Genomic DNA, 137310 nt, shown 5'->3' on the forward strand with positions numbered 1-137310 from the left:
CTGCGGTCATTGCACTTTCTTAAATAGACTCTGATTATTATCCATTATCTAGAGCTACTGGAAATGTTAATGATTAAACTACTTCTAAGATAATAGAATTCCTCTCTTACTAGATAATAGGTACTATTTCTCTGACAAATGAAAAGGAACTATTGTAAATCAGAAATTAGTTAGTGATTCTTTTTTTTTTTTTTTGAAACAGAGTCTCACTCTGTTGCCCAGGCTAGAGTGCCGTGATGTCAGCCTAGCTCACAGCAACCTCCAACTCCTGACCTCAAGTGATCCTCCTGCCTCAGCCTCCTGGGTAGCTAGGACTACAGGCATTAATTTTCTTTCTATTTTTAGTAGAGATGGGGTCTCACTCTTGCTCAGGCTGGTTTCGAACTCCTGAACTTGAGCAGTCTGCCCGCCTCGGCCTCCCAGAGTGCTAGGATCACAGGCGTGAGCCACCGCGCCCAGCCTATTTAGTGATTCTTTAAGGAACAAAATAATAGCCCCCAAACTTTTAAACTGTTTAACAGAGGTAATGAACAACTAGCACTGCGGTAGCATTTCCTGGGTATGAGGCAGTTTTCTAACCACTTTTAATGATTAATTCATTTAATCCTGACAAGAGCCCTGTGAGGTAGGTACTCTTTTTGATCATCATTTAACAGATTTCAGGGGGCCACCTAAGGTGCTCAAGGTAAGTGGCATAGCCAGGATTCAAGCCCAGGCACTGTGGCTCTAGCATCTGTGCACAGAACCACTTCCCTGGCCTGGCTTTTGATGCAGATAAAGCAGCATACCAGTTCCTCCCATTTCTGTTCAGAACAAGGACCGTATCTTCCATCTGGAAACAAGACATCGGGGGCCAGGGAGACCACCTGGCCATATGTCTCCCTCTCCCATGGCCCATTGGAGGGCTAGGACCAGAGCCCAGGCCATTGACTTCTTCCATGACATCACTCTGCCTACTTTGCTGGTCCCTTTCCCTCTAGAGCAGGGGTCCTCAAACTTTGTAAACAGGGGGCCAGTTCACTGTCCCTCAGACAGTTGGAGGGCCGGACTATAGTTTAAAAAAACTATGAACAAATGCCTATGCACACTGCACATATCTTATTTTGAAGTAGGAAAACAAACGGGCAAAAACACCGGCATGTGGCCCTCGGGCCGTAGTTTGAGGACTCCTGCTCTAGAACATTGCCGTGCTGGGCGGGCTCCGAGTGGACGCTCAGACAGCATTTATATAGTGCACAACTTATACTAAAAATAAAACAACTTATATAAAACATTTATATATTATTAAACTTGTAGGGTCTGGGCACAGTGGCTCACACATGCAATCTCAGTACTTTGGGAGGCCAAGGAAGGAAGATCGCTTGCGCCTAGGTGTTGGAGACCAGCTTAGGCAACATAGCGAGACCCCCATCTCTACAAAACATAGGAAAAAAATTAGCCGGGCGTGGTGGCGCATGCCTGTAGTCCCAGCTACTCGGGAGGCTGAGGCAGGAGGATCGCTTGAGCCCAGGACTGTAAGGTTGCTGTGAGCTATGATGATGCCACTGCGCTCTATCCCAGGTAACACAGTGAAACCCTGTCTCCCACCACCCCCCCCAAAAAAAAACAAAAACAAAAACAACCAAACAAATCTGGAAGGACAGTTCCCAGTCTCTAGGAACAAGGAGCAGAGGATTCATTCTGCTCCGTAATTGCTGTGACTGACTACGCATGCTCGTCTTGGGAGCCATGCATCGTTCCCTCTGTCTGCAGGGGACTCGGGTCAGAGCCTGGCCCTGCAACGCCCCTGCCTGGGGCTGCGGCAGACCAAGCTGTGACGTTGGGTTTCCGCCCTCAAAAGACTGAGCGTTTCACGGGGAACCCCAACAGTGAGCCGAGGCATATGGGGTTGCTCTCCAACCTGCTTCTGCTTGTTTCTGGAGGCGGGTGGCAGTGGAAGGCAGGGAGCCCACGCCGCGGGTGGTGCTGGCCACGCATCTCTCGCTGTCTTCCTGGCCAGGGGGAGAGCAGTCCGGCTGTGCCCGCGCCGCCCAGGCCCTCACCACCTGGGGGAGGAGGAGGACGGGGCAGCAGGAGGGGGCTGGCTTCCCGAGAGCTGTGACCGCTCTCCCCGTGCCTCTTACAGCGGAGGGGGGGGGGTCCTTGGCAACCCCTCCTCCTTCCGTACCCACCTCCCCCAGGCGGCCTGGCTGCCCACCTGTGCGGCCCTGTCCTCATCAGCGCCGCCGTCTGTCCTGCTGCCTCCTGACCCACGTTGGCTCCTGCTCACACCATACTGGCCCTGACGACTTCCTTCGTACTGTGACTTTGCTGAAATGGCTTATTGATTTATGTTTTTCCTGTTTTTTCTTTTTTTTTTTTTTTGTGGGTTTTTTTTTTTTTGGAAACAAGAGTCTCGCTTTGTTGCCCGGGCTAGAGGGAGTGCCATGGCGTCAGCCTAGCTCACAGCAACCTCAAACTCCTGGGCTCAAGCGATCCTCCTGCCTCAGCCTCCCGAGTAGCTGGGACTATAGGTGGATGCCACCACGCCCAGTTCATGTTTTCTATTTATAGTAGAGACGGGGTCTCGCTCTTGCTGAGGCTGGTTTCAAACCCCTGACCTCAAGCGATCCTCCCGCCTTGGCCTCCCAGAGTGCTAGGATGACAGGCATGAGCCACCGTGCCCGGCCTGTTTTTTTTTCACTCATTGCCTCGTTTCTGCCCCTAATGCCAGTCAGGTGCTCTCACCTCACACATGAGCCAATACCCTACCTGGCCTCAGACTCTTGCCCATGACCACGCACAACCATCTGCTGGTCTTCCTCGAAGCCTGGCTTTCATCGCAAGTGCAGATCTGGAGTACAAGGGTCTGGATTCAAATTCTAGTTGAACATGTTATCACTGAACAGACTCAGCGATTGTGGCCAAACACAAGAACGGGCGGGAGTTAACACCTCAGCCTGCTGGCACCAAACGGGGCAAAAGTGTCACCCTGCGGCCCCGGGCCCACGCCGGCAACCTTGCCAAGTCAAAACCAGCACTGAGGGACGTAGTTGGTTATAAAACTCTGCAGGTTTTTTTGTTTGTTTTTTTAAATATATATATTTTATTTCATTGTATTATGGGGGTACAGATATTGTTAGGGTTACATATATTGCCCCTGTCACCCAATTCTGTCTTCGTTCCGAGCACGGTCAGGGCTGGGGAGGACGAGAGGTGGTGGAGGGGGGCACAGGGAGGAGAAGGGGAACCCCCACACCCAACGCCTACTTCATGTCTCAATGGCAATCTCTCCCTCGCTAGAAATGGCAGCAGAAATGAAACTTTCGCCAGAGTCAGGGCAGGAAGACTGGAAACAGGGGACGATCCTGTCTATGGATACGAAACCAGCTCCCTCTTCTCGCAGGCGCCGGGCGCAGAGCGGGGAGAGCGAGGGTCAGAGCGGCAGGGCCAGCCGCCCTGCACAGAGGACGTCTGTCTGCCACCCGGGAGGGCGGGCCCGCCCGCAGTGCGCCCTTGTCATCACCCCACGCCAGCCCTGCACCCACAGGGAGAATGGAGTGCATGGTGTCGGCAGGGGAGAAGCCAAGCGTGCCGGCGAGCCTGTGCTGAGAGAGCTCGGCTGTGCGGTCCAGGAATGGACCGGACTGCCCGCAGCTCAGGGAGCTGGGCAGAAACGAGGCTAATGAGATTCGGCCCCACAAAGCTGGCAGGGCATGCATCGGGAATCCGTGACACCTTTAAACACAGTCTTAGTAGGCAGAATTGCAGAAAACAACGAGGAAAGAGCCCCAGGGCTGGATAATAATGTCGTGAAGACTGCGGTTGCAAACGGGGAGTTTCCTTTTAGAGCAGAGGAAGTAATGACTCCTCCCGGTAAATGGTTCCTCACATCTCAGTTTAGAGTCCTGGGTGCAGTCCTGGCCTGGGACCGACCCAGACACGGAGAATTGTGTTAAAAAGGGGGCAAGAGAGAAAAAAGGCAAGATCGGTCTGAGGGTCAGGTCCATGCTATAATGTTTTTAAGGGCATTTTTCACCCTTTACCTGAGCTGAGTACAGAAAGAATCACTCTTTAAACGTTGGCTCAGGATCGTGAGTATAGGATGAGGGTCCCCACAATTCTTTCTATGCTTTTGTTCTTCCACTTTTGCTGACTTGGCACTTTCCCCTGGTGTATATTTCCAAGACAAGGCTTCTAAATTAAACACAGGGAGAGAGCAGGGGATTTAAACTAAGAAAAAGGAATTTCTTTTTTATTTTTTGAGACAGAGTCTCGCTTTGTTGCCCAGGCTAGAGTGAGTGCCATGGCGTCAGCCTAGCTCACAGCAACCTCAAACTCCTGGGCTCAAGCGATCCTCCTGCCTCAGCCTCCCGAGTAGCTGCTCGGCTAATTTTTTCTATATATATTAGTTGACCAATTAATTTCTTTCCATTTATAGTAGAGACCGGGGGGGAGGCTGTCTCACTCTTGCTCAGGCTGGTTTCGAACTCCTGACCTTGAGCAATCCTCCCTCCTCGGCCTCCCAGACTGCTAGGATTACAGGCGTGAGCCACCGCGCAGCCAGGAAAAGGAATAATTTTGAAGTTAGTATTAATTTGAACATAGTCAGGTATGTGTGTGATCACGTTATGGTAGAACCAGCAGTGTAGGGGCGGCTCCAACTTCACGAAATAGGAAGCAGACTTAAACCGCAGACCTTCGAGATGTTTTGAGACCTGCGAAGGCACAGAGAGATTATCGTCAGAGAGGCTATGGAGTTCGTGGCCTGAGAGACAGATCAGAAGCTGTAGAATTCCGTCCCTTTGCATCCAGTTAGAATACAGTTCTCTTATGATTGACTTAATAAATTTTGAACCCACACCCTACGACCTTGCTTTCTCATTTCCACATGCAATGAGCGAGAGAGAGATTCCTTAGACCTGTGCTGTCCAATGTTGTGGCTATTAGGCATTTAAAATGCGGCTAGTGGCCGGGCGCTGTGGCTCACGCCTGTAATCCTAGCTCTTGGGAGGCCGAGGCGGGCGGATTGCTCAAGGTCAGGAGTTCAAAACCAGCCTGAGCAAGAGCGAGACCCCGTCTCTACTATAAACAGAAAGAAATTAATTGGCCAACTGATATATATATAAAAAAAAATTAGCCGGGCATAGTGGCGCATGCCTGTAGTCCCAGCTACTCGGGAGGCTGAGGCAGAAGGATCACTCGAGCCCAGGAGTTTGAGGTTGCTGTGAGCTAGGCTGACGCCACGGCACTCACTCTAGCCTGGGCAACAAAGTGAGACTCTGTCTCAAAAAAAAAAAAATGCGGCTAGTTCTGTAAGTGCTATATGTGTAAAAATACACACCAGACGCCTTAAAAAAGTACAAATATCTCGATAATTTTACTTTGATTATGTGTTGAAATGATTATGTTTCCAATATGGGTTAAATAAAATATATTGTTAAAAGAAACTGTCCTTTTTTTTTTTTTTTTTGAGACAGAGTCTCACTGTGTTGCCCAGGCTAGAGTGAGTGCCGTGGTGTCAGCCTAGCTCACAGCAACCTCAGACTCCTGGGCTCAAGTGATCCTCCTGCCTCAGCCTCCTGAGTAGCTGGGACTACAGGCATGCGCCAACATGCCCGGCTGATTTTTTCTATATATTTTTAGTTGTCCAATTAATTTCTTTCTATTTTTAGTAAAGACGGGGATCTCACTCTTGCTCAGGCTGGTCTTGAACTCCTGACCTCAAACGATCTGCCCACCTCAGCCTCCCAAAGTGCTAGGATCACAGGCGTGAGCCACCGAGCCCAGCCGAAACTGTTCCTTTTTGTTTTACTTTTCTTAATGTGGCTACTAGGAGATTTAAAAATTCACATGTAGCTCACATTATCTTAGACAGCCCTGCTTTAGACTTCCAGATAGTGGGGCAGGTTTCCAGGGTGGCAGTTTGCGTTCCTCTCGTGGAGTTTCAGGGGAAGAGGAGCAAACTGATAAACTCAGAGTTTCTTTTCATTTTCTTTTCCCAGGAATATAATGTCCAACTGCTCAGGCCCCACTGTCGTCAGTTGAAGTGGATGGTCGGGTTCAATGAAGGTTTGTGGCACAGAAACTTAATAATAGTTTAAGAAACACAGCTGGGAGAAATAAAGAACACAGTGAACGGACTAATTGGGCCCAATTTCATGTGAATTAAATTAAACTCATAACGTCCAAAAAACCTACACCATGGCGTGTGAAAGCACTGTGTATCACAGAAGACAGAAAAATGGCATCATTTATTCATCTTTGTGCGCTAGAGGAAACTGAGAAAATGCTGGCCCAAACAGAACACTCCTCTCTCTGTTGCTCCCAGGCTGCGGGATCTGCAGAGAGCTCTTTCTGATGGTGGATTTTTTTTTTTTTTTTTTTTTTTTGAGTGAGTCAGAGAATAGACTATGGTTTTAAAAAAAAAGCCTTATGTAAACGGGTACAGGCATGCGGATGGGTGTGGAATTATTCATGAAGCTACATGACTGAAGAAATACTCCCTTTTTTCCCCTCTGGAAGGACTGATATGATGCATAATTCTTGCAAGCCAGGTGGCTTCTCACTCGGCAGCTGCCCTTTCGGAACCACCAATATAAGAAGTAATTACTCGGCACCGTCTTCTTTATGCTGCTTTTTTAAATTACAAGACAGATTTATGTGAACATACAAATTTTAAAAATGATTATAAAACAACTCACTATGTATGGTTCTAGGCATTCTAGGCACCCTACACGTAAGGCTTCCCTTGGCCAATTTTAAAAAATGAGATTATAAATGATTCTGGGGTTAGTACAGACAGCTGAGTGATTTGTACACGCTCAACATCCTTAGTAAGATCATCGAATGCCTCTTTTTAAATCTGTTGAAAGGTAAGAGACCTGAAGATTTTTCATTCTCCACTTCAGAAGAAAACAACTACAATTCTACCTGGAGGAGTCAGCAACATTTTCAACAGAGTGTAAAAAATGACCCTGAGCCGTGTTGGCAAAGGACAGTGGGAAGAAGATACCTCACTGAAGGTCAGACTTGGCCTTTAAAAAAATGTTTTTCTTCCTTAGTGAAGCTTTATGTAAGGCTCAGAGCTTCCTTTATTTAAAAATATGTTACCCTGGCCTGTCGCGGTGGCTCACACCTGTAATCCCAGCACTCTGGGAGGCCGAGGCGGGCGGATCACTCAAGGTCAGGAGTTCGAAACCAGCCTGAGCAAGAGCGAGACCCCCGTCTCTACTAAAAATAGAAAGAAATTAATTGGACAACTAAAAATATATAGAAAAAGTAGCCCAGCATGTTGGCACATATGGGTAGTCCCAGCTACTGGGGAGGCTGAGGCAGGAGGATCACTTGAGCCCAGGAGTTTGAGGTTGCTGTGAGCTAGGCTGACGCCATGGCACTCACTCTAGCCCAGGCGACAGAGCGAGACGCTCTCTCAAAAAAAAAAAAAAAAAAAAAAAGTTACCCAGTAGGCTCTGGGGCTGACAATGGTTTTTAAATCTTACTAATCTTCCCTGGAATGAAACCAGCATGATTCAAAGAGGAAAAGAGTGTCTGTAATATTGACTAATCCCTGACTTCTCTTCTTTATACATTAAAAAGGATTACTAGCTTTACATAGTTGCTTCTTTTACAATCACTGGTGGTACTGCTAAATGTGTTTGGATTATTGTACTGAGTGCCCACCGCTGAATTGGTAAAGATTTTATCAATCAGACCAGATCAAAACGTACATTATAGTGCACACTTGCAAGACTCTTGGTCTAACATATATTAGGAACCAAGAAGAAAAATGTAAAATGTGACAGATCTTTAGACTATTTTCAGGTTCATGCAGTTTGTTTCACTCTTGTCTGCATTATGAAGTCTCCCAAATTTGAGAACCAGAAAGAATCACTGTAGGGAAGGTCGTGCAGGGTGACGGCACAGAGCTCAGGCCACGCTGCTCGGTTTCCAAGGTTGCAGACCTCACTCTGCAACTCAGTAGGCATCGACTGGGCAAGTTATTGAACTCCCTGGGAGCTCAGTTTCCCTCGTGGGAAAACAGCAGTAATCATCCTGATATACTTGTCTTACAGGATTAGTGAAGTTAAATGAGATAATGTATGTAGCTGGCACTGAGGAGGGACTTAATACTTGGTGGTTACGATTATTTAATCCAGTAATTTCGATTCCCAAGTGAGAAAAGTGCAGTAAGGAGACTGGCCTGTGGTCCCACTGTTACATCGTGGCAGCTGGAATCCAAGTGTGGCACTCTTATCACTTCTCCACAACTCCTGTTTTGTCTTTTGGACTTTAAAACTATTAATTTTGGCCAGGCGTGGTGGCTCACACCTGTAGTCCTAGCACTCTGGGAGGCCGAGGAGGGAGAATTGCTCAAGGTCAGGAGTTCAAAACCAGCCTGAGCAAGAGCGAGACCCCGTCTCTACTAAACAATAGAAAGAAATTAATTGGCCAACTAAAAATATATGGAAAAAAATTAGCCGGGCACGGCGGCGCCTGCCTGTAGTCCCAGCTACTCGGGAGGCTGAGGCAGGAGGATCGCTTGAGCCCAGGAGTTTGAGGTTGCTGTGAGCTAGGCTGACGCCACGGCACTCCAGCCCAGGCAACAGAGCGAGACTCTCAAAAAAAGAAAAAAAAAAAAACCTATTAATTTCTATCGCACCTTTATGTGACAGCCCCAAATGCAACTAAATACAAACACAGAGCAGGCAAATACATCCCGCATTTTAATAATCAAAAAATTGTAAAACAGACTAAGCTATAGCAGGTTTGTATCTTAAGAAACCATTAATTAGCATGAGTCAAAATCTAGGCTTCAAATGTACTTTGGAACTCCTTCCACGTTTTCTTTCAGTTTGTCTCCCTCTGGTGGATTTTTAAAAGAATACTTGCTTTTGTTTTCAGAATTACTGTATGGATTATTTGGGATAATGTCCCGGCCCGTGGGACCTTCTGTTACTCGAGGGGGTCAAGGGGGACCATGCCTGAAAGAGATGGGCGAGAGAAAGGAACGAGACCAAGCAAAGGGTTGCCAAGGTCTACTTTACTTAGATTTTCTGCTGGTTTTATAATCATACAGAAACAAGGAAGTATGAACAGAAAAATAGAGCGGGGGGGATGATGAGGCTCGGGTTTGGGCTAATCAGCCCCAATCAGTATCTTATCGAGGCTGTTTGTGTCTGGTTACCCAACCCCAACCTGGCAGGTGGTCGGGAACAATTGCAGTCAGCACACCCTGGAGAATTCCGTGGTCAGCACGTCATGGGATGCATTCTTCTCGGAGCTATAGCTGGAGGGTGGGGTGCTGTTTCTGTCCTAGGAATTTTTCTAGGGCGAGGCCCTGTGCGTAGGACAAGTCATTGGGGTGTTGAGGGTTTTAGTCTCTAACAGGATAAGGTTTTGCTCGAGGGAAGAGTTCATCTATTGTCAGCCTGGCTCATACTGCGGGACTTTTAGAAGACTGTCCTGCCTGCATGGGAGTCCTGGCACAGGCTGCAGTGCAGGGAGGGTGCCAGTGGCCGAGGGCATCTGCTCCCCAACACCCATGTGAGCACCAAGAACACGTAAAGACGTGTGTGGTACATCTGGAGAACTACAAGTCATTTGAAATGGTTCAGAATTAATTACAAGAGATTAGCAGGGGAAGGCTTTGGCACGAGATAAAGTGGGAAGGTAAGCAGGGGCCAGATCGTGGGGCCTTTCAAGTTCTATTTGAATTTTATTTTGTAAGTAGGTAATGGGGGTTATATCAGTTAGGGTTAGGCTATAAAAACAGAAAACTTAAATAAGTTTTAAAATAGATGCTTATTTCTGTCTTACGTAAAAGAAATCAGGAAGTAGAAAGTCCAGGTTTTTATATAGAGCTCACTGTCACCAGGGATCCAGGTTCTTTCCAATTCCTACTCTTCCATCTCTAGGGTGTGGCCCTTGTCCTCCTGGTCCAAAATGACTGCCAGAGCTCCAGCCATCACATACATTTATCCAATTGGACATCTAACTTTGGCATTTCAAATTCAATTTTTCCTGAAAATAAACTTACTGATTTCTACCCCCAAATCAGTTCTTCCCCTTTGTTCTCTAGCTCCTCCTTTCACTGGGAAGAAAGAGCAATGGAATGAAACTGAGAAGGAGGTATGGGAGACTCTGGAGCTGAGGAGAGTAAATACCTCGGAAAACACCTGCTTGAAATGCTGCAGAGAGGACAAGTCACATAAGGTCTGAAGTTCAGTTTTTATTAGCGCTAGCAAGTTTATTGGTGAAACAGCAGGGGAAGAAGATAGCTGGCAGTGAGCTGAGAAGGGAAGGGAAGGAAAAGGGAGCAGAGGGAATGTTGGCCTTCAGCAAGTCGGAACGAAGACAGCAGTGTCCTGTTCCCGTCCCTGTCATGTCCTTCACCCAACCGATGTACCCTGAGGTTAGCATCCAACTTTACAAAAGAGCTGTGGACATCTCAGCTGTGTTCATGGAAAAAGGCCTGGGTTCCTTTATCTGTTTGTGCCTTAGTTCTTCTCTTCTAGCTTCACTCCTGTGTTTACTGGAATTCTGCTTATTGGGGGCCTTAATGGCCCCTTGGTTTGGTTTTATTTATTTATTTTATTTATTTTTATTTTTTTGAGACAGAGTCTCACTGTGTTGCCCAGGCTAGAGTGAGTGCCGTGGCGTCAGCCTAGCTCACAGCAACCTCACACTCCTGGGCTCAAGCGATCCTCCTGCCTCTGTCCCCCCACTCCAAAAAAAAAAAAAAAAAAAGACCATATAGGGCATTTAAAACAGTTGCTGTGTTGGCAGTAACAAAGCACTCCCTCTGTCTAAGCAGAGCTCTGACACTGCCAGCTGCTTTCCGAGGTTAGAGAAGATGCCATGCCCCAAAGCCGGGTGGGGTGCTAGCCACTGACTCAGACGGACTGAGATGAGTTCCTTGAAATGAATTGAGAAGCATCGGGTTGTTCCTCCTAGGAATCTTGTGCTGACTAAATCTTCATTTTCTACATTCCTTTTACTTGTCTCCCTTCAAAAATCATACATGATCTGAATTTCTAAAAAAATTTAATTAAATTGGAGCAAAACAGAGATTAGTACGGCTCCCCCTCAGAGACAGTGTTTCGTTGTTCTCTCTTGGTTTTTAATAGAGTACAGAGAGTCCATTACAAAAGGACTCACTATGGCATCTTGTTGGTTATTTCCAGGGATTAAATCATAATCCTTATCCTTCGTAAAATAAGATGTGCCATTATCATTATAACAGAGGGCCTGTAAAACGCACCATCCCAGTTCCTCAGCACTAGCTTGAATAGGGCTTTTCAGTGCTTTGGAGAGTTACATTAGGGCAGGCTATGACATTTACTAGCTAACATTTATCGAGCATTAATCCTGTGCCAAGTTCTATGCTGAGCACTTTGCATACATTATCTAATTTAATCCTCATTACAACTCTTCAGGGTAGGTAGTATTATCATCTTCAATTTCCATATGAGGAACTGGAGTCAGCCAGAGGTTAAGTGACTTTCTCTGCTAGTCAGCTGCAGAAAGGATTTGGAGAGAGAAGCACTATCTCAGTGTAATAAAGAAAAGATCAAAATCCCTCTTGTGTAACCAGGAGGAGGCTCACAGGTGGTCTTTGATTCTGTGGAGTATTAATCCTGTGGTTAGAATTACATTGGGAGCATCTAACCGACAAAAATTAAGAAGAAAAGTGGCTAATATTATACAGTGGTCCTGTGAATTTCCATGCCAGGCACCTCAGGCTGACAAGGGTGAGACGGACAAGGTCCTGCTCCATCCCGGGCTCACAGTCTGGTGGGGCAGATTACGGTTTGGTCTATAGGCCAGGCATCGTCCCGTCCTATTTAATTCATAATCATAATGTGAATGGACACTTCATAGTTTTAACATAATTTATTATTTTTTTTCTCATTTTTAAACATTTAAAGCATTCTGTCACAGTTGGGCAGTTAGATTTTTTTTTCCAGTTTGAGGCTAATATGGATAGACAATATTCCTGCATACTTTTTGGTTTCTACTAAAATATTTTCTTAGAATAAATTTCTATAGTGCAGTTATTAGGTCAGAGGGTATGAATACCTTTATGATTCTTCCAATGTATTTTCACTTTGCTTGTTAGAAGGGTTTGCTATTTACTCAACAAATATTTAAGCTGGGGCCCATGGTGAATGCCTGTGGTCTCAACCACTCAGGAGTCTAGGATAGAGGAGTAGGGATGTAGACTTGGGTAGAGGTGGGGTAGAGGGGAATCTCTTCAGCTCAGGAGTTCAAGCCCAGCCTGGGCAATATGGTAAGACCTTGTCTCTAAAAACAATTAATAAAAAAGCCCACAAATATTTATTGAGCATCTACTGTATAATCAGGGCTTATACTAAGCACTAGGGATACACTGTGAACAGATATGGTCGAAGTCCCCAAGAAGCATACCAATTTATGTCACTAGAAATGTATACTTTTAATTTTGGTGCAAAATCACCAGCACTAAAATTAAAAAGAAATTTTTTTTACTTGTATCTAATTTTTTTAAAAAACTTGCATTTAATGGTTGAGTGTTTGCATTCTATTTTCATATAAATTATTTTTGTATGTATATGAATTATTTTTGTGTGAAATACCTTTGTGTGTTTTCATAGATCATTTTCTCATCTATTTATTTTCCTTATAAAATTGAGAAATGTTTTCATATCTCTGTCATATTTAATGTATTTTTCTAGTTATCTTACATTTTATTTTACTATTAATATTTTTAATTACACATAAGTTTAAAATTTTTATGTATTTGAGTTTGTTAGTCTTTTCCTTGGCCATAACTTGTTTTGCTTCTAAACTGAATGATCATTTTCCCATAGATCCAATAAACATTAAATTTTATTTTCTGATAGTTTCCCTATAATTTCAATTAAATTTTAGAATGATTTTTACAGTATGTTTTATTTATTTATATATTTTTTATTTTTTAACTTTTTTTCTTTTTTAAATTTTCTTCTTTTGTTTTTTGGTTTTTTTTTAATAACCCAAGGCTTCTGTTTTGACTAGATTTACAGTATGTTTTAGAATGACTACTTTATTGTACATTTAACTTGTCTATATAGTTGGACCCAATTCTAGTCTCTCTCACTGAATACATTTCCATTATCTGTACTTTTTGTCTGTTTAAAAAATATTGTTGCTTTATAATATCTACTTGGCTAGAGTCCTTATCGATCTGGTTATTTTTCAGAATGCATGTTTGTTAGTTTTTTTTTCAGGTTTCAAAATATTGGAACATTTATTGAAACCGAGTCAGATGTTAGGGCAACCCCTTTGGAGTTGCAGTAATGCCACTGCTAGTTGTCTGACCTTTCCCAAGTTTATTATTTAATAACTCTAAACCTCAGTTCCTCATCTGTAAACTGGGGATACTATAATATTAATACTTACAAGATTTTCAGGATTAAGTTTTTAAAAGTCCTTGTAAGGCATTTAGCACATTTGGTACCTCCATGCCTTGCACGGGAAATACTGTAATATAATAAAAGTGTTGATGATTATGATTCACTTGGGGGCAAATAGCCGTTTTACAAGGTGAAGTCTTCACTGTAAGGCGGATAGACTCTGCTTCTTTTGTATCACAGAGCGACACGGGAGTGTCACCGTCACGCTTCTCGTGAGACGCTCCCAAGCCGCCACGCCTTCCTCAGGTGGCTTTACAGGTGCCCAAGCTCCGCGCATCCGCTGAGCCCGAGGGGAGCGTTGCCTGGGAGATGACGGAGGGGCGGGACTAGCATTTAGACTCCCCAATCAGAACCCACCGCCGGCGCTTCCGGGGGGGGCTGGAGGAAGCGAAGGCGCGGCGCCTGACGCAACGCCCAGCAGCCAATCAGAGAGCGGGGCGGCCATTCAAATTGCGGCCGTCGCGGGAAGTGGTGACTGGCGTCCGGGCGGCTTTTTAGGGGGCCCCTGAGGTGGCGCGCCCCGCGGAGTGGCGAAGTCTCGGTGCTGGGGAGAGCGTGCAGGCGCTTCCTCCGCGGGCGGCCGCTGCGGTGCGGGCGGGTGGTGGTAGTTCCGGTCGCCCCTTCAATTCCCGGGAACTCTGGGTGGGCGGCGAAGGGGGTCCCCGAAGGAAGGGCGTGAGGGGGCGGCTCTGTGGGGACCGGGACGCCGGACTTGAGGACCGCTCGGCCCGCAGCCTTCGCCCGCCGTGCCTCGCCGGGTCGGCTGGCGTTAAGAGGTACTTTCTCCGTCCCAGCCCCGCGCAGCGACTCCTTGAGGAAGAACTGAATCGCCGGACGTTTCGGTTCAGGCTGTAACTCACTTTCCTTGATGCCCGCCAGCCCGCTTTAAAACCTGACGGCGAAATGGCCGAAAAACAGACACAAACCTGTGTTGATTTGTGTAAGTAGCAAACAGTTTTCAGCTGCAGCGGAATTTCCAGAATCTTTTCTGGCCTTTAAATTCATTTCCTAACAGAAATATTCTATACTTTTTGGTCGAAAGGTTGACGGGAGATACTTACAGCCTGACAGGGTTTTATTTTTTGGTAATGATTTCTTATTTATGTAAAAATATAAGACTCACTTAAAGATGAACTTTTATCGATTTGTTCCTCGACAGCAGTAACCTCCGCAACAGTTTGAGCCAGGGTCATTTTACAAGTTAGAACCAAGCAAGCACATTAGAAGGAAGACTTGTTTGCATCCACGTAAGGAGATTGATGCGGACTTGACTAGAAGCCAGGTGTCTTACCTGCCACTCCTGTTCCCGTTCTTTTAAACGTTGATGCCTGTTAGATATTGTTGACATACATTTATTTACATACTGCACCCCTGTATAATTTTTTGTCTAACTGCTAAAGCGTAGGCTGTCTGCTTCTGTAATCTTGCACGGTTTTTCTCAACACAAGCAACTAAGTTACAAGGTTTATCATACTTATTGACCGTGGTACTTATTTGGGTACTTAATCTGCCTTTAGACACCAATCAATTTAATATCCTGTATAGGCATTTCCTGTATTCAGCATATATTTAACAGCTGTTTATATAAATACTTGCTCCATACTCTGATTTAGGTACTAGGGTTTCCTTTAATCCACTCCACTTCCCAAGCTGAGGGTACATAAAAAAAAAAAAATCTATGCTGACATGAACTTTTCACATCTCTTAAGTCACTTGGCACATGTGGCTTGATGTATGGGTTATCTGTGTTTCTTCTAGACTATCCTAAGGCAATGAGAAAAGAATTCTTGTCTTTGAAGTCAATAGTATCTATCAGAGGGCCTGGCACATATGGAGACTTAAATATTTGTTTTGTTTTGTTTTTTTTTTTTTTGAGACAGAGTCTCACTTTTGTTGCCCTGGCTAGAGTGAGTGCCGTGGCGTCAGCCTAGCTCACAGCAACCTCAAACTCCTGGGCTCAAGCGATCCTACTGCCTCAGCCTCCCAAGTAGCTGGGACTACAGGCATGCACCTCCATGCCCAGCTAAATATTTGTTGAATAAAGATTTTAAGCTCTTTGAGGGAAGAGATTTGTCTGGAGTTGCTTGGAAGCGATGTCTGAGCTAGAGATTGTGATTTATTCTAATGTATGCTTCTGAGAATTATACAATGGGATGTTCTCTATATTATTAAAGCTTGTTTGTAGACTGTGCAATCTAAATCCTTCATTATTTTTTTGCAGTTTAGCGGATATTTTTAGAAACTAATACATAAGAAATGGCTGGAAATTAAACGAATGTCCAAAGAGGAGATTAGAATCGTCAGCGACATTCTTTTAAAAATAACTGTCTGCCAAAATGTCAGTACACACTGCTCATAATAGAAATAACAGCATTACTTCTACCCCAAAGAGTTCTTCACTAAGCGCCCTCACCCACAGTAGCAGACTAAAGCTGCATTTGAAGTCGGATATGTCAGAATGTGAAAATGATGATCCGTTATTGAGATCTGCAAGTAAAACCAGAGACATAAATAGCACTTACGTTATTTCTGCCAGTACGAAAACAGAAGGTATATCCCTTACCCCTAACCCTGTAGGTAAATTGGCACTTCAGAGAAGAACTACAAGGAACAAAGAATCATCTTTGCTTGGTAGTGAGTCAGGAGAAACAACTGAAAAAACAGCAGAAAAATGCCTTACATTACAACGTCGTGCTAAAACAGATTCTTCGGAAAAGTGGAAAACAGCTAAAACAGATTACATCGAGAAGTGGAAAACAATGCAGGATGTGGGAGGCGAAAGAGAAAATAATTGTGCTTCAAAGGAAACTACTACAAATGTAAATGTTGTAAATAATGTTAAAAACTCTTTTGTTGCATCTTCTATACCTTTAGCTAAAGATCCAAAAGACATTGAAATGGTGGCTGATGAGAAATACAAAGAAACATTTTCTGCCAGCAGTGGGGCAAATGAAAATGTTGCACTTAAATACTCAAGTAACCGAGCACCCATTGGTTCCCAGGATCAAACTGAAGTTGTTAAATCAGGACACTTGGCAGCGAAACCTATTCAAAGCAAGTTGGATGTGAAAGTGTTAGGAATAGGAAACTTACATCATAGAAGTATCGGGAAGGACCTTGCAAAAAATTCAAATAAATTTGGAAGCTTAGAAAAAACACCTATGAAATGTATAACAGACCACAAATTGACACCAAAGAGTGGCATGCCTCAGCTTAAGAGCCCAGCAGCCTCTGTACTCAAGAATAGGATGCCTAACCTTCAAGTTAAACAAAGGCCAAAAAGTTCTCTTCTTGCAAATAAAAGGGAACGTTCACAAGAAAATACACTCCCTGCTATGGAAGAAACTGCAGTTCAGAACACCTCTAAAGAAACAGACCCCTTAAAAGTAGAGAACAGTCAAGTGACAGTGGCAGTACGCATAAGGCCTTTCACCAAGAGGTATGACACACCTTTTAAAATCTAAAGCCAAGCCAGTAACATGTAATGTGTCTTTAATTCCTCTACCTTTGGAAAGTAAGCATATTTAAGTATCTTCAAACTTGTTGATAATTTTACGTAGAAAAAACTTTTGGGTTTAGTTGTAGTATGTTGATAATTTTTGATGATTGTACAATAGAAAACCCCAAATCACCACATTTTACATATGTAAGTTTTTAGGTATACTGCTTTTATTTTATTTTATTTTATTTTATTTTTTGAGACAGAGGCTTGCTCTGTTGCCCGGGCTAGAGTGCCGTGGCATCAGCCTAGCTCACAGCAACCTCAGACTCCTGGGGTCAAGCAATCCTTCTGCTTCAGCCTCCCCAGTAGCTGGGACTACAGGCATGTGCCACCATGCCCGGCTAATTTTTTCTGTATATTTTTAGTTGGCCAATTAATTTCTTTCTGTTTTTTTAGTAGAGACGGGGTCTCCGCTCTTGCTCAGGCTGGTTTCGAACTCCTGACCTTGAGCGATCCACCCGCCTCGGTCTCCCAATATACTGCTTTTAAAAAGCCTGAATATTTCCTTGTTTTTGGAATTATTTAAAAAAAAAAAAAAGCCTGATTAAGTCATTTAAGTCTCTGATGCAGTCTGCTTTCAGAGCTGCAGTATATGCTGGGATCGTCTACCTTTGCTTTACAAAGAGCCATAACAGGTTACTTGTTTCCCAAAGAGGTCCTTTCAAAACCCTTTCCAGAGTGGTGATCATCGTCCTCATCTGATTAAAATATAGTGGTTATAGATGCAGTCATTTATTTGATTTTGATGGCAAAAAATTTCTCTCCAAAAGTGATTGTGGGTGGGACAGAGACACAGATTAGGGTAGAGTTGAAAAAGTGAAATGTGAAATCTAATTGTTTTAAAATATTTTAAGGGAGAACAGGGGAAAATTTCACAGGGTCAGTAGTGTTTAACTTGATGGTATGTGTCCAAACAAGTTGGAAGAGGATATGATGATCACTGCATTGGAGAAGGAACCTCCAGTTTGCAAGTTATAAGACCTTTCTAGTGAAAATGAGTTAGTAATAAGGGGAGAGACCTGAGGGTTTGTTAATTTGAGGAGTTGGAAAGTCTAATAGAAAAGCCTCAGACACCATGACAGGAAGAAAGGCAATATAAGGAGCCGAACTGGTGGGACAAAACCCAAGATAGATGACTACATTGAAATGAACATAGGAAGGGACCAAGTGCCTGATTCCAGACTCATCAGACAAGCCTTGAAAGCAGCACTGGTGTGAATTGGCACTTATCAAATTGATGAGGCAGATGGTTTCCAGGATAAATTCTGATTCACAGCAGAATCTCAGAGGAGGGGGTGGAAATCGGGGGCCAGAAGAGGGGTGACATTGTTTTACTACAGATCTTGAGTAAGTGAAAGATTACCTAAGTCTGAGATGGAAGAAGGATAGACATGAAGATTCATGATTTTAGAAGAGAGAATGTAGAGGAAGGAGGAACCGTTGGAATAACAGTGACAACAGCTAGTAGCCAAGTGACTTATGATTCAAACTTACATTCATATGAGTTTGTTGAAATTATATTTTATGCCAGCTTTATATAGATCAGTGCCCCCCAAATTTGTATAATAAAGATGTTTCTAGATTTCAGCTGAAGAGTTTAGATAGATTAGAGTAGGTGGGATGGGGAAAAGGTATAGTTTAAAGAACAAGGTAAAGAGGAAAAATCTTGTAGAAGTAGGGTAGGTTTTCTGGAGGAGAAATCTGGAATTCCATTTTCCTTTTGATTGGTGGCACTAGAATTGCAGAAATATATTTTACAAACCCACTAGAATTATGTTTGCTGGTCTGCATTTTCCACATAAAACTAAAGAATTATCTTGCCTTGAAAGAATGTTATATTTTACTGGTTCTCAGGTCCTTATTATATTCTGTAGGAATAATACCTACAATAATACCTACAATTGTAATAACTTGATTTTTTTCTTTGTGCTTCTTTCTTTCTTTATTATTAATTTAAACTTAAAGCTGTTACCTTTGTGCTTCTTTAAAGAGAGAAGATTGAAAAAGCTTCCCAGGTAGTCTTCATGAATGGGGAAGAAATAACTGTGGAACATCCTGACATGAAACAAGTTTATAATTTTATTTATGATGTTTCATTCTGGTCTTTTGATGAATGTCATCCTCACTATGCTAGCCAGACAACTGTCTATGAGAGGCTAGCAGCACCACTCCTAGAGAGAGCCTTTGAAGGCTATAATACCTGTCTTTTTGCCTATGGTCAGACTGGCTCTGGAAAATCATATACGTAAGTTGTATTGCAAATGCAATTATCCAGAAATGTTTACATCTTCTTTTGTGAGAAACAACATGATGTGATGGAAAGAATGTAGTTTTGAAACCACAGAGATCTGGGCTCAAATCTTACCATTTTATGTACTAGTTCTGCAAACTTGGGCAAGTACTTAGCCTCAGGGCTTCAGTTTACACATGAGATACAATTTACCTTGTAAGTATCAGTGGCCCTGTTTTACTGTAATTTATATTTCTTGTGTAAACTGAAGCACAGAGAAGTTACCTTTTAAGTATTTAGAGAATTACAAGTAAGGCATTTGATAAATAGTAGCCATGGTAATAATTCCTGTCCTAGAAGGAAATACTGAGAATTTTAATAGTAGATAACATTTATTGAGTTCCTACTATATTCCAGGCCCTGTGCTAAAGGCTTAGCTTATACTCTCTCACAGCTCTCTAAGTTAGATACTTTTATTATTCCCATTTTACAGAAGAGGAAATTGAGGTTTAGTAAGGTCAAGTATTTTGTCCAAGGTCACAGAGCTAATAAACAGTGGGATCAAGATTGGGGCTAAGACAGATTTGGCTCCTGAGTGTGGGTTCTTTTGAGATTTAGTTAACTTGCTGCTCATTCTTTCCCCAGCCCATTTACCCCAAAATATTTTTTTAAAAAAACCTATTTGGTTTTACTTACTTCTTATTCATAATGTATTTTCCAGGATGATGGGATTTAGTGAAGAACCAGGAATAATTCCAAGATTTTGTGAAGATCTTTTTGCTCAAGTAGCCAAAAAACAATCCCAAGAGGTATGTTTTCATAATATCTGCAAGCTTCATATCAGACTAGAAAATAGTCAAATCAAGTTCAAATCAGAGTCATGCCTCTAAGGAAATATTTAATAGAAGATGTAGTTCTAATTTCTAGATGACTGTCCTCTGGAACTGGTGTGGAGAGAGGGAGGATGGGGATTCCAAATTCAGAATCCGTTCCACCTGGTGGACAGCGATGGGGCATCATCTCTTCTGTCTTTTCTACCTTTCTCTGCTTTATTTCTTCTGTGTATGTCTAGTGGCTCATGGTGTGGTGGTTATGTGCCATTATACATGTCTCTGTAGTCAGGTGCGCAGACATAACTAAGGACAGCAGGCATAAACTTTTTGGCAATGTGAAGCAGAAAGCGTAGTAAAGCTGGAGTTTGAACCCATATTTGACTTCAAAAGCCGTGCTTTTTCCGCTATACTCCACCTGAACAGGCTGTGCCGGGTTCCCTTTTCACTTCTTTATATATTCAGCAAATATTTACTGAGTGTCAGCTGTTGCCAGACACTCTATTAGACCAATTTTTTTCTCCTCAAATTTGCTTTATCTTAAGATTCACCAGAGATGTGGCAGGGGTCTGTGTGTGCGTGTATGTGCACATGTTCTTGCTAAAAATCTCTTCTGGAGATTCTGAGTCAGTTGGTCTGGAGTAGAGCAGGGGGTTTTATAAGTTTTATGCTTTTTCTCTAGTAATTCTTAGGAAAAGGGAAATTGGGAAAATACCATGCTAGATTGGTGGCACAGAGTTAAAAGACTTAGTCCCTGCAGTCAGGAAAGTATCATTGGAGAAATGGGCCAGTAAGCAGCCAAGTACAATCAATTAAATGCTGAATAAATTAAACGATGTGATAGAACATGTGAGTGAGAACATGTAAGATTAGAGGGAGACAGAGTTTCTTGTAGAGAAATGAGCAACTGAGCTTATTTTTGAAGGATTTATAGCAGTTACTAGCTTGGTGACAACCAAGGGGCGGGGGGGAAGGACATTCCAGGCAGAGGGAGCAGCATGTGCAAAGATTTGAAAGCAAGAAAGTAGGGCACCTTTAGGAATCTATAAATTGTTTACTTTGTTTTGAATGTGAAATTCAAGGGTGGAGGGTGAGAAGAGATGAAACTAGAGAGGCAGACAGAACTCAGCTCATGAAGGACTTTGTGAACCATGCTTCCAGGAATCTAAAAGGCTATGGAAGGATTTTGAACAGGGGAGTGATATGATCGTATTTATTCTTTTAAAAAAAAAAAAAATAGCCCTGGCTGTGATGTGGAGCATGGATTGAAGGGAAATAGGACTGGATGCAAAGAGGCCAGCTGTGAGACTCGTAAGCTGGATAAGACATGTCAAGGAGTTAAATGAAGGTAGTTTGACAGTAGGGGTGGCCACGGGGGCAAACTGAGAGATAGAAAGTAAGTAGAACTGGTAAGATTTGCTGACTGTTGGAAATGGAGGATGAGGGAGAGGGAAATCAATATTTCTGATTGGAGAACCAGAGTAGATATTGATGGCATTCTTTGAGATCACGAGAGAAAAAGCAGAATTGAGTAGATGTTGAGTTCTGTCTTCCCTGTGGATATGCTGTCCTTCCTCTGTGGTCTTTTCTCCCCTCAACTTCTCACTCCCAGGAATTAAATTAAAAATAGGAGGAGTAGGGGGATCAGTAGAAACATGGTTGTATGGAGACTATAATGTGATTCAAGTCTAAGGTTAGTGGGAATAAGGAAGTGAGAAAGCTTTGGGCTTGTGGGACAGAGTTCTCTGTTTAAGATTTTAGAGGGAGAGTAATTTGTAGGTAATATAAGTCAGGGAGAGATAGATAAGGTGAAGTAGAGGTGCAGAGGTCTTTGGAATGATTGGGAAAGAACTGGTTTTGCATAGATTTTGCATAGCATGACTATATCACTAAGGAACATAATGTAATGATTAAGAGCATGGACTTTGGAGATAGATTAATTGAATTTGAATCTAAGCTTTTGCACTTTACTAGAAGTATGACCTTGAACAATTTACTTAACCTCTGTGTTTCATCGCAGAAAATTGAGATGATGATGGTATCTTTCTCATAGGTTTGCTGTAAGGATTAAATGAGTTGCTTTATGTAAGAGGTTTTGTATAGTGCCTGGCACATAGTGAGTGCAACTAAATGATTGTAGTTATATCACTTACTCAGAATGGATGCTGAGCAGGGGGGATAGAAGGTGGTACGGCCCCTTTCCGATTAGTCATTATATTTATAGTCATTATCTCTCATTTTTGTTCTTAATTTTCTATTGCTCTGTTGTATCTATTGGAGGGTATGATGGCAGGAGCCTTAGAGAAGAAAAAAGTAGTTTCTCACCAGTGTGGCCTCACATACCTTTCCTAACTCCTTTCCCACTATACTGCCGTTTCTAAGTCCTCTTGGAGCCTCCATAATATAATATATAATACTATTTTATATAAAAAGGTATTAATACATGTTTTTTGAATTCTGAGCCCCCATACCTATAACATAGTATTTGTAAATGATCTTATAATTACAGTGTTCCATATATCTGTTCTCTTTGAAACTGCGTTGTTCCTCGCCAATGACGCCAATTATACTCTGCCTTTTACTGCTCATGTACTATATTGCGTTTCCTATTAGATTGTGAGTTCTTTCAGGGTAAAGACTATGTCCAGTTCATCTCATGTTTTCCAACAGCTCTTAGAAGCCTGCTTTGTACCTACTGGGGCACAGTAAATACTTGGTGAATTAAACCTAAATCTTTTGAAACTCCCTTGAAGCATCCAATCCTGTTAGTTGCTTGCTGACTCACTTCTGGGCCAATGGATGAAATTTATTTCTCTAACTAGGAAACCACTCCCTAACTGTCAAAAAAGCTGCATGGCAGCAAAATTTCTCCTTTTTGGACTCAACACAGTATCTTTCTTAGTCAAAAGGAGGAGAGGCTGAGCCTTACTTGGTGTGTTGATTGCTTTCTGCTCCTATGAGAAATAATGATTTAAAGTCTCATCTTGTCAGATTGAATGTCAACGTATAGAGTGTCTTGTCTTGTCTTTTTTTTTGAGACAGAGTCTCACTTTGTTGCCCAGGCTAGAGTGACTGCCGTGGCATCAGCCTAGCTCACAGCAACCTCGAACTCCTGGGCTCAAGCAATCCTGCTGCCTCAGCCTTCCAAGTAGCTGGGACTACAGGCATGTGCCACCATGCCGGACTAATTTTTTATTTATATATTTTTAGTTGGTCGATTAATTTCTTTCTATTTTTGGTAGAGATGGGGTCTCGCTCAGGCTGGTTTCGAACTCCTGACCTCAAGCGATCCGCCAGCCTCGGCCTCCCAGAGTGCTAGGATTACAGGCATGAGCCACCACGCCTGGCCTTTTTTTTTCTCTTGAGACAGAGTCTCACTTTGTTGCCCAGGCTAGAGTGAGTGCCTTGGCGTCAGCCTAGCTCACAGCAGCCTCAAACTTCTGGGCTCAAGCAATCCTGCTGCCTTAGCCTCCCGAGTAGCTGGGACTATAGTCATGCGCCACCATGTTTGGCTAATTTTTTCTATATTTATTATAGAAAATGAATTGGCCAATCAATTTCTTTCTATTTATAGTAGAGATGGGGTCTCACTCTTGCTCAGGCTGGTTTCAAACTCCTCACCTTGAGCAATCTGCCCGCCTCGGCCTCCCAGAGTGCTAGGATTACAGGCGTGAGCCACCGCGCCCGGCCTGAGAGTGTCTTTTCTGTCCTGAGCACACCCCATACATAGGTGCTGCTGTCTTACCTTCTTTTTCTGGTCTGGTCCCCTCCATCTTTCATGACTCACATTCTATTTACTCCTTACCCAGCCTCTGGCCATCCTAGTTTCCCCCCTTTAGGATTAGTCATTTTATTTATAGTCATTATCTCTCATTTTGGTTCTTAATTTTCTTTCTTTTTCTTTTTTTTTTTTTTGTGACAGAGTCTTGCTCTGTCGCTGGGGATAGAGTGCCATGGCATCAGCCTAACTCAGAGCAACCTCAAATATCTGGGCTCAAGTGATCCTCCTGCCTCAGCCTCCTGAGTAGCTGGGACTACAAGAACATGCCACCATGTCCAGCTAATTTTTTCTATTTTAAGTAGAGACAGGGTCTTGCTCTTGATCAGGCTGGTCTCGAACTCCTAAGCTCAATCTATCCTCCCACTCGAACTCCCAGAGTGCTAGGATTAGAGGTGTGAGCCCAGCCCAAGCTTCTTAATTTTCTATTGCTCTGTCTTGTCTGTTGGACAGTATGTTGTATTTCTCTGAGATCATAACCTCATGGGCAAGGACCTTGTCTGAAACTTCTTTATATCCTTCTGAAAATATTAAAGCCATACACATAGGATATAGATACTTAAGATTTGCTTATTAGGTTGAATTGGACATTACCTAGAAGTTAAGAAGAAGAAATGCAAGGACTTCTGTTGTTGTTCATATTAAAATATTTTTTAACAAGATAAAATTCATATAACAAAATTAACCACTTTAGAGTATACAGTTCAGTGGCATTTAGTACATTCATAATGTTGTGCAGCTGTCATCTCTCTCTAGTCCCCCATAATTTTCATCACCCCCAAAGGATACCCTGTACTCATTAAGTAGTCACAACCCATTTTCCCTTCTCCCTAACTCCCGAAACCTACTAATCTGCTTTATGTTTTTATGGATTTACCTATTCTGGAATTCATGTAGATGGAATCATGCAATATGTGCCCTTTTATGTCAGGCTTCTTTCACTTGGTATAACATGTTGGAGGTTGTCCATATTGTAGCATATATCAGTACTTCATTCCTTTAGTGGCTGAATAATATTCCATTGTGTGGATATAGCAGTTTCATTTATCGATTCGTCGGTTGATGAACATTTGGGTTGTTTCCACCTTTTGGCTATTGTGAATAGTGCTGCTGTGAACATTGGTACACATTTTTGTTTGAATAGTTGTTCTTGATTATTTTGGATGTATAGGAGTGGTTACTGGGTCATATGGTAATTTTATATTTAACCTTTTGAGGAACTGCCAACTATGTTCTACAGAGGCTGCACCATTTTAGTAAATACATTTCCACCAGCAATGGAGTAGGGTCCCAATTGCTCCATATCCTCATCAACACTTGCTTTTCATTTGAAAAAAATTATAGCCATCCTATAATGTGGTTTCTCATTGTGGCTTTGATTGCATTTCCCTACAGAGAAATGATGTTGAACATCTTTTCATGTGCTTTTTGGCCATTTGTGTATCATCTTTGGAGAAACGTCTATTCAAGTCATTTGCCCGTTTTTTAATTGGGCTATTTGTCTTTGTTGTTGAGTTGTAAGAGTTGTTTATGTATTTTGGATTCTAGACCCATATCAGATATATGATTTGCAAAACGTGTGAAGAATTTTAAAATAAATTACATGCTGTTTCTATTCTTACCAGGTCAGCTATCACCTTGAAATGAGCTTCTTTGAAGTATATAACGAAAAAATTCATGACCTTCTGGTTTGTAAAGGTGAAAATGGGCAGAGAAAGCAACCCGTAAGATTAAAACAATCTATTATTTGTTTTTATTTTCTATTCTTGTAATTACATATAATTATGAGTTCTCTGGGTGATAATAGCTTAAATTTTTATAAAATGCTGTTGTATGATGGCAAATGCTTAGGATCTGCAGCCTAACTACATTGTTATTTAGAAAAATTGAACATTATCATTAGTGGAAATTAGTTATTAAAATTCAACATCCTTATCTTAATCAAGAATTGTGTAAAAGTTAAAGACAAAATATTTGTTCTAAGATTATTATAGTTTGACCGTGTAAGTCAAACATCAAATCCCTAATAGGGTGTAAAACAAAAACCAGTAAAAAATTTTAAAATTATATTTTTATTATAGAATATGTATTTCAGGGGTTGGTGCAAAAAAAATAGAATATGTATTTCAGTGAATTATTTAGCAAATTGTTATCTTATAAATAATCTGTGAAATAAAATGTTTCACAGTTACATAGCTTTACAAAATTTCTATTTGAACTTAAAATTTATAATTTCCAAAGGACCTTGGAACACAAGAAACAAAAAAATCTAATGAAGTCAGTTGCCTTCTTTACTTTCCCAAGATTATGCAATTTACTATTGGCGACATCAAGAAACAAACAAAACTTGACATTTTCTTCTGTGGCTTCTGTCTTAAAATTTCTGGTCACAGAGTCGGAAATGTATAATAATGTAACAATGAAGAAAAATGTAAATTTATGGAATTTTAATGAATGTGTTTTAGAGAGATATTTAAAAGTATATAGATAGTATTGGCCGGGCGCGGTGGCTCATGCCTGTAATCCTAGCACTCTGGGAGGCTGAGGCGGGCGGATTGCTTGAGGTCAGGTGTTCGAAACCAGCTTGAGCAAGAATGAGACCCCGTCTCTACTATAAATAGAAAGAAATTAATTGGCCAACTAATATATAGAGAAAAAATTAGCCGGACACAGTAGCACATGCCTGTAGTACCAGCTACTCGGGAGGCTGAGGCAGGAGGATCGCTCGAGCCCAGGAGTTTGAGGTTGCTGTGAGCAAGGCTGACGCCACGGCACTCACTCTAGCCTAGGCAACAAAGCGAGACTCAGGAGTTTGAGGTTGCTGTGAGCTAGGCTGGTGCCATGGCAGTCACTCTAGCCTGGACAACAAAGTGAGACTCTTTCTCAAAAAAAAAAAAAAAAGTATATAGATAGCATCTACTGAAAATTTAATTTAAGAATATAAAAAACTAGGCCAGGCATAGTGGTTCATTCCTGTAATCCCAGCATTGTGGAAGGCTGGGATGGGAGGATTGTTTAAGACCACACCCTGTCTCTATGGAAAAGAAGAAGAAAACGAAGAAGAAAAAACTAGTAAGAACTTTGATGCTACAATGTATTGTTGCATATTGTGCAACTATAAATAGTTTTTGGTTTTGAAACAGTTTCTTAATGCCTTACAGATTTATTTTTGTGAAAGTCTTTGTATTTTTTTCTGGATAAAGTAAATATAAATGTTTTTACCTTAAACTCAAAATATAGGAAAAAATGATAATTTAAAATTGTGTGTTATATGAAATATTTGTTATACTCCTAACGATGCAAATATTTGCTTCTGTCTAGCTGAGAGTAAGGGAGCATCCTGTTTCTGGACCATATGTTGAATCACTGTCCATGTAAGTGTTTGGTTCTGCAAGAGCAAGGAAGAGAAAACAAATGAAGAGAGTGAATGTTGTTCTCTTGTAATCCTTATTGTATTCTCATTGGCCTCCCTGACTTTGAAACCCTGGATAACTATTTAGCTTTCTATCCTTAATAATATTCTATTAAGTTTTCCCTCTTTCCATATAATATTAGTTCCTTTTTATCTTTCACAGTACCTGTAAGGTGTCTGACATAGAGTATTAATTATACTGAGTATGAAATAAATAAATAAATTTGATTTTTTCCTCCTTTCCCCATTAAGTTAAATCTCCCCTCTCAACCTGCTTTTTATACCTATTACTTTAAGCTGAAGAGGGAAGAAGGTGCTAAAATGAATTAAGAGTTTGATAAATGCCAAGAGTCATTTACTTTCTCTTTCACTCTAAATGCTTTTCTTAAAGGAAAGGGAAAATGATAGATATGAATTCAGCTCCATTTCATAAATCTAGGATTGTATTGGGACCTCTACACACCAACACATACATATACCTGTGCATATAGACATGAGTTAAAGTATATCTTTTGGTGTCATGATTTAGACTTGAATATTATAATGCCAAGATGCTTCATTATATTAAGAATAATCATACTTTTTGGTAAAATTAAAGCATTTTATTTACTGAATTTAAGAATGGGAAAAATATAAGATTCTGGGAGAATCAGTATAATATCTGTGAATATTATTATGCCCTTCAGACAGTAATTATGTAATTGAAAGGTTATTGTTTTATGAGAACAAGAGTACAATTATCACTAAAATCAATTTTATTTTTTTATTTCTTAAAAATAGGAATGTTGTCAGTTCTTACTCTGATATCCAGGTAAGATTGATTGTATTTTGTCATCTTTTCACTATTAATAGATAGGATATAAACCTAAATATTCATAAGAATATATCCTTAATTGCAGTTTACATAAATAAAAGGTTAATTATATTAATTTATCACAAACTGATTTTTGTTTGTTAAGCCTTAATCAAAAGAATTGCTCTTCTTTCTTTCTTTCTTCCTTTTCTTTCTTTCTTTTTTTTTTTTTTTTTTTTTACAGAGTCTCACTCTGTTGCCCAGGCTAGAGTGCCTCAAACTCCTGGGCTCAAGTGATCCTGCTGCCTCAGCCTCCCAAGTAGCTGGGACTACAGGCATGCGCCACCATGCCCGGCTAATTTTCTTTATATATTTTTAGTTGGCCAATTAATTTCTTTCTATTTTTAGTAGAGACGGGGGTCTCGCTCTTGCTCAGGCTGGTTTTGAAATCCTGACCTCAAGCAATCCACCTGCCTCGGCCTCCCAGAGTGCTAGGATTACAGGCGTGAGCCACTGTACCTGGCCAGAATTGCTCTTAATTAACAATAAATATTTTTTTTTTTTTTTTTTTTTTTTTTTTGAGACAGAGTCTCACTTTGTTGTCCAGGCTAGAGTGAGTGCCGTGGCGTCAGGCTAGCTCACAGCAACCTCAAACTCCTGGGCTCGAGCGATCCTTCTGCCTCAGCCTCCCGAGTAGCTGGGACTACAGGCATGCGCCACCATGCCCGGCTAATTTTTTTTATATACATATCAGTTGGCCAATTAATTTCTTTCTATTTATAGTAGAGACGGGGTCTCGCTCTTGCTCAGGCTGGTTTTGAACTCCTGACCTTGAGCAATCCGCCTGTCTCGGCCTCCCAGAGAGCTAGGATTACAGGCGTGAGCCACCGCGCCCGGCCAACAATAAATATTGACCATCATATCAGTTTAGAGTTATAGAAATAGCCTTTTAAAGTTATTTCCTTATTCAGATTTCTCTGATGGAAAAAAAATAGGCAATGGGAATATAAATCATTAAAAGAGAAATAGTTATTCATTTTATAAATGAATTATATGTGTATGTTACCAAATGTGCTGTCTTAACTTTGTTGTACCTTAATTTTTATTCTGATGAATTACAGTCTGCTATTTTGACCTTGTTTCTTTTTTTCTTAGAGTTGGCTAGAATTGGGAAATAAACAAAGAGCAACAGCTGCTACTGGTATGAATGATAAAAGCTCCCGATCTCATTCAGTTTTTACCCTCGTGATGACCCAGACCAAGGTATTTTTTTGTTGTGGATTATTTTCGCAGGCAAGATAGTACATGCGTTTAAGTCTCATGTCTTTCTTATTTTCTTCTTTAAACCAAAAAGTAAATGCACAGTTATAAATATATAAACTTAATTGGATTTTAGGGAATATACGCAATGACTTTTGGCATAAATGGCAGTATGCCATTTATTTTTAAAATCAGTAATAGATGATTATTAATATACCATTGATATGATCATATCAGTATATATCATATCAGTATATGATCATATCAATGACGTGTGGTAGCCAGGTGTGGTGGTGTGAACCTATACTCCTAGCTGAGGTAGAAGCACTGCTTGCGCCTGGGAGTTTGAAGCTGCAGTGTGCTATGATTGTACCACTGTACTTTAGCCTGGATGACAGAGCAAGACCCTGTCTCTAAAATAAAGAAAAAAAGTAATTAAAGTAATTATAGAGTATTCAGAAAAACATCAGAAAATAAAAGATTTTTAAAAATTCAGCCATAGGTTCTGCTACTCAAATCCCTCTAAACATTTTGGTATATAATCTTTCAGTTGTTTTACAATTGCACTTAAATTCACAATACCTATAAAAATATTATGTTATTAAAATTCTTTGCAAAATAATAGCTATATAATATTCCATTAACTATTATATTTCCTCAAGTTTTTCTCTACTGTTGGATTTTTATATTGTTTTTATATGTTTTGCTATTATAATGCTGGATTGAGCAACATGTTTGTACATTAAGCTTTTCCTCTATTTGTTGTTGTTTCTTTATTATAACTGAGTTATGGGTTTTAATTTTAAGTTTTTTCTTTTATTTTGGCATAATGTAACCACTACTCTCTGTATTCTTTTCAGTAGACTCTGAATTTTTTTGCTTTATAAATTATCACAAAGTCAAGAAGGAATGGTTTTAAAAATAAATGAGTGATTTGTAATCTTGTAAACTTTCACTTTTAGTGAATTGTATTGATGGTGAGTCATTGAAGGACTTAAAGTATTTCAATATCCTTTTGCTATAGACGGAATTTGTGGAAGGGGAAGAGCACGATCACAGAATAACAAGTCGCATAAACCTGATAGATCTGGCAGGCAGCGAACGCTGCTCTACAGCTCGCACCAGTGGAGATCGGCTGAAGGTGAATGGGAGGCTTTTCTCCTTTTGATGAAATTTATTACCAAGGGCATTATTTTTAGGATAATACAAACTGAATATATTTAGTTAAAAAATGTATCTTTATCTTACATTTATAGACTGCATTGCTGTGGTTTAAAGAGAGAGGTGTACTTTTTGGTTGTGATTAATTTTCAAAGAAAATAAATTTTGAGCCATAAGAAAGTTGGCAGTTTGTAGAAGAAAGTGTTAATAATTATATGAGGGGAGAAATGTATTTTGTGAGATAAATTTGTTGTTGAGAAGTTATTTTAAGTAAAAAAAATTTTTAAATCTTGTGTACAGGAAGGTGTGAGTATTAACAAGTCCTTGCTAACTTTGGGAAAAGTTATATCTGCACTCTCTGAACAAGCAAACCAAAAGAGGGTTTTTATTCCTTATCGTGAATCTGTTCTTACATGGTAAGTATCTTCTAAAGTATAAAGAATTGTGTAAAATATAGTGAATACAGGGGAAAAGAATGATAGACTGACTTCATACAACTTTGGGATAAAGAAGAAGTGGTTAGTGGCTGGGCATGGTGGCCAGTAGTAGTGGCTTGTACAAGAGAGCTCAATAAGTGTTTTCATTAGTGCATATATATCTAATTTCCAGTACAGTTCATTCAGATAACATCTGTATGGATTTAATATTCACTTCTGGTAAGCATTGATATATAGTTATGATAAGGACTGCATCTTTACTTATCAGTAATGTGTCTTTATAATTGGTTTATTATAATTTGGTTGCCATCTTAAACCTATAAGAGAAAAATCTGGTTTTTTTCATGCCCTCTAAAAGTTAAGACTAGTTAAATTTATTCTGTACTAATAAAAGATATGGTTTAAGTTTCATATCTTTTTTCCTCTATAATAAAGATTTTACATATAGAATATTTGTTTACATGCCTATTCATCATTTCCAGCATTTAATGAACACCTGCTTCTAAAGATTGTGGTGCTTCTAAAGATTGTGGAAATACAAAGATGACCAAGACACATAGTCCCTTCCCTAAAGTAGCTCATGGTTACATAAAGAGAGAGGGATCTTACTAAATACTTGATGGTTAACTTATTTTAAAACCTCTACAGAGTATTGCTTCATGACACAATATAAAAAGTATAAGAGAAAGCCAGATGTGGAGGCCTGTAATCCCAGCACTTGAGAGGCCAAGGCAGGAGGATTGTTTGAGGCCAGGACTTTGAGATCAGCCTGGGCAATATAGTGAGACCCCCATCTCAATAAAACATTTAAAAATAGGCCAGTTGCGATCGCACGTGCCTGTAGGCCCAGCTACTCAGGAGAGGTGGGAGGATGGCTTGAGCCCAGGCATTGAGGGTTAGAATGAGCTATGACCCCACTACTGCACTCTAGCCTGGGAGACAGAGTCAGACCCTGTCTCTAAAAAAAAAAAACAACAAAAAAACAACAGTATAAGAGGCTGGGCACAGTGGCTCACACCTGTAATCCTAGCACTCTGGGAGGCTGAGGCGAGTGGATCACTCAAGGTCAGGAGTTCGAAAGCAGCCTGAGCAAGAGTGAGACCCTGTCTCTACTGAAAATAGAAAGAAATTAATTGGCCAACTAAAAATACATAGAAAAAATTAGCTGGGCACGGTGGCGCATGCCTGTCATCCCAGCTACTCGGGAGGCTGAAGCAGGAGGATCGCTTGAGCCCAGGAGTTGGAGGTTGCTGTGAGCTAGGCTGACGCCATGGCACTCTAGCCAGGGCAACAGAGTGAGACTCTGTCTCAAAAAAAAAAAACAGTATAAGAGAAAATAAAGTGTTTATGAGATCTAGAAATAGCTACAAATACCAAAAAGAGTTTTAAATGGTATTTGAGTCAAGAATATAATACTATATTATACACCCTATTGGTTTGTTTTGTTCTTGCTAAGTAATTACTGTTATTCAGTGTTGGAGAAGCAAAGTCTAATTATGACCTTTTTCCTTGAAGGCTGTTAAAAGAAAGTCTGGGTGGAAATTCAAAAACTGCAATGATTGCTACAATTAGTCCTGCTGCCAGCAACATAGAAGAAACATTAAGCACGCTTAGATATGCTAGCCAAGCCCGTTTGATAGTCAATATCGCCAAAGTAAATGAAGATATGAATGCTAAGCTAATTAGAGGTGAATATTTTATACTCAAATATTAACTCCAGTCTTAAAATATGCAGTTTAAGAAAATCAAAGATCTTTTTCCCTCTGCCTATTTTTAATAGATATAGTCATCCTATAGTGATGGAAGGAGACAGGTAGAAAGGCAGCAGGAGAGAGAACAAGTAATAAGGGAGAAACAATCATAGAAAAAGCACAAAATACAGTGTTGGTAAAGGGGAGACAGCAAGCATAAAAAAATTCTATAGACCAAGTCTTAGATGTATGCAGCAAAATACTAATAAAGCTATTTATTATTTTTCTCTTACGACCTTTCTTCCATTATCATTTTATTTATTAGTTCTATTCTTGCTTAGTTCATTGATCCAAAGACTGTTTAAAGAGCTTGAGTTTTTAGTACAGGCCTAACTTCATTTATGCTAAATACTGCTTTCTATTTACCTCTCAGTAATCATCCATTTAGGATAGACTTTGGTATCTGTGAGGAATCTTGATTTGTGCGATTTTATCTTTACTCATATGAAGCTATCATCTTTTCATACCCCTTTATACTCTGGCCCTTTTTAGCAGCAGAAGGTGACAGGCACTTCAGAGGTGTGAGAGCAGAATCTATTTTCTCGGTCTTGGTCCATCCTTTCCCTTTTGTATCTCTTCTGTATTGCAAATGGGGCTGTTTTCATTAAAAATAAGTATTCTGAATTCCAGCTTGAAAATCTTTGATCGTTCACCTATATGTTTTTTTTTTTTTTTATATGTAACTTAAACATTTGTAAACCTATACGTTTTTATGAGTGAGGTGTACCTGGGACAGTCCTGGTTTATGTCTGTTGTCCCCGTGTAATTCATAGTGCCCCCTTTGTCTCTCAACAGTCTCCCACTTTGGACAATACATTATGTGGCCATTTCTATTCATGAAGGGGGGAAATTTCATTAATAGGGGAGCACTTTTTCAGGGTAATGCAGTTAGAGATTTATAAGTCATATAAGTAAAGATGTCTCCAAATACTCTGTTTTATCTAGTAATATTATATTTAAAACTTCAAATGACATAGAGGATTAGAGGATTATGTTTACTGTGGGAATAATTATATGTTAAATGTTATTAACCATGCATTTTTTTAACACATCTTCAGAATTGAAAGCAGAAATTGAAAAGCTAAAAGCTGCTCAGAGAAACAGTCGGAATATTGACCCTGAACGATATAGGCTCTGTCGGCAAGAAATAACATCCTTAAGAATGAAACTGCATCAACAGGAGAGAGACATGGCAGAGATGCAAAGGTGGAATGTCTGGTTAATACTTTAAATATTAAATGTGTTGCTGTGGGATAATAGAACCGATAGGACCTTAAGAGGATACTGAGTCTATCTTTTTCCCTATCCGTATGAATAGAGCAGCCCAATCCCAGATTATCATATTTTAAATATTATTTTGTAGTTTCATAATTTTCATTGATTTTCTCTTGATTCTCAATCTTACATATCCAGATGTTTTTAATTCTATTTGTTTGTCTTTGGAAAGAGTGTGGAAAGAAAAGTTTGAACAAGCTGAAAGAAGAAAACTTCAAGAAACAAAGGAATTGCAGGTATCATTTCAACTTTCTAAATTGATTTGAAAATAACAGAAATATGCCACTAAATAAATATTACCAATATGCCAATATGTAAATTTAATTTCTCAAATACTTATTGTTTATTGACTGTGTAGAAAGCAATGCCATAAGGAGAATTAATATGAAGAGATGTTAAGATCAATATTATGATTGCTTAGAGCCCATAAACTAGTTGAAAAGTTAAAAATATAAACTATCTTGTTATATTCACTTTGGTTCCACAAATATTTATTAAATATCTACACTAGGAACAGGGGAGGCCAAAGTGATTAAATACAGTTCCATCCCTTAGAGAGGTTGTGATCCAGAGGGAGTTTTACAAAATGTAAATAGAGGACTAAAATGCAATGTGATTTGATTGGTTTGAACCATATGAAACTACCATTTCTGTAGTTAAAAAATGGTTGAACACTGGCAGGTTCGTATGGTTCAACATAATGCAGGGAAAAGTATGTAAAAAGTAGAGAAGCAGCAGAGAGGAGGGAATAATTAACTTTGAGGGAGTCATTATCAAGGAGAGCTTCAAAGAGAAGGAGAAAACTAAGCAGAGTTTTGTGCAATGAAGAGGAATTTGCCAGGCTAACAAAGTCAGAATTTTCTAAGCAGAGAAATACCACGTGCAAAGGCATGGAGGTACAATGCAGTCTGGATGTCTAAAGAATTAAGTTTTATATGGTTGGAAATTAAAACTGGTGACAGAGATTAGACTGGAGAGAAATGCAAAATTCAGATCGTGACATATTGAGGAACTTGAACTTAGGTGGAGCCACCGAAGGTTTTAAATGGAAGCGGAGTGACATCAACAGACTTCTGTTTTAAATAGATGGTTCTGGCAGTAATCGTTTGAAAGATGGATTTGCAAGAGGAAGGACTGATGGTGGCAGGGAAAGCTACTCATTAGAAACCTGTTGCTGTGGTTAAGGCAAGAGTTGATGAGAGCTTGGAGTATGGCAGTGACAACAGGAATGAATAGTGGAAGAGTTGGAGTCAGGAAATAGAAAGGAGGTAAAATTGATAGGATTGGGAGTTTTTATTTTAGATGTGGTTGTTGAAAGAAATGGAAAAATCAAGAATGACTCCCAGGTTTCAGAAATCTGTGCATTTCATTGTGTAGTTATAAGGTCATTGAGGTGAAGGAAGAATCCAGATGACAGTGGGTTGAGGAATGACTCAGAGATAAGGAAATAGAGCTGCACCTACGGACTTCTTGAAAGTGAGAATTGTAGAAGTCAGGGAAGGGGGCTGTAAGTTTGGGGGAATGTTTTGCTTTTCTGTTTTGTTTTTGTTTCTTTAAAGGATTGAATATTTTTTATACAAATCAAAATTCCTTAACGGAATGAAATCTAAAGGAAATTGGAGAAGATGAGTCAAGAGCAAAGGAAGTGACCTCAGAAGAAATAATTGAAATGAGTGGTGGGGGGCTCGTACTGTAAGAATTCAGGAGGGAAAGTTCCTTGGGCGTGGCTGGTCCAACCTCACAGAGGAGGTGGGATTTAAGTTGGGTTTTGAAACTTGGATACGATTTTGTTAGGTAGCAGAAAGGAAGAGAGCCTTCTAGGAAGGGAAAATTGTATGAGGGTAAAGATGAGAAACTTTAAGTTGTCCTCAGAAAAGGGTGTGTGGATCAATTTTATTGGAACAAACAGTTTATATGAGGTCATAGGAAATGAAATTGTAAAGATATGTTGTGATTAATTTATGAAGGGCTTGATTTCTGGGCCAAGGAAATTTAGTCCTGTCCTGTAGGAATTGAGAAGCCATTGAAAATGTTTGACCAGGAAATTAACATTTTGGGAGTATCCTTTCAAGAGAATGAATCTGGTATAGGAAATAAGATGGATTGAAAACAGAAGCTGTTGACAGGGCAACCAGGAGGCTGCTGCGGTAGTTCCTATGTGAATTGATTAGGGGCCTGAACTAAGATGATGACAGTGAAGATACAACAAAAGGAACTGATCCATTCTAAAGATAGTCAGTAAGAATAGATGTGATTTGGTGATGATGAGTGGACTGAGGATGTTGAAGGACAGAGAAAGGTCAACATAACTCTAAAAATCTAAAAAGTATGATGGTAACAGTTATAGGGAAGTCATGCAGGAGAGATTCTATAATAAGGACAGATTCTAAGAAACTTAATTTATTGAGGCTTACGTAGAATGATTTTAATGTTTAACAGAGACCATTCGTTTTAGGTGAATTTAACAATTTCATGCTGTAGTTAAGACTAATTTTTTTTCTTGACTTCTACTAGAAAGCAGGAATTACATTTCAAATGGACAACCACTTGCCAAACCTCGTTAATCTCAATGAAGATCCACAACTATCGGAGATGCTGCTATACATGATAAAAGAAGGAACAACTACAGTTGGAAAGTATAAACCAAACTCAAGCCATGACATTCAGTTATCTGGAGTGCTGATTGCTGATGATCATTGGTATGTTAATCTTCTTAAAAAAAGGCACCTGTTTGTTTTTCAGTAAGCTTCCATATCTTGATGATATGTGGTTTCCTTTAAATGAGATATTCATTTATACTGATTCTTTGATGTAATTCTTCAAACTCATCTTTTAGTCAGGAAAAACACAAATTCTGAGTGTAAGAACCATAGGTCAGTTATCTCAATATTAGGTACAATATAATACTTTCAATATTGTTTTGGTGTTCTTGATCTTTTGATTGTGGGATAATTTCTTTTCTTGGAATTATAATGATGGGCATAAAAGTAAATTTCTATCTATCTTATATGGCAGAATTTTTGGTTAGATTGACAAATTTTAAAATTGACAAATGTTCACATAAATGGAATGAAATTTGTGTGTGTTCTTGGGATTATAGTATGCGTAAACGTTTTTGGCTGTGTCTTGTATTTTCAAGACTTTTCCGTGTTGATCTGGTTTCATTTTCATTGCTGTGAAGTATTCCAATATATGAATTTATCTCTTATATTATTATCTATTAAAATCTATCTATTTTGTTGACAAACATTTGGGTTCTTTATAATTTTTTGCTTCCACAATATTGCTAAGAGTATTCTTGTACATGTCTCCTGGTACAAATGTGAAGAATTTCTCTAGAGCAAGTTTCCCCAATGATAAGCTGAGATACTGACCCTGAGAGCCCTCAGGGCAGCTGGTAGCAACTTAGGAGGCCTGAGCTGCCAGATCATAATTTTCTAGTTTTGCTATAATAATAATTTTTAAAGTTTAGGAAGCACTCCTAAATTGTATGTCTAAGAGTAGAGACATTAGGTTGAAGGATATGTGCATATTTAACTTTAGTAGGTAATTTCAAATTGTTTTCCAAAATGTTTATTGGTTTCTACTCCCATTAGCATTGAGAGTACCTATACTGCACATCCTTGTCAGCACTTAGTTCTGTCAGATTTTAATTTATGCCAATCTGGTAAACATAAAATAGTATCTCATTATGGATTCATTTTGTATTTATTTGATTAATAATGAGGTTGAACATCTTTTCATATATTCATTGGTCTTTTTTTTTTCCAGACAGTGTCTCACTCTGTTGCCCGCACTAGAGTGCCGTGGCATCAGCCTAGCTCACAGCAACCTCCAACTCCAGGGCTCAAGCAATCCTTCTGCCTCAGCCTCCCAAAAAGCTGGGACTATAGGCTGCCACCATGCCCGGCTAATTTTCTCTGTATTTTTAGTTGGCCAATTAATTTCTATTTTTTTAGTACAGATGGGGTCTTGCTCAGGCTGGTTTTGAACTCCTGACCTTGAGTGATCCACCCCCCTTGGCCTCCCAGAGTGCTAGCATTACAGGTTTGAGCCACCACGCCTGGCCTTCATTGGTCATTTTTGTTTACTCTTATATGACTTGCCTGTTCATGTCTTTTGTCCATTTTTCAATTGGATTGTTTGTTTTTTCTTAATAATTTGCAGATGTTCTTTTTTTAATTTTTAATTTTATTTTTTAGAACTCAGAATGCAGGTGTTCTTTATATATTCTGGTTGCCAATCCTTTGTGAGTTTTATGTGTTACAAATATCTCTTTTCTAATGTGTGGCTCATCTTTTCATTCTCTATGGTGCCTTTTGATTGATTGAAGTTCTTAATTTTATTGTAGTAACTGGCATCAATCTTTTCCTTTATGGTTGTTAGTTTTTGTGTCTTGTTTAAGAAAGACTGTTCTACATAGAGGTCATAGAGATATTCTCTTAATTTTCTTCTAGATGTTTTGAAATTTCGCTTTTACATATAAGTCCTTAAAGTAGTCTGGAATTTTTTATTTGGTGTGAATCCTCTGATAAATTCATTTATTTCCATATGAATAACCAGTTCTCCTAGTACCACATATTATATAGTTAATCGCTTCTTTTGTGATCTGGAGTGAATCTGTTTCTTCTCATTAGTACCCCCATAGCCTTAATTACTTGAGCTTTGTAATGAATCTTTATATCTGGTAAGGCAAATCCTCTTGTTCTTCAGGTCATTTTGCTCTTCTATTAATTAATTGTTTCCTTTAACAAATAAATAAAGTAGTATTTACATCAGTGGCAAAGATATAGAACATGCTCCCAAATAGTTAAGAGTCTGGTGAGGGACTAGGAAGCTCCCTGTCTTCCTTGAACTCTGTGCTTCTGCTTAAGTATTTTTGTCAGTGTTTGTCTTATTTACTAGACCATGAACTTCATGAGAACGTGTTTCATGTCTGTCTTCACTGCTGGTACATATCTGGCTCTTGGGAGCTCAATGAATAAAAGAACTTTAGTGTTCATTAATGTATTAATATATTAAGTGTTAGGTGAGTACTACGTACTTAGTGCTCAAATGTAAAGAGGAAGAGTTCACTTCTAACTTGAGCCCTGAAGAAAAGCTTCTTCAGGACTCTAGCATTTAAGTTGGACCTTGAAGGATGGTGGAGGTGAGGAGGAGGATGCTCTATGTCAAAGGATGACTTAGAGAAAGGAGGAAAGCCAATATTATGCACATTCAGGGTACTGATATGGTTGGTAGTAAGCTGTGGTTTTTAAGGGGAAATAATGGCAGATAAGGGAGGTTGGTGGTTGAGCCAGATTGTGGAGGGTCCGGAGTGGTAGGCCATGGAATTTTGACAGGAGAATAGATAGAAATAGGAGAGTGAAAGGATCGGAACAAGTAGACACTGTGTAAACCTTCACCTGGTTAAGACACTAGACTGGTGGGAGGATTACTGCCTAAGGGTGAACTATTTTTTTCTAGATACTTTTCTCTAGATGTTTTAATTATTAATTTACTTCAAAATTTCATTGGAGGAAAATAAAATAATTTCAAGTTATTGTTACATATGGATATGAACCTTAACACCAAAGGAATAACCCAAGCAGGATTATCCCATTTTACCTTTTTCTTGCTTTTTATTTAGTATGTCCTGTAATTGTAACAATGTGCTTCTTATTTTAACAGTTCTATCAAAAATTTTGGTGGGACAGTGAGTATCATCCCAGTTGGAGAAGCAAAGACATATATAAATGGAAAATGTATTTTGGAACCCACAGTATTACATCATGTAAGTTGATGGATGCTACAATATAAGAAACTTTGTGACTTTGGGCAAGTTATCTAATTTCTCTGAGTCTCAGTTTTCTCCTCTATAAGATAAGGGAGTTGAGCTAGATTAAGTACTTTTCCATTTCAAAAGGTTTTTTTCCTGTTAATTGCCTTCCTTTGTACAAAGACCAAAGTTATATTATCATGGACCAGTACTTGAAGAACTGACCACTGACAGCATCATTATGTGTCCTATATATAAAGTAGTGGTCCCCAACCTTTTTGGCACCGTGGACTGGGTTCATGGAAGACAATTTTTTCACGGGTGGGGGGTGATAGTTTTGGGATCAATCAAGTGCCTCAGCTCCACCTCAGATCATCAGGCATTAGATTCTCATAAGGAGTGCGCAGCCTAGATCCCTCACATGCGCAGTTTACAACAGGGTTCTGGCTCCTATGAGAATCTAATGCCGATGCTGATCTGGCAGGAGGCGAAGCTCAGGCAGCGATGCACTTGCTGTGCTAACCTGCCGCTCACCTCTTGCTGTGCGGCCCAGCTCCTAGCAGGCCACGGATTGGTACTGGTCCAAGACATGGGGGTTGAGGACCACAGCTATAAAGAGCTGGGCTTTGGAATTAGGTCAGACAGAGTTGTAACCCTGGCTCTGCCATTTGCCATGTGACCTTTGGCAAGTTATTTAACTAGGGGATTGAATAATATCACCCAAATCAAGATACTTTTGAGAGCATTATTAATAATTACAACAGGAAAACAGACATTAGCCAGTATGTTGCAAGCAAACTCAGACATGTCACTCACTATATCTTAGCTTTCAGGGATAATGGAGGATTAAATGAAATAGTAATTTGTGCATAGTTCTTAGAAAAGTATCTGCAAATAGTAAACTGTCAATGAGTGTCTGTTATTATGAAGCTCTGTGCTCTATAGTTTCTTCATTCCTAAAATTGGGATAATAATATGTATCTCATTGAGTTGTAACACATAAATGAGATAATATACAGTCATGTACCATATAATGATGATTTGGTCAATGATGGACCACATATATATCAGTGGTCCCATAAGAGTATAATACCATATTTTTACTGTACCTTTTCTATATTTAGATATGTTTAGATGCATAAATATTTACCTTTGTGTTACAATTGCCTATAGTATTCAGTACAGCAACATCCTGTACAGGTTTGTAGACTAAGAGCAATAGGCTGTAGTATAGCCTAGGTGAAGAGTAGGCTGTACAGTCTCAGTTTGTGTAAGTACACGCTGGTATTCGCACATATCACTGTATATAAAGCACTTAACATGGTGTTTGGCATATAGAAAGTAAGAAATGTTAGTTGTTATGATTTTTATGTTTGTCATTAGTAATATTAGCCTATTTTGAGCATAATTATTTTTCCTATGTAATTTTTTGGTTCCCACTTACCTCAAATAGTAAGTTTTTTGTGTGCTTTAGGGTGATCGGGTGATTCTTGGCGGAGATCATTATTTTAGATTTAATCATCCAGTGGAAGTCCAGAAAGGAAAACGACCGTCTGGTAGAGATACTCTTATAAGCGAGGGTCCAAAAGACTTTGAATTTGCAAAAAATGAGTTGCTCATGGCACAAAGATCACAGTAAGTATTGTTGTTGATATGAAAGTAGTTAAGTGTACGAGAGAGAGGTCTGCAACAGAGAGTCACTTTGTGCTAGTCTCTAGTAATTAACTCTTTGGCTATTGGTTCCTAGTGATGTAATTTTTTCTTGGTACATTCATTCATTCAGTAAACATTTATTGAGCACCTATTAGGTGTCTCTCACTGTACCAGGCGCTGGGGATAAAAGGAATAATAATGGAAATTAGCTCCTATGCTCAAGGAATTCATCATCTTATGGGGCTGATAGACATTTATGACGCCACTGTGACAGACTACTCTGTCACAGTCCTGCACTGTATGGTGTAGGAGCTTACGGAGTGACACTTGGCCCCAGCCAGTGATTAGCAAAGGTTTCTAGAGGGTGAGAAGACGTCCCCTAGAGCAGAGTCGCAAGAGACTATTAGAAGTTAGCCAGAAGACAACTGGGGAAGTATACCTTTGTTTTTCTTTTCTTCTTTTGCCCCAGTTCATGCCATATTGTAGAATTTCTGGCTCAAGCAGTATCCTTGTAAGCCAAATGCTAAAGTATATATAAATAAAATGCTAAAGAATTTGGACTTTATCTTAACTGATAAGGGAACCATTAAAAAAATTTTAAGCAGATATGAGACACTCATAATCAGAATCACATTTTTAGAGAGATCACCATGACCCAAGTCAAGAAAATGGATTAGAGGTAGAGCAAGGTTATAGGCTGCAAATGCAGTTAAGAAACTATTGAATCAAGATAACAATAGTGTGGTCAGGTAGGAGAGAAATATAAAGGAGATAAAATCAACAAGCGTTGATGACCAAAGAGGATGAAGGGAAGAGGAATCAAGAACGACTAGTATGGGGTGGACTAACCTTGCTTTGTCACTTTTTAAAAAGCTCAAAACTAGGCCGGGCGTGGTGGCTCATGCCTGTAATCCTAGCACTCTGGGAGGCCGAGGCGGGCGGATTGCTTGAGGTCAGGAGTTCAAAACCAGCCTGACAAGAGCGAGACCCCGTCTCTACTACAAATAGAAAGAAATTAATTGGCCAACTAATATATACAGAAAAAATTAGCCGGGTATGGTGGCGCATGCCTGTAGTCCCAGCTACTTGGGAGGCTGAGGCAGAAGGATTGCTTGAGCCCAGGAGTTTGAGATTGCTGTGAGCTAGGCTGATGCTACGGTACTCAGTCTAGCCTGGGCAACAAAGCAAGACTCTGTCTCAAAAAAAAAAAAAAAAAAAGCTCAAAACTGCCTTTGTCCTCTTTTTCAAATTTTTTTTTATTGTAGTATAATATACATAGCATAAAATTTACCATTTAAACCATTTTTAAGTGCATGGTTCAGTGGCATTAAGTACTTTCACAGTGTTGTGCAACTATCACCACTATCCATCTCCAGAAATGTTTTATCATCCCAGACTGAAGCTCTGTATCCATTAAACAATAACTCCCCATTCCCTAGCCCTGGGAACCACTGGCCCTCTTTCTTTTGACATTCTTATTCTTTTTTCCATATAAAATATATAGAATGGAAATTTCTATATATCATAGTTGCTAAAGCACTTGTTTTTTTTTAGAAGAAAGAAGCTTTTTAGTTTTCTATAATTGCTGATGCTTTTTGTCCTGTATATTGAGAAGTGACAAAACTAACTTAATGTTTAAATATTAAAACTATTCAACCATTATATTCAACCATTATTAAAATGATTGAATATATGATACAATCTCTCCTCTATCAGTTTTTATATCATATGTTTTTAGTCATTTCAATATTTTTCTAATCTATGATCTAAACTATGACATAAACCAAAAGTTGTTGATATATGAAATATAATTTTTGCTGTAACCACTGTTAGTTTAACATAAAATACCCTTATTTTGTGTTTACTATAATATTTACTGCAGTGTTTAATATATGTTTTTATATAATTTATTTTCCTTAAGCATTTGAAAAATATATTCAAATATTAGGCATCTGCAATAGTAACTAAGTTAGAAATAAGCAAATTTTCATCCTGTTTTTTTTATCAACAATTCTAGAGCCAATGAAAATTTTAATAACACGGTTGATAGAATGTCAGAAATTAAGTTTTAAGATTTAAATTTTTGTTACATGGACAGCATTTTAATATGATTAAGAACTATTGTAGTATATAGCCGGGTGTGGTGGCTCACGCCTATAATCCTAGCACTCTGGGAGACTGAGGTGGGAGGATCACTCAAGGTCAGGAGTTCGAAACCAGCCTGAGCAAGAGCAAGACCCCATTTCTACTAAAAATAGAAAGAAATTGGCCGGGCGCTGTGGCTCACGCCTGTAATCCTAGCTCTTGGGAGGCCGAGGCGGGCGGATTGCTCAAGGTCAGGAGTTCAAAACCAGCCTGAGCAAGAGCGAGACCCCGTCTCTACTATAAATAGAAAGAAATTAATTGGCCAACTGATATATATATAAAAAAAAAAAAAAAATTAGCCGGGCATGGTGGTGCATGCCTGTAGTCCCAGCTACTCGGGAGGCTGAGGCAGAAGGATCACTCGAGCCCAGGAGTTTGAGGTTGCTGTGAACTAGGCTGACGCCACGGCACTCACTCTGGCCTGGACAACAAAGCGAGACTCTGTCTCAAAAAAAAAAAAAAGAAAGAAATTAATTGACCAACTAAAAATATATATACAAAAAATTAGCCGGGCATGGTGGCGCATGCCTGTAGTCCCAGCTACTCAGGAGGCTGAGGCAGTGGGATCACTTGAGCCCAGGAGATTGAGGTTGCTGTGAGCTACACTGATACCACGGCACTCACTCTAGCCTGGGCAACCAAGTGAGACTCTGTCTCAAAAAAAAAAAAAAAGGACTATTGTGGTATATAAAGAATTCTTAACATGTACCCTGCAATATCTTGTACTTTGTAGACTTGAAGCGGAAATAAATCAGGCACAGTTGAAAGCAAAGGAAGAAATGATGCAAGGAATCCAAATTGCAAAAGAAATGGCTCAGCAAGAGCTTTCTTCTCAAAAAGCTGCATATGAAAGCAAAATAAAAGCACTGGAAGCTGAACTGGTAAAAGGCAGCATTGAGTTGGTTTTTTTCTTCCTTACAGTACACCCAAGTGATGAGTTGATTGTAATATTGATTATATCCCTATAAGGGAACTGGGGGACTGTCAGAGACTAGAGAGTCAAAGCCACAGTGACTCTTGGCCCTCTTTAATTTTATAATACTTTAGGAAGCAAGTTAGTAGCAGATAATGGCCACTGGAAGAAGAAGAAAAATAAGACTTCTGTCCTCTAGCCCCTTGCATCGTGGCTTTCTCTATGATTTACTGGCAATCTTATATTACCAGAAACCCATTTTAGAGAGGAATACTCTAAAAGTTTGACTATTTAAAAATCTAACTATTTTTAGTTAGGTTAGTTAACCTGAATGAAGTGGAGAAGCTAAAGGGCAGCTTATCTATGATTGAGTAATTTCTTGTACATTGATTAAAGAAAGCTGGAAGGCCGAGGCGGGCGGATTGCTCAAGGTCAGGAGTTCGAAACCAGCCTGAGCAAGAGCGAGACCCCATCTCTACTATAAATAGAAAGAAATTAATTGGCCAACTAACATATATGTAGAAAAAATTAGCCGGGCATGGTGGTGCATACCTGTAGTCCCAACTACTTGGGAGGCTGAGGCAGGAGGATCGCTTGAGCCCAGGAGTTGGAGGTTGCTGTGAGCTAGGCTGACGCCATGGTACTCACTCTAGCCTGGGCAACAAAGTGAGACTCTGTTTTAAAAAAAAAAAAAAAAAAAAAAAGATTAAAGAAAGGGACCTTTTAACTTCTTTGGTATTATTTTTTTAAAATCCTCTGTTTTTTTTTCTGAGTTATTTTTTATTACTCTTTAAAGAAAGAAGAGTCTCAGAGGAAGAAAATGCAGGAAATAAATAACCAAAAGGCTAATCACAAAATTGAGGAATTAGAAAAGGCAAAGAAGCATCTTGAACAGGAAATATATGTCAACAAAAAGCGTTTAGAAATGGAGACTTTGGCGACAAAGCAGGTAATTTCATTTTATAGCCAATTTGCTCTATTCTGAGGAAAAGCTGTTTTGTTTTGTTTTGTTTTTTAAAGAGGTTGTGGTATCTTGACAAAAGAAACCCAAATGCAGGTCTGTAGGTGAGGATGATTCTTTCTGCCTTAAAGCTTATGTCCTGGTTGTGCTCACAGATCTGTTCATACATCATCACACAGAGATTTTGAGAGAGACAGAGCTCTCTCTGTCTGTGCTAGTGCAGCTAGTTGCACTCCTATGTTCTTTTTTTTTTTATTTTTTTTTTATTTTTTTTTTATTCCCAAAATTCATTCTCAGAGATTATGTTCTTTTTAATGCCTCTACAATTATCTGATCAGCAGTCATGCCAAGTAATGTAAATAAGTGAACTAGTGCTATGGCATGATATGTAGAAGGAAGACAGTTACAGCTATTATAATAGGTCACATCCTGATGTCAGAATGAAATATTATCTGCCCGTGGAAAGAGCAGCAACAGGCTGTCTCCTAAGAGAACACACAGTAGGGCATTCCCTACCCCAGTCTTGCCAGGGTGGTACCTACTTTTGTCTTCTAGGACACAGGCATCTTTCATGGGCTGACTCACATTAACCAATTTCACAATACTGAAAGATAGAACCAGAATGTTAACATATTAATACCTTCAGTCACCTTACTGTCAGCATTTTTGGCCATTCTTTCTCTTCATATTAGTGGTTCTGAAAGTGTGGTCTCCAGACCAGCAGCCTCAGCATCATGTGGGAACCTGTTAGAAATGCAAATTTTTAGGCCTCATTCTAGAACTGTTGAGTCAGAAACTCTGGGAGTGAGGCCTAAAATCTATTTGAACAAGCCTTACTGGAGATTCTGATGAATACCAAAGTTTCAAAACCACTGTTTTGGTTCTTTGGTTTTACTCTCAAATAATAATTTTATTTCTCTTTTATTCCAAGTTTATGGGGTTGGTGAGACCAGAGACGGGGGCTGGAGGTAGAAGCACATACTCCTAGTAATCCCAAAGTACTGGTGCTATAATAGAGTGAAAGGCACAAAGTGGCTAGTGAACTACCACAGAGAGTTTTAGGAGAAAAACATAGAACTGTTTAAATCTTGAAAACAATTATTATTAGTGGGCTATGGGCTTAAATAAAGGCTTATTTAAGGCTTAATAAGGTTTATTTAAGCCCAACTAAGTTTCTTGTGTCTTTTATATTGAACTTCTTTATTTAGTCAACAAATGTTCTTGAGTGTGGCGTTTTTTGAGCAGTTTTTCCCCCTAAATTTTCTTATTTCCTATCAATGGGAAGAAATAAATTATGTCATCAAAAATTCCCAATGATTTTGTTGTGGGAAAAAAATCATTTTATAAGGAAATTTTATAAATTATTTTATAAAAGCCTTTTATGTTTAATAAAATGCAAAAACATGTTAACTATATATGCTTAATAAAACATGTACTATAAAATGAAGTTTAATTATAGTTTATCATTCTGATTTTTTTTAAAAAATAGATTTTGTTATGTATATTTATACAATGTGATGTTATGGGACACATATAAGTAGTAAAATGGTTACTATAGTGAAGCAAATTAATATATCCATCATCTCAATCTAGTTTTATGAATTTTCTCTTTGCATATTCTCACTTGTGGGTCTATATGAATGATTTCAATTAGGCTTTAGAAGACCATAGCATCCGCCATGCAAGAATTCTGGAAGCGTTAGAAACTGAAAAACAAAAAATTGCTAAAGAAGTAGAAATTCTACAGCAGAATCGGAGTAATAGGGATAAAACTTTTACAAGTGAGTATATGCTGATTTTAGCAAACATTTTCTAAAATTATATATGTTATTACAAATAATTACTAAAATGTTAGAGTTACTTGCCTTTTTATATTCAAAATGCTTTTTCTAGGCTGTGTGCGGTAGCTCACGCCTGTAATCCTAGCACTCTGGGAAGCCGAGGCAGAAGGATTGCTTGAGGTCAGGAGTTCAAGACCAGTCTGAGCAACAGCGAGATTCCATCTCTACTAAAAAAATAGAAATTAGCCAGGCAACTTAAAATATATAGAAAAAATTAGCTGGGCATGGTAGCACATGCCTGTTGTCCCAGCTACTTGGGAGGTTAAGGCAGGAGGGTCGCTTGAGCCCAGGAGTTTGAGGTTGCTGTGAGCTAGGCTGACGCCACGGCACTCTAGCCCGGGCAACAGAGTGAGACTCTGTCTCAAAAAAAAAAAAAAAATTAAGTAATTTTTGTCAGGAATCATTCTGCCTAGTGAAATGTTAGTGCTCATAATGTATTTTGAATCTTCTTTATGTACTTTCTATTAGTTCAAACAAATTGGAGCTCCATGAAACTCTCAATGATGATTCAGGAAGCCAATGCTATCAGCAGCAAATTAAAAACATACTATGTTTTTGGCAGGTGAGTAATTATCCTGATTATAAAATATTCTTTGTTTTAAACCAGTTGACCCTCCTGTAATTTAGTTTCTCTAAAGCCTAATCTACAGTTCCTGTCTAGGAGGGAGGTGGCATCAGAGTCCCGTGGGACACTTGCAGACTCCCTTTTTAGAGCTCACTTCGGAGTGAGCGAGGTTTCCGCAAGTAACACACTCATCTATTTATAAGTAAAATAATTTTAGATGTTTTAGAAATTTGCTAATTTTCTTTTGAGTTGAGAATTTATTAGTATTCCACTTTTTAAAAGGGGATGTATGTACCTTATTAGAATTATTGTGATTTTTATAATTTTTATATAAGAAGTTATTTTTATATGGTGTCTATTAGACATGACTATCATAATAATAAAAATACTTAACCGTAGAAAGATTAAATCAGTGGACTGAATTTTTATGGAAATTATTCTGCTCTAGAAAACTCTTAGTGTAAATGGGTGTGTATGCTTTAGGATAAACATTTTTTTGTTTGTTTGTTTTTTCTTTCAGACATGATGTATCAGATAAAGGTAGTTCTGACACTTCTATTCGGATTCGGAACCTGAAACTAGGGATCTCAACTTTCTGGAGTCTGGAAAAGTTTGAATCTAAACTTGCAGCAATGAAAGAACTTTATGAGGTTTGGAATGTTATTAAATCTCTATAAACTTTTTTTTTTTTTTTTTGAGACAGAGTCTCACTTTTTTGCCCTGGCTAGAGTGAGTGCCGTGGCGTCAGCCTAGCTCACAGCAACCTCAAACTCCTGGGCTCAAGCGATCCTCCTGCCTCAGCCTCCCAAGTAGCTAGGACTACATGCATGCACCACCATGCCCGGCTAATTTTTTGTATATATATTTTTAGTTGGTCAATTAATTTCTTTCTATTTTTAGTAGAGAAGGGGTCTCGCTCAGGATGGTTTCGAACTCCCAACCTCGAGCAATCCGCCCGCCTCGGCCTCCCAGAGTGCTAGGATTACAGGCGTGAGCCACCGTGCCCGGCCTTCTATAAACTTTTTAAAATAAAAAAAATATAAAAGTGACATAGTCTCAGTAAAGAAAATTTGGAAAATAAAAGGCAATCTGTCAATTACCCAAGCCAACCAATGTTAAGAATGATGTATATTTAATTTACTTTTGCATTTAAATGGGGTTTTATTGGTTTGTTTTAATGTAGTTATAAGCATAATAGAGAAGTTTAGTGCTGAATCTATTCGGTTATAATTGTATATTTTAAAATTTTTATGTTTAAGCTTAAGGGAAGAAGAAATTTGATAGACATAAAGCAAATTGCATCATTTGAATTTATCTTCCTATGGCTAATAATGTGTATTTTTACATATTTACATTGACATTTTCCCATTGCTGTGCTTTGGATATTTTCAGTTGTTTTCCGCTTTTTATAGTCACAACTAAAAATGTCTCTGTACATATTAGTTTTTAATATCTTATTTGCTTGTCTTCTATTTTTTTAAAGTGGAACTCAAAATATGAGCTTTTTGTTATTACGCTTTGATGCTCACTGACAAATTGCTTGCCAGAAATATTATCATTTATCAATGTTACTAATTTGCTTTAATTTGTATTTTAATAACTGGTGACTCTGAGGGTTTGACTCCTTGTTTCTTTAAGGATAAATAAAGTATATGTTCCTGCCCTTTGAATTTTTTGTTAAGTGAAATGTGGGCAACGAGCTATTAAGTACAAGTTCTTATATACAAGTTCTATACAAGTTCTTTACATATTTTGATAATAAGCCTTTATATTTATCATATACATTTTTTCCTGATTATATAATCTTTTTCTTGGTTTCATTTTGTTATGCGGGCATTTTTAATTTGGTATATTTGAATCTATTAACCCGGGTATTGTTCAACCTCTGCTTTTTTTTTTTTTTTTTTTTTTTTTGAGACAGAGTCTCACTCTGTTGCCCAAGCTAGAGTGCCGTGGCGTCAGCCTAGCTCATAGCAACCTCAAACTCCTCGGCTCAAGCGATCCTCCTGCCTCAGCCTCTCAAGTAGCTGGGACTACAGGCATGCACCACCATGTCTGGATAATTTTTTCTATATATATTTTTAGTTGGCCAATTAATTTCTTTCTATTTTTAGTAGAGACAGGGTCTCACTCTTGCTTAGGCTGGTTCTGAGCTCCTGACCTTGAGTGATCCTCCCACCTCGGCCTCCCAGAGTGCTAGGATTACAGGCGTGAGCCACCACTCCTGGCCTGCATTTTCTTTTAATTTGTTAAAAATGTTTACATCTTTGAATCACATAGGATTTATTGTGATGTTTTGTGAGAGGTATGAATTTAAAGTTAATTTTTTTATTTATCACTAAAATAGTTGCATCATGTATAAAATTGTTGCATTGGTACTGTTTGTCAAATATAGTACCTTTAAGTAATGTGACTCTATATGAAATTATGTTCCACACTATTTAGGTAATTACAGTGATGAAGATATATGTAAAAACTTATAGGATGCTGACAAAGTATAGCCTAATACTTGAATTGCTTTAATAGAAAAATGAAAATAAATATTTAACTCAATCTAGGAAATAGTAAAGTAAAACAAAGGAAAGCAATTGAAAGAATCATTATAAGATAAAAATAATAATGAATTAGAAATAAATCAAAGTTCTGGTTCTTTGACAAAATAAATATGATTTTAGGAATGAGAAATGGTATTTGAAGATAAGGAAAACGTTTAAAAATTTTATTTATAAAATTTTATTCTAATCAATTTAACAATTTTCTAACGAAGAAAAGACTTCCTAGAAAAAAATAAATTATGAAGTCTGACTTAATAGATGAATAACTTTGTAATAATTTGAAAAGTTTGTCAACAAATTGGCCTCAAGGAAAAAAAGTGGAGGAATAAAAGGTGCTGATCCCAGTCAGTTTTCTGGGTAAGCTCTCTTAAACTTCCACAGAACAGATAAATCCTATTCTGTTTAAACTATTCTCTAACATAACAAAAAATAGAAAGTGTCACAGTTCATCTTATGATGCTAGAATAACTCTGATTAAAAACAAAACAAACAAAACCCACAAAAACTGGAAAGATGACTCAGAAGAAAATTACCAACCAATGTTAATATGAACACAGCTATAAAAATCCTGAATGAAATGTTAGTAAGTCAAATCCCAAACTATATTTAAAGACTGCTTATACCATGATCAAGTAGGGTTTATTCCAGGAATGGAAGGTATATTCACAATGGAAAATCCAAAAAGACTGAAAGGAATCTTACCAAAACATTGGTAGTGTTTATGTCTAAAGAATGGGATTTTGAGTTGTTTTAAATTTTTCTTTGTGTTTATATGTATTAATAATCTCCAGATTTTCTACAATGAATTTGAATTGCTTATGTCTTTTTAAATTTTTTTATTTTACGTTTTTTAGAGGCAAGGTCCCACTCTGTTGCCCAGACTGGAAGTGCAGTGGCATCATCATAGCTCACTGCAGTCTCAAATTCCTGGGATCAAGGGGTCCTCCTGCCTCAGCCTCTCAAATAGCTGGGACTGCAGGTGTATGCCACCATGCCTGGCTAATTTTTCCATTTTTTAAGACATGGGGTCTTGCTCTTTGGCCTAGGCTACTCTCAACCTCCTACCCTCAAGCGATCTTCCTGCCTCAGCTTCTGAAGTTGCTAGGATTATAGGCATGAGCCACCACACCAGACTGTCTGTGTATTTAGAATAACAAAAAATAGTATTGAGATCATTTGACCATTCTTGCCATGCCATATACTTTAAAACCTAGTAGTTGAATTACCCTCACTGTTAACTTACTTCCTACTTTCAGCTATTCATTACAATTCTTTACTTGTTTTTCCATAAAATTATAGTGTCTCTGAATCAAACTCTATATAATGTTTTGCTAGAATTTTAATTGATATTATTTTAAATATATAAAATATAGATTATTATCATGATCAATATGTTCAGCCAGCAAGTGCCTGCATCTTTACATCGTTAAGATTATTCTTTCATTTCTTTCCTGAGGATTTTATCGTTTTTGTTTTTACTATGACTTCCAAATCCTAAGTTTATTATTTATAATTATTTAATGATTTCTGTTGCTTTTAGTAAAAGTAGATCTCTTTTAATATAATACCTAATATCATATGATTGATTTGTAATTTTATCAGGAATGTGATTTTTTTTTAGACTTTTGTTAGATGACCTGTAATTTTAAAAATTTTATGTTGTAAATGTAAAGTATTTAAACATTTTTTTCTTAGTTGCTAAACATTTTTTCACCCATAATTAATGAAACTATATATGGCATTTTTCTTAGAGTAATGGTAGCAACAGGAGTGAAGATGTCTTTTGTGATCCTGAAGATGAATGGGAACCTGACATTACAAATGCTCCCATTTCTTCATATTCTAGAAGGAGGTAAAGACATTTTTGTTATTGGTTTTCTTGTTCTGGAGAGATTATATATATTATATATACATATAATTTCCTTATTTTAAAAGATGGATATGTCTATGAAGGGAACCCAGAAATATAAAAGTAATAGTATGGGACTTTTTTGTTTTTGTTTCTGTTTTTATTTTGAGACAGAGTCTGGATCCATTGCACCGAGCAGAGTGTAAGTGGCCTCATCATAGCTCAGTGCAACCTCAAACTCCTGGGCTCAAGTGATCCTCCTGCCTCAGCCTCTCAAGTAGCTGGGATTATAGGTGCATGCCACCATGCCTGGCTAATTTTCGTATGTTCAAGACGGGGTCTTGCTCTTACTCAGGCTAGTCTCAAACTCCTGAACTCAAGTAGACCTCCTGTCTCGGCCTCCCAGAGTGCTAGGATTACAGGCGTGAGCCACTGTGCCTGGCCAGGAATAATATGTTGGTGATCAAGTTACAGTATTTAGTGCATTAAATTGTTCATCAGTCAGTTAGAGGAACCAAAATGTTCAGTATTTATCCTTAAGTCTTAAGTGCAACTTAAAGTAGCATAAATCTAATTTCCTATAAAAATGAACAGTATTTATTACTTTGAAATTACTCTTAAGAACTCGGCATGCTTTATGATATTTTATTGTAACTTATAGAATTTTAAATACAGTCAAGTTAATATGAGCACCACAAAAGAATAAATCATGATGATAGAGAACATCTATACGTGACAAATGTTGCTTATTAATAACTCAAAACATAAGACTTCCACAGCGAATAACAGATGCTTTTCTAGGTAAAACTTCTTTTGCTTAGACCTCTGATGCTTAGAGAGAGGCAAAATGGTATCATGGAAAGGCTTTGGACTTGGAAGGAACTTAGCTCCTTAGTTTGGTGGGTTTTTTTGTGTTTTTTTTTTGAGACAGAGTCTCACTTTGTTGCCTAGGCTAGAGTGAGTGCCGTGGTATCAGCCTAGCTCACAGCAACCTCAAAATCCTGGGCTCAAGCAATCCTCCTACTTCAGCCTCCCAAGTAGCTGGGACTACAGGCATGTGCCACCATGCCTGGCTAATTTTAATATATATATATAGATATATAGATATTAGTTGGCCAATTAATTTCTATTTATAGTAGAGACAGGGTCTCGCTCTTGCTGAGGCTGGTTTTGAACTCCTTACCTCGAGTGATCCACCTGCCTGGGCCTCCCAGAGTGCTAGGATTACAGGCGTGAGCCACTGCGCCTGGCCCTTAGTTTGGTTTTTAAACAAATATTTCTGTGATGACTGCTGTCTACCATGCCCTAAGGAAACAAAGATAAATAAAAAATACTCCCTGTCATCAAGGACCAGGAAATAAGGAAAGTAGAGGCAGGAGCAGGTGATGAAAACTTGAACTAAGGCTAGGCAGAAGGACTGAGAGGAGAGTCAGATTTTATACATATTCAAGATGCAGAATCAAGTGGGTTTGGTTACTTACTAGTCATGGGGTTGAAGGTGTGAAAGGCAGAAAGATGACTCCTGGTTTTAAGTTAGGTGACTGATGAGAGGAAAGTGGTATTCCTTGAGATGGAAGGTAAGAGGAGTTTACTTTTGAACATGAGAGTTTGAGGTTGCTAGGGGACATCCAGGTGTATATTCAGATCTAGAACTTTGAAGGAGGGAGTTGGGAATTTTCAGGATGTTAAGGGTCAATATTATTCATCTATGAACAGAAGCATTGTCATTTTCAATACCCCTCACTGAATGCCTGCTGAACATCATCTCATTTAGCACTCACCACAAACCTGTGAAGTAGGTGTGCTCATTATTCCCATTTTACAGATGAAGAACCTGAGAAGTTAAGTAACTTGTCCAAAGTCACAGAGCTGATAAGATGAAGAGCTGGTGCTCAAATCTAAGTTTGGGTGACTCCAAAGCTCCTGGCTTTCATAACTGCCAAGCCATATTGCCTCTCCGGTGCATGTGAAAGAGCAGTGTCTTTCTGTTTAAACTGACCATTTTTGTTTTTTTAAACATCATTGTCCTTGGCTGCAGGTCAGAATCAATTTGGGTTTCCATACCTTTTTAGGCCTCTCTCATTGTTTTTGATCCGGCTTATTTTAAACTAATTTTCCTCAAAGAGATTGATGGAATAATTTATAGTGACTGTTTCCCTATAATTTCTGCTTTATTTGCTGTGTGCTAACTGCTAAGCTATGGTAAAAAATTACTAAGACACAACAAGCATTACCCTGAAGGAGTTACAAAGCATATCATTTAAACAAAAATGAGCTCCTTGAGTGTGGGTAACATATCTATATCCCCTACAATGTAGTACAGTAAAAAGGTCACAGCCTCTGTTATCTGAGTCCTGGGTTCTAATCTATGCCCAGTGTGGTCATGGGCAAGTGACCTTACACCTCTAGGCTTTAGTTTTCTCATCTGTAAAATGGAGACAGTCATATATATGATACCTACTCTACAGGGATTTATTGTTAAAATTAAGTGAGGTCATATGTATAGTGCAGCTACTGCTCCTGCTGCTGCTTCTATGATCATATGATCTATAACATGGGACTGATGATGATGTTGCAGAGTTGTTATAAGGATTAGAGACAGTGTCTATAAAGCTCCTCAGCAAGGGGTGGGAATTCAGTAAATGGCAGCTCTGATTATTATTGCGTGCTTAAGATAGATTAAAGAAGATTAAATCTTAGAATACAGAGAAGGTATGGTTTCTGGTCCAATACCAATAAACAGATAATGATATCTTCAGGTGATTTGTCTTGAGGACTCAGGATAGAGTTTGGCTCTGGTACTACAGTGAGCTGAAGATGGTCTTTGGTGGAACTGGGTGGATAGAGTTTGGGATACTTAAGCCAACATAGAATAACATAAACCTCCCCCAAATTTAAACCAGACCAACAAATTCGTCAGAGAATGATTTATGAATTCCTTTGGATTTTAGAATTACTGATTTCTTGTTATTTTTATTAAATAGCTGTAAACTTTGTATACTTAGAATTATGGATCACAATATGAACATTGATAATGAGCATTAGAATTTTAGCCTAATGAATGTTGGTAATTTGCATCTTATTTCCTACTGCCTTTTGATTACTAATTAGGGAATCAGCAGAACTTTAAAATGTTATTAAAAATCAAAACGTCTCTTAATATTTTGTAAGATTTTGAAATTGTTTTCATTTGGTAGAGATATTTCTGGGAAATTCTATAATTTAAAAGTATCATATTTTTAAAAAAATGAATTGCTCTTAGTCTGAGACCTTGTGTATGAAGTTTCAGCCTTGTAAGAATGTTTATGACAGAATTGCAAACTCTGAGAATGCCTACAGGTAATGGAAACACTGACAGATCCTTAATTATAGAACTTCTACTGGGCAATGATATGCCACAGTTGTTCTGCAATAAAATAGACTGGTTTGGCTGCCTATAAATTTGGATATGTGCTGTTGACAGTTAAAAGTAAATTTTCCCCTAAGGTTAAGTAAAAACTCTTTGAAAGGAATGTGACAAGCATTTTCTTTATTTGTGTTTAAACATTGTTTAACTATGATAGTGTTGAAAGAATAACAGTTTTCCTGGTTTAGACTTACTATAATAATGTACCCTTTTTTCTCATCCATAAGTAGGAAAACTGTAATATTTGAGAATTAATATTTTCTCTCCCTATTGTCAGTCATATTTCTGTGTTTTTCTTCTAGGAATTCATGGGGGAAATTTTATATCTGGAACATTAAGGCTACTACTGATAGAATGCTTTTGCTTAACAATCTTCAACAAATAGTCTTTTTCTTTGAGTGGCCAACAGTAGTAGAGAGTCCTGTTAGGAAAAAGACTCCAAAGGATCCACTAACTTTAGATCTAGGTCACTGCTTGAGTGGTTTCACTGACATACAGAACTGGAGCTGGAGTTCAGAAATTTGACAGATGAATGACAATGTGGAAGTAGGCTGCTTTTTCCAGTAGGCTCCTTTATTGAGAAACAGTTACAAAGAGTCACAGCCAGACAGCCACTCAAGGCAGAGATTTGAGCGTTTCTATAGGCTGAGGAAAAAGTGGCAGCAAAAAGAGCAACTGGAGTTAGAACCATTTCCTCCGTTTGTGTTCCTGATAAGCTTCACAGGCATTATGCTTTGTCTACTGTGCAGCAAATATTTACTTAGGTGGTTGTTGCCCTAGATCACTTCCCTGTTTAAAACCCTTTTGTGGATAATTCGTTCAGCATGAAATCCAGGCTTCCTTAATTGGCACACAAGGCCCCTCCACACCTCCAGCCTCACCCCCTGCTGTGTCTGAGACACTATTCTCTGCTTCCCAAGCCTGCCCCGTTTGGCTGAGGTTTGCTAGCCCTTCATTGCTGCAGGAGACTGTCCTGTCTGCTTGGGCCAGGTCAAGTTCTACCATAACATCACTTTATTGTAATTATTTGCCTAATTTCCCTCTTTTGCTCTGGACTTTAAACACAGTGAGCCCATAAAACATGTTTGCCGTGTTTCACCACAGTATCCAGAGCCTGTAAGTAGTACTCAGTAAATATTTATTCTATTTAATTAACCATGTGCTGAGAACAGTGCTTATACATAGTAAAATTCTTTCTCAAAAAAAAAACAACAAATTAATTTAGCCCTTGATAAAAAATCTTCATGGAAAACACAAACAAACATACATTTCCATTTTCTTTAGAGTATTTAAAAATAAATACTCTTAATAATGTTATTTCATATGGTGTGTAACTACTAATCTATGGTTTGTCTTTCTTCAGGAGCAGGAGTCTGATGAAGAACAGAAGAATTTCTGGTTGTTTACATGACATACAAGTCTACCCAATTCAGAATTTACATTCTTCACGTTCATCAGGTATTTTTCTCATCAAATTTTTCATGCTGTGAGAAAAGCGTCAAGTCCTGGCTCTGTCATTACCTTGTTTCCTGTCCTTGTGCAAACCGTTTCATTTCCTAAAAACTTCCATTCCTCTGTAAAGTGAAGAAGATGGATTGGATGGCCCCTTTCATGTCTAAAATTTTGTGTTCTGTGATTTATTTCAAAGCCTTTTAGTAAAGTGGCTAATTCAAATGTGGAAGACATAGATATGTTCAGAAATATATGAAAATATTATTTTCTTATAAGTGAAAAAAAAACAAAGTACAGGGGATGTATGTATTATATACTATAATTTGTGTGAGCAGGAGAAAAAAGATGTTGTATACATAGATACTAAATACATCGAACAGTGCTTAGAACACTGGCCTCAAACTCCTGGCCTCAAATGATCCTCCAGCCTCAGCTTCCTCTTTAGTTGGGCCTATAGGTGTGCACCACCAGCCCAGCTAATTTTTTCTATTTTTGGTAGAGAGGGTCCTTGCTCTTATTCAGGATGCTCTTGAACTCCTGTGATCCTTCCTCAAGTGATCCTTCCACCTTGGCTTCCCAGAGTGCTAGGATTACAGGCATGAGCCACAGCATCTGGCCTCATCTTGACTTTATGGTCCTAGTATATTTAATGTAAGGTAGATTAAAATATGTTATAGGGTTTTTTTTACCAGCAAAATACAAAGATACATATCTGTGGTAGCAACTTATTCAGTATTTTCTGAGAGTAAGATGTTTTACAAAAGTAATTTTAAGGGTAAGTGAGAAATACAAGAGATCTTTGTTTATTTGCAGTTTTCAGAGAGAGAATGGAAACCCACATGTGCACTTAGTAGAAATCTATCTGGGCAGCTGTGAACGGTGGACGGAGGATCAGACCTGGGGTGGCAGGCTACTCCTAGTGTCTAGCAGTTTCCAGCTTTGGGAAGTTGAGCAGGAGTCATAACTTCTCATATTAAGGGTCATATTTTTAAATTAGAATTTTGTAGGTCTTTCTAAAATGTTGGATTTTAGAATGCATTAATATAGTTATCTTCTTAAACAGACTAGTTAACTCTTAGTGACCATAATGTAGTCATTTTGTCATCATAATGATATTCATTATTACACTGTGGCTTTGAGTTTCACAACTTTTCTTTCTCTTCTCAAATCAAACTCTTCTAGACTTTTAATACTCCTCACCCTATGCCTTTAGTCTACCTTCCTTTTAGTTCACTGTTTCTTTTTTTCTGGAGACAGAGTCTCACTTTGTTGCCCAGGCTAGAGTGAGTGCCATGGCATCAGCCTAGCTCACAGCAACCTCAAACTCCTGGGCTCAAGCAATCCTGCTGCCTCAGCCTCCCGAGTAGCTGGACTACAGGCATGCGCCACCATGCCCGGCTAATTTTTTCTATATATATTAGTTGGCCAATTAATTTCTTTCTGTTTATAGTAGAGACGGGGTCTCGCTCTTGCTCAGGCTGGTCTCGAACTCCTGAGCTTGAGCAATCCTCCCGCCTCAGCCTTAGTTCACTGTTTCTAATCACCTATAGATTGGACCAGAAGACTAATCTTACATATTAAATGAGAATCATTATACTCCATATATTCATACTCCAAGATAAGGTTATTTCCAGAGGATCTGAGCACTGTTGCAAGTTTTTCCATTTACTTTTGTTTGAACAGTGCTTAGAAAATTATGCTTTTTGAAAGTCTATCTCCCAGAGATATGCTGTATTAACTGTAGATAATCAGTTGGCTTTGGTCTATCTTGATTGTAGTATACCTCGAGAAGGAACTATTATAAAGTAGAGGTATTGAGACATTCCTTTTTTTTTTTTTTTTTTTTTGAGACATTCCTTTTAATATGGCTTATTGTTGTCTACTTTTCTAGTTTATGAATTAATCAAATTCCTAATTTTATTTTATGTAACCATCATTGTTTTCACCAATTTACAGTTTGTTAGGTGTTAGAGAAAATGAATTCCTATCAAAAATTAAATAAATTAGGAGAGTAAGCCAATGGTTATGTGGGATATTTGGATTCTCTGTATTGTAGTTAGGAAGCTACTGTCTACCGATTGATGCTGTTGAGAGGCTAATTGATCCCTGCATGGAATTGTGTTTTCACTTTGGCATATGGAAATAAGGGTGAATTAAAAATAAGGAGAGCCTACTTTGAACTTATTAACCAATGATTCTATAATATGCTTGCATTAATGCATTTGTTTGAAAGTAAGTGCCTGAAAATGAGGCTTCAGATGGCAATTTTCTGTTCATATAGGTGTAATGGAGAAATCAAGCACCATTTACTCAAATTCAGCAGAATCATTTCTTCCTGGAATTTGCAAAGAACTGATTGGTTCATCATTAGATTTTCTTGGACAGAGTTATGATGAAGAAAAAACTATAGCAGATAGCCTGATGAAGAATTTTCTCAAAATTTATGATGCGCTATTTGCCATTTCCAAAGCTCATGAAGAACAAGATGAAGAAAGTCAAGACAACTGTAAGCAATCCCACTGCTTTCAACTCATTGAGTGATTATTTTCTGCACATTGCACTTTGTCTGGAATGATTATTTGGCACTTCTGGCATACATCTTTTGACCATGTTCAAATGTTTAATGATGATCATATATGAGTTCTTTTATTTGGATAGTATTTCTTCCAGTAATTTTCCTTCTTCTTTCAAAGTGTTTTCTTCTGATCGAGCAACCCAGTCACTTACTATCCAGATGGCATGTGCTTTCGAGCAGCTTGTGGTGCTAATCAGACATTGGCTGAATGATCTTCTACCTTGTACTAGCATAGCAAAACTTGAGGATGAATTGAGAGAAGAAGTTAAAAAACTGGGAGGCTACTTACAGTTATTTTTGCAGGTAAATTGATTTGCTCACTATCATTTGAAGAATTCATTTGTTCAGTATTTATTGACTCTGTGCTATCTGTAAAATTAGATTTGTAGAGTTTTCAAAAGTGCTTTCTGTGTTACAGTCCTGTGGATGTCTATAATTGATTTGTTGAACCAAGACACATGGCTTTCTATGTACCAGTAGTTCCAAGTGATTTACAGTATTAACTCATTTAATCCTCATAACAATCCCAGAAGTGGGTACTGTTGTTACTGCCATTTTATAGATGAGGAAGTGGAGGCACAGGGAAGATATGTACCCCATCCAATGTTACATAACTAGTAAGTGACAGAGTTGGATTTGAACTCAGGCAGTCTTGGGCCCGGAGTTCATGCTCTGTCATTATATTGTGCTGGTCCTCAGTGAGGGGTACTGGGAAGAGAGGCAGATCTTGCTCTGGTTATAGATTGCATTTCAGCCCATGCTGAGTTAGTCACAAGCCTGCCGACATAGAGACAAGGACAGTAACTTTGTTTACCTGCTTACCTTGTATCAGGTTAGTTTAGGTTTGGCAGTGAGGAAGAAGTAGGATAGAAGCTTAGTTTCTCTCACCTCAGATCTGGAGGTGGACATGTTCGTTCCGCTCCACAAAGTCCTCAGCACCCAGGTTCCTTCCGGCCCTCCCCTCTGCAGTGCCCAAGTGTGGCCCTTGATTTCATGGCCCACTGTAGTGGAGCCCATCTGAGTTCAGTGCAGCAGGGTGGAAGAAGTGGCAAAGAGAAAAGGGCCACGTGTGCCTTCTTTTAAGAGAAGTTTCCGGAAATCACCATATGACACTTTTATTTATATATCTTTGGCCAGAACTTCATCATCTGACCACATCTAGCTGCAAGCATCATGGGGAAATATATTTTTAAAATTCTGGACACCTATGTGCCAAGCTAAAAATCCAAGGATCTGTTGCTGTGGAAGAAGTGGGGCCGGATAGTGGAGAATGCCTAGTTGTCTGCCGCCTCAGCAACCTCCTCTGTGAGAATCCCCTGGATATACGAGGGAGCAGATAGGAACATACCAAGAGGGTTAGGTTTCACTTTTAAAAATGGATAATTAGAATTCATAGCAACATATTCTAGAATATCTGGACAAATCTTATGTTTTAGTGCCCACCAAGAGACTTTCCACCTTCCAGCATTATAATAGAATTTCTGTTGTGTCAAATACTTCCTGAATGGGCTATTTACTAGCTAGGATTTGGAAATCTTTATTTAGTTGATCTACCTAGTAAAGTTGAAATTAGATGTTTACTTTTAATGTCCATTGTTCTCCCTTAGGAGGTCTATTTTGGGTCTCTCTACATTTGGTTAAGCACCTCTCTTATTTGCTTCTTTAGTAACTCTGGACTTCACCTGTCATGCCTTTAAATAAATCATATTACTTACAAGCTTGTATACTGCAAAGGGTGGTAAAGTCTGGGAAGGTAGAGGGGTAGAGGGGTAGAGGGTGCCTTTTTCTCACAAGGCCTCATCATATGATAGATGCTTAGTTGGATACTTGTTATTGAATTGATTATAAATTCACACTGGATGAGGGATGGCTCTGGCTATAGGTATTGAGGAAACAGAGTGACTAAGGGTTGGTCTGCAAACAGGTGTGGGCGAAGTCACAGTGAAGGACACTCTGACAGGGTGGAACTGTGAGAATGGAAGGTAGGGTTGGCCAGAGGCAAAGCTGGAGAACAGAAGCTGACTTAGGCTCAAGCCTGGAGAAGGAAGCTAGTTGGAGGATGGGTTGTGGTGGAGACAGGAGAGTGAGATGTGCTTAGTTGGCCCTCAGATTTTAGAGGCAGCACAAGAATATTGGGGGAAAAAACACACACACACAAAAAAACAAAACCCACTATTGGGTTTGAAAATCTGTTATTTGAACCTGTGCTATATTAGTTGTGTGTCCTTGGACAATTGTTTAACTCTTTGAGTCTCCTGTTTTCTCACCGGGAAAATAAAAATAACTGTTTATATCTGGCAGGGTTGCTGTGAGGTTCAGATGAATTAATGTCATAAGAAAATATCTATTAGAAGGCCCTGGGTGGCGTGGTGGCTCACATCTGTAATCCTGGCACTCTGGGAGTCCAAGGCGGGAGGATCACTCAAGGTCAGGAGTTCGAAACCAGCCTGAGCAAGAGCGAGACCCCGTCTTTACCAAAAATAGAAAGAAATTAATTGGCCAACTAAAAATATATAGAAAAAACTAGCCAGGCATGGGGGTGCATGCCTATAGTCCCAGCTACTCAGGAGGATCGCCTGAGCCCAGGAGTTTGAGGTTGCTGTGAGCTAGGCTGACGCCACGGCACTCTAGCCTGGGCAACAGAGTGAGACTCTGTCTCAAAAAAGGGAAAGAAAATACCTATTAGAGTAATGGTGTGTTGCCTTCTTTTAATTTTTTGGGAAGAACACTTTGAACTTACACTTTTCAACCCACACCCCTGTGGGAAATGTTTTATGTAAGGAATCAAGGATGGAGTGACAGGTGACTTGGAGGGAAAGGTAGGTTCAGTGCAGGAGAGACTTGTTAACGTTAAGCAGGCAAACCTGCACTGTCAGCTCAAGTACAGTTTGAGACTTCTTACCTTGCAGCAATACAATGAGCAGATTCCAGAAGTCAGGGCAAGAGAAGTATTGTGAAGAGTCCCCACAGTGGGTTGGGAACAAAGAAGAAAACCTCAAGAGAGGCCTCCCCATTCTCTTTGGGGGTGGGTGTGCTCCCAGTACCAGTGGAAAGCCTTTTGTTTGAAGGAGTTTGTTTGTTGTTTCCTTTCTCATTTCCCTTCCCCTTCTTCTACCTGTCCTTTTCTTTCTCCCCTGAGAAAAGAAAATATCTTTATTAACCATCTATCAGATGGCTATTGGGACAGGAAAAGTTCAAAGGCAAAAGAGCTACTATTTTGTTCCTTCCTTTTGCCATTCACTTATTGATTCTGTCTTATATCTAGTTAATTTCATACTTGCTCTGTTTCCTATTTGTGTGGAAGACCTTTGAGGGTAGAGACTATATCTTATTCATTTTATCACCTTATTAATAGCTATAGGGCTGCATGTTTTCTGGTTCTGAGACTTTCATGAAGTGAGGTCGCTGTATCAATGAATGCAGATTCTATTTTGTTTTTCTTTTCTCTACCACCCCATATAATCTAATCTATCTGGTACACTGGTCTGTTTTTATCTTATAGGGATGCTGTTCAGATATTTCATCTATGGTAAAAGAGGCTCACAAGAAAGTGATCCAAAGTGTACAACAAGCTGTCAAGTGTGTGGGGCAGTTAGCAGTTCTGAAAGGGAGCAAGCTACATTTTCTGGAAAACAGTGACAATAAAGCTGCCAGTGTCCAGGTAATTTGAAACTTATGTTTCAAAATGTTAGTTTTGAAAGACTTCATCTGAGGGAACATTAGACTTCTAATAATAGTACAGTATCACTAAACATGTCACTTTCTTTTTATTTTTCAAAAGAGCTTGTACTTTTAACAGTTTGGCAATAAGATTTCAAACTGTTTCAGTTTAAGTTGGGTTAAATGTACTGTCTAATTTTACAAAACTTACTTTACCTCTTGGATCCTTGATTTGATGACAGCCATCTATTATGGAGGTTTTTCTCAGCCAGTCAACACATGAAGAACTATAATTCTAGAAAATTTGTATTTGCTTCCTTTAATTATTTATTGCTATTGAAAATGCAGTATTGTATTGGAATGTTACTGTGCTCTAGCAATATAGTATTCTGCCTAAGCTGATAAACATTCTTTATGTTATATTTGGAATACTAAACTATGGATTTGCTAATTTTATTTCCTTGTAAACTTTAGACTTCTTATTTCAGCTTTAGTTGAACTTAATAAACTTAGAATTTATTATAGTCCTAAAATGAGCAGAAAATATAACTTAATTGATTAATTTAAGAGAATGGATAAAACCTGAATTTATCAGTTAATGCTTACATCTTTTTTCTAGGAGGAATTCATGGATGCTGTTTGTGATGGTGTAGGCTTAGGAATGAAGATCCTATTAGATTCTGGACTGGAAAAAGCAAAAGAACTTCAGCATGAACTCTTAAGGCAATGTACACAAAGTGAGGTAAGATGAATAAAAGAGCATTCTATATAGTACCAGATAGTATATAAAGTTGATTTTTAAAAATATTTTAACTCAATTAGATTTTTATGCACTTACATAATTTGTTTTGAATTATTTTTCATTGAAGAAGTTTTTGATACCATGATGTCATGGTGATATTTTCCCAAGTTATTCTTGAGTTTTTACAGCCTCTATTGTTGCTAATATTTTGCTAGATCCATCACAGCTATTTTCAAGCAGACTTCATCCAGTCTGTAGGTGAACTCCTTCCTAAGCCGAGAGGGGAGTGTGGTAGTGACACCTGGTGTTCACTTTCTGCTTGTCTTTTTCTAACTTAGCTTTGTTTAGGTCTCCCTTCTTCTTGAGAATGGAAACTAACATTTATTGATCCAATAACTTAAACTAAATATTTTTCCAGGGAGATTCACATCAAGAATTTCAATCAGCAAAGATTTCAGTAAATTCCTAAAATATGCTTCCTCCCCTCCTCTGGCTTACTAACATTAAAGCCTAGACTCAGTACGGTCTTAGGTGTAGCAGTTAGGAAAGGTCTGAGTTTTGATGTTTGGAGACCTGTGTCTGACACCTGGCTCTGTCACTTTCCACTTATTATTTAGCAAGTCACTTAATGCTCTGATCCTGTTTCTTTACCTGTCACGTATAATAGTACCTTTATCACAGGTTGTAAACTATTTATTTATTGACATTTTTCTGTGACAGTTACTGGCCTAGGCACTTTACATATAACAGTGGTGAACCTCACAACTTTTCAGCATAGGAGTTACCAAGCAACTCAGTGAGTTGGAATACCTTGTCCAGTCAAAAATAAATAAATAAACAAATAACAAAGAACCTACAGAAGAAAAATAAAATATCCAAAGAAAGAGAAAATAGGCTCAAACATAAGGCATTGGAGGAGTCTAATTTTAAAGCTGGAGTCAGAGGGAGAAAGAATCGGAATGTTCTTTTTTTTTTTTTTTTTTTGAGACAGAGTCTCACTTTGTTGTCCAGACTAGAGTGAGTGCCATGGCATCAGCCTAGCTCACAGCAACCTCACACTCCGGGGCTCAAGCGATCCTCCTGCCTCAGCCTCCCGAGTAGTTGGGACTACAGGCATGGGCCACCATGCCCAGCTAATTTTTTTCTATATATATTAGCTGGCCAATTAATTTCTTTCTATTTATAGTAGAGATGGGGTCTCGCTCTTGCTCAGGCTGCTTTCGAACGCCTGACCTTGAGCAATCCTCCCTCCTCGGCCTCCCAGAGTGCTAGGATTACAGGCGTGAGCCACCGCGCCTGTCCACTCTTGAACTATTTAATTGCAATCCCAGAAATAGAACTCCAGTCTTCTGGCTTCTAGACTAAAACTTTTTTTTTTAATCTGGTCCCATATAATAAAATATTTTAATATTAAATATTAAAATTTTAATATTTTAATAAATATTCTCTATAGGTTACCAAACAGATGAAAGCTAATGCCATGGGATTGATTAGATCTCTTGAAAACATCTTTGCTGAATGGAAAATAGTAAGAGAAACTTTAAATTGTTTTTGGTTAATTTTGTTTAGTATATTTATGATTTCACTTGGTTCAAACATAGATATTTTTATTTTAGTTTTTATCCTTTGTGCATGTTTAATTCAAGCATATACAGTAGCTCTCTAGCTACTTCCTCTAGGGTATCATAACTTACTAGTTTTAATAATAGATAAGGAATTATATAGAAATTGATTAATATTAATATATGTTTCTTACTGCTACTGGTTTAGTAATGTGAGCTTTTACTTGGATAATCATTATAGGCTAAAAAATTGTGTTTAATAATCAATCTGCTCAAAGATTTTAAAATATAAGTGAATTAGATTATTTTATTCCCTTGTCACAGGCCAATAGAAAAATACAGACTAAGTGTATAATCAATGTGTTAAAAAGGAGAGTAATTACTATGGCTTGAAATTTTTTATTTAAACAAAATAAATAGAAGATGTGATAAAGTTGAACATCTAAAAGTTAAATAAATTTATCTTTTATGATATTAGGTAATAAGTGACACTGTTGCTTTATTCCATTCTCGTGTAATAGGATGACAAGATTTTGATTTAAAATTAATTTAAAATTCTTATATCTTTTGAAAAACAGTAATTATTATATTGTATTTTAGTCTTATAGAAATAGAGTTAAATACTGGTAAGGAAATTAAACTTTCTTTCTTAAAGATAAGATTCTGGCAGTTGAAATCATATTGACTAAGCCTTATTGCCATATAACCTGTTATATATATATATTTTTTTAACCTGTTATATATTTTTAAAAATATTAACTTTATTTATACAGAAAAGTTTCAGAACTCAAGTATCAGAAGAAACTCCTGGATACCAAGATTTCAAGAAGATGATTAATCTTGCTCCAGAATTCTTGAAGTTAAAACATTGCTTAGAGCAAACTATTCAAATTATTATTTCTTCACTGAGAGGTATATACTACAAATGGAATTAGTAATCAGAATTTTATAATTTGAGGAATCTTAGATATCTTTACATTTCTAGCCTTTTCATTTTTTATGCTACTTCATTGATATTAGTTGCTAATATAGAAATTTGTATAATTGAATTCCCACTTCATATAAGTATTGCTGCCTAAGTAATTAGATCCTAAAAAGCCAGATACTTATCTAGCATGTAAGCACTTTAGTTGACTAATCTTAAATAGTTTGGAATTGTCTTGATAGGGTCACTTCGACTTAAAAGATATCTAGAGTCATATAAAAGTCTTAAATACTTGATAAAAACTAAAAAGGTAAATTAATTTTTCCGTCTCCCTCTTACATAGGATGCAGCAATGATGTAAATCTTCTTAAGAATTGTGTGGAAAGTATTTGCAGCTTGGCCGGCGATTTTAGCAGTGACTGCAGTGTGCCCTCCACCTCTGCTGACGGCTGTGAGGACAGAGGGCCTCACGTTGGCCACAGGGAAGTAGAGTCTCTAGCTAAGTCACTCCTCTTCTATTTTGAATCTGAAGAAAGCCCCGATTTGTTGAAACCCTGGGAAACTTGTAACCAAAACCCCATAGAAGAAGAACAACAGCAGTTAAAATCAAGCAGGGCTGACTGCAGTAAGGAAAAAGGAGTTCCAAAGCGTGTGTACGAACTCCACGGCTCATCGCTGGCAGTGAGCTCAGAGGGAGGCACACCCAGCAGGATTCAGTGGGTGTGAACACCGTTGCGTGGGCACTTTATGACCGCCCATGAAAGAAAAAGAACACTTGGTAGGCAATTTTCCTTGTGCAGGAGAACAGAACAAGAAATCGGTGCAAGTATTTCAAAAAAGTCCATGCCTTTGGTTTTGGTGGCCATATGTTGGGTATAGACAATATAAGCATTATGGAATCCTGGGTTTCAAAATGCATGAATGTGTTTGCAGAAGTTTCTCAGAAATTTTAAATAGGATATTTGCCATATTAGAACATTGAGGCCACAGAATCAAATTAGGAATTCAGGACCAAGTGAATGGTCATGTTTCTAGTTTCCTATTGCCTTAAATTTAAAATGTTTATCTTTAAGATTGATATGCTCTCTCTGATTGGTTCATTAGTCTGTTTGTGAATGGTTATTTTCCCTTAAATGGAAACCTGAACAATAAGTTACCCTTTGTGCCTGTGCCTTCTCTCCCCTGCAGATAGCTGGGATGAGGTTTATGGTGAATTGCCTATACGAATTTAACTAAGACAGCTTACTTGTATTGTTAAAGCTAAAACTCTTTTCCCAAAGGGTTAACTGGTTGCCATTTTGAATAGTATGTTCATGGCAGTAGTTTGTTGTTTCTTTCCAAATTATAAGTAGCTACCTAAATTTAGTATACTTTTATATTAATAATGTGGCTTGCTGGCATAATAGTTTGCTATGTTATCTATGTTGCATAATGGGGGCTGTGTGAATATAATTTAAAACTAATTGAATGTTGCCAGAATCACACTCACCTGTTGTGTGGGGTTGGGAGATCACAGGCTGGACCTTTTCTTGCTAGTGCTTATTTTGTTGAAGTCATAATGAAAGAGTTTGTGTACGATTTGATGAAGATCAAAGATCCTTATATTTCATAGCTTTAAAAATCTATGATCTATATCAAATAATAAAGACAGTATTCTACTTGTGGGATCTTATATTAAGGAAATAGTTTGACATTTTTGACCTCAAGAATAGGTATAATTTGAAAAGATACTTAGTAACTCTGCTTGGGTAAGCAGTTCCTAGAGAATAATTCTTTCAAATAACCTGTTCCTTTTGTTTGCCCTTTTCACTTGTAGACACCACTTGCAATTTGGCATACTATTGAAATTGACTGTTAGTACCATGAATGAATCTGATAATTTCCTTGTTAGGGAGAGATTGTAAATAAATACTGGTCAATATAGTCAGAACAATATTAGTGAACCATGTGTTATGTTTTTAGGTGCTTTAAAAGGGTGCTTTTCTTTTTTTCTTTTATTTTTGGCATTTGAGCTTGAATTTTTCTGAAGTTACATGTATATCTTTATCAGTCAATGCTCTGGCAAGTAGCACTTTTGTTGTCAAGTTAGATGAAGTGTAGATGTATATACAAGGATTTTTCCTGAAGGTTGTACTTTGAAGAACTTCCAGGAGTATCTGTACAGCAGTTTTCATTTTAGTATTCAGTATTTAATCTTTAGTTTTTGCTTTCTAAACTCATGACTTCATTGGTCAAAAACTTTTTAATGTCCATGTAACATTTTGTGTATATATATATATTTATACTAAATAAATTGTTATACTGTATTTGAATGGTGAAAAAATATTTGCTATTGGAATCATGGGAACTGATAAGAAATGTTATAAAGAGAATACCTTTAATAAATTTTGTCAGCTTTAGAATTGTCTCTTGGTCTAAGGCTTTTTATTTTATTGATTTTCTTCACTTTACTTCTGACTCAAAATTGCTGTATTAGCTCTGACTTGATAATAACTATCCTTATGCTGCAAATGAAATAAATAATTGGAAAACAATAAACAAATATTAATATTTGTTATGACAACTTGGTTTTTTTTTTTTCTTAAACATTTTTCTGCCTCTCTTTAGTTGGTTATGCCTGGAATAGATTTAGCCTCGTGTGCTACGTGGAAAGAGTATATGCTTTGGAGCTTGACCTATTTTTCACACATTTGGAGTGTGAATTCCAGTGAGGCTGCTTACTAACGACGTGACTTGGGTGAGTTACTTGGTGTTGTCACACCTATTCATCTGCAGAAAGAAAAGTAATACCCACCTTGTGGATTACCTGTATAAGCATTTAATGAGAAAAATGTTGGAATAACTCCTGGCAAGTTTGTTAGTAAATGTTTGTTAGTAAAGATCACACTTGGTGCAAGCAGATGCCATTTAGAATGTCTGCCAATGGACAAAAATTGCAATCCTGCAAACATGGCATATTTGAAAACATGTCTGCCACCATTTTGTTCCATGATAGTAAACTGATAATAAAAATAACTAAAATGGTATCTTACTGCCCTTAAGTAAGGCATAATGTGTGTCCATCAGATGGGGTCCATCTGAAATTTTTTAGCAAAACCTTGCTTTGTCTAGTTAGCTAGAATACTTGAGTTTGTGAAGCCTAACCTTGTGCCAATAAGCATTTTGAGGTTTTGCCTAAATATAAGTAAGAATTCACGCACTACAGATGAAGGAGAAAGGTATTGATAGTTTGGTTCTGTTAAAAGAAGGTTGATGTGCCCAGTTTCCTGTGTATATGATTCATCAGGTAAGTGTGTGTTCTAGATTTTGCAAGTTACAGTCATTGCATGCTATCATCAAGACTGAGTATTTCCTTTAACCAATTAATATAGTTTAGGGAACTTTTAGGCATGGAGTATGGGCATGTACTTTATTTTAATGTCACCTGATACTAGGCTCATCCATTCATTCCAACAATCATTTACTTAATGCCAGATAATGCTTTTGTTGTAAGTCATAGATATCTGAAAAAGATTAGATTGCCTCATATCATAGATTTTTGAAAGCCCAACTTGTTGGATCCAAGGTAGGAGGATTGCTTAAGGACAGGAGTTAGAGACCAGCCTGGGCAACATAGCGAAACCCAGTCTCTACAAAAATAAAATAAAAATAACCAGGTATGGTCACACACTCCTAGAGTCCCACTCTATTTGGGAGGCCGAGGAGTTAAAGATCACAATGATCTTTTGAGCCTAAGAGTTAAAGATCACAATGAACTATGGTTGAGCCACTGCACTCCAACTTGGGCAACAGAGTGACATCCTGTCTCTAACAAAAAAAAAAAGGACTGGGCTTTCTAGCACTTGTTTCTCTGTCATTGCCGTGAGACAAGCAGGTGCAGGCTTGTCCTAGAGCAGGATGAGGGACGTGTGAAGCAGTACCTCCCCTCAAACCTTCCAGAGCCCAGCCTAGAACAGCTGGTCACGGAATCATGAGCCAGAAAAAATGCTGTTGCTATTTGCTGTGGGGATTATTGTGGACACAGTTAATGGCACTCCATCCTACAGCTGATGGACTGTGTGTCGTCCTTTGGTTTGGTTATTACAGTAACGCTGATATGAACGTTCTTGTACATCTATCTTTTGATGCACACATCTACAGTTTTCTCCATCACCTGATAATTTAAAAATGAGTGAAATCGATATCCTTATGCAATTTCCTTTATTAATTTTATTATGAAATATATTGTACATCTGAAAAATAAAAATAATATCTATGTGTCTTTGTTTTCATCCAAGCCTCTGGAGAGATTTATAGTAATTGCAAAAAATCATTTCTAAAGCAAAAGTGGTTAAGACTTAGATTTTTAACTGTGTGTGCCGCCGCTTGGTTTCCTGCAAACGGAGGGCCTCATGAGGCCAGTGAGAGCGTGGCCTGGTGGGATCCCAGTTGTGCTTCTCTTTGGCTCTACAGGCTAAGCAGAGCCCACTTTGAACTTGCTGTCTCCTGGTCGGTGCCCTTGCTCGGGCTGTACATCACTAGCGAGCTTCCCCCAGACGACCGTTTCCACCATACATCATCCAGGTGAGCCGGGGCTCTCCTAACGTATTGCTCTTATACATCAGCGGAGCGAGCTGCGGCCCCAGTAATCTATTAGTGTAATACACCACCGGGGCGAGGCATATTGATAGAGCAAAGCTGGTCGATCTGTGAATTGTGGATACCTAGGAGTTCGGGTCAAGAGAGTAATGCAGATTTCTGGTTGGATTGATGTGGCTATGAATGGTATTTTATGATATGGAGTTTACCTCTGATTTAGAAAGTAATTTAATGTGGGTGACAGCTCAGGTTCAGGCTAAGAGAGGTCGACGTGGTAGATATCTGTAGCTCTCAGAAGATGTATTTCAGGAATAAATTACTGTTCTTGATACTTTTATTTCATTTTGCGATATGTCATCTGGGGCACCGGAAAATTGGCCTGGGAGAAAAGTTTTGCACATAAAGCAAAACGGGCTCCTTCTGCCGCCTGCCAGGTAAATAAATATGAGGGGAGCGTGGCCTCTGGAAGGCTTGGTGGCCATCTGTTTCAGCTGGTGGGAGCCGAATTCTCAGGGTCTTGCTCTTGACCTAATGTTTATGTAAGAAAGCAGCAGTTGCACTGCATAAATTGTTAACTTCTGCGAGATGGTGGAGGTCAGGAGAACTGCAGTGTCTAAGCAGAGGCACAAGGGACGCAGGAAGTTCAAGGACCAGGCCCCAAGAGGTGGTTCAGATAAATCAGGACCCAATCAGGGGACATATAGTTACCTGTGCTCCTGAGAAGAGGCTCTGTTCTGTACCACGTACATTCCCGACAGCTTCTGAGTAGACATGGAAAGAATTTTCTGGAGACTCTCAAAGGTTGTCCACAATTTCATTAAATATAAAAACAGTAGGCCGGGCGCGGTGGCTCACGCCTGTAATCCTAGCACTCTGGGAGGCCGAGGCGGGTGGATTGCTCAAGGTCGGGAGTTCGAAACCAGCCTGAGCGAGACCCCGTCTCTACTAAAAATAGAAAGAAATTAATTGACCAACTAAAAGTATACATACAAAAAATTAGCCGGGCATGGTGGTGCATGCATGTAGTCCCAGCTACTCGGGAGGCTGAGGCAGGAGGATCGCTTGAGCCCAGGAGTTTGAGGTTGCTGTGAGCTAGGCTGACGCCACGGCACTCACTCTAGCCTGGGCAACAAAAGTGAGACTCTGTCTCAAAAAAAAAAAAAAAAAACAACAGTGATACCCACCACTTATTAAATAATTATGGGCCGGGCCTGGGGGCTCATGCCTGTAATCCTAGCACTCTGGAAGGCTGAGGCAGGAGGATCGCTCAAGGTCAGGAGTTCAAAACCAGCCTGAGCAAGACCACGTCTCTACTAAAAAAATAGAAAGAAATTGGCTGGACAGCTAAAAATATATAGAAAAAATTAGCCGGGCATGGTGGCATGTACCTGTAGTCCCAGCTACTCCGGAGGCTGAGGCAGAAGGATTGCTTGAGCCCAAGAGTTTGAGGTTGCTGTGAGCTAGGCTGATGCCATGGCACTCTAGCCTGGGCAACAGAGTGAGACTCTAAATAAATAAATAAATAGCATTAATTCACTTAATCTTCACAACAGCCTTCTGAGTTAGGCACTATTATTATCTGTGTCTTAAAGTTGGGAAAAGTAAAGAAAAAGTGAAGACCAGAAAGGTTGAGTGACTTGCCCATTGTCACACAGCTGGGAAAGGTGAATAATGAAGATGAGATGAACCCACATGATCTGAATCCAGACATTCTGCTCTTAGCCTCCGAGAGCGGAGTCCTAAACCTGACCGCACAGTAGTTATCACTCAAGTAGCTTTTAAAAAATTTCCTGACTCCCAGAAATGTTTGATTTAATTGGTCTGGGCTGGGGATGGTCCATAAATGTTTTTGCAGCTTCCTAGACATTTTCTGTTGTGCAAAGATGAGAATTAACTCAATATCTGTTGATAAATGGTACTTGTTTCTATTACAATATTTTAATGCAAATGCACCCCACAAATGCAGAAGTGGTTTTTCAGGTAGCAAGAGAGCAGAGCGCCGCCTGGGTAGAGTGGTCGCTCATTGGCTCAACTGCGACACCTACAGGCAAAGACGACAACTGACAACCGCAGAGGTTCTTGCAGAACCGCCCACATTATCACTGCCTAGCTGCCTAGTTTCAGACCTCAGCTGCCACACCGGAGCCAATATAAGTCATGGGTCCCTTTTTAAAGTAGAAGGTGTTTACTTTTAAACCTAACACCAATTTTTAGAAGGATTTAAAAAATTTCTCCTTATCTCAAAGGCAATGAGTATTTTGTTCCAGCTGAGATTCCTTTCGTAGCTCACACCAGTGGTGACAAACAGAGCTTGTGCCCTGTCACTCCAGGCAGCTGAGACAGCACCGGGAGCTGCTTGTGTGAGGGCTCCCTGCCCGCTGCTGCGCCTGCCCGCCCCCGGCAGGGAAGCTTAATGCTGCCTTTGTTCTAGTTCTCAATGGCTGAGAGCTCCAAGCATCAGCTCAGGCCAAATGAAAAATGGCACAAAATCAACTCATTCACATGTTCCTTTGGCATTTGGAACAAAGATCAGGAAACATGGTCATTCTTCCAAGGGTTTTCTATTTAATGAGGGCAGAAGGTAGATAGAAATTAACACCCGAATATTGCAAATTGTTTTGAACAATATATTAATGTTTCTAATGCAGTATAAGCCTGTGAAATCACCTGATACTATTACATTTCAACTCTAATACACAATGCATACCTTTCTGAGCAACACTTGATTTTAGCACAAAGCTTTGACCCTATTAACATTGAAATGCTGACTGGGGCTATAAAATACACACATAATTTTGGAAACTGAAATGGATAAGCTTTTAAAAATATAATTGAATATCTTACATTCAATTGAATGTCCATGAAATCTTCATTTCATAACAGCTCTGTTATGTATGATGTATGACAGCTATGCTGTATCTGATAATGATCCGTGCTACGGAGAACATCAAGATTACAGATGGATAGAAAGTGCTAGGGTGGTAAGACCAGGGGTTGCTGTTTTGTGTAGGGTCGTCAAGGAAGACCTCACTGATGCGGTGATGTAACAGCAGAGACCTTCAAGGCACGATGCTGTCAGCTATGCAGATGCTGGGGCAGAGAACTGGAGGCAGAGCAAGCAGCAAATACCAGGCCCTAAGGCAGCGTGGGGTCCTGTGGTCCTCGAGTGGGGCAGCAGGGACTGGCAGCAGGTTGGAGTTCATTAGTAAGGTGAGAAGGCAGAGCATGGAGGGCCTTGGCCTTAGAGACTTGGGACTATTCTGGACAGAGAACCACTGGAGTGTTTTAAGTAAAGGAATTACATGATCTGACTCAAGTTTTGGAAAGTTCACTCTTTCTGCTGTCTGGGAAATGGACTGTTGAGGGATGGGGCCAGAAGTCAGAAGACCACGCAGGGGCCATGGAAATAATCCAGGGGAGAGACAGGGGTGGCCATCAGTGCTGTCCTTCCACAAAGCTGCATGGACTCTTCTCCAGTTGGACAGACCAAACTCAAAGAGTTAATAAAAATGAGAACTTTCGCAGGTGCTATCCCAGCACTTGAAGTTCACATACATCTTGAGGGAGGGGGGGGATCAGGAGATCTCCCCTTGAGGCACCGTTTGGGCTATGCTGACTAAACAACTGTGCCATGTTGGAAAGCATCACCAGGACCCAGCTTGGGAGCAGCTTGGGATCCACAAAATTTGGGACAGTGAGCTTTGCTTTGTAAGACAGGGACAAGTAATTAGTGTTGGTGTCAACACGACCATCCCAGTCACACTTTGGAAGCTGGATAGACTCTAGAGCCTAAAGATTATGAATTTTTCATTGTCTCAAAAAAAAGTCTTGGCTGTGGGAAGAATTGATTATATCTTAGACTTCTGTGTATGTGTAACAAGACTGAGTGAAGGGGACTGTGTGATAGGGGTCCCTGTGGCCAGGGACCCAGCTGGCCTGATGTGGCGCCACAGTGAGGGAGCTGAGGACACAATGGCCACATCGTGGTCACTCTCCTGTCCCCTGCAGTCGGTCTCTGGCTGAAGCTCCTGTGGGCCAAGCCCGACAAGGGGCCAGAGGGCAGGGGAGCCCCGTGGTGTTCACACGGGGTCAGCTTCCCCAGAGTGGGGCAGAGTGAAAGGGGACTCAGCTTAGACCCAGAAAGGCACATGACCTCCTGGGGTCATTGGGAGTGTGGAGGAAATGCCCTTTCCCCCTCCTCCCTCTCTGAATCTCCTTCCCCATCAGAAGGAGAATCCAGGAGTTAGGAAAGAGGGATTGGGCCTGGCACCTTCCAGTGTCGAATTAATGGAAAAGTGCTTTGTAAGGAACTCTAGGTGGAAAAGGAAACAAAAGTTCTATTAACATAATAAAGTCAAAGTCACGTTAATGGAGGGACACAATCTTGAATGTGGAATTGAGGGCTATTAATAAGCTTGATTTTTATACTTTCTAAGGGATAATCAGAAAAACAAAGGATGGGGGAAAATCTACCAAACTGCATCGAAGAGAAAAGGAATCGCCCCACACCCTTCCTGTCCCTCTGTCCCTCTTTGCCTCTGGGTCCTGGAAGCTGTTCCACCTCCTCCCAGCAGTGGAGGCAGTGGGCCGAGGAGATGGAGGCCGGGGCTCACCCTCCTTCCCATTGCTGTGAAAATCCTCCAAGATGAAGACACTTGAAACCTGTTAACCTCTAGGGGAGGGGAGTCTGCAGCGAGTGGAAGGAGACAGGACTGGGAGAGAGAGGGCGTGAAGGCAAAAGCCTTTTTGTCTGGTTGCGTGTGGGAGACAATGCGTGAGGGTGACTCAGTGCTGTGCCCAGACACGAGGTTAGCACCAAGTGGTGACAGTGGCTACTTCAGCTTTCTTCCTACTCTCCTTCTCTCCCACACACACACAGTGTGCATGCACACGAGCAGGTCCTACTGCAGTTGCCTGTCTTCAGTTACAAGACTGCTCTCACCTGAGTCCAGGTGTGGGGGACTTTAGTGCACCTGGGACAGGGTGTGGTGAGGCAGCAGGAAAGCCCATCCCCCCCCAGCCATGGCAAAACGCAAAATTTCTCTTCTTTGGGAGTTTTGGCTGAATGCAGACTCAGTTCCCCTTGACCTCTAAGGATGGCAGAGGGGCGAGGGCCACGCAGCTGCTCGGCTGGCAGGTGGGCGTGGCCTCGACGGCCTGCAGAGGTGCTGTGTTTCAGGGTCTTTGTACAAGTAAAACAGGGCTTGCTGCCAGGCGAGAGAACACACCTCACTCCACACATAAATCAGTGCTGGCATGGTAATTGGTTTCTGTAGGGTTTGCAGTCGCCTCATAGGGTGGGTTTACAGGGTGGCCCTCCAGCCTCTGCTTTTTTCTCCCTATCAAGTCAAGAAGCCTGAAATTCTTGTTGCAAATACCAAAGGCCCTTGCCTAGGAGGTGACAGAAAGCACAGAGCCAGCGATGTATGTTGCTTAGCCTCTCACAACACGTGATAAGCATGTTTACAGAGACAGCCACACGCTGCACTGCCAGACACTGTTCATTGATCTTTACAAGAGCCCCTTAATCTCGCCATTGTATACACGGAGGAGAGATTGAAGGTCACACAGCAAACAAGTGCCAGGGCGGGGATTCGAACCCAGTGCTCTCTGGTGGGACGCCTCAGTCTCTACCAATGGACAGTCCCACCTTACTGCCGGAGACAGCCACTTGGCAAAATAATTACACTTAAGTAAAACACAAGTGCTGCGAATTACGTTCAATTCTTATTGGTCATTTTTTAGTTTCTGCCAGTTTTTGTCACTGGTTAAGACGGTAACCACTTTCAACACAGAATAAATCCTGTCCTCTTATTAGGAGCTTTAGTAACTTTAGAAAGTGATCTGATGCAGATAATACAAAAAAGGAAGATTTTCACACTTAACTTTTAAAATATAGGATCACACAGCAGCTCTAAATGAGTGCTGTGACTGTCAGGTTTCCTCCTAGCTGTAGAGCTACCCAAGAAATCAGGCCCTTCGCCTTCCTGACCTTTCAGAATAAACAGAAACCCCAGCAGATCTGGCGTGCTCCACCTTCACGGCTGTCATCATACATAGCCGAGGGGTCCTGTCCCTCACGCTGCCTCTGTGGTAGAGCTCCGCAGAGTCACTTTGGCTGTTTGGAGTTATGCAGTTTGGTTTTTTTAGACCTGATTTTCTGCTGACTCTTACTGTTCCTTAACGTGGCTTTGCACTTCTCTCTCTGGAGCGTGAGGCAGGAACTGCCAAGCAGCCAGTTCTCAGCTCTGGGCTTGGTCTTTATTCTTTGAATGGTGCTGCCCAGTTCCCATAGGCCAGGACACAGCAGGGGACTGTCCCAGGCCGGGACAGCCATCCACAGCTGTGCGATCACGAGTTCAGTCCACTTTGGGCAGGCCCAGTGGCTGCGATTCTCATAAAAGTGGACCCGGCTTAGGTAAGGACGCCCAGAGAATAAGGTCACTGACCCCACACTATGAGAGTGACGGTAGAGTTAGCTTCCCAACTCTTTAGAGCACAAGTGCAATTTGGACAGAGACGGTCCAATGACAGCGTCATCCCAGTTCCTTTAGCAAAGACCACACGGCATCCAGGACTGATGAATCATCGAACAGCAGAGCTGGAGGGGACGTGAATGGCATGTGCTCCACTCCCCTATTTTAAAGTACTCAAAGTCACACAGCCTGCTGGCAGTCCAGCACGGCGCAGTGCAATGCTTGTGTAATTGGCTACGAACATTGGGTATCTAAGAAGTAGCCTGAGAAATGACACAAGCGCCTTCAGGAGGAGCTATAGAGAAGCATCGTATAAATAAACAACTGATGCACAGGAGGCTGGGCTCCAAAAACCACGGCTGGCAGCCAGCAAGTATTTTTGGTGTGCCTAAGGGGGTGTTGTGAGTGTCTCTGCAATCCGGAGTACGTCTTCCCTTAGAGACTGATAATGGGTGACAGCAGAAGCTGCCAGTGTCTGATAGTGAACAGCCATTTTCACCCTACCTGATAGGTGTGGTCGTCCGAGTGGGCAGAGAGGCCAGCAGTCCCGAAACAGGACAGAGTCCACCCAGCCCACCTCTGAGTGGTGGGATACTGCTGCCCTCAGCCTGGCCCAGCAGCCTGCAGCATAGGGCCTGGCAGGCTTCAGGATCTTCTCTGCGAGCTCTGTCACCCCAGGAAAGAGGGCTGTGGGCTGGAGCAAGTATCTTCAGCTGGGCCAGGAACCAGCCTGGTGGCCAGAGTGGAGACAGAAAGGGGCCCAGCTTGACTGGCATCTTGTCCAAGGAAAGGAATTAAGGAGTCTGAGCTCTTGGGACGCCCAGAAAAGCATACAGGCCTTGATTGCTTGAGGCTTTGCTTTCAGACTGGAGTGGAGGTACAGTGTCAGAGCTGTGGGGGTAGAGTGCACAGGCTGATTCACAGGTGCACCAGTGTCACCAGCTTGCTGCAGGTGGCCAACGAATGGCAGTCGGCCAGCTGTTGGAACAAACAGGGCCCAACTTGTCAGGCTATTTGTGGACCAGAGGCATGCTGCCATTGTGTTTTTTGTTGCAAAATACACCTTCAACTCTTACCCCTTGGCGTCTGCTGCAGGTGTATGTGTGTTGCTTGGCCCTTTATCATTGTTCTATGATGGGACTGCCCATTCTGCAGCCCACTGTCGAGAGGAATGCTTTTTCATTTAATTGCTTTAGATCTGCGGTCCCCAACCCCTGGGCCATGGACCGGTACCAATCTGTGGCCTGTTAGGAGCCAGGCCGCGCAGCGGGAGGTGAGCAGCCGGTGAGCGAGCTTAAGCTTTGCCCCATCGCTCGTGTCACCGTGGATTCTCACAGGAGCCAGAGCTCTGCTGTAAACTGCATGTGGAGGGATCCGGGTTGCAGCTCCGCATGAGAATCTAACACCGGATGATCCGAGCTGGAGCTGAGGCGGTGATGCCGGCACTGGGGAGCGGCTGCAAATACAGATTATCATTAGCACAGAGGTTTGATGCACAGTGAATATAATGTGCTTGAATCATCCCCAAACCATCCTCCCCACCCCATCAGGATGTTCCAATATTTACAGGAATTACTTCCTTGCAGATCTAAAAAATTGATCAGATGACTCTTGAAAATGCTACTTTGACTTTGAAGAGTTGTCAAAGTTTCATATGTTTTATAGCCATGGCCCGGTACTCAGAAAACAATGCTGGGAAATAGATGAGAAATGTCAAACTGAACTGAATGAAGTTCATGTGGATATTTCTAAAAATCGCTGTCAGTAAGTGAGCTACCATGTTTCTGGCAACACCTAGACAAGTTTGGGCCTTGTTGGTCACGTGATCAGTTGGCTGTGATGGTCATAAATACACGAGTGCTTCCCAAAGGTTCATGCCCTGTTTTACATATGCTTGGAATTTCCCAGTTTATCCTCTTTGCCTCTGAAGTAGACATGTGATTACCAGGAGGTTCGTTGGTTTCTAGAACACTAATAGTTCATGTTTCTGTGGTTCTTTGTTGCTTTTCTCTATTTGCTTTGAATTGAGTTGCAGAAGGATTTAGAGCCCGCATGGTATTATTAATGAAGTTGACTCAGCACTTAGAACGCTGACTTCCCAGGGACTGGGTTCCTCGCCTTATTCTTTAGAAGAAATTCAAGTATTGAGGGTGACACTTTTTAATCTGCCAGCCCCCAAATATAATCCTGGTGATAATTGTTGGAAAATGCACACATCGTGAGGTAATAGATGTTCTTACTAGCTAGGTATTTTCTAAATCCTCAGAGCAAGAGTGGGTCTCCTTTAAAGTTCTTCGTGATTTATGCAAAGAGACTTGTCTCCTGGGTGTCTCCCCAGCGGTAATCACACAGTATTAAAAGGGCATTTGGGGAAGAAGTCTGGGGAAGTCATCCTTGCAGGGAGTTTTGGCAATGCAGAGAAGCCTTCGCTTAAGAGAGCACACGACGGGAACCGGAGAACTCCAAGGGGTGTCCTTTCTCTTTCTGTCTACACAGCTAACTTCAGAACAGATCTGTGAAGAGAGAAGCCAGGGCCCTAGCTAACGAGGCGTGACTTCTAGACTGCCAGTGCTGTTCTTGGGGAGTCCCGGGGTGCTCACCCTCTGCCTTGTCAAAGGCCCTTTGCCTCTCCGGGACTCACTCCGCTGCTGCTCCTGGAAGTGTTCTTCAAAAATCCTCGCCTCCGCGTCGCAAGTTCAAACCTGACGGGCTCTTGGCCGACGCGTCCTATTGCAGCTGATGCCCGTTTATAAAGAGAGGCTGTTTCCCACGCGCTGTGATCGCCTCGGGGGTCTCTGGCCTCCCTGCCGCTGGCATTTCCACCGCTAGATATGACTTTGGGTCAAAGTTCAGGTCCGTGGCAGAGGTTGCGGCCAGGTGGGGCGCTAAAAGGAGAAGACCCACGCATGCAGGCTGGGCTTTTGTTTTGTTTTTACTTCCGTTTAGTTTTTAAGGATCAAAGATCTTTCCAAATTCTGGGGTTTTGTACAAAATTAACCGGTAAATAAACAGATGCCAAGGTCTGGAGAAAAGTCAAAGCTTTTCCAATTTTGCACGCTCTCGAAAGCTCCTCCCAGCTCCGTGTCCGAGGCACTTCCCCGTGATCTGGAGCCCACCTGCCAACAGCTCGTCCAGGAGTAGCTGGGCGTGAGAGCAAGTGCTGGAAAGTTCTGCCGAGAGTCTGTGAACTGGCAGGTGTTTGCTCAGCTCCAGCCTGGAGGGGCAGAGCGACTTGGGGCTGAGCAGAAACTGCAGCTTCAGGAAGGAAAAGTCCGGGCTAAAGTTGCTGCATCCGTGAGGGAAGCGGTGGCTCACTATCTCTCAAGACCCGCCCAGGACATAGCGAGACACCGCGCTGGGGACACTGACGGCCCTCCCCGAGGTCCCCACCGCACCCTTTCCGCCCTCCACGCCTGTGCTTGCTGCAGCCATGAGGAAAAGAGCTTTAGGACAGCTTTAATCTGAAAATGGCATCAGAAACGGAGGCAGTGACCTGAGCTTTGGTTCCAGCTCTGTGTCCTTCTGGGCCACCTTGAGCAAGTAAGACGGCCCTTGGTCACTCCCAACTCCACGTGGTAGCGATGTTGTAGGGACCACCTGGGACGGAGGTGCTTTGTAAGATCTGCAGCTTGGTGCTTCTCACGCTGGGGCTCGAGTTAAACTCAGACGGGATTCAGCGGGTCTGGGCAGGGCTGAGTCTGCTTTTCTAACAAGCCCCCAGGTGATGGCAACGCTGCTCTACGGATCACACTGCGAGAAGACAGGACTGTATATCAAGGTCATTGCGGGCTAGGCACAGAGGAAGTGTCCCAGAGGTGGTAGCTGTTAGTAGTCATATTCAGATTAGCTTTCCTCTTATTTCGGTCTAGAGAATTGCTTTTGTACCAACCTCCCACCTGCACCACTAATCTGGATCATTAAACAGTTTGTAGCCCTGAAGAAAACATGTATAGCAGGAGCCCTTTTTCCTGAAGAACTCCCTCTTCACAGCCGCTTGAGAGTGAGTACTTCCATGATTATATTTCTTGAAGCTTTTTTATTTATCACTTTTCCATTATCTCTGTTCTCTGAATGGGTTAAGATGTGCCGTATCTAGTTTTCTACAAGGCCGAAGCTTGGACTAAATCCTATACTCTACAGTTACCAAGTTATATCAGTTACCTACCAGGAGACCTGTTAAGACAGGAGAAAATGCTAATTTTCTATAAGAGCCTCTCTAGATTTCCATAGTCTAGTCCACATGGCTCTGGAAGATGTGCCTTCCTGCAGTCTGACATAGAATGATATGCGACAGAACCCTGTAACCTCAAGGGACTCAAGTCTCTTGAGGTCTCTCAGGGTCTGAGGTATTTTCTTCATTCTCCTTTAATAAAAATTTTTTTAAAAGAAGATTCCATATTTACCCTGCACCTGAGATGCGTGGAAGACTCTGTTGAGGGTGAAGTAGGAAGGAACTTTGTCCCTTGGCTGCCTCCCCCAGAGAGAGACTGTTCCCGTGTCAGCGTATTTCATCCTCAGAGCACGCCTGTAGCCCAGGTCATTTCATCATCATCCTCGTCTCACAATGAAGAAACTGAGGCTCGTGCAAGTCAGGCGGCTTTAACGTCTGTCAACTGGCCACGGAGACACATTCCTTGACCACAGGCTCTGAGCAGGCGGTAGAGCTGGGCGGGGTGGGATTCCGGTTCCTTCTGGAAGAACGCGAGTTTGTTACTTCTAGTCCTTCCCTCTGCTAAGGGCTTTTCGCCTCTGCCTTTTCCCTTAATGGTCCGGCGAGGAGTTGTTTTCCATCTGCATTCCTCTGGTGAAATGAACTTAAGCTCTGAGCTTCCTGTCCTTTCGGATTGTGCACTAAACAACTGTCACTTTTCATTCCAGAAGAGGCTGCATTTCAGTGGTGGAGGATGCGTCCCCAATATGTAATTTATCTGTTAGTTTACAAAGCACTTTAAGGTCTTTGGGGATGGCTGGGGCTGTGTAAATATGCTATTTATTATTCATCAACTTCTTTCTTTAATGGTCTCCCCTAACAAGTCTAGATCAATTGAGAGGTGTCAGGTTGCAAGAAAAGCCACAGGACCTCTCTCTTGGTGAGAGGCTCACCTGCCCACACTCACGTGAGCAGCTGAGCTCAGGTGCTTATAGATTCCCTTGTTAAAGGTGAATGAAGAGAATACCCCATACCTTGAGAGACCTCAAAAGTCACAAAAATGTTCAAAGCACGGGGATCCTCAATTCTTGGGTAAGTCAGGGAGAGCAATGGTCTGGCAAATTGAGTATTTTTGTTTCAGCCCTTCAGAGTGGCTGAAAATGTCGCTAAAATCTATTGTTCCCACTTCCTGCCTTAGCAGAGTACGCTAAACGCAAATATCTTTCCAAAGATGGGATTTTGTGTCTGATGATGAAAATATTAAAAAGCTCATTTGTGAAAAATGTAAAAAGGGAGAATTAAAGAAGGCATTAAGCATCACCGATAGTTCTTATTGCACAGAAATAACTGCTTTAGCATTTGAATCTCTTTCCTATCTTGCTGACGTATACACATAAGGATTGTTTGCCCTCTTGCTGCATTTTGCTTTTCTCATTTACTATTTTATGTTTCCCAAACGCTTTCCTGTGTTAAATCAGCATATGATTTAAATGTCTTGGATTGCTTGAGCCCAGGGGTCTGAGGTTGCTGTGAGCTAGGCTGATGCCATGGCACTCACTCTAGCCTGGGCAACAAAGCGAGACTCTGTCTCAAAAAAAAAAAAAAAGTCTTGATAAGGACGTACACGAGCAGGTCTGTCTTTGCAATGTCTCAGGGTCGTCATCCAGGATATTAATTTTCCTCAGTGGTGTGAAAGGGCCGGGGACCTGGCTGAGCGAAGTGTCAGCATGACGCACACTGAGAGCGGAGTGTATTTTAATACACCATTTAAAAGACCATTTCTCATAATAATGGGGTCCTCCCCCCGCCCCCGTTACTAGAAGAGAATAAAAATCCTAGTTCATTCATGTTTCTTGAGGGTGGAGGCTAGAACAATTGTTGGGGAGCACACCGGGCAGGGAGCAGGCAGTGGCATTCGCTAAGACCCCATGTGGTGATGCTCCAGCGGTGGCCGTGGTAAACCCACACGCCCTTCCAGCTTTGGTCCTTGGCTCCTTACTCTGCATTCTAGAGACGTCGAGATGAAGTCTCAGATAAGGGACTCCATTTCCTTCACCACGTCATTCTTATTCCCCTTGAGATTAATCAGGTTCATGCCCAGATACCACATTCCTTTTAGAAATACAAATTAGTACAGGTCACATTGCAACGAAAAGAAAATAAACCCAAAATACTCCAGGAGGCATGAGCACTCGAGAGCCCTGAGGGAGAAGCGAGGCAGGGCAGAGCTCCGTTCCAGGGGCGAAGGCCAAATGTTTCCAGGGCCCCACGCTGACCCTATGCGGCGGCTCGTCACCGTCACCGGCTCGGAGCAGGGCTCTTGCTCCCGCTCTGCTCCTCACTGAGACCTGATTCTGCCCTGAGCTCCTTCCTAGCAGACAGGGGCCGAACCTGTGCAAATCACTCTGTGCGGCACCTAGCCAAAACTCGCGCACGGATGTTACTGGATAAGAGGTTTTCATTCTCTTTACTCCTTTCCGGAAGATGTAATGCATTCACCTGGTTCAAAATTCAGAAGGCACAGAAGAGTTGCCATAAAAAGCCTTCCTCTCTGCAGTCAACCCCGTATTATTAGTTTCTTATGTGTCTTTCCATGAGTATTTATGCATTTAGAAGCAAACACATATATATTTCTCTTTTTCACCTTTTAAATTAAATCTTGCATTCTATACACACTCTTCTCTACCTTGTTTGTTTCACATAATGTCTTGGAAATCGTTTTAAAAGCAGTGTATGAAGAGCTTCCCCATTCTACTTTATAGCTGCATGGTATTCTGTTGTTTATGTTATAGTATAGTAGTTAATCCATCCTTATTAATTGACATTTAAGTCTTTCAATGTTTTACCATTACAAACGGCACTTCAATGAATAACAGCACAACATGTCACGTTATATACATAGGAGGGAATGATATATGCTTCACCATCTCGCTAAGTGGATCTGAAAAGTTGAAAGGGACAGGATGGCTTGAGGCAGACGTAATTTCGTGTTGAAATGAGTTGGAAGTCAGTATGTCTAGCTCTTTTTCTACTCAAAATTAACCCCAAATTAAATAAGTATCTACTAAGGTAAATATTAGTAGTATATTGTAGAAATCACTGAATTTCAATGCTTAGCTCTGTTATTTGATCATCTTTGGGAGGTAAAATGCCGCCGACTTTACGTTCTTGCGTTCTCCAAGACTTTCTCTTTTATCTTCTCTCCCCACTTGATCCCATTCTCTTGTACATTTAAAGAATCGAGAATAGGTATCAGACTCTCGAAACACTGGAATTGGAGGGCTACCAGTCCTCTGTCTTTAGCTCCAAAAGAAAACTGAGCCTCCAGCTGTCTGTCAGTTCTATTGCCTTTTCCTTCCTCCCTTCTTCCCCCTTGCCTGCTTCCTTCCCTCTCTTCCTTTTTCTCTTCCATCAGCCACCAACCACACGTAGCCAGCCTTCCCTGAGCGCCTGCTCCCAAATCCCAGGAGAGGAAGCGAGGGCCGTCATCATGGCTGAGTAGTTCGGAGGAGACTTCCTGGAGGGACACGGGCCCGGAGGAGACATCGTGGGCGGAATTGAGGTCAGGGGATCCAGGCCGTGTTCCCTGTGGGTGGAAGGACCAGAACTAACAAGGTCCAGGGTGGGGAGGGGTGCTTCCTAGCCGCAGAGAACACCGCATTGAAAGTATCCATGTAGATCAAATGCAGCAGTGTTAAAGTGCCTGAGAGTGTCTGGCACATAGTAGGTGCTCAATAAACAGCCCTTCACAGTTGAAGCCCATTCCTTCCTTGCTGTTTCTCAGGCCAAAACCCTTGGAGTCACCCTCGACTGGCCCTTCCCTCCCTCTCTCTCTCCCCCAATCTGACCCACCAGCAAATCCCATGGTCCCTACCTTCACTCAGTACACATCCAGAATCTTGTCGCTCCTTCCCACCTCCCCTGGCCCCCACCTGGGTCCCAGCCACCATTCTCTCTCACCTGGATCACTGCAGTAGCCTCCTAAGTAGGCTTCCTGCTTCTATCTTCAGCACCCTACCCCACCACGTGGGCAGAGGGACCTGCTTAAAACTTAAACCAAACGACATCGGTGCTCTGCTCTGCTCACGTCCCTGCAGCGGCCACAGATTCCTGCGGTGGCTAGTGCACAGCGTCTCCGCCTACCACCCGCCGCTCTTCCTGTTGCTCGCTCTGCCCCCTTCCCTCCCCCACATTGTGTCTAAGGACACCAGGCACCCTGCCCCTCACCCTCTGTGCCCGGCCCGGCCCTCCGCCTGGAATCACTTTCTCAATGAGGCCTTCCCTGGCCACCCTCTTTGAAATTAAGATAACTGTCCCTCGCACTCCCCCGGACACCCATCCCCTCTCCCTGTCCTACTTGCTCTCTTTCACAGTACCAACCGCTTCTAACGTGCTGTCTCATCTACTTGGCTATCATGGTGGCTGTCATTGCCCGGCTTGCCTGCTGGGAATAGACCAGGCGGTGCCCAGAGCAGAGTCCTTCCTTGGTCCGCGGGGCTCGCAGTCGCGCAGGTGCCTCGCCCTGCATGCAGCCAGGTGCCCACGTGGAGCCAGCGCCTGCTCTTCCACTGCAGACCACAGAATGCCCACAGAAGATAATCATTTGCTCTCTTAGGCTTCTAGTATTTTTTTTTTAAAGAAATAAATGGCATTTAAAATTTATCTTCTGCCAGACAGAGAGATTGATCACACCACACAAGTCTTCATTTCTGCTCACTGTTTTATCCAGTGCCTTAGGAGTTGGTGTTGGGGCCGGGCACGGTGGCTCACGCCTGTAATCCGAGCACTCTGGGAGGCCCAGGCGGGCGGATTGCTGGAGGTCAGGAGTTCGAAACCAGCCTGAGCAAGAGCGAGACCCGTCTCTACTATCAATAGAAAGAAATTAATTGGCCAACTAAAAACATATATAGAAAAAATTAGGCGGGCATGGTGGCGCATGCCTGTAGTCCCAGCTACTCGGGAGGCTGAGGCAGGAGGATCGCTTGAGCCCAGGAGTTGGAGGTTGCTGTGAGCTAGGCTGACGCCACGGCCCTCTAGCTTGGGCAACAGAGTAAGACTCTGTCTCAAAAAAAAAAAACAAAAAAAAAAAACATGGCGTTTAAAATTTATCTTCTCCCAGAAAGAGATATTGATTACACCACACAAGTCTTCATTTCTGCGCACTGTTTCATCTAGTGCCTTAGGAGTTGGTGTTGGGAGACTCGGGAGAGAGGCCAAACCTCTCACGGTCTTTCATTCTAGCCAAGGCCCACCAGCCTGGCAGACTTCTAACTGTAGCGCCAGATTCTTCCAGACAGGACAAAAATTATTTTTGAAATTGCTAAGTATTTTCATTTTCTGAAAAGTTGACTTAACGCACATTGTCAACTAAAAGAAATCTCTTTAAAAATGTTCCCATGTGTGCTACAGATACCACGCCACAAACGATGGAAGGGACTTTTCTGAAAATGCCATTTGAATATTTTTGAATAAGAATCATCTGAAAAAGAATCCCAAGACGTTTCAAGTCAACGTCCCAAATATATTAAAGATCATTTCAAATTAATGTTGAAGGAACAATAGCCACACAGATACCAATTTTTTTAATTTTTTTTTTCTATTTTTAATAATTAAATACTGCTGTAGAAAATTTTGGACATGTAGAAAAGTAAAAAGAACAGGATACTCATCCACAATTCTACTTCCCAGGGAAATTTTAACATTTGGGAATCCTTTTATCTTTGTTTAGGTGCTGAATGTAATGTTTGTGTGCAATACATGTAGATGTCCGTGTAGTAAGCGCCCTGCTTTTCTTATCAGCGTTTTCTTTTCAATATTCTTTAAACCATTATTTTTAACGATGGCATAAATCCATTTCTATGAATACATCGTAATTTATTTAATCATTCTTCTAGCTTGGGAGATTTGTGTTGTTTCCAATTTCTCACTATTACAGACGAAGCATCAGCAAGCATTTTGGTACCTCTGGTTATTTCTTTATATATTCATACATATATGGTTTCTTTATATTATATATAATTTCTTCTATGCATAATATATATTATTTCTATACATAGTAATATATGTTATTTCTTCAATATATTCATAGAAATGGGATTTTAATATCCAAGGCTATGGAGTTAGTGAAGGAGTTTGATTTGTGTTAACAAATTTACACTCCACCGCCAGTATGGGAAAGCAGCAGACTCAGCATAGCCTTATCAACAATTAATGCTATTATTTTTTTTTAACATTTTAGGCAATTGAATACATGAAAAAATGACCTCTTTTGGTTTACTTTAGTGCTTCAGTTATTAATGAAATTGAACATTTTTTCCATGTTTTTTTTGGTTTTTTTTGAGACAGAGTCTCTCTTTGTTGCCCAGGCTAGAGTGAGTGCCGTGGCGTCATCCTGGCTCACAGCAACCTCAGACTCCTGGGCTCAAGTGATCCTCCTGCCTCAGCCTCCCAAGTAGCTGGGACTACAGGCATGTGCCACCATGCCCAGCTAATTTTTTCTATATATATTAGTTGGCCAATTAATTTCTTTCTATTTATAGTAGAGACGGGGTCTTGCTCTTGTTCAGGCTGGTTTCGAACTCCTGACCCCGACCAATCTGCCCGCCTTGGCCTCCCAGAGTGCTGGGATTACAGGCTTTTCCATGTGTTATTAACCACCCTTATGTTTTTTCTTTTATGGAGACATTGTTTATGCCTTTTGCTCATTTTTCCATTAAGACATTGGTGGGTTTTGTTTGGTTTTTATTTTAGTGTGGATTTTTGGTTTGTTTTTGTGGCTTTGTTTATATTAAGGATATTACATTTTTGTCATACGTATTTTCAGCTTTTAGTTTGCCTTTTAATTTTATTATATTTTTGAAATTCAATAATTTAAAATTTTATTGGGTCAGAATTGATTGGCATATTCCATTGTTTCTTTCTGTAAATTTTATGCCTATGAAATCTTTCCCCTTCCTCAGAGTATATAGATACAGTAGTCACCATTATATTCTTTAATGCTTTTACTTTAAATTCTTTAAAGCATGTGAAGCTTATTTTGCTATATGATGAGAAGTAAGGAGGATTTTTCCTCAAATAGGTGACAGTTTTTAAAACCAGTATGCATCTCACACTCCATCCCTTCCTTATTGATTTGTGATTTTTAAAAAATAAATATAATATCCTGGCTAGATGTAGTGGCTCACACCTGTAATCCTAGCACTCTGGGAGGCCGAGGCAGGAGGATGGCTTGAGGTAAGGAGTTTGAGACCAGCCTGAGCAAGAGTGAGACCCCCCAACCATCTCTACTGAAAAATAAATAATAAATAAATACTTAAATATCCTAACACCTTAAATATTCTAGAGTCTGTTTTGGAATCAGCTTTTATACTCCATTGATCTATTTATTTATTCTCATGTCATTACCATGTTATCTAAATTAATGTGTCCTTAAGCTGGTTTTGGGGGGCTTTTTTTTCTTTTTTTTTTTTTTTGAGACAAGATCTTGCTCTGTGGCCCAGGCTGAAGTGCAGTGGCCTAATCAAAACTCACTGCGACCTTGAACTCCTAGGCTCAAGCCATCCTCCTGCCTCAGCCTCTTGAGCAGCTGGGACTACAGGTGCACACCACCATCCCCAGCTAATGTTTCCATTTTTTTGTAGAGACAGGGTCTTGCTCTTGCACAGGCTGGTCTCCAACTCCTGGCCTCAAGCGATCCTCCTGTCTCAACCTCCCAAAGTGCTAGGATTACAGGCATGAGCCGCCACGCCCGGCCTAAATTGGTTTTAATATCTGATAGGGCAAATTCTCCTTCACTATTCTTCTCTGTCAAAATTTTCTAACTATTAATATTCTCAACTGTCTATTATTTCAGATATATGTTAAAATAATTTTGTCAAATTTTTAAAAAATGGTATTATATTTGAATGTCATAAACGTATACATTAAATGAAATGAAGTGTTTCTTCCATGAATTTTACTGCCTCTTTTCTCAGATGTGTTGCTAATTCTAATCCAACATGAGAAGGCTTCCAAAAGTCCCTGGCAGATGACAAAGAGGAAAGTTAGAAGCAGATAATAGCTCTCTTGGGTGACTAGTATTGAATATTACATATTTCCTTGTCAGAACAATTAGAAAGGAAAAAAAAATCAGTAGATGCCTGAAAATCTACTGGAGGGTTGAGTGGGTGGTTTCAGAAATAGAAGTTGCGTGCACATGTACGTTAAGAGGAGTCAAAGCGGCTTTCATTGTGAGTATGTCGCACACGCTCAAGAGCACTGCCGCCAGCGGTGTTTCCTCCATCAGGAACGCTCTGTTTCAGGTGGGGCAGAGCTCGAGTCACAATAAACCCAGGCGCCACTGTGTTCTGTGCCCCAGTGTGTCGGTCACCCGAGGAGTCTGGCGTAATTCACTTGGCTGAGTCAGGATCAGACGCTGGGGGGTTTTAAAAATAGACGTGTTGGAGGGAAGATTTAGATTTATTTCATGAAGCACACAGTCTTCTAGGCTGCATACTAAACACTGAGGGAAACTGAAGCATTTTAAGCAAACTGGGTGAAAATTTGCTCCTCTCCTTTGGTCTAAGTCAGCTTTAGTGGAAACCAAAAAAAAAAAAAAAAGGGAGAGAGTAAATTTCCTTTTAAGTTTCTCCTGGTTTTATAAAGACTATCCAAGGATGGTGTGAACTAATTATAAAAGCAAATCTAAAGATCTTTACTCACTTGTTCAGGGTTTTAAGTTAAAGTGGTAGTAGCAATGTTGGCTGTCTTTCTGGTACAGAGAAGGGAGTATTTATAATTTCAAAGGAACCGCCTTGGAGTTTTGTAATCCTCATTTGGGTGAGCTGACTGCTATGACAAACAGCCCTCATGCCAAGCAGTTTACCGCAGTGAGACTTTTCTTCTCACTCACTGATGTCTCAGTCTAATGTCAGGCACTGGGGTGGGAGACTCAGCTCCATGCAGTCACGCCGGGATCCACTCTCCTCCCACCTGGTGGCTGTGCCCTCCTTTAGATTCTTGGAATCCTCTCCTTTCAGCTAGCAAATGGGCAAAGAAAAGGAGGATCCCATGTAGGGGGTTTTAATAGGCCAAGTCTGGACGTAACGCTCCTAATGGCCAGGACTTAGTCCCATGGCCACGCCTAACTGCAAAGGAGACAGGGAAAGGCAGCCTAGCGGTGTGCCCAGGGAGAAGAGAGGAGTGCAGATATTAGCAGACGCTAGCAGCTTCTGCCACAGGACCCATTCATTTATTCATGAATACTTATTGAGCAGCTATTACATGCCGGATAAAAGACAACAGTCGACAGGATTGCAGGGCGTCTACCCTCAGGAGAATATGGTCTTGGTTTTGCATCCTCACTTGCTAGCTGTGGGGGTTTCAGGCGTTGGAGCTGCTAGGTGTGGACGGATAGAGCTCGCGGTGCCGTCGAGAGGAGTGTGCGGGATGACATATCTGAAGCACTTATCATGCTTTACACACAGGTAGTAAGTGACCTATTTATTATGTGTTCGTCACATAGTGTGTCTTCAATATTATTTGCTTTTTATTATACTGTTAAGACACAGAATTCTCACAATAGTGTTTTCCCCTCAAATCTCAAAATAGTGGATTTGTGCTCCTACTTTTACTGCTTACAAATTAAATAGCTGGATTTTCTTTCTACCCAAATGTCACTTTCCCAAATATAAAAAAATACTTAATTCTTCAACCCAAGTAGTTTGTGGTTTTCATTATGGCCCATTTGTACTCTTAATATCGAGAAAAGGAAAATATTCATTCGAGGGCCTGGAAGCTATGGGCAGCATAATCAGTGGGAGTATTGAATCTCATAGGTTTGCTAAATAAAAAATAGAATTTGAGGGACAAAGAGAAGTCTAGCCATCCACTGTTGTGCTTGCTTTGGCCACTAGATGGCGGCGTCTCACAGGACTATGACCCACTCTGGGGCGACTAAAGGGGTCTGTTTGCTCTTGGACACAGACTAAAGGGAGGGGAAAGGAGCGGTGCAAAAATACCATTTTTTGTTCTTAATATTGTGAAAAAATATCTCTAAACACTCTCAAGATGTTCTGTTTATATCCATTTTTTATTAATAATGCCTAGATGCCAATATAAATAATACGGTTACTGTAATTTACAAACACTTCGTCTACCCGAGACGTGTAGGGTTTTCTGAGTCATTTTCTGAGTCCCCTTTGAGCTGATTTCTGTTCTTGGTTTCCCATGCACCTTTGGGAGCCGGTCTCGACTGAGGCTGCTGATATAAATTCTCATTTTTTCCTGGTTAAAAAAACATTGAATGAGATAGTCATTGAAAAACATCAAGACACATTGAAAGCTGATGGGGGCGTTTCTGGCAGCTTTTATCTTTGAGGCGATCCTAAGACTGTCCAGCCTAGGACGGAAGTCAGGTAATACTGTGTTTGTTGTTTAGTTTTAATTTGTATCTGTATGGTTTTTTCAGGGAACTAAATATTGAGTGATAATTCAATAAACATGGATGAAGATGATGCTTTCAAAGAAAACTTTGATACTAATAATCATCACAGAACCTGTTGTTTACGGAGCTATTGCTCTCTCAGACACTGTTCTAAGGGATTACATGTATTATTTCATCTAATCCTCACTCCAGCCAGGTATGAAAGATACTGTGATCATTGTTAATGTACAAGTGAGGAAACCGAGGCTAAGAGAGGTTAAGTAACTTGTCTAAGGTCTCAGAGCTAGTTAATAGTGGATTCAGGATTTGAACATAGCTTTATCTGACTCCAAAGCCAATTTTAAAACTTGAGCCCTCCCTTTTTTTTTTTTTTTTTAACATGTCGTACTTGTATCGTTATCTGATTGTCTCCCTGCCTAGACATCAGGGCAGTGATGATGTGCTGTGTTGTTCGCCACTTCCAGACCTGTCTGGTGCCCAGCAAGCGCTCAAGAACGATTTGGCAAACAAACCAACTTATAGTGGTCATGCTTTCAGAACCAAAAAAGGTCACATGATCTAGCAAAGGAGTGTCTTTTTTTTTTTTCTTATCTGTTGATTTATTTACATGAAGTCATGTAAAGGTGAAATATTTTATCACATTTTTTAAATTACCCTTAAGAAATCAGCATAATCAGGGAAATTTAAATTGCCGGAGTAGAGCTGCAGGGAAGAGAGTTGCAGCCCTGGAGGAGGTGCTGTTGGCTGGGAAGCCAGCTGGCAGGGCGTGAAGGTGGCCGGGCCCAGGGTCCGCATGGTGAGACCAAAGCCACCTCTGAGTTCCGAGAAGAGATTGAGCCTGGCAGGTGGAGGCAGAGGGTGTCCGTGAAGGTCTCAGGTGGTGGCAGGAGGACAGGTGGCTGCGGGCGGCGCAGGGTGGGCGCTGTGTACTAGGTCAGCAAGGGGGGGTTGTTCGTTCCTCCCACCCAGGGGCAGGTCCCCTGCTTTGGGGTGGAAATAAGCACGGCAGGGCTTGCTGCCCCGACCTTCTCTTGCAAGTTCCCGGCTCAAACCTGTGCACTAAATCTCGGCTTTGATGAGAAGCAGCTTTCGGAGTTTCAGCAATAGCTCTGGAGCCGCCTGCCCCTGCTGTCATGTTTGTGGGTTTTATTTTTGTGAGTGTGATTGGAAAAGTCCCCAGTGAGACTGGGAAAAAGCATCAATGTCGCCACAGAAATGGGCTCTCCATCCGGCCTCGGGGATCGGGCCGGCTTCTGAGAGTGGAGCCCATCAGAGAGGTGAGGGTCAGGTGGGCAATTTCGCTCGTGGCTGGAGTCGGACATGGGTCTTTGTTCTGTGCTATTAGGAAACGGCAACAGCCTGGGGACGATGGGGACGCGGAGGATGGCACATAAAACACGTTTACGACACCACGGTGGCAGAGCCTGTGTCTGCTCGCAGCATCCGGGAACAGGGGTGCTTCCGTGCTCGGCCTGAGCCACCGTGCAAGCTCCCAGAGGGCCCTGGTGTCGCTAAAGGGATGTCCCGGAGCCCAGGCACCAACCTGCCAGTCTCTCTCCTGCCGCCTCTAATTTTTTATTAATAATGCCTAGATGCCAATATAAATAATACGGTTACTGTAATTTACAAACACTCCTGTCTCGTTTATCTTCTCTTCACCAAAGACCAGAAGAAACCACCTCCAAATGAACTTTTTTTTTTTTTTTTGGTCCACCAAACCCAAATCTCTCTTCTCTGTGATCCTCAGTCGTTTTACCTGGAAAATTCATTCACAGACTTTTTTTTTTTTTGAGACAGAATCTCACTCTATTGCCCGGGCTAGAGTGCTGTGGCATCAGCCTAGCTCACAGCAACCTCAAACTCCTGGGCTCAAGCAATCCTCCTGCCTCAGCCTCCCGAGTAGCTGGCACTACATGCACACGCCACCATGCCTGACTGATTTTTTGTTCCATTTTTAGTTGACTGGCTAATTTCTTTCTATTTTTAGTAGAGATGGGGTCTCGCTCTTGCTCAGGCTGGTCTCTAACTCCTGACCTCAAGCGATCCTCCCACCTTGGCCTCCCAGATTGCTAGGATTACAGGTGGGAGCCACCGGGCTGGGCCCCAAAGACTCTTACGTTGCATTTTAATGTCCCCATATCGAGTGTTGTGTGTGATGTGTACACGTGGCCACATGCACTGATGGATAACTGAGACGAACCTGCTTACGAAGCAAGGATGCATCTCCATTTGCACTAGCTCCTCTCCTTTCCTCTCCCCTCCCCCATATTCCTGCTCTTTAGTGAAGTGCCCTCCAGTTGCCAGAGACCCATCCAGCCCCACCTGCAGGGAAACCACCCTCTCGCCTCTTGGTGGGAGACTCATTGCCCCTCCCACCTCCAGTTTTCGCGTCTCTGAACTCCCCAAATCTTTGGGGCTCATATTTAATAGACCGGTGTCTGTGTAAATCAATGCCTATAAACCGCTCACCTGGGAAAGGGGAGCTGGTGTTTTTTATGACTCAAAGGACAGTAAAAGCAGCCTCCACATAGGGCAGCCACGAGTTTTGTGATTGAGTTATTAAGTTCTTGTTAGATCTGCCCGGTCCTGACATACTGCACATCTCTCGGAGCCTGTAATTTCTCAAGTAGGAAAAGGGCTGAAAGACGAGCAGGCTCCATCTCTAAACACCCTGGAGTCTCCGCGGCCCTGGCAGTTTGAGAAATAATTCCAGGTTGAGTTTCCAGGGAGGGAAGGAATGAGATGTATTAAGAGTGGGATGGATGAAATTAGTTCTACCCCAGGGTGTCTTTTGCTATATCAGTGTATTAACAAATGGTTCTTATTTGATCCTGTATTTGTTTCTTTCTTTTTTTTTTTTTTTGAGACAGAGTCTCGCTTTGTTGCCCAAGCTAGAGTGAATGCCGTGGCGTCAGCCTAGCTCACAGCAACCTCAAACTCCTGGGCTCAAGCAATCCTCCTGCCTCAGCCTCCCGAGTAGCTGGGACTAAAGGCATGCACCACCATGCCCGGCTAATTTTTTCTATATATATTAGTTGGCCAATTCATTTTTTTCTATTTATAGTAGAGACGGGGTCTCACTCTTGCTCAGGCTGGTTTCGAGCTCCTGACCTCAAGCAATCTGTCTGCCTCGGCCTCCCAGAGTGCTAGGATTACAGGTGTGAGCCACCGAGCCCAGCCTGTATTTGTTTCTTAATACTGTCTTCTGGAGCAGAGGTTAGCCAACAATGGCCTGTGGGCCAAATTCAGCTCATCACTTGTTTTTGCATGGCCCCAAGGCTAAGAATGGTTGTTACATTTTTAAATGGTTGGAAAAAAAATCAAAACAATAATATTTCCTGATGTGAAAATTACGTGAAATCAAATTTTAATGTCAAAAAATTAAGTTTGGTTGGAACGCAGCCATGCTTGTTCATTTCTGTCTTGTCTAGGACTGTGTTTATGCTGCAGCAGGGTTGAGTAGTTGCCACAGAGAATGTATGGCTCTCAAAGCCTAAAATATTTACCATCTGGCCCTTTACAGAAAAAGTTCGTAGACTCCTGTTCTAGAAAAACAAAATGATGCCTCTTTGTTCACAAATAAATTCTCAGCGTGTGAGTCCCCAAAAGGCTTTGCAATTTTTCATCTTTGGGGAGTGCCACTGCACAACGGCCCCTCTGAGGTGAGTCCTGTCTGATTTTTTACCAAGTGGTTCTTCGGAGTAGATGGTTGGCCCCTGGAAGAATGTTGTTCAGTGAGTATTTTTTTCCCTAAATGTTACTTTTCAACAGGGACACAAGCTCTTTATTTGAGGAAACTATAAACTGGTTTGTTTCGCATCCCTGGCTGTATTTTAGAACCACCAAGGGAGCTTTAAAAAATCTCAATGGCCAGATTGTAGCCAGATTGTTTAGACCCACTACGTGAGAATAGCTGGGCCCAGGCATTAGTAGTTCTTAAAGTTCCCTGGGCGATTTCAGTGTGTCACAAGGGTGGCTACCACTGTGGAAGTTCCACTTCCGAAGATAGAGACTTCTGCTGTTGAGAAATTAACGTTTTAATTGTTGTAGCCAATTCCATTGGAAATTCGATTTCTTTCCATAAATATTTGTTGAATGCCCTCAGAATGCTAATTGTTCTAGATTAGAAGCTATATCTTTATTTATTTATTTATTTAGAGACAGAGTCTCACTCTGTTGCCCGGGCTAGAGTGCCATAGCGTCAGCCTAGCTCACAGCAGCCTCACACTCCTGGAGTCAAGCAATCCTGCTGCCTCAGCCTCCCGAGTAGCTGGGACTACAGGCATGTCCCACCATGCCCGGCTGATTTTTCTCTATATATTAGTTGGCCAATTAATTTCTTTCTATTTATAGTAGAGACAGGGTCTTGCTCTTGCTCAGGCTGGTGTTGAACTCCTGTCCTTGAGCAATCCGCCCACCTCGGCCTCCCAGAGTGCTAGGATTGCAGGTAGAAGCTATATCTTAAAAAGGAGTGAAACATCTCTCTACCCTCTGTAATTTAGCAAGGCAGGTCATCAAAAATGGATTGAGTGGGCTGGTCCAATGGTAGTTGATTATCAGAACTTATTAACATTAGTGTCACTAAAGTTGGTATTCAACCCCCCGCTGCTAAATTTGACTGGCTTTAAAAAAAAAAAATGGATTGAGTGGCCCCTCTCTTTCCCATGTAGACCATTATCTAAGTCATCATTTCTGGGAGCCAGTTAAATATGCAGAGTTAGGTGTATAGATACGTGGAAACTGAAAAGTATTAATAAATATAGTGCTAGATTTAGGGCCACCTCATGACTATTTTGGAAATGGCTATATTTATATTAACTCAAACTCGGATGGGGGAGCCTGCAATGTTATCCTTGGAAGAAGCATCATCACAGCATAAAGCTCTCAGCCCCTCCCCCATCAGCTAAACAACCTCGAGCATGTCCCTTCATTTCTTTTATAGATTCGTTCCCCACTTCTGCAAAACGAGGTCAATACAGTCCCTGCACCGCAGGGCTGTTGGAAGCGTTAGATGAGATAACAGGCACAGCAGCCCTTGCATGACTATAAGCTCTGCTCACTGGTTTGACACGTTTTCATCGGGGCTTACACTGTAGCAAGAGAGGCGGAAACAAGTAAAATAGGGACAGATGCCCGTGGGGGCCAATGCTATAGAGGAAAAGAAAGCAGGGGAGGGGGAGTAGTGATCAGAGGAGAATCACTGAGGAGACCCAATAAGTGTGAGTTCTGAGCACATTATTGATGAGAAATCATCGGCTCCCTGACATGACTATTGATACGCCTCTGAACTACTTACAACTTATAAGATTAGGGGCCTCTTAAAAGTCCTCATAGAAAATGGTTCAAGGACATGGAAATTTGTGGAATTCACAGAATTGGCTAGAAAATATATAGAAAAGCTCACCAGGGAAAAGCAAATGAGAACAAGGGACTATTTTCCTATGGGACTGGGATGCCAGCACCGTCATGAACTGCTAGTGCGAGTATGAACTGATGCCTCCTTTTTGGAGGACAATTTGTCAGTGCCTACCCAAATTTAAAATGCACGCACATTCAGACTCAAAAATTCCATTTTTAGGAATCTATTCTCTAGAAATAATCACACAGTAGCATATAAGAATATATATATAAAGTTATTTATTATAACAGCCGGGCGCGGTGGCTCACGCCTGTAATCCTAGCACTCTGGGAGGCTGAGGCGGGCGGATTGCTCAAGGTCAGGAGTTCAAAACCAGCCTGAGTGAGACCCCGTCTCTACCATAAAAATAGAAATTAATTGGCCAACTAATATATATAATATAAAAATCAGCCGGGCATGGTGGCTCGTGCCTGTAGTCCCAGCTACTTGGGAGGCTGAGGCAGGAGGATCGCTTGAGCCCAGGAGTTTGAGGTTGCTGTGAGCTAGGCTGATGCCACGGCACTCACTCTAGCCTAGGCAAGAAAGCGAGACTCTGTCTCAAAAAAAAAAAAAAGTTATTTATTATAACAGTAAAAAAGTATAGATAATCTAAGTGTGTATTACAGGCTCTGGATAAATATTTGGTAAATGAATAAATGAACACCTGGATACATGGATTATTATAAGGCAATTATAAAGGAGATCAATATGTAGGCACAAACAGAAAAGGATGACTACATTAGCAAATGGAAAAGTGCATTGGAGAACAATATTAATACATAGGGCATAAAAGACATACAGACATGCCAGGTTATAAAAAGGCCTGGAAAGCTACTAATCAGACCCCAGAAATCCAGTGTGATAACAGCAAAGAGCATTGCATTATCGCTGTTGCATGAGAGCTCAAGGAGGTAGCGAGCGAAGACTTTCACTTTTCATTTTATACATTTCCATATTGGTAGAAATGTTTTCAATCATCACATACTACTTAAAGGGTCAAGTTTTAAAAATTAAAGTCATTTAATATTTTTTAAAAAGTCCTTTAGAAATATATGGATGTGAGCTGGGCAGAAGCATCACACTCCTCACGAGCACTCGTTTCCTAGCTACTGGAGCTCACTGGAGGTGGAAGGCATCCGCTGGGTGCCGGGCACTTTCCGTATGCTGTTTCGTTTAATCTCGAGAGATGGGGAAAGGGAAGCTTTCAGAAGTTGAGTAACTTCAACGTTTAGGGGGATGGTCATGCTTGAAGCTCTGACTTGGGGGGGGGGCGCGCGGGGCATGGGCAATATACGTAACTTTAACATTTGTACCCCCATAATATGCTGAAATAAAAAAAAAGTTGAGTAACCTGCTACAAGTCACACAGCTGCATGTTGCAAGACTTGTCTGGCCTCGAAGACCACGAGTTCTCTTGCTGCTGGCCAGAGGCGGCGGAGGAGGTCAGGGTCCAGAGGACAGAGCCCCCCAGGCAAAAGTGAGGGTCTGGGGTCATGTCAGGGCACTGTCAGCCACCCGGGGGCAATACTGAAGGCAGAGACATCAGGGACAAGCTTACCTTTCTCACATTTTGCCTAGGGCCAATCTATGTGCAATTGAAAATTAGGATATTGCCCTAGAATTTTTTTTTTTTTTTTGAGACAGAGTCTCACTCTGTTGCCTGGGCTAGAGTGCCGTGGCATCAGCCTAGCTCACAGCAACTTCAGACTTCTGGGCTCAAGCCATCCTCTTGCCTCAGCCTCCCAGGTAGCTGGGACTACAAGCACATGCCACCATGCCCGGCTAATTTTTTTCTATTTTTAATTGTTTGGTTAATTTCTTTCTATTTTTAGTAGAGATGGGGTCTCGCTCTTGTTCAGGCTGGTCTTGAACTCCTGAGCTCAAACGATCCTCCCGCCTCAGCCTCCCAGAGTCCTCCTAGGACTACAGGCGTGAGCCACCGCGCCCGTTGTGCCCTAGAAATTTTTAAATCATATATATATATATATATATATTTTTTTTTTTTTTTTTTTTTTGAGACAGAGTCTCACTTTGTTGCCCAGGCTAGAGTGAGTGCCGTGGCGTCAGCCTGGCTCACAGCAACCTCAAACTCCTGGGTTCAAGCAATCCTGCTGCCTCAGCCTCCCAAGTAACTGGGACTACAGGCATGCGCCACTATGCCCGGCTAATTTTTTTTTTTCTATATAAGTTGGCCAATTAATTTTCTTTCTATTTATAGTAGAGGCGGGGTCTCACTCTTGCTAAGGCTGGTTTCGAACTCCTGACCATGAGCAATCCGCCCGGCTCGGCCTCCCAGAGTGCTAGGATTACAGGCATGAGCCACCGTGCCCGGCCTTTAAATCATATTTGAACACTGGAAGGCAGAGACAGGGACCAATGAATGAGCCCAGACCCCCTGCGTTGCATTGCCGCTGCTGAGCTGCAGTAACCGGGGACAGCCGTGGGAGAACCAGTTCTGACTTTCTGTAAAACTGTTTTCTAGAAAATTGGCCATTATGTTCCTCAAGGCATTGTGTCTAAGACTCTGTGGAAACATTTCTAGTAGAATCAAGCACCAGAACAAAACCGGTCGCCCGAGAAACTGACTGCTGCACCCTCTCAGTTCAGATAGCCGGAGCCTTGTAACCTGTACTGCTAGCCTTTTTGGTTGTCGGGAAAGCCCAAGAGCAAATGCCAGTCTTTACAACCTTTAGCCCTTAGAGGTGGCAGATCTGTGGACTCCGGATAATCTTTTTCCTGATTTTTAAATTTTGCTTCTGTTACTCTGCCATGTCTTTTGCCCGTAGCATCGAGCTGGAGTCCCAGCCACGCCCTGCAGGGCTCCTGACCCACGCCCCAGCCTCACGGCCCCTCGGCCCCTCCAGTCGCGACGGGCTTTCCAGAAGTGCAGACCCAGCGCTGAGCTGCTGCAGGCTTCGCAGTCGCTCTGCTGCTTCTGGACCTTTCCCCCAGCTCTCTGCCTGGCTGGTTCCCTCTCCTCCGAGTCCCAGGGGAAGGCCCTGGAGAGCCCTTCCCTGACCTGTCTGCACTCAGCGCCGGTTACTCTGTCCCTGGTCACCACCACGTTCATTTCCTCCCGAGCACTTACCGCTGTCCGTATTGATCACGCTTTCTTTCAGATTGTCTCTCTCGTCACTGAAAGAGTTCAGGGCCTGGTCAGTCTTACTCACCTCTGTGTCCCTTCCATGCTTAGAAGAGGCATGTGTGGTAGGCCGACTTCATCCGTCTGGGTTGCCATGCCGGAATGTCATAGACCGGGTAGCTTAAACAGCAGACATTTATTTCTCACGGTTCTAGAGGCCGGTAAGTTCAAAATCAAGGCACTGGCAGATTCGGTGTCTGGGAAGAGCCTGCTTCCTAGTTCATAGATGACACCTTCTCACTGTGTCCTCACGTGGTGGAAGGACTCAGCGAGGTCTTTGGGGTCTTTTTTTATAAGGGTACTAATCTCATTCATGACAGCTAATCACATCCTAAAGGCCCCACTTCCTAATGCCATCGCCTTAGTCGGGGGTGAGTGTTTCAACATATAGATTTCGAGGAGACACAAACATTCAGATCATGGCATAAGCAATAAATATTTATTGAATGATTAATGAATTTGTTTTAGGCTATTTCAATATTTTTTTTTGATTCTACAAGAAAGGTAAGTTATAGATACTCAAATCAGTACAAATATCAAACATCATTGTAAACTAGTGAGCATTTTCCTCCTATTCACCTATAAAGAACGCACTCAAGAATTTAGCTTCTTAGCCGGGCGCGGTGGCTCACGCCTGTAATCCTAGCACTCTGGGAGGCTGAGGCGGGCGGATTGCTCGAGGTCAGGAGTTCGAAACCAGCCTGAGCAAGAGCGAGACCCCGTCTCTACTATAAATAGAAAGAAATTAATTGGTCAACTAATATATATATAAAATTAGCCGGGCATGGTGGCGCATGCCTGTAGTCCCAGCTACTCGGGAGGCTGAGGCAGCAGGATTGCTTGAGCCCAGGAGTTTGAGGTTGCTGTGAGCTAGGCTGACGCCATGGCACTCACTCTAGCCTGGGCAACAAGCGAGACTCTGTCTCAAAAAAAAAAATTTAAAAAAAAAAAAAAAAAAAAGAATTTAGCTTCTTGCAACTAAGAACTGCAATTAATAGGTCTCTGCCAGTGTAGAAACCACTTTATATAATGCTTACACGCTGACCACCAGATTTTATTTCTTTGTGCTCCTTTCACTGGATCCATAGAATATGTTCACTGAACACGCCTCCAATGCCCCTGCTAGCCCTCGGCCTGCACCAGTCTCTGCTTTCTCTGGAACGTGAGCATCGCACACCTGGCTCGCCTCCAAGTGCGTTCTCCTCTGCCGGCTGCTCCTGCGCGTGTTGGTCTCGTCTCGGCGAGACGGCCGAGTCGGGGAGAGCTCATGTCTTCATTATGTGACTCTGCGACTCTTCTCTCACTGTTTGGGGCCCAGCACAGCAAAAATGCTAAATGAGCGCCGATTGATTGATCGACACCATGCCATTTACCAGTCAGTTACATCATCACTAGGAAAGCATGTTTATTTAATGTTTCATTAAAGCTGTGCCCGATAATGTTATTTAGTAACGTACCAGATGAAGCCACGGAGCACGTCCGTCAGGGATAGAGCCGTCCTAGGTGTTTGGAGGAGGCTGGATGAGTAAGACAGTTCCTGCGTATAAGGAGCTTGCGATCTCACTTAGGGAATACCACATATAAAAAGTTAATTAACAGTGCACTGTATAAAAAGACGGGGATTTTAGTGCTAGAAAGTATAGTGAGGCTCTCGCTGAGATACTGGCAAGCTTCTGTAAAGGACCAGGTAGTAAGTGCACTAGGCTTTGCAGCATGTGGTCTTTGTTGTGACTACTCCACTCTGTTGGTCACCGGAAGACAGCAAGCAGCACTCGGCCCCAGGCTGTAGTTTGCCAACCTCTGTCCATGGTATTTCAGTGTCTTTGGATCAGAAGGAAGCTGGGCTCCTGTGGTGAGGCAGGCAGTGCTGCAGTAGGAGGTGGGAGTTGCCCTGGTCTGGAAGGCTCGATCAGGTTTGGAAAGCAGAAGGAGGAAGAGCAGATGCTGAAGTCAGATGACAGTCCCAAGCAGCAACACAAAGCTGGGTAAAGGGAGAAATGGTGAGAAGATATCTTGGCAGGAAAAGAATTTGTATTGAGCAATAGATGGAGAGAGAGAAGAGTGAAAAGCTGGTGGGATCATGGGGCTATCAGGTTAATCCAGTGGGCCAGAGCGTTGGAACTGCTCTACTTAAACAACAGAGGTGAATGATACCCCAAAACGATGCTATTTCTATAAGCTGTTTTGTCATAGAAACTAATTAATCATCCTATTCCATAATGTTTTAGCAACAACAATAAACATCATAAATTGCTTACCATTGCACAACATGAATGCTTTAGGAAAAGGTGCTATAATATTCATCAGTAGTTCTGAGGACCTCACCACAGAACAGACTCCTGGAGTTGTTCTTACCCTGGTTTGGGAAGGATGGTTGTGGCTAAGGAGAAGAATCCTAAGAAGGGCTGGGCTAAGCACAGAGCCCTTTATGAAGGTCAATATAATGCACTCAGATGGCTGCGTTGTGTGCACAGGGACTGAAATTGAGGGGCCTGGAGACAATTAGAGAGCTGTTTTCATAGACAGCTGGGAAGTCCTGAGGGTCTGTGGTGGAGGGGCTGAAAAGGCAGAAGACAAACATAGGAGGCAAGGATGCCCGGGTTTGACACAAAACAGTTGGGCAAGTAAAATAGACACACAAAATAATGTCAAACTTTAAGACAGAAGACTAATTATTTTTTGTGCTTAAGTTTAGAGATACCATGTTTTGCTGGTTCTCAGATGCATGTGTCGTAACATTTTCACATATCTGGAGTCAGAATGCATCAAACAATTGCTGTACCACTCAGTTTAATTGCAGGTTTTGTTCCTCCTTAGTGGATCACGAAATTATGAGGTGTCTTACCATGGCATCTTAGATTTGTTGAAATACGGTATTGGTAAGGTTTTAATTACAAGTTACTTGCTGCTAATCTCTCTCTTCAGGCCCATCTATCTGATGCTAAAAGCTACCCCAACTTGCAAGATGGCTTTTTGAGCCCATCACGGGGGATTTTTGATCCTATGCCTACAAAAAGGTGGTTCTCATTGTCCCATCAATGTGTCAAGTCAGCACAGGCTATGATTTTTTCCAGAATTTTCCTTTTGCTCCCATAACTGCTCAAAACGATTCAGATGCAGGTTTGTGAGATCACTTGATTCTCCACCTACTACCCAGCAGAGGCAATGTTGTATCCCAAATGTAAATAAATCAAGTAACACTCTTCTATCACCTTTTAAAAGATGAAGATTTTATTAAAATATGTAAAGATTTTTCTTTAGACAATGTTCCCACTTATTTATGGTAATTATTTTCTGGTCCATGTTAGCTCCAAGTTTTCTGAAAAATTTTCTAAAATATTAAATGGCTTGCAATATTCTAAACCTTTGGAAAGTGTCCTTGCATGGGGGGCGGGGGTGATTCCATGAAGCATGAGCTGCCCCGCCATTCTTGCCTCAGTCTGAGAGTGTGGATGGAAGCTCTGGGCTGGTGGGAGCTGAAGGATGAAATGCACGGAGCTTCCCCTCCCTTCACTGTTCCCCAGCTGTCTCCATTTCTGGACCCCTACTTGTCTCTTGTTTTTTCTAGAGTAAACCCTGCCTCCCTTTTCTATTTCCCTATAGGGAAAGAATTTGATTAATTCACATATAAAGTCAGATAAAATACCTCATGGCCTCACTCCCTAGTGGCTTTTACATTTATGATTGTTAGCTCAAGATGTTAAATCATGAAATTTCATGATCCCGAACTGACATTTAAAAATAAACACTATAGGCCAGGCACGGTGGCTCACGCCTGTAATCCTAGTACTCTGGGAGGCCAAGGCAGGTGGATCACTCAAGGTCAGGAGTTTGAAACCAGCCTGAGCAAGAGCGAGACTCCGTCTCTACTATATATAGAAAGAAATTAGTTGGCCAACGAAAAAAAATATATATATATATATAGAAAAAATTAGCCAGGCATGGTGGCGCATGCCTGTAGTCTCAGCTACTTGGGAGGCTGAGGCAAAAGGATTGCTTGAACCCGGGAGTCTGAGGTTGCTGTGAGCTAGGCTGATGCCACAGCACTCTAGCCCAGGCAACAGAGCGAGACTCTGTCTCAATAAATAAATAAATGAAAATACACACTACAGAATGTCGCCCATACAGAGAAACAATAATAGTAATAATAATACTTCATGGGGTGATTGTATGGGCCAAATGAGCTGATTTTTTAAAAAGTGTCTGGCACTCAGAACACAATAAATGGTAACTGGTATCACTCTTGCCGCTGGGTGAGTGCTTAGCAAATCTCTGGGTACCATCAGAAGTGACTGTCTGCAACAGTGGTGGAGACAGCATCTTGCTCTCCTGTTACATAAATGTGGTCTGATGTTGTAGGCAGTAAGCTTCAATAACTACAGATTTTATATGTTTCTGGTGGGTAATTTTTTTCTTAAATTTCAAAAAGTTACGCTTTTCTCCATTGTGGTCAAGTTCAGCTAACCTAAAGTAAGGAGCACGTGGTAGGTCTCACCGAGCAACAGAAAGCTTCCAGGGCAAAGACCTCATTCCGATGCCTCGTAAAGCAGGAGAGAACTTACGTGTCATGAGAATTTAGGGAAGGTCTGCTTACATCGTATTCTTCTTTCCTTAAATTTTCCCACCCACAATTTAAATATTTTTAATAAAGCGAACTCTGCAAGGCACCTATGAGTTGTCCTTCTCGGGACGTGATTTCAAGGAGATTCCAGGCTGACAGTCAGGTTCTGAGAAGGGGGGAGTGAGGTTGGTTGGCCCCTCGGAGATTGGGATTGATTAATGGTGTTGTGATAAGCAGGGAAACAGATCAGTGGCAGCTCCTGCTCCCAGCTGTCACAGCTGTGCCTCTTCTCCCTTGCAGCCTTTTAAAGCAACTCCCTTCCTGTGGAATTTCTGTAAATTATTTGCTCAGACGCCAAGATGCCCTGGAAGCAGCTGGCTCTGGGGATCCGGTCAGATGCACGTATTTGCTGTGGTTTAGAACACTACCTTAGCAATCCCCCCACCCTGCCTTCCCCAGGGGTGAAGGGGAACACACGGAGTCTAACTTTGGAAAGAGAGAGCAAGCTAGCCAAGTTGCAAAGCCAAGTGCACCGTTAATAGGGGAAGGTAGGGCATTGTTTAATTTTCTAAAATGTTTTATAAAGGGGACTGACAGGTTAGCCCTCATGTGGTTGTGTAGACTTCCACATATAGAGTAGATTGCCAAGTGTGACCTGGTGTCTCAACTTGCCCATTACAGCAAAGCATCATTTCCACACCTAAGGTGATCTGTTACATGGTAACAGGCATTCAGATCACCTTCAACACAGATTCCGTGGCTACTTTCTTTTCCAACATTCTCAGAAGGGTCACTCATTCCCTCCTGAATGATGATTTAGGCTGGTTGAAGTAGAAGCCAAAGGCAAGCCACGTGAACATAGCTCCAAATTCACCCCACTGTGCAATGTGTGGCTGGGGTTTCCAGGTCACTAAAGACATTAGCAGGTTGGGAGACACCGGTGCTGGTCCATAGTCCCAGCTACCTGGGGGGCTGAGGCGGGAGGATCACTGGAGGCCGGGAGTTTGAGACCAGCCTGGGCAACACGGCAAGACCCTGTTGGGGAAAAAAAAAAAAGATATCGACATCAGCAACACATGAGGTGTTTATTCCATTGGCCAAACAGGTATCGCTATTCCCATTTTATATGTGAAGAAACTGAGGCTCAGAGAGGTTGATAGAGGATGGAACTAGAAATAAAACCCAGACGCAGATCGTTTGAGTCCTCATGCTGTTTTCTTTCTACTACATCTTGTGCCCTTGTCAGTCTGTGATTCTGAAATACAAAAACTGGATTTTCAGACCCGGGTGATGGTGTCAGTCAGCGTTGTTTCAAAGGCCGTATCCTGAAATGCAGACTTTATTTTCCGAAAAGGTGAGTTGTGCCTTTGAAGTCTGAAGCAGAATGAGATTATTTAGCATTATTTGTCTTTATTGTATCCAATTATGCCTTAATAAGTAATCTCCAAGTAAATAATAGGCATAATGAAATGAGTATTTAAAGAAGTTTAGGTTTATGACCCTTTTTACAGCTGTGCCAGAGATATGAGCAAGACTAAGAAATCAAAACATTTTTTTTATTATTTCTATAAGTTTTTTTCTTTTTTTCCTTTTTAAATGAATATGAAATTCCAGAAATCAAAATATTTTTGAAGAAACTCTTGTCAGTTCAGTTTCTTGCTTTTAAAATGGGACAATAGTGAAGGTCCCTCAATCCTCCACACCTCTCCTGAGGGCCTTCCACACAAAACTAGCAAGTAATCTTTCTGAGTGGTGTTGGTAGACCTATAAACCTACTCCCTTAAGAAAATAAGGTTACAGGCCAGGCGCGGTGGCTCACGCCTATAATCCTAGCACTCTGGGAGGCCAAGGCGGGCGGATTGCTCGAGGTCAAGAGTTCGAAACCAGCCTGAGCAAGAGCAAGACCCCGTCTCTATTATAAATAGAAAGAAATTAATTGGCCAACTAGAAAAAATTAGCCGGGCATGGTAGTGCATGCCTGTAGTCCCAGCTACTCGGGAGGCTGAGGCAGGAGGATCACTTGAGCCCAGGAGTTTGAGATTGCTGTGAGCTAGGCTGACGCCATTGCACTCACTCTAGCCTGGGCAACAAAGGGAGACTCTGTCTCAAAACAAAACAAAAAAATGTTACAGAAATGTATTTTTATGGGAGAAAGCTAATGTTTAAATATACATTTTTTTCTACTTCTAAACATGGAAAAAAATTACCCTTTATCTTTAAATGGAAAATGCATATTTCTGAAAGCGGCCTGCCTGAACAGCTTTCGTCTTAAACTTCTATTTATTTACTTTGCCATTATCTGATATGTCAACAGTGTCTCGTAATGCCTTGTGTCACACAAAAGCAAACACAGTCACGTTACATTAATGACTAGGCTGGGATCATATGACTGACTGGCTATAATTCTATGCCCCCTTGCTATAAAAAACATGACCTTAAATCCTAACCAGCTTTTGAATAAAAGGCCCCACAATTATGATATAGTAACAAAGTTCATGTTATATACAATTTGATTGTTTCAATGCTCTTTGCCCATCCATTTTCATTTTGCCTGCTATTTATGTGTGTTAGTAAAAAGTCAAGTGGAAAATCCACTCTTTGGTATTTTAGGCACAACGTTCATTTACCCAACATGTTCGGCAGGATAAAACTAAACATAGTGGAAACCTCTTTTATAATCCTGGTGTTTGAAGTCAGGACTAAACTCACCTTGCAATGTAATTGTAATCACAGACCTTTTCCATATGTATCCAGGTTTCCCAAATGAGGCCCAGGTAATAATCTACATCTAAATCAATCACCCCAGTACCACCTGATTTTCTAACTAGACTAGTCTGTACCAGATAGTAGTTGCTCAACAAGTGCTAAGTATCTGGAGGAGAAACTAACCTCTGTGGTCTGTTACCCAAAGGCTTCAGTAGAGACTGTTAGCAAAAGCAGCTGCACACGTCTAGTGTGTTGGGCAAAACAACACTAGCGAAGGCAGCTCTGCGTGACTTTTGTCTTCCTCGCAGAGGAGCCCTCTCCAGAGCGCCAGCATGCACTTTTGTCCTGCCTGCGAGTCTTGCAGGCTTATTTTTTGGAAGCTAGATAGAGAAATCTTCCACTTTTGTATCATTTCCTTCCGTGCCTGCAGCTTTTATTCTTTTCAACAAGTGTTTAGAAGAAAGTGTTGATGCTTATTAATCTGTTTCTTGTCTTACAAATGTGCTTACGCATGATTGGTGGCAAAACCGCCTCTCTGACAGCTCTCGATGTAATGGACGTGGCAGGACAAGATTGTTACACTGAACAGATCTGTTTGGAATTGTTATTCTTTGTAATTACCTTCATTAAGTGAAAGCATGTGTCAATCAACTTTGAACTTTAAACATACCTGTAATTTGCAAGAAAAATGCATTCTGATTTCCTATGGGCACATGTGTGCTTGAAGATGAGTATATATGTAGGTAGGTACATATGCTGTAGTAGAAACATGATTCTGTGATTTTCTGAGCATGTCATTTCCCCTTGGTTTCCATGTGGTGACTTTAAATATAAAGTGCACAACTCTAGAAAATGATATAAACAGAGTTCAGTTTAATAAATGATTAACTTATGTACTAGTGTGAACAGATGCCTTTTTTTGACACAGGTCTCGCTCTGTCACCCAGGCTGGAGTGCAGTGGCATTATCATAGCTCATTGCAACCTCCAGCACCTAGGCTCAAGCTATCCTCCTGCCTCAGCCTCCCGAGTAGCTGGGAACCCAGGCCTGCACCACTACACCCGGCTAATTTTAAAATTTCCTTGTAGAGATGGGGTCTCGCCATATTGCCCAGGCTGATTTTAAACTCCTGGCCTTAAGCGATCCTCCCACCTCAGCCTCCCAAAGTGCTGGGATTACAGGTGTGAGCCACTGCGCCGGGCCTGAACAGATACTTTTTAAGTAAAGAACACACCGCTCCTTCCTAAATTTCTGTAATAAAAGTATATATTCACATGAATTTTAACTGCCACGCCTTACTAAGAATATAAATTTGAAAACAGATTTATTCTTCTACTTGACTACATATCGTACATCAACCATGGGGTTATAACTTTCTTGATTGGATCAGACCTCACCTGGGGTCAAAAGTGAACATTTCAGGAAAGCATCCTGAACTTTAACAGGCCGGTTAAACAGGCTGCTCCCTCTACCTTTCACTGAATTATAAACCAACGCCCTTCCCTCCCTTAGCGTACCAGATGCCTCGTGCATTCGTTTATTCATTCAACATTTCATTCTTTCGCTCACTCGTCCACATTTATGGAATAACTGCGGTGTGCACAGCACCATGGGAGATTTAAAAAATGAATAGGATGCTCAAAAGAGAATCTAGAAAAGGAAACAGGAGAAAAGGTCAGGAATTAGTCTCATTTTTAGTGTCCTAGCGTGGCTTTCCCAGTCTGGGCATCGTGCAAATTCCTTTTCTGCTTCCTTCGCGCGGCCGCGAACCTCCGCCAGGGGGCGGTCGGGGACAGGAGGAGGAGATGGAGGCGCCGGAGGCGGCTGCGAGACTCCCCGCTCCCCGGGGCTGGAACTGCAGTTAAAATGAGGTTCTCAGGTGATCGGTTGATGCTCAGTATGCGAGCCAGGGGGATGGTTGTGGGCTGGCTGGCTTCAGCCGCAAACCCTCCCGGCCTCCCGGCTCCCAAACTGAAAGTGGAGACCCTCTCCTGCTGCCTCCTCCCGCCTCACCTTGTCTCCTGCTCCTTCCTCCCCACCCCCTCTCAGGCACTCCCCCAGTCCTCCCCAGGTACCCCCGTCCACCCCAGGTACCACCATCCACCCCAGATATCCCCCCGTCCACCCCAGGTACCCCCTCTCCACATCAGGTACCCCCCTCCACCCCAGGTACCCCCCCATCCACCCCAGGTACCCCCCTTCCACCCCAGGTACCCCCCTTCCACCCCAGGTACCCCCCTTCCACCCCAGGTACCCCCTCTCCACCCCAGGTACCCCCCGTCCACCCCAGGTACCCCCTCTCCACACTAGGTACCCCCTCTCCACACCAGGTACCCCCGTCCACCCCAGGTACCCCCTCTCCACACTAGGTACCCTGTCCACACCAGGTACCCCCATCCACCCCAGGTACCCCCTCCGTCCACCCCCCCGTACCTCCATCCACCCCAGATACCCCCCCTTCACTCCAGGTACCCCCCCATCCACCCCAGGTACCTCCGTCCACTCCAGGTACCCCCTCTCCACACTAGGTACCCTGTCCACACCAGGTACCCCCATCCACCCCAGGTACCCCCTCCGTCCACCCCCCCGTACCTCCATCCACCCCAGATACCCCCCCTTCACTCCAGGTACCCCCCCATCCACCCCAGGTACCTCCGTCCACTCCAGGTACCCCCTCTCCACACTAGGTACCCTGTCCACACCAGGTACCCCCATCCACCCCAGGTACCCCCTCCGTCCACCCCCCCGTACCTCCATCCACCCCAGATACCCCCCCTTCACTCCAGGTACCCCCCCATCCACCCCAGGTACCTCCGTCCACTCCAGGTACCCCCTCTCCACACTAGGTACCCTGTCCACACCAGGTACCCCCATCCACCCCAGGTACCCCCTCCGTCCACCCCCCGTACCTCCATCCACCCCAGATACCCCCCCTTCACCCCAGGTACCCCCCCATCCACCCCAGGTACCTCCGTCCACTCCAAGTACCCCCACCGCAGGCCTTCGCACTGGCTGTTCCCTCTACCTGGTGTCTCTTCCCCACACCTCTCCCAGGTCTCCTCCTTCCAGCCTTTGCCAAACACCCCCTTCTCCGTGAGACCCCCGGCCTCCCCCCCATTGCTCCCCCTCCCCCCATGCCCTGGCGGGGCCGCCCGCGTCCCCCCAAACGGCACCTGAGACTCTCAGTCCATGCGACGCTCCGTTCACACGTCACTCACCTGCCGCGTCGCCGTCGGGCCAGGGCAAGAACGCCTCTTGGTGTTGCTGACCGAAGCATCCCCAGTTCTCAGAGGGATGCAGGGAACAGAGTGTCCATTACATGTTTTTTTGAAGAAATACGCATTTCCAGGTCGGCCTGAGCGAGCGCAACAAGCCTGCATGGCGAGCGCGTGCGGCATCCAAATCTCGCGGTATCCGGCGGGCGCATCGCGAGGACTCGCGTCCCCGAGACTCCCGCGCGCGGTCGAGGCGCGTGCCGGGCGGCGACTCGGGGCCGCTTCCTCGCGCCGCTGCTCCCAGAGCCGTGACTGGGGACGCCGCTTCCTCTCCGGGTGCCGTGGCTTTCACCTCACAGCGTGGCTGGCGTGGCTTTCACCTCACAGCGTGGCTGGCGAGGACGAGGGTAGGAAGCGCCGCGGGGCGCTGCGGAGGGTCTACCCGGAGACACGCCCGCGAAGGAACCGAGGCTGCTTTCCAGGAACTCGCGGTTCCGGGACTCGTCTGAGGAGGGGAGGCAGGTGCAGGTCGGGGAACCGCTGGAGCAACGTGAGAACACCGACCTGGAAGAGAGGCCGGGACGCGCTGAGGGTGGGGACGTTTCCGGGACGGATCCCGCGAAGCCGCGAAGCCTGGCTTAGAACCCAGGGGAAACCCGCGCGGTCCCTCGTGGCCCTGGTGAACGCGCCGACATCGCGTGGGGTGTCACTCGCGACTGGAGCCGGCCTGGTACCTGGAAGCTGGGGCTTTAACACAGAAGACAGGCCGGGCGCGGTGGCTCACACCTGTCGTCCGGGCACTCTGGGAGGCCCAGGCGGGAGGACCGCTTAAGCTCAGGAGTTTGAGACCAGCCTGAGCAAGAGCCAGACCTCCATCTCTACTAAAAATAGAAAGAAATTAATTGATCAACTAAAAATATATAGAAAAAATGAGTCGGGCATGGTGGTGCATGCCTGTAGTCCCAGCTACTCGGGAGGCTGAGGCAGGAGGATCGCTTGAGCCCAGGAGTTTGAGGTTGCCGTGAGCTAGGCTGACGCCACGGCACTCACTCTAGCCCGGGAAACAGAGTGAGACTCTGTCTCAAAAATTAAAAATGAAAAAAAAACCACAAAGCACTAATCTCCTCCCTAAGAAGGGCTAGAAGTTCCATGGAGTGCCTGGAAGTCAGTCGAGGCTGTGAAAATCAGTGAGACAAGTACAGAACACTATTCATCATTGAGGAGGAAGAGTTGTTATTAAGTTAAAAGGGAAGGATGTTCCCATCTTACAAAATACTAAAAGGATGCATGCAAACGTGATTGTCCTTTCCATAATTAAGAAAAATATTTTCATAGGTGATTGGTTATACCTCTTATGCTGACTGCTATGATTATAATATTCATATTCTCTTAGCCCCTACATGGTTTCTTAAAAATATGGTCATTTCAGCATTTACAGTTTGCTGCTGTCAAAGCATACATTTTAACAGCTTTATTGAGATATGATGCACCCGCCTACCATATAATTTGCCCGTTTGAATTGCACCAGTCAATGGTATTTGGTGTATTTTAGTTGTGCAAGAGTCACCACCATCAATTCGAGAACATTTTTATCCCCTCAAATGAACTGTAGCAGTAGCAGTCCCTCTCCCTTCCTCCCTCTCCCCAGCCCCTTGGGCATCTCTAACCTCCTTTCTGCTCTGTAGGTTTGCCTAGCCTGGACATTTCGTATAAATTGAATTATGCAACATGTCAAGTTTTATGACTGACTCCTTTCACAAGGCATAATGTTTATAAGGCTCATCCAAGTTGTAGCATGCATTAGGACTTCATTCCTGTTTGTGGATGAATAATATTCCATTATGTGGATATACCACATTTTGTTCATTCAACAGTTGGTGGACATTTGGGTTCTTTCCACTTTTTGGCTTTTGTGAATAATGCTGCTCTGCACATTAGTGCGTACACTTTTTTGTGTGGATAGATATTTTTATTTCTCTTGGGTGTATATCTAGGAGTAGAATTGCTAGGCCATATGACAGCTCCATGGTTCACCTTTTAGAGAACTGCCAGACTTTTCCAAAGCAGTGAAACATGCATTTTTTGCAGTAAAGCAAAAAATTTTATAAATATTGTGGATTTCCAACAAGTTCTACTTTTTATCCAGACCTTCTCCTAAGAGCTGATCTCTGCTGCCTGGAACCTCCAGGGTGGGCAGGTGGCCCACGGTGCCAAGGGCAGGTGTCAGGGAGGACCACAGGACAAGGAGAAGACACAGCGCAGGGGAGAGAGAAAGAAAGAAGAAATGGGTGACTAGGGAAGGAGTGTTAGAGGGTTAAGCTGCTTTTTAGGGGCTGCCAACCCCTAAGCCGGAAGTGTATGAGTATGTTTGTAGTATAAGTCTTCTCAGTAACTCTCTCAGGTGCTTAAAAGGCAGGGGCTGGTGTTGAGGGGCCTGAACTCCATGTAGAGGGCGAAACGCCGTGGCGTCAGCTGCAGCCCGTTCTTGGGATTACTCATGTCCTGCCGTGAAGGGCCCATAGGAAAATGTCTCACTTCACATAAAGCAGGGCTTCTCCATGCGGACGCACCTGGGAATCACCCGGGAGCTTTTGAAAACTACCAGTGCCAGGGCCGCATGCCAGAGACTCTGATGGAACTGTCTGGGCTGGGGGCTGAGCGCTGGTCTGGTTTAAAGGCTCCCGGGGGACTTTCAATATGCAGCCAGGGTTGAAAACAACTTATGTGGAAATACAGTTTTTATGTTTTAACAAACATTCTTAAACTATTGGAGTGATCTTTGGATGCATCACAGAACTTTCTCAGAAGTGCTTGGGAGTCGCAATTATTGCTGCTCCTAAAGAGTGCTAGCACATGAGAGAGGTTGATTGAGGTCTTCATTGGCCACCGTACTGTTCTCTCTTAGCCAGAAGCCATTCTAATTCGAGATCATGGGATGCATCTATGGGGACCTGTGCACAGCTCTGGAAGGGAAGAGTAATAGGTGGAGCTGAACCAGCGGAGCCTAAAATCCGCATGGCCTCGAGCCTAGAATGAGCTTTCCGATGTCATATTTGGGAGTGATCCCAGGGGAGGTACTCCTCATTCAGCTGTACGTTCACAAATACGTATGTATAGGGCACCTTCTGGGTGCTGGTTATCATCTGGAGCAGTATTGCAGGGTTAGACAAGTTCTCTGGGCTCGGTGACTTCTACTCTCCATGCGCCTCAGTGACCTTCATGCTACCACCCTAGTCCAAGTCACATCTTCTCCAGCCTGGATGTCTGCAGTTGGCTCCTAACTGGTCTCCATGCTTCTGCTCTTAGTCTCCTGTGGCCTGTTTGTCTCACAGCTGGAGAGATGGTACAAACAAAGCAAAAACAGATGCCACCATTCCCTGCTCTCAAGTGGCTTCTCATCACATTCAGAATATAATGCAGGCTCCTCAGACCTCACCCCTACCCACCTCTCCATGCTCAGCTCTCTACTCTCATCTTTCCAGACCTCTAGGCCAGGCGTCCTCAAACTGTGGCCCGTGGGCCACATGTGGGTGTTTTTGCCTGTTTGTTTTTTTACTTCAAAATAAGATATGTGCAGTGTGCATAGGAATTTGTTCATAGTTTTTTTAAAACTATAGTCCGTCCCTCACTGTCTGAGGGACAGTGAACTGGCCCCCTGCTTAAAAAGTTTGACGGCTCTTGCTCTAGGCCTTTTGCTTGTTTTTTCCTTAGGGCCTTTGCACTTGCTGTTCCCTGTGCTTGGAATGTTTTCCCCCAGATAGTCAGTTGGTGCTTTTTCCTGCTGTATCCACCTGTAAGACTACAAACCTCTCTAAAACAAGGGCCCTGCACTAGTAATCTGTGTCTGTCACAGCATCTGCTAAGGTCACTCGCATTTAGGAGGTACTCAGTAAGGCACTTGATGATGTGAATGGATAAAAAAGGAAAGAAAATCACACGCTGGGAAAAATCCCTGCCCAGAGTTCTCTGGAACAGGTAGCTCAAAAGAGCCAAGTCAGCATATCAAGTCTGATGTGGTTCTCTTGTTGCTCAGAGAGCTGCAAAGATTTTACGCTTGTGCAAGCAGATCCTCTAAAAGAAGTAATTTTCTCTTTAGGAGAGTAGCAGTACACAGGCTCAGCAGTAAAATTCACAGTATTTTATAAGAAGATGAAAAGTGGAAATCATATGAAAAGTAGTAATCACACACTAGCAGCACCAGTCTCTCGTGTGTTCATGGTATGGCGCCATGGTTTGACCATAATTTCTCTTCTTGCTCTGGCTCTGGCTCTCTCAGCTATGGAGAATGCTTAGTGGCAGGTCTACACAGCATGAGGCAGAACAGTGGTGGTAGAGACAGTTACATTTAGACACAGCACAGTTTTGTTTCCTATATTTCTTCTGTCTAAGTAATAGTAAGCTTTGCGTCCATAGAAATAATGGCCATCGTGTGGGAGCACAAAGACGTGGTGCATGGTGGCTTGAGTCCATGGGTCACAAACCTCACGCCTAGGTGGACGCTGGTGGGAGAGGTAGGCACAGTTTCAATCTGTTTTCTTCCATCTTTGCTTTTAAAGGGTTTTCTGAAGTGCTTTCACGCTATGAGGATTCATTCTCCTTACTGTTTTGGAGTCCCTCTTCATCACTCAGAAATTGTTTAAGATTGTTCTTGGTGTATTTTTTCCTTTTAAAAAGATCCTCTCACATGAATCTAAAAGCAATATATGTTAATTCTAGATAATTTGGAAATACCTAGAACAAAGAAAAAAGGGCCGTCCATATTTTACCACCTAGAGAAAAGTCTTAATAATTTCTATATTCTTATATGGGAATACTTTAAAATTTTGAAGGTTTTTTTATGATTATAAAAGCAATACATCTTCATTGTAGAAATTCTGAGAAATGCAGAAAACTGTAAAGCAGAAAGAGAAATAGCTCCTAATGCAGAATGACTTTTTTTTTGAGACAAGGTCTCGCTTTGTTGACTGGGCTAGAGTGCCGTGGCGTCAGCCTAGCTCACGGCAACCTCAAACTCCTGGGCACAAGTGATCCTCCTGCCTCAGCCTCCCGAGTAGCTGGGACTGCAGGCATGCGCCACCATGCCCAGCTAATGTTTTCTATTTTTAGTTGTCTGGTTAATTTCTTTCTATTTTTAGTAGAGACAGGGTCTCATTCTTGCTGAGGCTGGTCTCGAACTCTTGACCTCAAGCAATCCTCCCGCCTCAGCCTCCCAGAGTGCTAGGATTGCAGGCGTGAGCCACCGCGCCCAGCCTTTTTTTTTTTAAGAAAATTTAAAAAGTGAAATCAATGCCTGCCCTCCCTACCGGTCAGGAAAATTACCATGAGAATAAAATGAGGTGGTAAACATGAAAGACCATCACTGTTACTTACGTGACTGTTCTGTGGCTGTTCCCAGGCACCTGCAGATCTCTGCTAGTGTAGCGCCCCCTCCAGGGGCCTCCCCGCACTTCGCCTGGGCAGGTGGCACCCCACGAGCTCCCACAGCAGCTGGGGCTGTTGATTTATATTGACCTGAAATACAAACGTGTGAAGCCAGTGATGCAGGGTTAGGCAGCCACCCTAAGAGATGACTAAGAGCAGGCAGCAAATGACCTTCTGGTCACAATGTCTGGCAAGTGTGAATATATTAAAGTAAAAATGTGAAATGGCATAATTTGTGTTGTGTGCATGGCTGAGCCTGCGTGGTCCGTGTGTGGGCACAGGGCTCCACGGAGGCGAAGAGCCACAGCAGTAGTGCGTGGAGCTGGTTAAGCACTGTGTCACCACCATGATAAACAGAGTCATAGACACTGTGCATGTGTGGCAGGGGGCAGAGTGGAGGGCTGGTAGGGGAAAAGCCATTTATTGAATCATTGGTAGATTTTCATTTGCTACTTTTGGTAATTTTCTTAGGGTACCATATAATTTCCATTGCAATATATTTGTAGTATGATTGACTGACTATTGCCACCATCTACTACTGTCCCACAGTAGCTCCTAGCTTAAGCACATTCTCTATTAAAATTATAAAATTATCCCTAGGCACATTATGAGATGTTGTTGCTAAGGTCTTTGGCCTTATTTCATTTAAAATAAATCTAACGAAGTACCTACTGTGCTTAACTATTATACAGATATTTTATTTACTATGTACCTAGTATGTATTGAAAGCATATATCAAGAATTTCCAACTTTATATTATAGCATTAATGACTCTCTATTCTAAAATTGGTAGTGTGCTTATTGAATAGTATATAGAATATTTTCAGGAGAGAAAAAAGTTATTTAAGATTTAGATGGGTGAAAAAATGTTTTATTTTCTTTACTAAAATTTTTTTTTGTGAAAAAAAATTTTTGCTCATATGTTGTCAGTTTAAGATGAACATGTTGGTTATTCTTGGCAGTGTTGTTATTCCAGACCCCTTCCCTACTTTATCACTGTGTACTTAGTAGCTAAAAGTATCCTCAATTAGGTAGAGTATGTTTCAGATCAAGGATGATCTGGTTATACAATAATCAAAAGGATGGTTGGCTTTTCCTACTGTGCATTTCTTAAAAATCAGTGCATATTTTGAGATTAAAGCAATTCATCATGCACAGAAAATCTCTGTTATTACTTTTCAAACTTTTGAAAAATTGGTGCTCCAAATCAAAAAAGAAATGTGTTGTAGATTATCTACGTGTTGTAGATAATCTCATTGGTGCATTAACAAAAATAAGCCTATTCCCTTATAATAATATTTAAAATGAATATAGAAATAAGCTTTGTCCTTTGTTTGCTGAGAACAATAGCACAACCCTCTGTGTGTGGATGATTTATCTCTTGCTAAACCGCCCTAACTGTTTATGACAGCAAAAAGACAGGTATCATTAACCTTAGGTGTTGACAATTTAGAATTCATGGGAATGAGTTAGAAAAACGATAGACGGGTCCCACCTCTGAGTTTGTGGAGAACAGATGAATTCCCTGAACCATCCCCACTGATTCCTCACCGTACCAGAAAGGAGTCAGTCCCCCTTGAATTTTCCTACAGGGGGTTTGGTTTTATATCCCTTCTATCTGAACTTGAAGTGAAAATTGTTTTGAGGAAAAATGGATCTATATTCTAATCAAAGTATTTTCCAAGGCCCTAGAATCAAGTTTATTTGTAAATCCATAATTTACTGAACCGTTTTACCTTCTTTGTAAATGATTCATGTATAAATTAGTGATGGATTCCTGATTAATTTATTTCTGCTGCTGTACTTGGATTTTAAAAGCTTGCATTCCTCAAGATCACCCTCTTCATAAATACCTTCAATAAATTTCAGCACAAAATGATGGCTCAACCTCTTTTATCCTTTGCAGAATGATATAATCGGGCATTCTAAAGCAAATAAGAATTCAGTGACCCCAAAAATGTATCGGATTAAAACCTACCAATAAAAAATGAAGTGTCCCAGAGAAAACACTGCAGCTGTTCTTTGCTTTAGGTACATATGACAACAACATGAGTTTGGGGCATGATCTGATCTCAGTGTGGCATGCATTCATTCACGTTTTGAAATCTTCTACATATATTCATTTTCTTAGCGTATTGTTGTACTACATTAGATCTACTTAAAATCCACTGGGAGTATTGATTTTTTTCTTGAGGAAAATCAACACAGTGAGATGGTCTCTCTCCTCTTATAAAGCCCATTAGAGAGAACCAGAATTGTGTTGACGGCAAGGAGAATGTTTCCTAATGTACATGACATATTGCTGTGGGTCAGAAGATTCAACTCTCTTTCAAATCTAATTAACTGATTTTGTCAAGCTTGTATTGTAGTCCTTGTTTGCATGGCTATCACACCTCTATTAACGTAAACACTTCTATTTACTAACTAGACATGACCAGGGAAGGACTGATGACAGTATAACCAGCTTAAAGACATTTTACCAACATGATAATATCACATCAAACAATTACATACTCTGTTTGGATTTTATTTGGGCAATTTTTTAAAGATAATTTTTAATTGCCACGAGACTGGAGTTAGAATGCCTGATTTAACTGAAATGTTTTAGTAAAAGTGGGTGGATAAATCACATGCCCTGGATCCCCTTAATAGCTGTTATCATTTTGACATCTTCTTGTTTTAAAGAAAATTGCTGAAAATTTGACAAAACTAATGTGGATGGCTATAATTGAACTTGACAATATCTATGTGGGGTAAGAGGTGAAATCACTGTTCAGAAATGAATGCTCCCATCCCACCCCAACTGCATATTCAGGTTAAATGTGTGCACATCCCGGTGGCCGGAACATCTGTTTCTAGCTTGTTGTTCCTCTTGGCTGCTTTTCAATTGGATTTCCTCGAGCAGGTCCCAGGCTTGTCACTGCAGCCAGGGTCTGTTAACCATCACCACTGGTTCTACATTAAGTAGGAGGTTCAGGGCTAAGCTAATAACTCGCCTGCCTTTCTGACTGATCACAGTGATGTTCTCCGTGGCCACTTATCATGCGAGCTCCTTTGGGAGGGTGCTCTTTGTCTGTTCCTCTGGGTGAAATTGGTTTTGTTTCCTCTCGTTCCTGCAGTTACGTGTGAAAAGACAGGGCTCGTGTTTGCTTCTACACAGCGGCTGTGCAAGGCTTTGCCTATGCATCCGCTGGCAAAGGGAATGCTGATTCTCGTCTTCCTCCACTCTGAAAAATAAATAAGGAACTGTAGTTAAAAAGATAGTTTACAGGGAGCTAGGTGACTTTTAGAATGAAACAGAGTACATCAGTGTTTTGAATTGTGGCTATGATTTGGCATAAAATCACAAATGGAAAATGCTTGATGTTTATGTCACAGTAGTGTGTAGTCCACATCCAAGGTAGGGATGGGGTTGGACGGAACTAGGCAGTCATAAAGATGCTTATGAGGCCTTTATACAAGGCAGTGGCTTCCACTTTTTAAGGGTTCCAGGGTGACTATAGAATAGGGGATGTCTAAATTCAAGGGTAGACAAAAAGTATTTAGAAAGTTTGCTAACTGGCAAGGGGAATGTGGTGAATTCACTTCCTATTTATACTTTCTAGGTGGTTTCCGAGACAGCAAAGACAGTTGGGATCAGTCCAGGCCCTCATAGCCTGGGGTTGACACCATCCATCCTGCTGTGACCCCCCACAGCTGATAAGCTTTGATAGAAATTGGTTCCCTCTGCCAAACTCTGCCCTGACTTTGTACTTGAACACTATTCCTTCCCCTATGGCAGGCATTTATAGAGAATATTCTCTCTTGTAAAACTTTGCCCTGGACTGTATTATGGCTCTATTGCAAGGTGAAAAAACAGGTATCGAATGAGTAACCACAAGAAGTAACAACTCCGGAGTGCTCAGGTATGGTTACTAAAGCACAGGAAATGAGATCAGGACACAGGGAGATTCTGGTGGAAGGGAGATGGATATCATCCAGGTTTTTCACTACTGAAGTCATGAGTAAAGCCAACACTTGTCTTACTAACTGCGATAAGAACGGGTCTTTCGTCCTGATTTTTATCTATCTCCTTTGCTTACCAGTTTTATAAGCACTTCTGAAAAAAGATCCAATTTTTAGGAATTGTAGTTGTTAAAATCTGTTCATTAGCTTGAATTTTTAAAGCACAAATTCCATTGTTAAAGTAGTCTGAGCTTTAAAGAGAAAAGAAGTTGATAACAGAAAGAAAAGTGAAAATTCTAGCATTTTGGGGTCACGCTGTGATTTCCCTTTAGACCTTGCCGGCAAGAAAAAGAAAAGTAGCGCTGGGTGATATTGGTGATGGTGCAGAAGATGCTGGCTGGTATTCCTGAGCACTGGCTAGGTGGTCAGCCTGGTGGGGAGTGCTTTACCTGTGCTAACTGCCCTGGATTCTTCCAAGAATCCCACAAGGTCTCTGCAACCTATTTTCCAAGCTGAAAGGGTGCAGTTGTTCTAAAAGTTCATCAGCACAGCGAGCATCTACTTCTTCTGTTTGAGGAATATCTGAGAAATGCCAGACCCTTCCCTGCCTTCAGCCCTGACATGGTCCATCCTCTTACAAACCGAGGAAAACTTTGTTGTGTGTAAATATAGGATGGACCTGATAGAAACCTTGAAGAAAGACAATCAAGACTGGACATCACCTAAAATTGCAGTTTCAGTCCTCAACTTTGCAGAAGAAATAAAAATATCTGGAGCAGGAGAAATGGCAGCAGAGAGAGACTGTAGAAAAGGAAAAACCTAATGGGCGACAAATGCGGTCTTGAAATGAACAATTTCAAAACAATTAACATTATCCTTTCTATGATGTCTGGTGATGTTACCCTAACTAATCTGTTGTTCTCTTTATTACTAAGTGACTTTTCCACTTTCATTTTAGGACAGATACAATTATATAATAACAATGAAAGGGTCTAAGAACAATAACACCATGAATAAATCCAGATTATGTCCACATACTTTGGGGAAGACAGAGGGTGAAGAAAATGCATTTTCTAAATTAGCAGTAGTAATTCAAATTCTTTGTCTTATTTTTTATTTTATTTTATTTTATTTTTTAGAGACAAGGTCTCGCTTTGTCGACCAGGCTGGAGTGCAATGGCGTCGTCATAGCTCACTGCAGCATCAAACTCCTGGGCTCAAGCGATCCTCCTGCCTCAGCCTCCCAAATATCTGAGACTACAGATGTGCAACACCACCTATTTAATTTCTTTTTTTCATTTTTGCAGAGACAGAGTCTGCTGTGTTACCCACGCTGGTCTTGAACTCCTAGGCTAACGTGATCCTTTGGCTTTGGCCTTCTAAAGTGTTGGGATTACAGACGTGAGCCACCGTGCCCACCTTCAATAATATTTTGTTTTAAATGATTTTATATACAACATATATTATCTCATTGATAATAATAGTAACTACTCATACTTTGTTTTTATTGTCATCTTCTTATTTTAGATCTTTGTTTTATTTTGACATAGTTCTCCTCAAGGAGCAGATTCAATTTCCTTTCCTACTTCTTTTTTTCTCCTTAGTGTTATATCTTAAGCATGGCATTTGCTATGGTCTTACATATGATTCAAAGACAAGACTTTAAAAAATTTTTTTTAATTGACACATAATTATTGTACATGTTTATGGTACACATAGTGACGTTGCAATACATGTAATATGTAGTGATCAGATTAGGGTAATTAGCATATCCATCATCTCAAACATTTATCATTTCTTTGTGTTGGTAACATTCAATATCCTCCTTGTAGCTATTTGAAATCATATACTACTGTTAACTAGAGCTAGAGCCATCCTACAGTGGTATAGAACACTAGAACTTATGCCTCCTATATAGCTGTAATTTGTATCCTTTAACAAATCTCTCTCTATCCTCTCCTTTTCCCTACCCTTCCCAGCCTTTAGTATCCTCTGTTCTACTTTTTACTTCTATGAGATTTACTTTTTTTGGCTTCCACATATAGGTGAGAACATATAGTGCTTTACTTTCTGCTACTTCTGTGAAATAAGCATTTCACTTTCGAAGATAAGATTTTTAATGGCTACATAATATTCCATCCAGCAGATGGTCCAGAGTTACCCCATAGCTGGAGGTTGAGACTATTTTCATTTTACTGGCAAGTATGTTTGCATATATAAATGTGTTGACAGCTAGAATTTCCTTTATGTTATAGTCCCAGAGTAACTGAGTTTAAATGCTGTGGAGAGTTGGAGAAAGCTAAAGTTCTTTGATTTTTCAATAATAGAAAGAAAGCTTTCTCTTAAGGTTTTAGTTTGGCAGAGGAGCTAAAACATTCACTAGAGTAAAGTTACTTATCTGACCCACATGTTACTAATATATGGTGTGATTCCTGGCTTATTCAGGAGCTCTAAGGTGATAACCAGAAAGAAAACTTAAAATGAAAAAAAAATCACCATTTCCTGTCTTGTGTTCAATACAAATAAAATTTCCGGAATAGAAAAAACTTCTGATATATTTTCATATATTTGTAAATTTGGCTTTTGAATATGCATTTCTTAGGGAAAGTGGATGGAATTAGGAGGATGGGAAAGCAGAGAAGGTGTATTAATAGGTCTGTAATGATATAAAATTTATTCTGGGGGTGAGGTAAAACTTAATGGTTCATAAATAGTAAATTCATTATATTTTTAGTACTCAGGTTATATTAACACCATATAACATCTTTATGGTACCATTAGTACCATTTAAATCCTTGACTCAACTTCAAAAATAAACATTTCCAAATCTTGGCCATGAAATGATTAGCCAAATAAAATGTTTTAATAAATATTATTGGATTAGAACATGGTTGGTTGGGTCATAAACTGTATTATAAATGTTTTATGTTATCTGTTACACTGCATTTTTAAATGTTAACAAATTAATTTATTTTAAAGGCCACATCAAGGTGAAAACACCTTGTTTTCACTGGAGCATCAGGCAGCGGGACAATACATCACATAGTCATTTTTCATTTAGTCATGCCACTGGCACAAGAGATGTTAAGACATAAAATGTGGTATGGTTTGTTAAATATTCATTTATAATTTGCATTCATTATTAAATTATGTCTTGGGCTAATCTTTAATCTTAAAAATACATACAGTGTCATACAGCTCTCAGAATCCATAATAAATATTTTATAATTTAGTGTTACTTTAAGTGTTGACTGCAATGTACACAAATGTTTGTCAGTAATGACACTTAATTATTCCAAGGAGATTTGATCTGCATTGGTCTCGAGTTCAATAATTCATTCAAGCCTTCAGGTCACAAAGAGAAATATCAGTTTGGGGACACCAACTCTTGCAAGATTAATGGTGATTCAGCTACTTGCTCCTCATGGCAACACTGTCATTCATTGCCTAAAACCATTTCAACACAGAGCGGTGACTTTGAGGGGCTTATTTTTTAGCGGTCTCAATGACTATCACGATACACTTCACTTTGGGTTTGGAAGCTGGAGAGTCAAACTCTCTGAGATGCAGTCCTTTGAATTGACGGTCCCAGAATACAGTAAATTCCAGACTAAGAATTCCCCATGCTTGAATAGTCGAGTATTTGATTAAGCTTCATAGTTGTGATATTCAATTTGCATTTCATAAACTGAAAAAGTACAGCCATCATGAGAAAGCTGGTTGTGGCAGAATGGTGATTTGTATTATAGTAGCCTGGTAGCTGCCCAATGAACCATGTGAAAACAGTTCATTAAAATGTTTATGTGCTTGGCTGGTTAATGCAAAGAAAGCTTTATTGCAGCCTTATAAAACCTTGGTAACTTTCAGGTTGGAGTCAGATCAATGCATTGTAATAACTCAGACATATGCTTCATCTCTCCTGAAGTGGAGAAAAGAACCAAGAAACTTCCTTTTTCTCCTTGTTTCCATGGCCACATATTTTCAGATTTTTAAAGCTAATCTAGATTTTCTTCCTTTTGGAAAATATTCCAAGTTTATTTGTGGGCAATTTGCATGAAACCATGGAGTATTATTTGTAATAATATCAAAACAATAAGTGATTACTGTACTTTGTTTGAAAGTTAAACTTTTATGAAGTCTCAACTTTATTGAATATGAAAAATAATTAGCATTAAATTGGAAAACAGACATGATAATTTATCTGCCAGCTAGTGTCTCCCATTTACTTCAATGCTTTTCGGGAGGTGTAGACCTATTTTAAGCCCATGAAGGTATGACTAAGAGACTATAACTGTGAGAGACTGTTAGATTCCTCTATGTTGACATTTTAAAAATGCTTAAAACAGTTGAATCTACAACAAGAAATTATTTTTTAAAAAGCTTCCTTAAAACAAAGCAAATGCCCATTTTTAATAGAAAATTGATCCATTGATCTACAGGGGCATTTACCATCACAGAAAATATATATAATTAGACTTTCAGATGGAAAATAATATTTCCAATTCACCTATGCTAAGTCTTCCAATAAAAATGATTAATTCATTAGTTTAATACATTGAACACTTGCCTCAAAAACAAGCACAAGAAGAATATGTGTTCAGGAGCAAAACCAAAAGGTGTTAAAATCATAAAATAGTATAATATTAAGAAAGGTATGGCTATGTTTGGTCTCCTTCCCTTGCTATAAACACCATTATTATAACACACAAAAACATGAGGAAGAAAAAAAAAAAAAAAACATGAGGAAGAGACCATATAGTACAACATTGTTACCATCAAAATGCACCAATTAAAATAGTTGCTTCTTGCACACAGGAGACTGTCTCAAATATTCTTAATGTTCTGTGTATCAGTCAAGCCATGACTGAAAGTTGTATCTTAATGTGATTGTGAACATCAAAATCCCACCTTCCCCGCCTCCTGTAAGTTGGAGATTGAATGGCTGCCCCTAACTGGCATTTGGAGCTATTTTTTCCTAATTCTTAGGACTGCCATATCTAAAAAGGAGGTTCTTTTGGGATTTGGTACTATATCATTTAAAGATGAATTTGACTCTAACATATGTTTACATACATATCTCAAAAAAAAAAAAAATGCTAGTAGTAAATTGAAGCCAGCACCCAGCATAATGTCTTAGACATGGTAGACACTCATTAAAAATTTTGTTGAATGAATGAATGCTGAGGAAGTGGTCTTTGAAATCCAGTGGCTGGCTCCTCTTATCAGAGAGTATGAGGCTGGAGGGAAAGAAGGAAAGGGAAGAATCCATGAAGTAAAATAGAAGAAGCCAGCTCTTTACCTGCCTCTAAGCCCTGACCTTCAGAGTCTTCATACGTCCACAGGACATCACGTAAAATACCTGTTGGCACACTGCTGGACGTCAGATAGTTTTCCTCCTCTGTGTGGAGTTTTGGGTGGTTGGGTCAGGCCTGAAGCCACACCATTTGAAGACCACTTAATTAAGATTCTCTTCTCATCATTTTAGATCGCGCATCCCATCAACTCTCATATCAGGTTGAAGGATGTGAGCAGTACCGTGGCCTCTGGTGCCTTATTCTCTGGTTTGTGATCAAACCAGACCGGGGCGCTTAGGTGCGCCGACCCCCATCTTACACCAGCACTGTAGATGCCAGTGGCCAGTCTCGAACTTGGGTGACCTGGACTTGGATGACTGTTTTGGCTTCTGATGAGACCCAAAGCAAGTCAAAAATCCATTTTTTAACACATCTATTTGACTAAAATCTGTGTGTGTGTGTGTGTGTGTGTGTGTGTGTGTGTGTGTGTGTGTGTGTGTGTGTGTGAGAGAGAGAGAGAGATACTATGGCTATGTGAGTACATAGTAGAGGTGACACAGAACAAGAGGGGGAAAGAAGGCCCTAGATTTGAACCTCACTATACCTACGATCATGGCTCTTCAGTTCCTAGGATGAAAAAAACAGATCTCTGCTAAGTTTAATGAGGCTTCCTCATCCCTTGAAGCCTCAAAAAGGCTGAGTGGGGAGGAGAGGGGCAGTCTTTTTAACCATGTGGGTCTCCTCAAGCTCTTTCCGATTTAATTGCGACCGTGAGTGACCCCCGGTCCTGCAGTGTATCAACTTGATGTGTGTAATTGATAGCCAAACATTCGTTACAGGCTGTTAAATGGTGAGGCCACAATGAAATGTATATAATGTTGATTAAAGTGATTTTTGCACAAAAGGGTCAGAGACATTAACAAGTTAAAAGAAAGTGTGAGCTCTGTTCTTATGCCTCTAACCTTTGTTCGGTTTTTCCCATAATTGACACCACATGTTTACTCTGCCTATTTTTGTCAAATCTAAGGCTGTTAGTGTTCAGTGTATTTAGAAGTGCTCTGGAGATTAAGGCACTCACAGAGTGCTCAGAAAGGTAGATTTCAGATATTATCATAGCATATGGTAAAAGAGAAATATTCAAATAAACCCCTCTGGTGTGCCTTGTATTAAATTGTCTGGCTCATAGAGGCAGACTAAAGTAACAGTAACTCTGAAAAGGATTAAAATGGACATCTAAATGATAATTACTGGGTAATTTTGTTTTGGTTATAATTTGTGGTGTTATTTTTATAACTGACATGAGACATAATATATTTTTCAGGGTTCTGCAATAGCTGAGTAACAAATGGAAGCTGTCAGAAAGCATTTGCAGGAACAGTTATTGAGGAAAGTTGTGAAGTTGTTGAAATGCTGCACAGGCTGAATTTTTCTAGCCTATATATGAGTAGAATACTTCTTAAAAATCTAATGATAGCTTTGTGGCATGCAGCAAGCCCTCTGTCTAGGCTTTTAAAATTCTCTTATTTTCATTAATGCAAAACCAGCAAGGTGTCTTTTGAGGATCGATCTTTTCAACACGCCTTGTGTGTCATCACAGAAGTGCTACTGAGCATTTGCTGCTGTGTCTTGTGTCCTGTTCTCTAGACCCAACCTTTTCCCTTTCCCTCGCTCTCCCTTCTGTGCTGTCTGGGCTTTTGGTATCTCTGGGCACCAAGGACACTGCGGGGGCTTTGGCTCTTGGTCCTTAAATGGCAGTGCTCAAATCTGAATTTACTGACCTTTGCCCGAGCCACGAACTGAGACCTACGGGTAGACCACCCAAATTCCCTGCAACTACCAGACGGCAGTTACACGCGGCCCTTCCCATGCGGCGTAATTTCACTGAATTTACCTCTCTCCTCATCTGGCTCTGATTATTTGCTGACTTGCAATTTTATGTTATTTGTGTGCAAGTCTCATCTCCTTTGCCAGACTGTAAGCTCCTGGATGACAGGCATGATGCTTGTTGCTATTTGCCTGTCTTCCCTCCTTCCTGGCCTGGCAGGGTGCTCTGTATAAACTGGACGCTCAGTAGAGCCTTTGTGAGTGAACTTAGTGACAATGAAGCTAGAGACACAGAATATCCCACAGCTAACCCAGTTATTAACGCCCACAGATGGGCCACATGTTGGCTAAATCTGCAACTATTCAAAGTAAGTTTCCATTTTGTCATTTCCACAGATATGAAATCAAGGGGAGATATATTTTTAAATTTCCACAATATCTTATTTCCGGAGATTTAAAATCAAGATGTTATATCTTCTTCCATTGAGTAGGAAATAGCTTTCATGCCCTGCCGTGGCAGTACAAGGCTGAAGGAGTTATAATGATCCTTGAACTCAAATCTCCTGATAACACATTTTATTAACTGGTTGGAAACCAGAATAAGACTTGTGGGTGAAACTAGTATGTGTCAAGCAATTCTAATTTCCAGGCACAGAAACTGTACTTTGTAGCCACAGAATTTCATTTGAGGAGTGACTTTACTAGGGGAAGTTCTACCAATTGTTTATTTTTTCCCCCCTAAATTGTAAGAAAAAGGGGAAATCATATAGCCTCAAACACTCAAAGACATTTAACTTTATAAACAGTTAACACACCTGAATTGCACTTTGTTTGCTTAATGGCAATTTTGGGGACATGCACAAGAAGCTAAATATATTTCTTTATGATTGTTTCTAACTTGTCCAATTTTCCTATCTCTCTCATCACATAGAGATTTAAAATAATAAGCCCAGTTATCGAAATAATTAAAACAGAGAAAATCAGTTCTTTTCCACTTATATGGTTTTCCAGAGAGAGAACTCTTTTGTTCCAAATTACATTTTTCTTCAATTTCTGTGCAGCCCTTGGTATTATATTTTAATTGAGATAAAATATTTTTCAATTCAGAAGCTCATCAGTTCAGACAAGATATTTCTAATGTAAGTTATAAGAGTGAAAATTCAAGAATACTGAAGTTAGAAACATGTTTGTGTCTTTTTTCCATGACTAACCCATGTCTATTCTCTATGAAATTGATGTCAAAAAAGTATTATATATTTTCAGCAGGAAATAGAAGGCTGCCCTCTACTATCCTTGTCAGGACGTCGTATCCCTTTAATCATACTTTTCATTTCAGTACATTGAAATTTCCGTTACCAAGGACAACATCATAAATAAAAGTGTTTGTGAAATTTTACCTGCAGCTTCCTAACTTTGTGCATTAAGCATGAGACTAGCAGAGAGGTGGTCAAATGTGAAAATTTATAATCATTTATTACGTACAGCTGAAGCAAGAAGAGAATAAAAGCGTGAAGGCATACATCTATAAACGGAAGCCGAAAAGCTTAAATGAAAAGTAAAGTGAATTTCTGTGTCTTGTCATAAAGTAATGAGAAGCTAGAGCTTTTATTCATAGCAACCCAAGATGCATTTACTCTCAATCTAGCTTCAGCAGTAAACGCTTCCCTGATGTATTGCTTTGGACTTACAAAGAAATATTTGTGCTCTACATAATAGTATAGTTAGGAGAATTACTGCATGGTTGAGAAGATTCTATAAAGGTTTATAGCTGGTGGTGTTACTGTAATTTAATCACAATGTAGCTAATGTAGTACTTTAATATCACAGGTTACTTTTTTATTTACCATTTATTAGTAACTGACAGAGTCAATCATCTCTACATCATAAACAAATCATGGAGGGATTCTATAGGAACCCTAAAATTCCAGGATAGATGTACTATGGCTGTTCTACACCACCACATTCCCTGTAATGAGCTAGCCATCAGATTATTATTTAGATCTGTGAAATGTAAGCCAGGCTCCTTGTTCTCAGTCCATTGGCCAAAGAAAACTTGAGAGCGTTTTATGTCATGAATACAATTAACACTGCATATCGTTTATGCACAGAAGTTAAGTCCTTGATCCAATTCTAGCAATGACTAGAAGTGATTTCTGAAAAATGTTAAGGTATTTAGCTAGGCACTTTTTCTGTTTTGTATATATTCGTGAACATTACCATTACCATTGGTTTAAACCAATGCTTTCTCATAACAATTTTCTATAAAAAGTTTTCACTTTTACACTTGAAGACTAAATGTAACTAAATGCTTTTGTACTTTCTGTTTGAATATATTCCTCTCTTAATAGGTAGATAAATAGATAATAGATAGAAAGATGGATAGATTTAATTAGTTGTTATATAAACCAAGTCACATTAATACGGTTGATGCAAGGAATTTATTTTTATTTTTTTTTAGAGACAGGGTCTCACACTGTTGCCTGGGCAGGAATGCAGTGGTGCAATCACAGCTCACTGCAACCTCGAACTCTTGGGCTCCAGCGAGCCTCCCGCCTCAGCCTCCCGAGTAGCTGGGACTACAGGTATACACCACCACTCCTGGCTAACTTTTAATTTTTTTTTGTAGAGATGGGGTCTCACTGCATTGCTCAGGTTGGTCCTGAACTCCTGGCCTCAAGTAATCCTCTTATCTTGGCCTCCCAAAGTACTGGGATTACAGGCATGAGGCACTGTGCCTGGCAGATGCAAGGAATATTAAGCAAGATTAGTAAAAGAATGGTGCTAATGGCCAGAAGCAGTGGCACTGTGAAAAGTAGACTGAGTCTAAGTCTAGGTTTAGATTTAGTTCTCTGAGTTTGGACAAGTGTCCTGACCTCCATGAATCTCAGTAGTTCCATCTGTAAAATAGGAGTAAGAGTATTTGTCTTACTAATCTCTCTAGAATGTTGTAAGGATCAAATAAGATATAATATGAAAAAACATCCTACAAACTGATGAGGTATACAAAGTATCAATCCTTTGGACATAAAAGGCATGAAATAAATGTAGAATTGAGTGCTCAAAGCAAGTACTTTTTATATAATACTTGAATAGCTTTTATTAGAAAGGAGATAGAAAAGCCATGGGAAAAATGTTCTGTCAGTTACTTAATATTTATTGAGGCCGTGCGAGGTGGCTCACATCTGTAATCCTAGCACTCTGGGAGGCCAAGGCGGGCAGATTGCTCGAGGTCAGGAGTTCGAAACCAGCCTGAGCAAGAGCAAGACCCCTTCTTTACTATAAATAGAAATAAGTTAGTTGGCCAACTAATATATAGAAAAATTAGCCGGGCATGGTGGCGCATGCTTGTAGTCCCAGCTACTCGGGAGGCTGAGGCAGCAGGATTGCTTGAGCCCAGGAGTTAGAGGTTGCTGTGAGCTAGGCTGACACCAGGGCATTCACTCTAGCCTGGGCAACAAAGCGACACTCTGTCTCAAAAAAAAAAGGATAGTTGATGAGCATTTCCAAAAAGATAATGAATTAAAACTATTTAATAGGTTCAGTGTTGGTAGATAGCCAAGACCCAGTTATCTCTTCTAGAGTCTTTGCACTTACTACTATAGGCCACTCTGCCTTTCAGCGTGATTGATTAGATTTTCTAAATTTTTAAATTCCTGGGCATTTATACTGGGCATTTATTCCTGGGCATTAAATTCTTCCTAGACCTTCAACTCACCTAAGGCTAGTCCCATGTGACGTAGCCACGCTGTAATTCATTGACAGTGGCTGCTCTCTAGTTTGGGAGGTGATACTTCTGGAAATAAAAATAGCTGTGCTCAGAAGCACAACCTTAGATTAACAACTCAAAGAAAGAGAGACAAGTCTGCAGATAACTGAAGTGACCATTCAATTGAGAAAAGAAATGTCAACACAGGCATGGACTTTATTGATTTTTTTTTCCATGGATGTTACTTAGTTTCTAGTGTCTGGAACAACCTCCCTTTTGTCTGTCAAAGTCTTGCTAATTCTTCAGGGTCTAGTTGAAATCTTCCCAACTACCAACTACCCCTTGTTTTGCATCACACAGTTTTCCCCTTATAAGTCTAAAATTTTGCTCATATTACAATTATTTCCATGTTATTATTTATTATACTTCACATTTTTCAAGACAATGACAAATCATCTTCATCTTTGAGCTCCTTTTGACTGCTGGTACCATGTCTTACATGACAAGCCACTCAAATGGTCATTGAATTTAGTTACCACCACTTTTTTAAAAATTGTGTGATAGAGTTATATAACTATTAGGATTTTTTTGTGTTGATCACCTTAAATATAAGAGCAAGACCCATCAATATTTTAGGCACTATAAAATAGTGGTGTATTTGCTTTATTTTTCTTTTATGAAATTAATTTTTAAAATAAGCAAATTTTATACTTCAAATGCAATCTAACCTTATTCTGTTTTTCTCATTTGCAGTAAACGTTAAGTGTTCTGTCTACTCTTTGTTCTGTACACTTTACCACACAGTCTTTAGTGAGAAGCAGCGATGGTTCTGGGCTGAATGGTCTCCTATGTTGGCAGTGCGGTGCTGGGTAGGGAAGGGCACTCAAGGGAAGTGGAAGATGAAACAGCTTCCTGGAGCCTCACTTGTCTTAGAACTAGCACAGATCTGGGGGGCCAGCCCCCCGTGGAGACAAGACATTGTGAGGATCCCTGCTAGGCATGGATGCCATATGATTTCTATCTGATGGGATATCAAAGAGGGAAAACTAAGGAGGTAATTAACATGTACAGTAATTTGCTTCAGCTTGAGAAGCAGGCAGAAGATGAGTGCAGAAGGAGAACCTGTCTAGTCCTACTTTTCTAAGAGAGTACAGAACTATCGCAAAATAGGATTGATGTGACACATCCAAAGCCTTCCTTTTTGAGGCCATTTTTCTAACCAGTTTATAAATACATTTACCTTCCTATTATTATAAGATGTAGAAATAAATTTAAATATTTGTGTTAATAACAACAGAATCATAATTTAGTAAAAATTTAAAAAGAAACATTTGGGAAGTCCTGTTTATGACATCAGCTCTAACACCAACTGGATGTGTGATGATCCAAAGCACGCTCCCTTACCCATCTGAGCATCTAGACAAGTAAAAAATAAAATTTTCATTTCTTAATAATTTATTTCATGTGAAATGATTTCCCCTGTTACAATTAGAGACTAGGATAACTTAGTTTAGTTTAATAAAATTTTTGAAAATCTGTGTGCAAGGTTTTGTTAGGTTTGTACGCATATGCACACATTTGTGCCTGTTTGAATATACGTGTGTGCATGTGTGTTTATGCATGTTTTGGAAGATGTGAAGAGAAAGATAGGACGTGAAGTCTGCCCTGGTGGAGGATGCAGATCACCCCGAAGTCAAATGGCTTACCATAAATGATGGAGTAGCCCGGCATCTGTGAGGAATGTTACCAGTAAGTAGGGTGTCTCTGTATAATATTTTCCCAATTTCCTTTCATTTTAGTTGTTTTTTAAATGGTTATTGTCTTTGACCGGAATCTATTCTTTTGTGATTTTTTTTTTCCTATTTTTTTTCAAAGCTTAGGAAACTATTACTCTTCCAAAGAAGTGATAAATATATATTGTTTTTCTATAATTTGGTTAATACTTAACTCTTCAATTAAATAATGTTTAAAGAAACTTTGAAACCTCAATTTTCTACATAAACACACCATAGGGGGACATGCAGTGTTCAAGAGCTGCTTGGAAATTTTATGAAGATACTACAAAAATCAAGCCAAAGAAAAATTGAGTTGAATTTAGAAAGATAATCCCCACTCCAGAGAGAGATAATAATGAGTAAATAAACTAGTACAAGGGAAATATTTTACACTGTGTCTTACGGTATGCAGAAAGTACTCAAATCATGATTGCATTTGAATCTCAGGGAAGATGCTTATGGTAACTCTTGAAACCACCTGAGGTTCTAGACATGGAGAAGACCCTAAGTATGATGCTCTCTACTTAAGCCAGAGGGAAAAACTATGTGAAAGATAACTAACAAAATGAGTAAGAATTTACATGAAAAGTAATTGTACTTTCATTTTTGCCTTTCTCCAAGTGTTGCTGTAAATTATATAGTTTTAATTTCAGTGTAATTACTAGTGTTAGTATAACTGATATTTAATGATAGTATTTAATGTACAGCAATGATGGCATTTAATGAGACTATTTAGCTGTCCAGAGAAAAGCATATCCAATTGGGAAAGTCTGCCAAGTCTTTACCTCAGTTAATGATTTTTATTCACTCAATGTTATTTATTGAGCTTCTACTTTGTGCCAGGCACTGTGGATATAGCCAACAACCAGCTGTGGAGATTAATTCTGGGAGAAACAGATATTAAACAACTATGTAATTGCAAAGTAGTTAATTACACTGTGGGGAGTGCTCCAGAGGAGATGTACAGGCTCACTTCACATGCTCCAAGAGGTCAGGCTGGTTGATGGGGTATTGTGGACACGAGGTCACAACTGAGATACCACCACCTACCAGACCCAACTTCTCCTAAAGACATTTAACAATACCAAGAGTCTTGTGGGCCCATAGTCATTCCTGGCTGCTGTTGATGGGTGATTTTACTGCCAGTTCCAGAGCTTGTTTAAGTCTCTTTGGGAAAGACCTAGCTGAATGAGGTGAATATATTCCTAGAGAGAAAAGGGGTCCCTAAGACCATGGAGGGAGTGTGACATACCTGAGAGAGAAGGTGAGAGTGAGACCTAAGGTGTGGGCCAGAGAGGGAGCTGGCCTTAGGCAGCAGGAAGGAGGGCTGGGACAAGTGAGTTCATTCTGGAAGTCTGCATAGGTGCTCTTGAAACAAGGGCTGTTTCCTTTACTCTGGAAAAGGAGGGATGGGAGTGGTCTAAACCCTGGGTGAAAATCTTCCATTGGATTGTGAGCTCTGGGGGTTGAGGACTCTGTATTAATTATTTTTGCTCCAAAACAGTCAATAAATGTGTGTGGAATTTAATTGATAAAAGTCCTATTATTTCTTAAATCTCTAATGAATGAGTATTAATACATCTAAGTACAGCCCCATGGGCTACCGATTATGATGTAACATATAAAATATACTGAACTTTCTTAGCCTAGTCTATGAACATATTTTAAAATGTATGGATGTTGATATGATTATAAACAACATTGTCATTTATAAATCTTTATTATAATCAAGTAGAACTTAAGAATATGTGTCTTGCCTGAATGTGAAATCTAATTTTAGTTGTCTCTTTGCCTGATTTAATGCTCAAGTTAGTGCTCTAAGAAAACCCCGGATTGGTATCTGCATTTTACAGACTCTGGAGATTGTCTAGCCTCCTCTGAAGACGAGCCCTGCCCGGTAAACTTACCTTATTTCATGGTATTCAAGGTACATCATGGTACTAAAGAGAGATCCATAAATTAAGAAGAATTACACATTAGAACACTTGTAATATAAAACAAATAGAAGTCTAGTGGCCCTGGTGGCAACCACTGCATTACAGTAGGAAAGAGCACTGAACTGTGACTTTCAGTTTAAAAGTGAATCATTATCATAAACAGCTGAAGCATCATTAAAAGGTCAAGTATCAGTTGACAAATTTTCTAATTTCTTTATTAAACCAGATTTTTAAAGGTTGCAAGTATGTTTCCCTTTCTTTTTCTTTTTCTTTTTTTTTTTTTTTTGAGACAGAGTCTCAACTCTGTTGCCCGAGCTAGTGTGCCGTGGCATCAGACTAGCTCACAGCAACCTCAGTCTCCTGGGCTCAAGCGATCCTACTGCCTCAGCCTCCCGAGTAGCTGGGACTACAGGCATGCGCCACCATGCCCGGCTCATTTTTTCTATATATATTAGTTAGCCAATTAATTTCTTTGTATTGATAGTAGAGACAGGGTCTCGCTCTTGCTCAGGCTGGTTTCGAACTCCTGACCTTGAGCCATCCGCCTGCCTCGGCCTCCCAGAGTGCTCGTATTACAGGTGTGAGCCACCATGCCTGGCCTTCCCTTTCTATTTTTTAAATAAAATTTATCTAACTCTGGCTTAAAGTAACATAATACCTGTTAAGCATCTAACATAATTCATTTGCATTAGAGATACAATATTTGTTTGAGTCTGTGTTGAATGACACCATTAGAGTATTCACTCGTATTCATTTATCTTGATATTAATTTGTTATTTAATATCTAACCCTATAAGTGCTCTGTCTCTTCTGAACTCACATAGTTTTTGTATTCTCATGTTGTTATACATATGCATCAATGCTTAGCACAAAGCCTCGCTTATAAGAGGTGCTCACTGATTGTTCACGGAACAAACTAATGCTTCTTAATAACACATCTAGGTGTCATATTCCTTCTCTCCCTCATTCATGGATCAGTGTAGGGCAGGGGCTGTATTTCCCTCATCGTTCAATCTATTACCTTGCCAGGCGTGCAGTAGACACACCACAGATATTTGTTGAACGAATGCATAATATCATAGTTGTAATTGGTACTAAGTTTGTCTTTTATTAGTAGTATCTTTTCATTCATTTTCTTTCCTTCATTTAAAAAAATTTTTTTTTTTTTTTAAGTAAAGATGAGGTCTCACTATCTTGCCCAGGCTGATCTTGAACTCCTGGCCTTAAGTGATCCTCATGCCTTGGCCTCCCAAAGTGCTGGGACTATAGGACTGAGCCGCTGTGGCCAGCCTTTTTCCTTAATTTTGTCTTCTACTTTTTTTCTCCCTTTAAGTTGATCCATTTTTCTTTCCTTGCCTTTTCACGTATTTTTTGATATTAGGCGTTTTATATTTACCTTTTCAAATATAAATTGGTATTAGTCCTTTTATATTCTGCTGTATTGGACAGATTAGGTAAGGTAGTTTTCTGTTGTAAAGACCCACAGTACTAATGACAGGAATAATAAAATATAGTGAGCACAATGACCCAACGTGACAATGAAACACTTGGAATGTCCTTCAGAATCTGTCAGCTGAGGTAACTTCAGAGTGTGTCTGTGTGTGTGTGTGTGTGTGTGTGTGTGTGTGTGTTAAATTCACAACCCTATCCCTACAGTCATTGAGATAAAAAACACTAATTTCCCCATCTCCTGTTGTGGTTTGTTGACTCTTCCTTGTCATGCATTACTAATAATGCTTTTGGCATTGACAGGTACTCACAATCATTACATTTGTGGTTATTCAGTGTGTCTCGTCCCTGCTTGGATGTTTAATCACCCGCAAAAGCAGCTCATTATGTTTTATATTCCACTGCCATGAATGTTCTTTCTTAAATATATTTTGACTTAGCTCAATGGAGTTCATTTATTTTGGAAAAATAAAGTGATAATTCTGATAGGTTTTTTTTGATAGGGGGAGTCCAATACTTACAGTTATTTGCACATTTAGACATTGTATTTTTTTTAGGTGGGCTCAAGAAAATAATATTAAGCTACGATTTGGGTTTGTTTTGCATCTCAATAAATTGTATCCCTGTGAATAATAATAATTAGCATCTTTGACTAAGTGCTCACTTCATGGTAGTATTTTACTTATTTCTAATCCTCATTGCACCCATGAAAGCTGATTACTGTCTTCTGCTTTTCAGAAGAAGAAATTGAGGCTTAGCAAATTTAGATAACTTGCTCATGGCCTTTGAACTAGTGGCTTAATTATTAAAAAGAAATCCTTACCAGCCGGGCGCGGTGGCGCACGCCTGTAATCCTAGCTCTCTGGGAGGCTGAGGCGGGCGGATTGCTCGAGGTCAGGAGTTC

The 137310-nt window shown here is 41.0% G+C and overlaps 1 protein-coding gene and 1 long non-coding RNA gene across 5 annotated transcripts; one reads left to right on the forward strand and one right to left on the reverse strand.

Annotated features, from left to right (window-relative positions):
• The first annotated feature begins 13883 nt into the window (after nt 1-13883).
• KIF14 (kinesin family member 14) lies at nt 13884-72474 on the forward strand. 2 transcript variants are annotated; one of them, XR_012914496.1, is made up of 31 exons: nt 13884-14355; nt 15637-16854; nt 18908-19162; nt 19869-19956; nt 25381-25479; nt 27077-27129; nt 27948-27978; nt 29116-29223; nt 30245-30361; nt 30682-30797; nt 32334-32506; nt 33628-33775; nt 34017-34080; nt 36359-36543; nt 39515-39617; nt 41077-41237; nt 44134-44281; nt 45110-45262; nt 46929-47055; nt 47584-47677; nt 48201-48330; nt 51987-52087; nt 56854-56948; nt 59224-59448; nt 59636-59820; nt 63020-63178; nt 63797-63919; nt 65373-65447; nt 66255-66393; nt 66750-69143; nt 70859-72474. XR_012914496.1 is itself a non-coding variant. In XM_075996985.1 (30 exons), exons 2-30 carry the CDS (start codon nt 15752-15754, stop codon nt 67130-67132), a joined length of 4941 nt encoding a protein of 1646 aa, XP_075853100.1. In that variant the 5' UTR covers nt 13884-14355; nt 15637-15751; the 3' UTR covers nt 67133-72474. The 2 variants fall into 2 exon arrangements, 1 of the variants encoding a protein (XP_075853100.1); XM_075996985.1 differs by having other exon boundaries at nt 66750-72474.
• Nucleotides 72475-106200: 33726 nt separating this feature from the next.
• LOC105860049 (uncharacterized) lies at nt 106201-111243 on the reverse strand. Of its 3 annotated transcripts, none has more exons than XR_012914527.1 (4): nt 111059-111243; nt 109358-109490; nt 108511-108685; nt 106201-106389 (listed from the first exon to the last, which is right to left on the reverse strand). It is a non-coding gene; the product is annotated as an uncharacterized LOC105860049 (long non-coding RNA). The 3 variants fall into 3 exon arrangements; XR_012914525.1 differs by lacking the exon at nt 111059-111243 and adding an exon at nt 111014-111057; XR_012914526.1 differs by lacking the exon at nt 111059-111243 and adding an exon at nt 111014-111057 and having other exon boundaries at nt 106201-106508.
• Between the last annotated feature and the right edge of the window lie 26067 nt (nt 111244-137310).

The sequence above is a fragment of the Microcebus murinus genome, chromosome 23, assembly GCF_040939455.1.
Source record: "Microcebus murinus isolate Inina chromosome 23, M.murinus_Inina_mat1.0, whole genome shotgun sequence".
Lineage (NCBI taxonomy): Eukaryota > Metazoa > Chordata > Mammalia > Primates > Cheirogaleidae > Microcebus > Microcebus murinus.

Bases quoted from the DNA above. Each gene is read 5' to 3' on its own strand.
- KIF14 (XM_075996985.1), top strand. From the start codon at position 15,752: ATGTCAGTACACACTGCTCATAATAGAAATAACAGCATTACTTCTACC. The intron at 19,957-25,380 runs GTATGTTTTCAT...TATTCTTACCAG, and splicing joins CCAAAAAACAATCCCAAGAG to GTCAGCTATCACCTTGAAAT. The intron at 56,949-59,223 runs GTATTTTTCTCA...CTGTTCATATAG, and splicing joins ACATTCTTCACGTTCATCAG to GTGTAATGGAGAAATCAAGC.